General features: G+C 43.9%; 1 protein-coding gene across 1 annotated transcript; it reads right to left on the reverse strand.

The window, feature by feature from the left end:
• Positions 1-24,512: 24,512 nt before the first annotated feature.
• Positions 24,513-107,263, reverse strand: LOC129333261 (uncharacterized). The gene is made up of 5 exons (XM_054984825.1): positions 106,757-107,263; positions 88,169-88,247; positions 82,452-82,942; positions 53,331-53,384; positions 24,513-27,152 (listed from the first exon to the last, which is right to left on the reverse strand). The coding sequence occupies exons 1-5, from the start codon at positions 106,916-106,918 to the stop codon at positions 27,024-27,026; spliced, it is 915 nt and encodes a 304-aa protein (XP_054840800.1). The 5' UTR covers positions 106,919-107,263; the 3' UTR covers positions 24,513-27,023.
• Between the last annotated feature and the right edge of the window lie 14,633 nt (positions 107,264-121,896).

A 121,896-nucleotide genomic window follows, 5' to 3' on the forward strand; every position in this document is an offset into this window, starting at 1 on the left:
GTGTCGGGATGTAGTGAGGAATTCTTGATCAGCGCATTTGTTAGCCTGGTGATTTTGCAAGTGGGATCTCGTTTTAGTTTTTTGTAGGTGGAGGGGTCCAGGAGTTCCTTAATCTTCTTTTTGTATTCCTCTGTTTTCATGATCACTGTAGCATTGCCTTTATCAGCTGGTAGAATGATGATGTCTGGATCTGCATTGAGGGTCTTGATGGCATTTCTCTCCTTGTGTGTTATATTGCTGGTGGGAAGCTTTGCCATGCTCGACAATGCACGCATTGTCATCAATCTGACAGACCGTCAACTCTCACCAGAAGAAACCTCCATCTTGGCAAAGGGAGGAAACTTTGCAGTCACCCCCACCAGAATTCCTGTGGAAGACATCATTGCAAATGTAGAAGCTGCCATTCGTAATCTACCTGAAGAGGAAGCTGAGGAAATAAGAGGAGAGACAGCCAGGATTCTACGAAAGGCAAAGCTTCCCACCAGCAATATAACACGCAAAGAGAAAAATGCCATCAAGACCCTCAATGCAGATCCAGACATCATCATTCTACCAGCTGATAAAGGCAATGCTACAGTGATCATGAAAACAGAGAAATACAAAAAGAAGATTAAGGAACTCCTGGACCCCTCCACCTACAAAAAACTAAAACGAGATCCCACTTGCAAAATCACCAGGCTAACAAATGCGCTGATCAAGAATTCCTCACTACATCCCGACACGCACAGAAAACTATGCAAGACTGAAGCACAGCCACCCAGACTATATGGACTCCCCAAAATACATAAGGATTCAGTCCCACTCCGACCCATTGTGAGTGCCATTGGTTCACCGACATATGAATTAGCTAGACATCTGGCAGATCTCCTGCAGGACCACATCGGGAAAACCTCGTCTTACATCAAAGATTCAGCAGATTTCATCAACAAAATCAGTTCTCTGAAACTCAATCCACAAGACATACTTGTCAGTTTTGATGTTGTATCCCTGTTTACCAAGGTTCCAGTAAAAGACACTATTGCACTTATTAATCAGATTTTCCCAGAGGATGTAACAGCCTTATTCCACCATTGCCTGACAACCAGTTACTTCCAATGGGACAACGAATTCTATGAACAGATGGATGGGGTGGCCATGGGGAGCCCACTCAGCCCAGTTATAGCAAACTTCTACATGGAACATTTTGAAAAAACAGCTCTAGAATCAGCACCCCACAAACCTAGTGTATGGTTCCGGTTTGTGGATGATACATTTATCATTTGGAGCCATGGGGAGGAAGAATTGATGGGGTTTTTGAATCATCTCAACAACATCCACCTGAACATACAATTCACCATGGAGAAAGAAATCGAGGGAAAACTCCCATTCCTGGATACCTGGGTCATCCGCAAAGCAAACTTTCAGTTAGGTCACAAGGTCTACAGGAAACCAACTCACACTGATCGGTACCTACACAAAAACTCCAATCACCATCCCCGACAGAAAAGAGGCATAATGAAAACATTAGTGGATCGTGCAAGACGGATATGTGAGCCGCACTTTCTCAATGAGGAAATTAATCATCTAAACCACGCACTTCACGCAAATGGCTACTCCAGAAATGAAATCCGAAGAGCAATCAAACCCAGGATGAATCAAACAACCAAAGAAAAACAGTCTCCCACAGGAAAAGTGTTTTTGCCATATATCAAAGGAATTACTGATCAGATGGGAAAGCTTATGAAAAAGCATAACCTTCAAGCAGTATTCAGACCCACCCGAAAAATACAACAGATGCTACGATCAGCAAAAGACAGTAGAGACCCCCTCACCTCTGCAGGAGTATACCGTATACCCTGCAGCTGTGGACAAGTTTACATCGGGACCACAAAGCGTAGCATCCAGACAAGAATAAAAGAACATGAAAGACACCGCAGACTTGGACAACCTGAAAAATCAGCAGTGGCTGAACATAGCCTAACTCAAACAGGGCACAGTATCTTATTCCAGGACACCAAAATACTGGACAACACTTCCAACTACTTTGTCAGACTGCACAGGGAAGCCATTGAAATTCACAACCATAAGCAAAACTTCAACAGGAAAGAAGAAACCTTAAGAATGAACCGAGCATGGTTTCCAGTTCTGAAAAACACCAGGCTAACAAAACACTCCACACCCAACAATAGCCCTGCAGAGAAGATTAGCACATCAAGTACCAATCCATATGCAAAAGAACCTCCTCAGGATACAGTGAAGCCTCCCCCCATTAGCATTCCACACCCTGGGAAACTCTTACAGGATGACTCAGCTCAACCTCACCCCTCCTGAGTAGATACAAATGACCTACATCTTTTCCACACTGTGACACTGAGAGATCTCTGTCTTTTGGTGCTACACCTCTGAAGATGCCAGCCACAGCTGCTGGCGAAACGTCAGGAACTGCAATGCCAAGACCACGGCAATACAGCCCGGAAAACCCACAACAACCATTTATGCCAGTTCCTTCAAATTATTTTTGCTATACTTGATGACAGGCATGAAGTCCAATGCCCATTGAATGCAATCTTCCTTTATTCTACATTTGGATGCAAGGAGGGAACTTTAAGCATGAAGGAGGCAAACTCTGAGGGTACCTTTTAAAGATTGATGAGTTTGTTGATGAGTCACGGTAATTTCTGTCAGCTACTAACCAACATGGTTTTGAGCAGAAGCATTGACTGAATTAGTAAGTATGATAGATACTCACTTAACCAATACCTTCATTGGTTAGCATTTATGTTGTGTTTATTGTGTGGATATTTTTTACAGTTGAAACGGATAGCCTTTTGTACTACATTCATCGCCCATGAGGAAGCAAGGCAAAATGGGTTGCAATCAGCAAGCAAACTCGTAGGCTTGTAAAACAGTGTATGTAGAAGGCATTCTTGTTAAGGCTGTGGCATTGTGAAGCCTGACATCTGTAAAAAAGAAGAAAATAATAGAAAACATCTATCCACAACAGTTAAAAAAGAAGATAGGAACACTTATCAAAGACTTAACTGTTGGTTCGTCTATTACACACCTATCTCGTTGATTAAAGGGACTGGATTTCCCTGGTGTTTAAGATTGTAAAAAAGGACATATTTGATGTTAACTGCAGTATTATTGGACTGTATTTATTGAATGACATTTTTGTAAATTGGAATATTTATAGGTATTTATTGGGGTATTTATTGTATTTGAAAGGAGATTGGGGGTTTGCACTAAGAGCACTTTAGCTCATGAAGTCTATAAAATTCCATGTGCTTTAATTGTGGTATTTTCTCTGTGGGGGCTTCTAATTGCAGTCTTGTCTAGAGACCGAAGTTACCTCCTTTTTGCATTGAACCTCCAAGTGGGCCTGGATATCTCCCAGAATTTCAACTAATCTCCAGAAGATGGAGCTCAGTTCCCCTAGAGAAAACAGCTGCTTTGGAGAGTGGACTCTATGGCATTATACCCAACTTAGGTCCCTTTCTTCCCAAACCCCTCACTCCCCAGGCTCCACCCTTAAAATCTTCAGGAATTTCCCAACCAAGATTTCCCTAGAATTAAACAGTGGAGCCAGCTCTGTGCTCTTAGTACACAAGCATTGCACTCAGGGACTCCATTTCTCTTTCAAATCTCCTCCAAATAGGCATGCTGGCTTGGCCTGGCCTCTGCAATTGTACATTGGTTTGTTTTTATATCTCCTTATATTTTAAAGCACCATGCACATTGATGGTACTATGTAATGCTGCACCTAGAATCCTCTGCAATGTAGAGGAATTTCACAGGTATTCATCAGCATTGTTATAATTTCAAAGAGGAAGCAGCCATTTTGTGCTTCTCTCCCTCCCTCTGGTATCTCTTGAACTCTTTTTTGCACCTAGCACCATTTAATCTAATTAAGTCTGCAACACTACCTTATCTCCATTTCAAGTAGGGTTCCCACATCCCTATACCCTCCTGGCAGGAGTGGAGGGGACCCAGGACTACCTCTGGAAGTCTCCTTGTATGTTCATGAAGTGCATGCACACACCCAGAAAGATGTGATGACATCACTTCTGGAAAGTAACATCATCACGCCAGCCATGGGTGTGCTCCCGGGCTTCGTATGGGGCTAAATCTGGCTCCTTTGACACAGTGAATTGCAGGACCACACTCATGGACAGCACAATGACATCTCTTCGGGAAGCGACATTGCCATGCCCTGCCAGGAGCATGCCCAATGCATACTTTCCCAGGTTGCCTGCCAGTGGCAGGCAATCTCCGGGGGGCGGGGGGTGCCATCTCCCACTGAGTGCCAGAGATCAGTGGGCAATTGAGCAAACTCCCAGGATATTGCCCACTACCAGTGGGCAATTGGTATGCCTAATTTCAAGGTGGGTATAAACAACAGATTTGTGGCTTTCACATCATGCCCTGATTTTCTAAATAATGAATACTCTTTTTCTCCCCCTCTTGACCAATTTGTCCTGAACATCAATCTAGCCCAGTTGACGAGTCCTGAGAAACATGAAAGCTTGCTCAGTGGTGAGAATTTGGTTGATTCTAATAAGAAAAAAGTATGATTAATACTGCTGCTGTTTTTGGCATTTCCCCAGTTTTCCTCTGATGTTTTCCCACAAAATTCCCCCCAAAATGTTTGTTTCGTTCACCCATCCTCAAAGAAGAGTCTCATGCCTGCTTTTATTTTCTGAGAATTCCACAGAGAAACTGTGGGCTATATATTCACAAATTATGTTCAGCAAGCTTTTCAGGAAGAAAGTCTAAACATTTCCAACAAGTGCACTTAGTGTACTTCAGCCTGCCAAATGCTGTTCCCTCTGTCTTTGGTTGTGGTTAGAAGAAAGCCTTTCTAATTCAAATGGGGGAATCAACTAACATCTTTCCTTGTCCCTCACAACTGCTTGTTTTGAGTATGGTGGGAAGAGGGGGGCAAGCACATGATTGCCAGTTCTTGAAAGTTAAACACAAATTCCCAAAACTTTCAGGGGGGGGGGGGTTAAAGCCAAGACTTGCAAAACTCATGAAAATGTGGCAGTCACTTTTTAATTCTTTTGTTTTAATATTTATATTACCATAACATTAATCATAATACATGTGATCAATGGTATTAAATATGAACAACAGCTTTTTAATATGTAATAATAAATCCCTTAAAATGTTAGAGAATAGGATCAGTTATTATTATTCATTATATTATTCAGAGTAACATAAAACATACTCTTCCCATCCCTTGTTTCACTATTCACATTACCTTCCATCAAACTGTCACAAATTCTTTCATAGATCAATATGGATTTATTGATTTGGATTAAGGAACTTTGTCCATCAATTTGACATTACAATTCTTCATAGTATATAAATGGGCTCCAAATAAATGAATTGGAAAAATTCAGCAAAAAAGTTTTGCTTTTCAAAAATAATTTTCTTCTGTTTGAATAAAAAATGCCCCCTGTATAAATTATGCATGACCGAACGTCTTCATTGGAATGAAAAGATAAATTCAAAATATCACCAATTTATTAATGCTGTGGGTATGATCCTTCCCTACACATGCACAGCACCTATATATAGAGGGCTCCCACCCCCCAGTAACCATGTGCTGGATTACTTCGATACGGGTGGCAGAGCTATCTCGCTTTAGGCTTCCCCATGCAGAGTTCCCTATGTGTTCATTTTCAATTTTTTTAAAAAAATCAATCCTTATATCAATATAATGTTATAAGCGTTTGCCAAAAATGGAAGAGTGAAAGTGCTGTGACACCACAAATGATGGTAGCACCCTCACTTGCAAATTCTGATTATTTAAGACACGTGCAGACTCCAAACCTGCAAAAATGCAAAGTCAGGCAGACATGCAGAAGAACTATACCCAAACCAATTCAGTTGTTAAGAAAATCAGGAATAAGTCGAGTGTGCAGGAAAGTTCTTTGTCACTGACTTTCTGCAGCTCTTGAAGAGAGAGGGGGCTAGACGGGGCTAGAGCTGACATAGACAGCCCTCCCTTTCTATAGGATACCTCATGTATTATTTTTATATATTAAGGATATTTATAGCCCATCATTCTCCCTTGCTTCATTTTATCCTCATAACAACAACCCTGTGAGAGGCTGAGTGTGTGACTGGCCAAAACTCCCCCAGCAAGCTTCCATGGCAGAAGTGAGGAGGTTGAAATTGGGTCTTTCAGATCCCAGTCCAACACTCTAACCATTACACTATGAAAAAGAAAAAGCCCTGTTGAGCTGTTGGAATTCCTCCACATACAGACACTAAAGGAACATGCTCCATGTTTTTAAAAGATAGTATCAATGTTGTAAAATTCTGATACGCTTGTTTTTAAACATTAAAGTCTGGCAATCCTGAAGACAAGGTTCACCACAGAGGAATGTGCAAAGATAATTATGTTGAAACCACTTCTTGCTACAATGGCATGCATCAGCAAAGGAAGGAAGGTGGGAAGCAAAGATGGGAAGGTGGTAGAAATAGGAAAGTGAAGATACTGAACATAAGTGCACTAGATGTTGAGGAAATGTTCCCAAACAAAGAAAGCAATTAACTTTACAGAGCATTCAAACTGCACTTTCGGGCACAGAAATGGTTACAAAAAATTATGGAAATAAGGTATTGAAGTTAAAAGAAAAGTCAACCTTGTCTGGGATGATAGGAGTACAATTCAAGGAGTTTAATATTGTTGCCTTAAGAGACTGTACAAAATGTGTAGGTACTTTGTGGCTTGCAAACTCTAGGGGGTCTGTCCACACTATAGATTTAAAAAGAATAACATGGTGTCTTTGTGAGAGAAACTAGAGATCTCTAACAGAATTCTGAACAACCTTACCAAAGTACAACTCTATTTAGGAATGTACTGCAAGACTACTTTGGAGAAATGCATATACATTTGTCATGTAACTATAGCCAAAGAATAAGCATGAAAGATGTCATCATACATACTATGTATCTACTTTTTGAAGATTGCATTTCTTTTTTCCAGCTGTACAATATATTCCCTGAATCTACCAAACTTAAGCTAGTAGGTATAACAGACAAATAAATCACCATCATATCATCATCATCATCATCATCATCTCACTATGGCTGAAAGTATGAAGGACAAACCAATCGATGTGGCAATCCCAGGTGACAGTCAAATTGAAGAAAAGGAGATTGAAAAGATAACAAAACAGCAAGTTCTAAAATTTAAAGTTCATCATTTCTGGGAGAAGTATACCATGGTTATCCCCGTAGCGATAGGAGCAATTCCAAAAGGACTATCTAAACATCTAGGTGATATCAGCATATACAGGAGAACAACTGGACAGTTTCAAACAGTTGCACTAATTGGAATATGCCACATATTAAGGTGATACCTCACTGAGATTCTTGGATAAAATCTAAGTTGGTAATGGACCAAAAACAAAAATCTAGCCCAAATATCTGGTGGACTGTGATAACATCACATCATCATCATCATCATCACCATCATCATCATCATATCAGATTAGGGTCAGATCCCAACACAACCGACATGTGTTCAGGGGTGGTGGTGTCCAGCTTCTAAAATGGCATATAACCAAGTAGAAGTGTTTTTTAAAAAAATGAATATCCTCAGATGAGAGAAATGCTGTCTATTCACAGAGGCATTATTCCCATAGGCCCTTTGGACTAAAATTAATTCCTTCAATAGGGGAAAGGCACAGTGCTTGTGTTCAGAGGCACTATGCCTTTTAATACAAACTTTTTAGAACAAAAAGTGGCAATGGCATTACGTGATAAAACATAAGAAGCATTTTATGCTCTGGGTGTGTTGGGTGATGGGAAGAATGGTCAAGGGTTTTCCCGTGCCACACAGCACAAGAAATTGCAACAGAAAGCTGTCTTGGGGGTTAGGCCTGGGACAGTGACCAAAGAGGCTGGGTGGGGTGTTTTTTTCCCTGCCTGCCAGGAATGCACCCTGCCCATACCCTGTGGAGTTTAGACTTGCTCAGCTGTAATTCTAATCACTCATTTTGTAACCAGCCCCCACATCCAGCAGTCAAGCACGAAGTAGCTGGCTCATCTATCATTCTAACGTCCTTCAGGGCTGACTGTTACCACAGCGATCTTAAAGACAAGGCAGGATGCAGTTGGCCTGGCTGTTGTTGTTTCACTACAATGTTGGAAACTGCTGCTGATCTGACAGCAACCAGCCTGTGGCTGAGTTTTCCCACGACCCCTTCACCTTTCTTCCAGCTAACTGGGTGACATGCCAGCTTGGACCATCCCTTGCTGCTCTTCAGGGGCTGGGTGGGAGGGCAAACTCTTCTGTAGTTTTTCCAAGTCAGACATTGCATGATGCCAGCTACATTATCCTTTGGTCTCCCAGAGGCAACAACATTTTTTAAAACAAAAAGGTTGTATTTTATTTCTTAAGCATATCAGACCAGGTGGGTCTGAAAGAGAAGCAAAGCAAATACTGTTGTATACATTTTTTTAGACAGTCAATAAATACAAGGGGGGAGACCCACAAGAATTCATGGGTAAGAACTGTGGAAATCTCTCCCCAGTCTAAGTCTACTTTTTCAACCCTTGCCCCCCTCCCATCACTTCTACCATCATGCTTGCTCCATCTCCTGCTTTTTCTCCTCTCACTCTTCCTGCCCCCCCTGCTCACTATATTCATTTTCATTCCAACTGTACTTTGTTCCTTCCTCATATCTGCTCTACTTCTTTCTCCCTATTCCCTCTCTTGCTAGGTACTACTTTCTCCTCTCAGCTCTCCTTTCTCTTGCAGTTTCTGTGGTCTGTCTCCCCTCAAATGATGCCTGGGTTCATTTCTGATCTGAACTTGTTTACCCTGCCCCCCTCCATTTTAAGCAATTCTTATTTCTCTGCAAACCAGGGAATTCCCCTTAGTCTACAGAACCTTTACCCTCGATATGATGGCCCTATTGTTCAAATTTTTTGGTCCACAAAGAGGCGCCCATGGCTATTTGAAATATAGATTATTGCTACCTGATGAACTCTGTGAAGCTTGAAAGCTTGCATATGCCTATTGGCAGAAATAATTATCATTTTATTAATAGAGTATCTGTTTATCAAAAATGTTGTACTCCTCTTATCCAACCCTGCAACATGTATCTTCCTAAATAATAATGAAAAGGAGTATACAAGCAGGACTAACACCCCCTCCCTCACGGTTCTTGTACTGGACAAGCAGTTTTTAGCATTTTCTGAGAAACCTCTTCGGTTCTGTCATGGCCAGACTGTTTCCTACTGTGATTGTTCATGGTGGTTCTTTAACTATGCTTTTTACCCAAGTTTAGCCTGGTTTAATCTTGAAAAGTGGTTTGGCTGGGTTTTAAAAGCAACCAAATAATTCTTTCCAGCAGTAATAAAGCAGTTGCACCACGTCAGTGGATGTAACAAAATACTTAGCATCTTTTTTGCACAGGCCTGACGCCTCCACAGTAAGGTTTATCCTCTATAAGAATGACTACCAATGATCCACTTTCCTCCTTATCATATGTGTTCAATAAAGGAGGACAGGGAAGAGCAGCTTGGTAGTCATCATTAATGTATCCTATTTGACTAGTTGTGGGGTTTACATACAAAAAATACTGCAAAGAGGCACATGGACAGATAGGAAACTGTCTAAATTGTTTAGGTGGCTGAAAGCAAGACCAACTCCATTTCCTGTCTGGCTACCACTAGCACCCCAGTATGCACCTGTCTGTCTGTGCCAACAACTGGTGAGAAAATGAGAACCATTTAATGCTTTATGCAGCAATTGTGTTTTCTTCAATAAGCACTTAAAGTGCAATGTATACAGATATTCCAGGAAGCCATAGCTAGCTAGATCTTCCTGCTGTGTATCTCTGAGAACACGTTTATATTACAAGGCTTATATTGCTTTTGTACCAGTTTGCTACAGCTACCCCACAAAGAATCTTGGAAAGCATCAAGGAACCATAAAAGTGCATAGAAATCTCTCAGAGATAGACCCCCCTGCTACGCAGTTCCCTGAGGGGAGCAGGAAAACAGTTTAAGCTTTTAGTTTCTAGGAAGATGTATGAATTCTCCCCCCCCCCATGTTTGTGACCTTGAAGAATGAACATCACATAGGAAAGAGCAGGCCAGAAACAGCTATTGTGCAAGCACGGATGGAATTTGGTACCTGGCACAAAATTCTTCATGCTAAGAATATCAGCTTTCACCCTTTCAAGGAAATGTCTTTGACAGGAAAGAAACTTGGAAAAGCATAGTCATGTCTAGTGAAATCCCAGAAAGTCTGGAAGGTGCTCATCAAGAGTTCTTGTGAGAAAGGTGAGGAAGCACGGCTTCAGTATAGCTCCCACTAATAGCAGAACATACCCTATACCCTATATAGCCCATATTCTAATCCACTTGACCTGAGTAATTTATCCAAATAGTAGATGTGACCTTCTGTGGGTGAAAATCCCAGAGCAGATTCTGGATTTTATTTTATTTGTAGCCCAAAGTATATGCCACATGGGTTAGGGGAAACCTAGATTTCTGTAGACAAAATCAAGAGGGTGCAGAAGAGAGCGATGAGGATGATCAGGGGTCTGGAGACTGAGCCCTATGAGGAAAGGCTGAGGGTCTTGGGAATGTTTAGTTTGGAGAAGAGGAGATTGGGGGGGGGACACGATTGCTTTCTTTAAATATTTGAAAGGCTGTCATTTGGAGGAGGGCAAGGAGCTGTTCCTGTTGGCAGCAGAGGATAGGACCTGAAGCAACAGGCTTAAATTACATGCAGAAAGGTACTGGCTGGATATTAGGAAAAACTTTTTCACGGTCAGAGTAGTTTAAAGGTGGAACCAGCTGCGTAGGGAGGTGGTGAGCTCCCCTTCACTGCCAGTTTTCAAGAAGAGGCTGGATGAATATTTGTCAGGGATTAGGATTGCCAGGTCCCTTTAGTCCCCTAGTGGGGGACTGGGAACCCGGCACTCACCCTCCATGGTGATCGGCTTCCCTTCTCGCATGCATCCTCCCCCCGCCCCCCGGTCAGGTAAGTGGGGTCAGGGGAGGAGGTGGAAACAGGGGATCCCCCCCAGGCGGGGGATTGGCAGCCCTATCAGGGATGCTTTAGGCTCATCCTGCATTGGGCAGGAGGTTGGACTAGAAGGTCTGCATGGCCTCTTCCAACTCTGTGATTGTGTGATTCTGTGATTCTACTTTATCTGTGGCATGTGCTCCCCTCCCTGCAACATAAATTCTATAGCATCTTACTCAGATGTTTATACTGATAAATATAAGACCAACAAACAGATTTTAGAGCTCCATTATTACCAGGAAAACAGACCCTGATCTACAAGAGTTTTTTAAAATATTTTTTTAAAAAAAAACACAGATGGGCAGGACAACTTGGCAATTACCTTGAGGTATCTATTGAGAAACAGGGTACACCTAAACTACCCACCTATCTGCTGTATGGCTGGGAGTAATGGAGAAGAGGTTTCCTTGGTCCTGGGCAGCATTCATCTGAACCTTGGCTGCTGTGCATCACGGGGAGGGGGTATGTGGGTGGGGCTCAGCAGCACCTCTAAAAACAAACAAGAGCTCAGTCAGACTCATCTAAAGCTGCTGTTAAGAAACCACATGAAATGGGAAGCAAAGACTGAAATTTAAACTGGAGGTGGGACACTTTCTTTGGCCTAAAAGCCAACTGTTGCAATGCTGTAAACTTCCTTAACCTTATTCATTGCATATCTTTTCATCACACAAGGGTTGTATTAGAATTTCCTGCTGATTCCAACTAACTCATATTGTCTGATCAGTACAGGGAGGTCTTTAATAGTGGTGGCTGAAGCATAATTTTTAAAAGAGGAATAAGAGGAAAACTAGTGGGTGACCCCCCAAGGAATACTCCCATTCCTCAGTCCACCTTCCACCCCATCTTCTTTCCCGCCCATTCTGTCCCTCCCCCCCCCCACTCATACTCATAAGCTTCTTTAACAATAGGCTGCATTACTTCAACAACCCCAAAAAATACTTGATATTTTGCAAGATGATCTTACAAAACTGTGGATGTCATTTGGGTAGACATAGCAATCTAACAGGACATCAACATGTGTGCAGAACCAGCAAGTGCTGTGAGGCCAGTCTGCACAATACAGGGCTCTCAGCCATGTATGGTTGCCATCTCCAAGCTGGAAAATTCCTGGAGATTTGGAGGGTGAAGCCTGGAGATGGCAGGATTTAGGGAGGGAATGGGTCTATAATTCCATAGAGTCCATCCTCCAAAGCAGCCATTTTCTCCAGGTGAACTGATCTCTGTGGCCTGGAGATCAGCTGTAATTCCAGGAGATCTCCAGCCACCATCTGGAGGCTGGCAACCCTGCGCAAGACTTCAGGTGCTTTTGGTTGCCTTTGCAAGTGTATTGATCTATGAAGCATCCCAGATGCATGCAGAGACCACAGGGACCCCATTCTGGGTACTGTGTTTCTCAAGGTATACAGACTTCTGTCCTTTGTGATTAGCAGAAATGCTGCAAATTTCTCAGTGAACCTGTTCAGCATAGAACTTACCGTGTATGACACAATAAGATGGTGAGCCAATCAAAGATATGTTTAGATTGCATCAAGCAACTTAAACACATACTAATTTCAGATAGCTAGCTGCATTGTTCTGCAGTAGATCAGCAGAATTTGTGGCAGTAATACCTTAGAGTCTAACTATATTTTCAGAGTATAAGCTTCTGAGAGTCAAAGCTCCCTTCTTCAGATGTGAAGAAGGGAGCTTTGACTCTCATTGCAAAAAGGAGATATAAAAGAACTTTCTCTTCCCTCACCTCCAAGCTGAGTGGGGACAGAAGTAATGCTTTTGATCTCTGCACTGCAAAAGACAGAGAAAGAGTGTTTTTCCTCTTCCCTCCCATCCAAGCAGGATGGGGAAAGAAGCAATGCTTTTAATGTCTGCATTGAAAAAGGAAGGTGGAAAGAGCTTGTCTCTCTTTCCCTCTTCAAAGTGCCTCAGGAACAAATGCAACGTGTTTAATCTTTGCATCGCAAAAGGGAGCAGAGAAACAGCTGGTTTTTCTCCTTTTCTCTGCAGCTGAAGCCCACAGTTTGGGTGGGAAGAAGAAAAGGGAAATCAGCTTGGGCTTTTGCTCACACACACATAATTTATTGCATCTCAGCAAGCCTAGAAAGCAGCAAAATTTCCAGTATGGGAGATCAGGCGACCCTCACTTTCAGCTCCTGATACCTCTCCCTCCCCCTCGGCCCCAATCTTTGATGGTTTCTGGGCAAAATTTCCCCAGCAGGGGATCAGAAGCCCAATCCCAGCTGATCCCTCATCAGATGAGAGTCAGCTTCTGGTGGTGCCAAGTCACCTGTCCCTGCAAATACACACACAAGTTGCAAACAGCTCATCGATTAACCGGCTTCCTGATTAGACATGGGCACAATCGGAATTATGGTCTGAAAATTGCTCCGATTTTGGCGTTTGTGCCATCGGGACCGGGCTGATCGGTTCCGTCCACGGCTCCTGGTTCAGCGCTCGGGTGGGGCGCTCTATCGGGTCTTGATTGGATCGATCGGTTTACGTTCCGGATTGCAGTCTGAAGACAGTCTGGCGCCAGCCATCTGTTCCCGAGGGAACGGAGCCCCGTGGAAACGGAGCCTGGAGAATGCCGGAGCTGTTTTCCCTCCTTCTGTCGCCCTGGAAACATAAATGGAAGCCCAGCTTTCCTTGATCAGCAGGGCTTCCTTCCAACCACAGAGCAGCCACAAAAGCGCGCACCTGTCTCGTCCATTTGGGAGAAGAGAGGGGAGGGCGGGGGAAGGGGGTGTTCTTCTGTAGCCATGGGCACTTGAATCTCATCCCTGCAAAGCCTGAGAGGCAGCTCTTATGGCCAAACACAGCCCTCCTGCGTAGCAGACCCAGGCTTTATAAATAGCCATGTGCTGCGCAACAAAGTTTCACTTTCCGCTTGCGGCTGGAGTGGTACAGAGGCAAGCTCTCGCTTGCCGCTTTTGGAGAGAGAAAGTGCAAGAGAGAGAGAGAGGGAGCTTTAGCTTTGGGCTTCAGCAGACAGGGAATTAGGGAATAGGGAGCTATCTCCTCTGGTTCCAGGGCTGCCGCCTAGCTCTGGGGCCAAGCTCGGTGGGCACCTCAGCTGAGGGCTCAGGTCTGGGGGGGAGTGTTGCCGGGCCCGGCGGCCGCCATCCTCACCCACCTCCCTTCCTTGGCGGGGAATACGCCCCGCTCCCCTTCGGCCTGGCAGCCGGGCACGTGGGGGCAAGTCTCCATTTGTGGTTTTAAAGTTCATTTTGTCCCATCCTAATAAGCAGTTATAATTTTGGCATTTTAGCCCAGCCCAGAGACTTGATGGGGGGAAAGCAGGAGCCCTCTTCCTCTGTGCTGGAAATGGCACTCCAGACTGAATAACGTTCAAAATAAACAACTTTATTGAACAGGCAGGGATGGAATAAGGACAGCCAGGGAATGAAAGAGCTGAGGTAAAATATGTTGGTAGAATAGAATACTCTTTAAATCACAGGCAAAATAGTTTCCTTTAAGCTTAGTTTCTATGTTCTTAATCCTTAACAATGAGAGGTGTTTTAATACTTTGGTTACAGCAACAATGTTTCTTCATAGAGTTCCCTTTTACAACTCAGGTTTCCTGATGTTTGTCCAAAACTGTTTCCCTTTACAACAGACCCAGAGTCTTTCTCAGAGCTAAACCTTCTTTAGACACTGGGCAGGAATTAATCTTCTTCAGCTAAGAAGATATAATCCATCTTCACTTGTCTTGAATGGGAGTCTCCACTTACTACCCAATCACTCCATCCCAAAAACACACACACACAGTTCTATCATGGCTGTGTAAATGAGTTTCAGCTGGTTCTGACTGGCCAATCAGAGAGGAAGGAGCAGCATGTCAATCAAGCTCTCATTCCAGGTAATTGTTAACGCCTTCCAGCTTTCTGAGTGCTGCACTTAGGAAACCTCCTTTAAAGTGCATTTTGTCACAGAGACGCTCAGTCCGTCCATCATACACCACGAGGAGTGTCTGTCTGATCAGCACCTACATTCTAACTATACACTAGGGTTGCCAAACTCCAGGTGGGGCCTGGAGGTCTCCCATAATTACAACTCCAAAGGACAAAGATCTCCAGACTACAGAGATCAGTTCTCATGGTGTAAATGGCTGCTTTGGAAGGTGGACTCTATAGTATTATACACTATTGAGGTCCCTCGCCTCCCCTATCTCTGCCCTCTCCAGCTCCCCCCACTCCCCAAATCTCCAGGAGTAATCTAAAGGTTTCTGTATAACTTTAAACCCAACTCATCTCTGCTACGCAGTGTGATTATAGATCACTCTGCTTACAGTCACAGCAATTAGGATCATCCAGAGCAAAAAATGCAAAATAGATTATCAAGGCTCAACTCCTGCGGCATGAGGAGATCTCAGAAGACTTTACAATATGTTCTAGCTTTAGTGGCCAGGAAGATACTGCCTTAATCTCAGAGTCAAACCGTGGCTCCCTGTCTAACAGGAACAGATTGGAGGTTCCAATCGAAAATTAATAGCATCTCTGAGGAGAGAGAGGTCATTGCAGCAGGGAGGCTGGCGCAGCTGGGAGGCAACATTGCACTTGTAGTGCATTTGGATGGGGCTATTATTTCACGTCAAAGCATGAGAACAAAATGTCTGGGACATGCTAATGACACCAGAAGAAACAGGAGCATTTTTATTGTTGTTGAGTAGTAATTGCTAAAATGATTTGCTATCAGCCCAGGAACATAATTGGCTTGATTAGCAGCAGCGGATGCAGGAAAGAAAACAATGGCTGTAAGGAGCTGTCGAGTTATTCAAAGGGTGCAGAAAGGAACTCATTACAAGGAGAAACAACAATAGCAACAAAAGAAAGAGCTCACACTTAGCCTAGAACCATCACAAAAGAATTTGGGGTTGAAAGAAACTCTATGCAAGGTGTAATTTAAGGCAAGAGTTGGGCCACCTTTCTTAGTTTTAGTTTAGAAAAAAAAAATGACAACTAAAGGGATGGAGGAGGTGGTGGTGGTTTATAAAATGATGTGTAGTTTCCCTCTCCCATACAACTTGTCATCCAATAAAACTGACTGGTATTGCATTAAAAATAGACCAAAGTATTTTTTTCCCTCATGTGCATAATTAACATATGAAATACCATACCGTGAGACACCATGATGTACAGGTCTATCAACAGCTATCTGCCAGGAAAGCTAAACAGAACCTCCATGTTCAACAAGCAACAGGCCACTGAATACTAATTGACAGGAGTAACATTGGGGGAGGATTCATGGCTGAAGCCTCTGCGTGCCCACTGCTGAAAACAGAATCCCAGACTAAATGAACACTTGGCCAGATCCTGCAGGGCAGTTGTTATAAGCCAGGGGTGGCCAAACTTGCTTAATGTAAGAGCCACATAGAATAAACGTCAGATGTTTGAGAGCCGCATAACAGGATGCATTGAAGTGACTTCAGAAGAAGAGACGGGTTTAGGACAGTGTCCTAAAAGTGACATCACAAGAAGGGGTGGGGTTTTGCTGCAGTATGCTGGAAGTGACATCATTGGAAGAGGTGGAGCTTGGGAAGAACCTTGGAAGTGACAACGCAAAAGTGATGATACATCCTTGCTAGGCTTCAACCCCAAAGTCCCCAGGTATTTTCTGAGTCACACCTAGCAACCCCAACATTTTTATTGAAAATATGAAAGACATGGAAAGAAAGAAGGAAGGAAAAAGGAAAAGGGAGGGAAAACATGGAAAGAAAGAAGGAAAGGGAGGGGAATAAACTAACATAAAATAAAATGTATGGCCACGGTGATACTCAGAGACCTCCGGGAGCTACACAATATGTCTAGAAGAGCCACATGTGGTTCCCGAGCCACAGTTTGGCCACCCCTGTTATAAGCAGATCTTCTGAGGCTTCATCTTCTAGTTTGTTCAGAAAAATGTGAGTGTCACATGCTGTCAAGTCTCTTCCGACTTTGGTGAGTTGACCCTACGTGTGAAAGACCTCCTAAACATCCTATCATTAAGAGATCATTAAGACGCGGCTTCTTTTATTGATTTTTTTTAAAAGCCCCCAAACTGGTGGCTATTCAGTGAGGAAGGAAAAGTTATCCTACATATGATCAAGTGCATTCTATTATTACTTCATATTTTTCTGATTACCTGTAAATTCTGATTTTTTTTTAGATGACAAAAATCCAGAGTTCCAGGCAATCTTAAACTCCAGCGCATCTCATTTTAGAAATTAGGCACTGGAGCCATTGCCATATTTTCCAACATTTAGTTCACCAAAAAACACCAATTCAAGAGTATAAGACCATGGAAAATGTTAATGTTTTTTCAAGGCATTTTAATAGCCCTGAATTGTTAATATTACTAGACTTTTAAAAAAAGAGTAGGCATTTTTTTTTCTTTTAAATGTAATATATGTAGGCTCAGCCTGATCTCATCAGATCTCAGCTAAGCAGGTTCAGCCCTGCTCAATTCCGTGCATTGGTGGGAGACCGCCAAGAAAGGGCCAGGGATCCTCTGCAGAGGCAGGCAATGGCAAACCAGCTCCGAGTGTCTCTTGGATAGAAAACCTTACAAGGTTACACGACAGCACAAAAAATGTAGGCTTATGATTTTTCTCACTTACATAATTGTTTAAGTATAAGCCATGATCAAGGTTGCCAACTATGAGTTGGGAAATTCCTGGAGATTTGGGGATGGAGCCTGGGGAAGGTGGGGTTTAGGAAGGGAACTGGCCTAAGCATGGTGTCCCTCCTCCAAAGCAGCTGTTTTCTTCAGGGGAACTGATCTCAGGCTCCACCTGGAGGTTGGCAACCTCAGACATGATGAATGCCCCTTGTGCTTGATCCAAAATTGCTCACCTTTGTTGCAAGCAAAATCTGTCATGCACCTGTAAATGCTCAAAAGGCAATAGAATGCTCACAAAATTTGCATATGCAAACACACAGAAGTCACAAACCTTTCCTAACCTGCCATAGGGGCAGGGGTAGCTCATTAAACAGAAAAGTTCTGAGCATGCATCAATAGCAACTACCACTGAGCTGCCTCTCTGATGCAGACTGTTGCCACCGCATTAGAGTCCCCAGCTCTTGGTTGGGAAATTCCTGGAGATTTGGGTGGGGGGGGGGAGCCTGAGGAGGAGGGGGTTGGGGAGGGGAGGGAGTTCAGCATGTTATTATGCCATAGAGTCCATCCAACAATGTAGCCAATTTCTCCTGGGCAACTGATCTTTGAGATCTGGAAATCAGTTGTAATTCCCCCACCTGGAAGATTGGCAACCCTACTTGACTGTATAGGTATAAACACATTAGAAAGACTGCTCATTTTAAATTACAAATACATCATCAGTACAAGTTTATAAGGAGCTTGACTTGAAATAAAACAGTCATTGTGAGCAGGGCAAAGTCAGTGCTTGAACTTGTTTGCAAGAATTTGTAGCATTACTATATGTATGCAATAACCAGTAACTTTGAGTGGAATAATTGCTGAGACCCAACCCTCAACTCCTCTGAAGAGTCACACGAACAGATGACTTGTCAGGAGAACAGATATGTCTGTGATACATAAACATATCAGAGAGACTTCTAACTTCTTGTGGAAGAGCTTAAATGTAGCTCCTTCTCACTGCCTAAACAGGAAAGTAGTCAGCACTTTTGTTGCCAATTTCTTCTCAATACTCCATCTGTCATTTTGCTAGTGGAATCTGAATGGATTCATTTCTCAACAAGGTCATCGTTAGGAGAGCTTAAAATGGCTTACATATTACTGCCACATGATAATTGCCAGGCTGATTGACACAGTCACACTTAAAATGTCCTTTTAATCCACAATTCAAGCTTGGTTATCCCTCCTAGGTGCTAATGATTGTTTTCCCCTATACGTTTGGACAAAAGGTGGTTTTGAAGACTTAAGGTCATTTGATTGCTGAACAGCTTTAATTTAGCCATCTCTCTTTCAGATTCAAAATATTTGGCTTTCCAATTTATTTCTCTGTCATCATAACACTCTGGAGCCTTCTCTGGGATTTTTTTCAGTTGGCTTCTTGATCTTTCCCTTCCATTTATCCCTTGTTTAAGTTTTCTTTCCTGTTTATCAAGAATTTCGCTCTGCAAAGATCTCACAGCATAACGAAGCTCTCTCCATACTGGGCACTCCCTGGCTTACTCCTAGCACCCATTCCTTTTATTCTAAGAACAGTTGACAGCGCTTCATGCCAGCATCCTCTGAAGAAATGCTCCTGTACATACAATTCAAACTTATCCTCTGTTGTCCCTCTGTCTTCTAAAGTTTGCCAAGCCAGAGCGTGCAAATGATTTACATAGTCTAAAGGGACTTCGTTAGTATGCTGATACATCTCATAAAATTTTGCTCTCAGTTCAGAAACAGGGACAATATTGCCATATGAAGTTTCTAATATTGCAAAATATTCTTCCGCAGTAGCTTATTTTTCCTGCTCCTAAAGCTATATCCAATGCAGGTAGAAGCACGCTATCTATAGTTTCCCCCCTTTTTATATTTGTAGGAATAACAACAATATTTGATTTATATACTGCTCTTCAGGACAACTTAACACCCACTCAGAGCAGTTTACAAAGTGCGCTACTGTTAACCTCATGACAATCACACTATGAGGTGAGTGGGGCTGAGAAAGCTCCGAGAGGCTGTGACTGACCCAAGGTCACCCAGCTGGCTTCAAGTGGAGGAGTGGGGAATCAAACCTGGTTCTCCAGATTAGAGTCCAGCTACTCTTAACCACTTCATCAAATGGTTTCATTTTCCACTAACTCTGTAACTCCTGAAAAAGTCTTTAGCTTACTCTTAAATTTGTGGGTGCAATCTTGGTTTCAGTTTCAACCTGCAACAGCCAAACAATTGTTATTGCAAGTCAGAAGGAAGATTTACAGCAGAAGTAGAATTTGCAATTGGAGTTCCTTCTTCCCCACAACTTCCACTTAGCATTATTTTCCTGTCCTGTGCTATATCATTTGTTTCTTCACTAAGCAATGCTGTAATTTCTACATCTACAGAGATTACCTCCCACTTTCCATGCAATTTATGCATGGAAAGCACTCCTTCCAGCACTCCTTTCCTATCCTTCAAACAGCACTGGGATTGTGAATTCACACAGTAACATTTCTTTGTCTCGCACCTTTAGTCTTTGCATTTTAGTAATTGCACCAAACAGTTCTGCAGCATTTTTTATCTCTCCAGTTACAGCACTAGAATCTATATCATTCAACAGAACAGTCCTCTGTACATCAAACCCCAGCTTTTTGCACACATCCATTGCAACGATCTCTGTTTGCAAATTCACTTACAAGCCCCACTCTAGTTGGGCTCCACTTTTGTCATTTATTTTTGTATACATTCTATGAGACTAATTTAGGAACCAAACTTGCAATTGAAATATAAATTAAGAAATTCTTTTAAATTTCAGCCATTTCAATAGTCAGACAAATACAACTAGATTTTTTTAATAACCAAACCCATAGGAGCAATCTGGCTTCTTTAGGTTTCTCCCAGTTTTCCTTCTCATTGGAATCATTTGTGATTGTGCCTTTGATATATCATTGAGAAACTCCCACCCATCCTGAACCTCCTCCTCGAGTACTGCTCTTAACTGAACTGCCCTCAATCCTAAAATTCCAATTGTGAGTCTCAACCCACCAAATTTCAGCAATGCCTATTAGGTCATTGCCCCCTTCCTGTATTAAGCCTTCAAGTTCCTCCTGTTTGTTTCCCATACTCCATAAATACATTGGAATCCATGATTTATGTTCTGAGTGCTTCATTTTTGTCCTTAACTGCAAATTACTGGGTCCCTGCATATGTGCCTCTTCTTGCTCATCATTAGTGTTCTAATCTCCAGTAATTGGCATCATACTAACTTTGGGGGTTTTCCATCCCACTCCCACAGAATTTAGTTTAAAGCCCTCCTTATCAGGTTTGTGAGGCTCCTGCCAAACACATTTTTCTTACCTTTGTGAGGTGCAAACCATCTCCCAACAGAAGTGCTTCCTCTCTAAATCACAGACCATAGTCCAAGAAACCAAACTTTTCCTGAGATGATACAGAAAAGATTCAGCTACTATATGTTACAAATTATGCTGTACATAATTTCAAATTATTTTGAAGAGACAAATATATGTAGTTAATATGACTTTTCTCCCCTTTGTTAATAAATCATGGCCCAGGAATTATAGCAACACTACTAGCTTTGAGGGCTTTAAAAAGGAATTAAATGAATTCATGGACCATACGTCTATCAACATTTATTAGTCAAGATATCTAAATGGGAATCTTCAGCTTCACAGGCAGTATGATGTCGAATACTGTTTGATGGGGGGTGGGGTAGAGAATGGAGGTGATCACCTTAATGATTGTGAGTCTAGATGAATCTGGCTGGCCGTGGGTAAACAAAACACACAGGACTACAAGGACCTTTGCAAGGATGTTATGAGGACCCCACAAACACACGAATGTTACGACATGGGAGACACATTGAACGTTCTAGTAAATACTACTTTCAAACTTGACAAAATGGCACTGCCACTGGGGTGGATAGAGCCTTCCGCTATTCATTAGCAGTAGTGCTGTGCATATGATCAGATGGCTGCCTGACTTTCAAGCAAGATCATTCCACCCAGCAGTCTCAATAAAGGGTTGGGAAGGAACAGAGGGATCTATTCTCTCTCTGCCAACCAACCTATGGATGGTATGCTGATAAAATATAATATTCCCACAGCAGAAGCTCTTCTTTGAAGGAAGGAGTCTGGATTCCACTGTAACAACTTCTGTATTTTCCTCTTTCAAATAAGAGCGTGGATATTTGGAACCGTCCCCATGCCTCAAACTGCTGACATTTAGAAGCACACTGTTGTTCAGTATCTCTCCTGTTTCAGAAATAAAATGATCTGTTTTCATCTTTGAAGGGAAACACCTGCCTGAATGTAGTCAGAGGCAACAGATGAGAACAGGCAGACATAAGTTACGGGAAATACTCTGGCTGCTCAACCACAAGCTCAGCCTCCCACCAGCTGTGCTAAGTTCATTACATGAAGCAACCTCTGAATAAGAGAGAAGGCATTTCTGGTGCATGTGTGTGTTTTAAACTCATCCTTGTGCAGACATAGAATTCAGTCATAGGAAAAGTTGTATAAACTAGCTGAGCTACAGCTCCTGTATTTCACTGATCCTTTGGCTGCATTTGACTTGCTTCAGATCTGCACAGGGCATTGCAGTATGGGATAGACAGAAACCAGAATATGACTTGCCTACCACCATGCCACCCTTTTTTACCTTTCAAAATTCTGTTGCATTTAACCCTAGGGGAAACAGAACATAAATACAATCGTGCAATACAAACCAGACAGTCAAAGTTCTCTTCCCAACAGCAGCCATCACAATGCTTATAAGTAGGACATGATGAAGACAGCTGTCCCATCCTTGCTAGTAATACCTGACAGTCACAGCATCACAGAGCTGGAAGGGGCCATTCAGACCTTCTAGTCCAACCCCCTGCCCAATGCAGGATGAGCCTAAAGCATCCCTGACAAATATTCATCCAGCCTCTTCTTGAAAACTGCCAGTGAAGGGGAGCTCACCATCCCCTAGACAGCTGATTCCACCTTTGAACTACTCTGACCATGAAAAAGTTTTTCCTAATATCCAGCCGGTACCTTTCTAGATGTAATTTAAGCCCGTTGCTTCAGGTCCTATCCTCTGCTGCCAACTGGAAAAGCTCCTTGCCCTCCTCCAAATGACAGCCTATTTAAAGAGAGCAATCAATCTCCGCTCAATCTCCTCTTCTTCAAACTAAGCATTCCCAAGGCCCTCAACCTTTCCTCGTAAGGCTTAGTCTCCAGACCCCTAATCATCCTTGTTGTTCTCTTCTGCACCCTCTCAATTTTGTCCACATCCTTTTTGAAGTGAGGCCTTCAAAAAGTGAACTGCACACAGTACTCCAGGAGCGGCATGACTAAGGCAGTATAGAGAGGGACTATGACCTCCTGCGATTTTGATGCATGGCCCTTTTGATACAACCCTTTTGATACAACCCAAGACTGAGTTTGCCTTTTTTGCCACCGCATCACACTCACTGCTCATATTTAGTTTACAGTCCACTCTTACCCCAAGATCTCTTTCGCATACACTACCACCCAGAAGTGTATCCCCCATCCTGTATTTATGGCCCAGATGTAATACTGTGCGCACTTATCTATGTTGAATTGCATCCTGTTCACAACCGCCCACTTCTTCAAATTATTCAGGTCTTGTTGAATTTTAACTCTATCTTCTTGGTTGTTTGCCACTCCTCCCAATTTGGTATCATCAGCAAATTTAATGAGTAGGCTGTTTACTCCTTCATCCAGATCATTGATAAAAATATTGAAAAGTATTGCACCCAAAACTGAGCCCTGTGGCACCCCACAGGACACCTCCCTCTAATCTGATGAAACACCATTGACCACCACTCTTTGTGTGCGGTACTCTCACCAGTTCCCTATCCACCAAACTGTCCTATAGTCCAGTCCACAGTCTTTCAGTTTACCCATTAGAATGTCAAGGGAAACCTTATCAAAAGCTTTGCTGAAATCCAGGTAAATCACGTTGACAGAGTTCCCACGATCCAGTAAGCTGGTCACTCAATCAAAGAAGGAAACCAGGATGGTCTGACAGGATCTGTTGGGGACAAAACCATGTTGACTTCCCCGGATCACTAAGCGGTCCTTCAGATGCTTACAGATCGATCCCTTTAAAATCTGCTCTAATATCTTCCCAGCACAGAAGTCAGACTGACTTCTGTAGTCTACTACTTCAGAAGATCCTAATTCTAGCTGTTATGGCTGACAGACATCCATCTGCAATTAGGATAGATAAAGTGATTTCCTATACATCAGAAAGGGTCACGTAAGTGTGATAGTTCAGAGCATAATTTTGCAGGCACTGATTAACTCCAGCGCAAGCTTCTTAAACTTCAGGGGATGGTCTATACATTACTCTGTTCCAAAAGCAAGCCCCCTCCTCTCCTTTTCAGCAGAATAGTGGCTAGTGACAAAGAGACCTGCTCTAGTATGTAGGGTTGCAAACTGGGCATGTGGCAGGTGACATGAATTCACATTTGATTAATCAGACTGGGTTGTTCCAAGAGCCTTCATCACAGCTTGTCTGTGCTTCAGTATAAAAAATAATGTATATATCTTGCTTCACATAAGTTATGGACTCAGATACTCATAATTCTCTGTGTGAAAGTGAGACTATCACTGTTCAATGAGGCTAAGCAGGACTACACATGCAGAGAGAATACAACCCTTCTATAATAGCCCAGCTGCGCAAGTGTCACTTGTATGCCCCATCTCCCCAATTCTAGTCAACTGGTTTGAGTTTGTGAGTTGTGAGTTGAAAAATATTTTTGTGAACAGCCCTAACAATCCTGGCCACTGTTATAGTAAAATTTTCCCCTTCCTTAGTATCTTAACTGAATGAAGAGAGCACTAATAGCACAGAATATAGCAGCAGTTAAAATGTAACTTTATTGTTTTGCTTGAAAAACCAAATACAGAAGTATTACAAAAGTACTAAAGAAAGGCAACATTGACAGAGGTCGTCTCCCCTCCATTCCTTCATCTTGGAGCATCATATGGGACGGCATTCCCCCTAGGCCAATCAGAAATTGTCAGCCTGCTCTGCAAAGCAGCCATGTATTCAGCGGTATCTGTGGAACGAGGGGATATTGGGGGCATGAAAAAGACCACCCCAAACTTTTCCTGACCACATCACACACTGGCTGTTTGTGGGCCAAGCATAGTTTCCAGAAATAGCAGAAAGGGCTACTGTTACCCTTGTCATTATATGAAGGCCAAGTCCACAGGGATTGCAGTTGCCACTATGCACAGCTGACCACAGAGTCTGTGAAGGTCATCTTTAGAATTAAAACTGGACAGGAAAAAAACTCCCATTCTCCATCCACTGAAGGAACAAAAGAAAAAACGGATTATGTTTTGAAGGAGCTGAATTACTGATTCTGTTCTCAGCCAAACAACCTAGAAAGCAAAGAAACAGCAGCCTGTTTTTTCACTTCATTAATGCTGGTGAAAAGAAGGTCGCACACATCCCTGTATTGCCCTCACATGGAATGGGGCGGTTAAACAAACCTAGACTTAGAGGAGTCCTTTATCCTACCACTCCCCTGCTATCACCACCTACATGGACATCATCTTATGTGAAGACAGCAGGGTTAATTTGTTTCCACAGCTTAGAAAGCTTCTGGCCTTAAGAATCCAGTGGCAATGGTTTATATCCTATGCCTTGTTTCTGCTCCTCTTCATTTGTTGTAGAGGTAGTCCTCTGCGGAAGAGTGCATTCTTCTGGCACTGAGCACTTTTAACCTTCTTGAAAATTACAGATTGTGCCCAAGTAGAAGAGCCTGTTGCCAGGTGAGCATATGCTCCATACAGAAGAACAACCAGAAACAAGGTGTAGGGTCCAAGCTGATGAGAACAAGTGACACTGGATTTTTGCCAGTTGGCCCAGGTTTTATGTTCACAGACTAAGATCCATGTTTCTAATTACAACAAATAACAGAGAGGTCTTCCATACCATGGAAGTTCATATTTGTACAAATGTTGGTATTTTAAAAAATAAAAAAAATAGATTGCACAGCAGTCTTCACAGGATTGTACACCATACTGTTAGTATGCAGATAAGACTCTTTGGAGTTCATGTCCTCAACTTCACCTGGACAAAGAATAATGCAGCATGTGTGTTAGAATGGAGGTTCAAACTTGGGTTCCTAAGACCCCAATATGCACTTTAAGTATTATGGGACAGAAACGTAAAATGTAAGCTCATTTAACAGCATGTTAACTAGCCTACCTTGCGTCAACAGGCCAAGACAAATGGCATAGAAAAAAATTGTCATATGTCTGCCTACAAAAAGATGTAGATGTTAAAACATGTCCATGTTCCTTTCTCCCTTACCCCCCACCAGCAAGACTTCAAGGACTGGAATACTTGCCAGTTTTTGCCCCCAAAGTCTAATGATATAACATCCCAGGACATTCCTCCACTTAAATCTATGATGGCTACAAAAAATCAAAGACTCTTTTCATGCACACATTTCCCTGTAGTGCTATCCCATGCAACTGCAATGTGCATGTGAACAGTGTGACCACCTGGAAGAGGCCTTTTAAAAAATTCTTTCCCTTTCCCCCATCAGCACATGGCCTGTGGTTGTGGCATCCATACACATTCTAAAGTCACATGAGCTACCACCACAGAGAAATGATTTTAACGTGGCTGTGCCCTTCTTCCTTCTCCCCATACCTCCCATCTAACATTTGCCACATGCAACATACCATGAATTTCCATGTGCTGTAGTCCAGATGGCATAGGCAGCATATCACATAGACACCCCCTTCTCGCAGAAGGAAAAATCAGCTGGGACATATCATATTAATGTATAATTGTACCACGTCTGATGTTATCTCTTACAGTTGCACAATCACAATGTGCTTCCTGAACTAGCTGAATAGACTCAGCTGCCATGCAGCACTAAGGCCAGATCCCTCTTGACCTCAATAATCAGGAGAAGGCCAGAAACTCTCCCTAATTCTCAGAGAGGAGCCAGTCAACTGGGAGGAAACAGAGAGAACAACTCTACAAGGTCAGGAAGGGAGATTATAGAAGCCTGATAATCCTTCACTTTCTATTACATGGGTGGCTGCTCACTCATTAGTGCAACATGCCACTTTCCTTTTAGAAGAAACTGGCTTTCTGTGTAACAGGTAACATCCCCACAATGGCACTATGGCTTATGAGCCCAACTTGCTTAACACACATACATTCCATTTCTGCCAATCTTCAGAAGTGACGATGGCACGAAAGACACAAGAGAAAAGTCACCCATCTCATGGCACCAGGGATGTTGGTGGTTGTTGCAAACAAATGCCCTCCCAGATCTAGTCCCTGGTGAGCAGTTGGTTGGTATGATGATTCCTGAGAGTTTGAAGTATCTCCTTCAGTAGGCACATGATGGTTCTTCAACTGGAGCTATGGGACTCAAAGGCTTCAAAGTGCTCAGAGAGCGGAAGGCAAAGGTCGATGGGTCATACATGAAGTGAGGTGGTGGCCGGCTCCCATTGATATGCTGCTTGGAAGGAAGAAAAAAGAAACTGTCAGTGCTCATGAAATGACCCACATAATAAGCACAGAGGGACCAATCCTTGGGATCTTTTCTCTTTCCATGCTGCTCCCCTCACCCCCGAAGAATCCTTGACTCTTACATACACTTGTGTTCAGCCACCACACAGTTCCCTCTTTTCACAGAACCTGCCTTACTCTAAGCAGGAAAGTTTCCCATTTTCATCACCAAGCAAGTGCAGACAAGTTTACTGTCTCTTTAGCTATAAGAAAAAAACTGGGCAGAGGGAGACAATATTCAGTTCAGTAGGCACATGCTTTCCCACTCATTCTTGACAGCAAGGATAAAAGCTACAACCAATCAGAACTGGAATGAGAGGATCCAGCACAACTCTCCACTCAAAACTGGGTAGATACTCATCTACTCTCTTCTTGAAGATGTCACATGAAAGCTTGTGCTATTGCCTAACCGCAGCATAGATAGAAACATTAAAATATCAGAAAACAGTTCAACTGTTTCACATAATGATTCTTTGATAACAGAGGCACTCCTACATGGCAGCAGATCAGCTACTCTACATCAAATCCCCAACGAAAGAGATTGTACACCATTAAGTCTCCTCCAGACTCTAAGCCATCCTTTCTTAACACAACACATATCTTCTGCCTCCCTACTCCTGCTCTAAAAGAGCCACTTCCTAATACTGAAGGGCCATTTAGTAAATATTTACAGTCATTAAGGGATACTGTCATTCCTTTTGATACGGGCTCTGGTTTTACCAAAGCAAGTTGCTTCAGGCCAAGCCCATAGGATAGGACTATCCACTAATTTGAAGCTTGCAAGACCACACTCATGTTTAAGGCCAGCCCTCCCACACTGGTGTGCACAATTGGTGCCCTTCTGCAAAAGCAAAACCCAAACAAAACTGCTGTTATATATGCCTGTCTTCATATGTGCCATGAATGTATTCTGTGTTATGTGCTGGTCCTCTGAGGGCATGAGAAGTTTCTTATTGACGTTAAGCCAGTGGGTTATCTTCCAAGTATTTACTTTCTCTTTCCCTGCCGCCTCCAGCAAATGTCCTTGAATGCTGGCTGCGGCCCACTTAAAATGTATCCTTCTTAAGAACTGAGATGATTTCATTCTTTGTTCTGTCTAGCCTAAACCTAGCTCTCCTCTTCACCCCTCCCCCAGCTCCTTCACGCCCAAACCCAGCTCCCCTGAACCTGATAAGCAGCATAGGGTGCAACAGCATCTCGTTATACAGGAAAGGAGACAAAGTGCGAGGCTTCAGGCACTGAAACAGTGGCGTAGTGGCCTTGAGTCCTAGCAGAATGCAGCACTGCCTTGGAGGTGATTGCTTTTAAGCAAGGACGCCCTTTCCCTAGTTGCAGAAGCGCCTGAACAAAGACCCACCCGGCTCTACTGCAACCCAGCTCTCTGCTATACTTGCTCTCTCAGCTCTGACCTTTGGACTCAGCTTTCTGGACTACATTTTCTTCCTTGTTCCCTGGATGGCTTTGGTACACTTTGGGCTCAAGTTAGGTCTGTGTCTGTTTCCCCACCTGCATTCAGCACAGCACCTATGGGCTGTACAGGGGGAGATGGGCGAACTCAAGAAAGAGATGGCGCAGGTGATGGGAGGATTACAAGAAATGATGCATCGCATGCAACTGGTGGGAGAGCCGCCGGGGCCTGGGCCCAACGGAGATGGAACAGGAGTGGATCCATGGGAGAGACCACTCCAGCCAAGGCATCCCCCCTCCTCCCATTCCGCCATGGAGGGGCCCAGTTGGGCCACTGGGATTACAACCTGCCGCTCCTTCACCCAGAGGGGTATCAGGTGCTCTGCCACCACAGGGACCCCCAGTAGGTCCATTGGGATTTCTCCCCCTTCCTCCCCCTCCCCTGGGAGTCACAGTCATCCCGCCGCCTCGGGGGGGGGTGCCGATCAGACCACCGCTGCAACCTCCCCTGGTCTACCACCTCCAGGGATACCGGCCACGCCACTAGGGGCCCCTCCCACAATGCCACCACAACAGGGGTGCATGGTTCGAAGGAGACCCTGAAGAGTTGGAATACTTTATTGTGAAAGAGCTGGGGTTTTTCCAAGAGTGGGGCCACACTTTTCCGAATGAACACAGCCGGGTAAGCCACCTGGCGTCCCACTTGGGGGGGTCGGCTGCTAAGTGGTATGTTACCCTATACGATGCTGGGGCCCCAGAGTTATGGAATCTTGATACGTTCATGTGAACATTGAGAGCTCAGTTTGAGGACCCACGCGAGGAGGAGCGGGCCAGAATGAAGCTGAAAAGGATGTGGCAAGGCTACCAACCCGTGCGTGAATACGCCACAGAATTCAAGCAGTACGCAGCAAACGTGTGTGACTGGACCAAAGGGATTACAATTGAATTCTTCCGGGCTGGGCTGAATCCTGAGTTGCTGGCGAAGGCCCTGGTACAGGATGACCCCCGGACCCTGCTGGGATGGATCCAGCTCGCCTGCGAGGTGGAGAACCGAGACTAAGTGGTGAAGCTTCTGAAGATGCAGCAGGTGACAACCAAGAAACCCCTTACTGAGGCAGGAGGAAGGGAGAAGAGAGCTAACAAATTGCATTCCCTGGACACGGAGCGAGCCATCTGTATGAAGAGGGGGCTATGCCTACAATGTGGAGGAGTGGGCCATTTTACTGCTGAATACCCAAGAGGGCAAAAGAAGCCGGTAGAGAAGAGCTGCTTGACAAAGAAGGTCACAGCATCAGCTAGCACACTGTCCAAAAAGTCTCCCAAGAAGAGATGTAAAGTGGCAACTGGCCTCAACGTGGAAAAGGAGGAGACTCCCTTCCAACTGGTGGGAAATGCCAGTGACCTGTCGTAAGGAGGCCCCATCAACAGGTCCCGAAGGAACCAGCTCCTCAAGAGGTGAGACCAAAAGGAGCCTTGCTTTACATGCACGTGACTTCATTTAACCCCCAGAGGGCTACCCATATTCAAGAGCGGGTGTTAATTGACGCTGGATGCACTCGGGATTTGATTGCCCCTGCACTAGTCACCAGGTTGGGGTTGAATGTTTGCAAATTGGACCACCTCATCGTATTTGAACAGATGGATGGTCCCAAATTAAAGAAGACCCGGGTAATGTGGAAACTGAGCTTGTCCCGGTAGGGATAGGGAATCACTGGGAAGCTAGAACTTTCGTAGTAAGTGATGCCACCAAATTCCCTTTGGTTTTGGGGATACGGTGGTTATGGGACCATGGCCCATATGTGAAGTGGAAAACAGGAGAACTGTTTTTTGCTGGGGGGAATGCCAAAATCATGTATGGAAAGTTCAGTGACAAAAACTTGGCCCAAGGGTTCATCCGCCCAGCTAGTTCTCCTCATGCTGCACCTGTGTTGTTCCGTAAGAAAAAAGACAGGGGGTTAAGACTGTGTACTGATTATAGGGGGATTAATGCCGTCTCCATGTTTAACGCTTGCCCCCTTCCCCTAATCCAAGATTTGATGGGAGTGGTGTCCCAAGGGAAAATCTTCTCGAAACTGGATTTAAGAGATGCATACTTCAGAGTATGAATAAGGGAAGGAGATGAATGGAAAACAGCTTTTAACACTCCCTTGGGACAATTTGAATACAGAGTCATGCCATTGCAATCGTTCCTGGATTTCACTAATTTCTATAGACCATTCATAAAAAACTTTGCCCAGATCTCCTTGCCCTTATCTGATTTGTTGAAAACCAACGGAAAGGGGCTGCAAGGAGTGAAACCCAGTGCTAAATTAAATTGGACTAAGGAATGCCAAGAGGCTTTTGAACACCTAAAATCCCTATTCTCCTCAGAGCCGGTCCTGCGATACCCAGATGAAAATCAGAAATTTATTGTGCAAGTGGATGCAAGCGACGTTACCATGGGGGGTGTAATTTTGCAAGCAGATGATGATGGGAAATTACACCCCTGTGCTTATGTATCAAAGAAGTTCTCTGAAACAGAACGCCATTGGGCGGTATGGGATAAAGAGGCTTCGGCAGTTAAATTAGCTTTGTGTACCTGGAGACATTGGCTGGTGGGGGCTAAAGTGCCATTTGAGCTTTAGACTGATCACAGAAATTTAGAAGCGTAACGCATCCTGCATAAATTAGGCGCCAAACACCTATGGTAGGCAGAGTTCTTCTCCAAGTTTAATTTTACACTGACACACCTCCCTGGCAAATCTAACTTCCTGGCAGACGCCCTCTCGAGCATGCCCCAACATGAGAGCCAGAGAGAGGAAATGATAGACACAATGTTTTCACCAGCCCAGTTGGGGGGGGGGGCACCCAAAGCCAAACAAAACAATTAAAGCAAGCTGCTCCCTCCATGAACTGGGAGGAAAGAATGAAGAAGGAGGCAGAGAAAGAACGAGACGCTTTACCCAAAGACAAGCTGCAGAAGTGAGAGAATGGTGGCTGGTATCGACAGGGTAAATTGTATGTTCCAGCCAGTTTAAGGGGGGAGGTGTTGAAACAATGTCATGACTCCAAGTTGGCTGGCCACTTAGGATATTTAAAACATTGCATCTGGTGCAAAGACAATTTTGGTGGCCAAACATGAGAAGGAACATTTCTCAGTATGTATCCACTTGCCAAGTGTGTTTGATAGGGAAAAGCAGAAGGGGTAAACCACCTGGTCTTCTGCAACCCTTAGAAACCCCCTCGCAGCCATGGGCTGTAGTCTCAATGGACTTTATTACTGACCTTCCCCCATCGAAGGGAAAGACTGTAATCTTGGTGGTGGCTGATTTGTTTTATAAGCAAGCTCATTTCATTCCATGCTCCAAGATTCCAACCGCAAAGAGACTAGCCACCCTCTTTATGCAGCACGTAGTCGGGCTGCACTCATTTTCAGATAAAGTAATATCCGATAGAGGAATCCAGTTCATTGCCAACTTCTGGTGGGAGCTACTGCGAGAGGAATTAGCTCTGTCCGTCATCCCGAGACCGACGAGCAAACCGAAAGGATTAATCAAGTGCTGGAACAGTTCTTACGATGCTACATTAATTTCCAGCAAGACAACTGGACTGATTTTTTAGTTTTTGCAGAATATTGTTATAACAATGTATTGTCGAAGGCTTTCACGGCCGGAGAACGATGGTTGTTGTGGGTTTTCCGGGCTGTATTGCCGTGGTCTTGGCAAGACCACGGCAATACAGCAAGACCACGGCAATACAGCCCGGAAAACCCACAACAACCATTGTTATAACAACTTGGTGCATAGTTCCACCGGTGCCTCCCCCTTCATGGCTACAAGGGCACAGCAATGCCATTTGTGAAAACCCCAGACACCAACAAACAAGGGGATCTGGGAGAATGGTGGTCTAAATTAACAACTCAATGGGGGGGGGTGATTAAAAATACTCTGGAAAAAGCTAAAGAGGATTACAAAAAACATGCCAAAAAGAAAAGATCTGCCCCATGGAAATTACAAGTGGGAGACTATGGGTGATTCCTCACTAGTGGTTTTCCGCAGTTCAGCTTCCAAATGACCTCAATTTTTTTTTTTTTGCGTTTCCACATGTGGGAAGGCAATCCTAGCAGCAGCTTCGAAGTCACTGCAGGTTTTTTTTCCTTCCTGCTTTTCCCTGATTTATTTTTCCATTCGCTGCGGATTAGGGATTTTAATCATGCGAAATTCTTTATCCGATGTTCTCCCCACCCTTGCCCTTTTCCCTCACCCTTCAAATCAACTAAATTTGATTGGTTGATCACATTTTCCAAGCCACACCCACTACCCTTTCCCTTCCCCTCTTGTTTCTCTCTTTTTAAAAAAATTATACAAAACGTTGCAACGTTTCTACATGTCTATGCAGAAACATATCCTGTGTCACATGATGACAGCTGCCCAATAACGGGTCTGTTTTTCAATGGACCAAATTTGTTACTTGTTGCTCTCTGACAGCTGACAGCTTCTGAGGCAGAGGGAAAGCGGGGTCATCAGTAACAATTTTCCCTCCAAATGTCAATAACTAATACTCATTCCACGATATCGGCGGGAAATGCTCTGACCTATCAGATGTGTTTATTTGATGCAATGTTTATACATAGCAATGTGTGCTCTGAGAAAAATTTTGATGTGTTTATTTGATGCAACGTTTATATGTAGCAACATTTTTAAAAGAAATTAAAAATGAAGAAGACGCACATCTGTCGACACTTGCCCTGGAAAAAGCAATGAGGAATCAATTTTTATACTGGCACATTCCACATGATGGACTTTGAGCATGATAAAATGAAACGTCAATGCGAAACAAAAGCCTTAATGCAGAATCGGGAAGCGGTGGATTCGTACAACTGCACTGCAGCACAACTGCTCAGAAAGTCCGATCAAAGTCGATCATGCAGAATCCCCCTATGTGTACATCTCCACTAAACATCTAAGAAGGGAGCAACCCAGCAAAAAGCTGGGGTGGAAATTTCTAGGTCCATTCCAAGTTAAAAAAATAATTAATGAGGTGACTGTAGAGGTAAACCTACGCAAGAAAAAAAAAGTCCACTCGGCATTTCATGTCAGCCTCCTGAAGAAAGCTCCCCAACCTGATAAATGGTATCTGGACTGAGGAGTTCCCCCTTCCTCATGGTGGATGGACAGCTGCACCATGAAGTGAAAGACATTCTGGACTCTTAAGTTAAAACGGGGAGAATTATTCTACTTGATTTGTTGGGTGCATTTTGATGAAAGTCAGAGGGAATGGGTAAAAGCTTCAGATGTAAATGCCCCAAAACTTGTACGCAAATTTCACAAGGCTTACCCTAATAAACTGGGTCCAATATAGGGGGGAGACCTTCTTGAGGAGGGCAGTATGTCATACATGCCTGTCTGCATATCTGCCATGAATGTATTCTGTGTTATGTGCTGGTCCTCCGAGGGCATGAGAAGTTTCTTACTGATGTTAAGCCAGTAGGTTATCTTCCAAGTATTTACTTTCTCTTTCCCCACCACCTCCAGCAAATGTCCTTGAATGCTGGTTGCGGCTGGCTCGAAATGTGTCCTTCTTGGGAACTGAGATGATTTCATTCTTTGTTCTGTCTAGCCTAAACCTAGTTTCTCCTCTTCATCCCCCCCCTCCCCAACTCCTTGGAGCCCAAACTTTATCAGTCCCTGACCTAATGGCGGGAATCTCCCCTATAACTAACACTACCAACCCCATCCACATCAGTTCTGCCAATCCAGTTGTCTGAGCACCTTGAACTTGATGGATCTTTAATAAAGTTACTTCAACCAATACACCTGCATGTCTGCTGTAGAGAGCTTGGGGACCTACCTGCCAAAGACTGACAACTGCCTTCTGTTATGCGAGAAAGGAGATGAAGATGATCACCTTCAGCTCCCTTGACTCATATGCATTACATGTTATCAAGCAGACTCAATACCTTGATTTCTTTCCCTGCTCCCTCCAGCTTGTCTGAATGCCAGAGCTTACTCAGCCAGGTTGGATGGATGGCCCTTTTGCCATTTATTAGGCTTTTTAGCCCCAATTAGCATGTCTTTCTCCAGAAGTGACTGCTGATGTTTCATGGTTATGACTGCTCTGAGGCATCCACTGTACAGAGGAGCGTAGTCTTTGATATACACATTTTGTCTTATCTAATGGATCAACAGCTAAGGGTCATAAAGAGACAGCTGCCTCTGTGCAGCTAGTCAAATAGGATCAACTCTCTGTTGTGGGAGAAAGTTTATTAGATTGTTCAGTTCATTCCTCAGAATGTATTCCCTCAGTATTCAACCTGTTGCCAAGTGAAGGAAATGAGAGCTTTCACTTCAGTGGAAGCTGAGGCACAGATTTTAAAGAAAATAAACCACTAACTTAATTTTTTTCTAGTTTACTTATGCTCAAGCCCATGCTCTGCATACAGGAGGTCTTAGGTTAATTCTTTTTCAGCTCTACTAAAACGTTTGAGGATTAAAGTGAGCAGGACCTTAGTTTTACAACTCTTCCCATGCAGCATGTCTTATGTAGTGTTCTTATTACTGCTGTTTAACCCCCCTGAGGAACAGTGACTTCTTCTCCCTAGCTTCTGAACAGTACCGAGATGTGTTAATACTGCCTTGTGATTTCTGGCTCATTTTTTCCCCTTTTCAAGTCTCACAGTCTCTTCAGTGGAAACTAGACTCAGTCCGCCTGTTGTAACTGGAAACAATGCTAGTCTCTGGGGTTTCTAGCAGAAGCAAACTGTCTCTGTGGGATCACTGACTCTACTCTCTCTAGTTAATATGCTGAGGTTGTTTGAGATGACTTCTTTTGGAGCCTGGTATTAATAGCATTCTTTTGTGCTTTCCATACCTATTAAAGAAATGGAAAACAATGCCCAGATTTTCCTTCTGTTTTTCTTTGTCTTGGTTTTTAGCCTTTTTGCTTAATTTTTTAAAAATTAGTTTTTCAAATAGGAAAGTACTATAACAACACTTGACACTCTCTTGCTTAAACTGTACATTGACATGTCTGTAGACTAGGTCATGTCAAATCTATGGAAAGTGGAGGCAAAAGGATTTCAGGCCATTTTGGGGGAGATATGGTACATGCAAGGCAAAGTGCTTACAAATTAAAGCTGCCTTCTAACTCTCACCTCCATCACAATGGTAATTGCTTAGCCCATATGACACTCTTCTGCAAGTCCCTGCTCTGGTTTTCATCTCCTTCCACTTCCAGTATAAGGGCCTTGTCCTAATGTTTTATTTACCCTACCACCATTACTGCCATCATCTTGCCCTCCCTGGTCCTTCTGCAGGGTTGTCATGTGTCTGGTGTTCATCTGGACAGTCTGGTATTTTGGGAAACTGCCTGAGGAAAAATGTTCCCCAAATACCTGACACCTCCTCCCTTTTTACCTTCTACTCCATTGTACAGGTGAGGACCTTCTGCATGGTGCCGGCAGGAGCAGTCAGTCAGCCCAGGTGCCCTCTGCAGTGCTCACGCCAGCCTCCTACAGCTGTGAGGTGCTGCCTAGGAGTGGCCAGCCAGCCCAGGCACTCAATAGGCCTCCTGCAGCTGTGCAGTGCCAGCCTAGTCACCTGGGCAGCCTCCTGCAGGAGCAGCCAGCCTCCTGCCAGCCTCATGTGGCTTCACGGCCCTGACAAGAGCAGCCACCCAGCCCAGACAGCTTCCATGACACTCCTGCCAGCCTCCTGTGGCTGTGCGGCCCCGGCAGGAGCAGCCAGCCAGTCCAAGCAGCCACCTGCAGCTGCACATGCCAGCAGAAGCAGCCAACCAGTTCATGCACCTGTGCCAGTGATGACATCACTTGCAAGTGACGTCATCACTCTGACTGGGGCATGCACGTGCGAAGAAAAAAAGAGATGTGAGTGCCAGGGCCCGGTCCAGTTTCTTTGAGGAGGACATCTGGCAGTCCTATCCCTCTCTCCTTCTTATCTTTGGTTCTTTGAACTCTAACCTTCTCCCTTGCTGTTCCCTGTACATAGACAATTGTATGGTACTGCCCCTGTTCCTTGAAATCTCTCCTCAAAATTCACATTTTCCTGTGAACCCCATTGCTGTTCTTCCTTGTGTAGCCAAGGGCCACCATAAAATGAGGAATCCTTGAGAACTGTGTTAACAGAAATGAGGGCTTTCCACTTTATACCCAGGGATGCGCAGTTGTGGTGAAAATAGGCTGTCCCTTTCACCAGCTATTAGCTACTGCTTGGGTTACCAACCCTGGCTTGGAAGATTCATGGTGACATCAGGATGGTATCTGGGGAAGGATTTCCATTTCTCCTAGACCATATGGTATTACCATAGAGTTTGCCATCCAGAGGGGCCATTTTCTCCAGGGGAACTGATCTCTGTAGTCTGGAGAGCAGTTTTAATTTCAAGAGAACTCCAGGTCCAAACTGGGTTGGCAACCCTAGCTGCTTCCCCCCCCCCCACATATTATGCACAGCATCCCTGAAGTGCTTGTTTCTATTAGCTTCCCTTAGTGACAATTTCCTAAGTGCTATCATCCTCTGAACTGGAGACTCAAAGCAATGCTACCATCCTTGAAGGACTGGAAATAGAAACAACACCCCCCAGCCTTTCTTCCATTGCCATTATTTTCTTGTAGAACCTCTGAAAAGTGGTAACCTATCCTCTGCAGAATACTATTTTCAACCCAACATTCTAAGAGATTGTGGTGTTCTAAAATGTCTCCACTTACTGTTGACCACGATACACCTGACAGCCCTCATCATAAGGCCTTCGTGAAATGATATCAGTGCAGTCCAAAAAAACATGTGGAAACTACAGTGTTGATAAGCAGCTATCACTACAAGCCAAATCACTTGTGAATTCTGCATCTTTCAGGTTTTCTATTTCTCTCCTTTCATCATGAGTAGCATTCTGGCACCTTCAGTTTCCTACTGTGAAGGTTTGTCTATTCCATCCACGGGACCTGTTGAACAACTCCAGGACTTAGTCTGCTTTTAAATATAAGGCTTTGCACAGTTACACTGAGTTCTTCTCTTTTCCCCCTCCCATATCTGACTGCTATATAAGCCAGCTGCTTGTTTTGCCGCTCTTGTTTGGTTGGCATTTCAAAATGGAGGGCAGTGCCAGATCCCTTGTCCACTTTTTCTCTCTCACATTGGCAGGCAGTCTTTTTCACAGAAGAGGGACAAATGTGTCTGATTAATTCTGCCCCTCTAGCTCTGAATAGAAGTTGCTACGTTACCCTCCTGCTCTAGGGCCTGCCAGAGCGTGCAACATCCATAATGCCATAGCAGGCAGCTGGTGAATTGATACTCTTAAAACATGCCCTTCTTGCTATTAGACAGTGTGTGGGGGTAACAGAGCATGATTTTTCAGGGCAGAGTGGAAGCTAGAGTAGAATCTGCACATCTTTGATCATAAGATGCCAGCTTGGTTTGTGAATGGTGGTGGTGGGACACCCTTACTAGAAATATGCTTAATATTAGAAAACTTTTATTATAACACTTTTGCAAAGCTTTTGCATGGTGGGATTTGTGGCTCCAATCTTGAAATAGCTGCTGGCAGAAAAACAGGTCAGCTGAGAGCCTCCCTGAATTGCAAGCCTCGTGCCAGGAACGAAAGTAAATGTGGCTCGTTTTTGATGTTCACTGTGAATGTGGCTCTCTGCAAGACATAGCACGAGTACCACTTCCTTAAAGAAAAAATTCTAAGATTTCACAGGCCAGACTTGTTCTCAGGGCAACAAGATGCTGATTTTTTTCAAGCATATGTTAAATTGGATGATGCGCAAGGGGATCCATGGTACACTGTTCCCTTGGCTAGAAAGTGCTTGTGACAAAGCATGCCACCATCTTTAACCTTCTAAATGAGAACACACACACACACACACAAACGATGGAAGCTTCTACAGAGTTGACTTTGCTTATGTAAAAGGGGAAGAAATACAGAAAACACACTGCATACGAGACCTACTCTCCATGCAAAGAGGTGACACATGCTGCACTTTTTGGATATGATCTGGATTATGTCCCCAATTATAGTCTGCATCTCTGTTCTTCAAAAAAGCTTTCCCAGAGGACCACTGTTAACAGACATATATATTTAGGCTAGTTTCCTATCGCACTAGTTCACTCTTTGAGTTTGGCATCCTGATGCCTTTTTCTTCTACCTCTTACTTTTAAGACAGTAGAAGAAATGTCCAGATGAGCTACATTAGCTGAGGACAAGTCACAGCCCAACTTCCACTTTGTATTATTGCAATGTTGCTATGGGGTGGCTCCATTTATGGAGGTCAAGTAAACATACCAATGTCCTCATGGGGTGGGGGGAAGGCAGTACAACTACATTTACAAAGTTTCATGTGGCCACTGGCAAGTGTACAAAGGGGGCAACTAGACAATGTGCAGTCTTCTTCTTTGAAAAGTTCCAGAGAGAGAGACATTATGCGCAGCTACCCATAATCAGGCATTACAGGAAATTAGCCAGATCTGGGTTTTCACTGAAACAACTCAAGATGGGGGTGGAGAGGGTTTCTTCTTGGCACAGTGCTTGCATTCATAAATGCTTTCCCTGCCCTATGTTGTAAAGCCCAGAAGACAAGCATGTGAAATGGAAAAGAAAGGGGCATTTTTAATGCATTTCGTCTGCAGAAATTACTGGCATAGATTTCTACTGATGTGATTTGTGCAGAGAATTGTCCTCATTTGTTTGACTTGTGAAGGAGACAGAACTGTGACCCCATTTGCTTGTCACTCTGAAATTATGCGGGGGCGGGGGAGGGAGGGTGTTGATCTGTACTTTGACTAGAGTGAGTGGATTTTGCTTGTAGTCTTGGTACACCCCCCCCCCACCCCCGGTGGATCTCAAAAGTAGAGGCTCACAGTGGAGGATCTAGTGGAAGAACTTGATGAAACAGCTGGCAGAATTGATTGTCTCCAGCCTTCCTGGTCCCCAAGCAGCCTGTTTTTTGTACTGAAACTCTTTTCGGAGGACGAAAAGAGCTCACAAGCAAAATACGCCACAGTGTGGAGTACTACTGGATAAAATCGCCTCCTCCCCCCTCCTCTGTGGAAAAGGGAGAAAGATTTTAACCAGCCCCCCCTCCTCAGGCAGCACCTCATGCTACCCTGCATTTTGCTTGAAAGAGCCACCCAGTCCTCAGATAAGAGTCCTGAGACGGGCTTCCTGGGGGAAGGTCTCTCTGCCACCTCGTTCAGCGAATGTTTCCACTGGATTCAACCCAGTTTGTTGGCATCTTTGAAGAGTACAACAGAACTCTATTTTATTGCTTGCAGCTTCCTAAATTTCCTTCCCCCTTTCATGGCAGGTTCATGTGCCCTTCTGAATGAAGAGAAGCTGGGTAGGCACAACACAACAGCAACTGTTAGGGTCCTGAACAGCCAAGGCAGCATTCACAGATCTAAGTTAGAGGGCAGGCCATAGTACTGGGCTAGCCAAATAAACAATAAGACAATTCAAATGAAGAGTACCAAATCCTGGCTACCTAATATTTAGGTCTGAAAGCTCTCAACCTATAAAATTAAGACAGGATCATTTAACCTAGCAGAGACCCTAAACCAATTAACCTAATTCCAATGCAGATTTTTTTAAAAAACGGTTTCCTTGAATCTCTTTTTACCACTGCCTACAGGTACCAGTTTGAGATTCTTCTGCAGTTCCACTGAAAGTGAAGAGTGTTCAATCAACACAAATGTGCACAGCTACAAAGAGGGACCTGATGCAGTACATATGTGCTTTTAAGGCATGTAGCCTTTATGTATAATGCAAATCAGCTTCTTCTGGCTTAGAGAACTATAAAGCATGGAATGAATGAGAGCCTTATGGAGTCAGACTGCAGTATGTGCAGATGTGCATGCACAGAACGCCCTATAATTTGCATTAGCTCCAGGCAGTGCAATTCCACACAGCTAAGCAAGCCAGACAGACAATATTATCCATTTAGAAAGAAAAGAAGATTGAGAGAACGAACTAAACTGCATCCTTAACATCTTCGTATAGCCAAAGTTGTTGGCACTAATACTACACGTGCCAAGATCAAGCATATAACCTGGGGGCAAACTGCTTTTCTGGCAGAGGCCATGAATCAGACTAATGGTGTATCATACAGTGAAAGTATTCATAAAAATAGAAGCCAGATTCCCCCAAAATTCACAAAGGAGGAGATCTGCTGACACCGTGACTACAGAAAGTAAAGCAATGACCTCCTCACTGCAGGTCGGCTTTTTCAAGAACATTTATAGAACACTATGTCGGTAGAAGAATTGCCTTTCTGCTTCTACCTGGTCCCTGTGCTTCATGGATGCTGAAAATATATTAATGAATAAAATGGTACCAAATTTCTCAAAATCCCCAGGCACGCGTAGATAAAACAGAAAGAGTAAAAAGGATATTTAATCTGAACATAAGTGTTAAACCACAGAAATCTAATCCCATCTTAGTCACAGAAACAGGTCATGAAAATCATTTATCTGACTGAGGCAGAGCAATATAGGGCCCTCAGATTATCTGGACCAGTATCTCTGGAGTCTGGACCTTCTCTCAAGTAGCTTCTGGCAGAGATATTGTGAAGAAATGCAGTTACATACATAGGACAGGCAGCTGGATTGTTTAAGAACAGTTTCTCAATCTGAGGTCCACTAGCAATTTTGTTAGAACGGAGGCTGATCATCATGCCAAAAAAGGTGAGCAAGAAGAGGAAGAAGATCCACTTGCCTTTAGGGTGCTGCTGCCTATTAGAAAAGGCAGCGTTGGGGTGGAAGTGCCTGGGATGGTGGCCTCTGACCTCTCAAGAGAGTCTGGGCTTAATGAGAAGACAGAGGCCTCTGTGGGTAGCTGACTGCATGCCCTTGGAAACAGGGAGGCTCCTCTTCCTCCTTGGGAAAGCAGCCAGCAGGGACAGAGAAGAGCAGGAACAAAGATGTTGCCATTAACTGGCTTTCTCTGCATTTATGAAGCAAAGCGACTGTTCAGCATGTGCTAGGTGCCAGCAAGAGAAGACAGGAGCAGCTGGGGGATCCACAAAAATTAAATAGCGATGAGGACCTTCAAATCCTGAAGTTGGAAAAATAATGGTTTAAGAGCAGGGGTCAGCAACCATTTTTAATCAGAGAGCCCAACTGTGTCAAAATTCAGAGCAAGAGGTCAAAGAGCCACCATAAGAGAACTTGTTTGCATAATAAACAATACCACTTAATATTAAACTGACACATTGATTCATAATCCATACACTTTTTGCAGCCAAGACACTGGTTATTGTGAGTCCGTTAGTAGTAAGTGGCATACAGCAGATCTCACAATACGTTGCAAATATACACAGGGGCACCTGGAAGTCTGTTTTAGTTTTGCTCATGGTTTGCACTTGGATCAGTGGCAATCGTTTGCTGCTCTCATTTCCTTGTCTGCAAAACATCTTTAATAAGCTCTTTAGTCCCTTAATATCTTTGCCTGCCATTTCCTTCACATACTTGTTATTCTACCATTCCACACACCCCTCCAATATATCTTTAAAAATTTCATTAAAAAAAGAGAGTCACATTTGGCTCTAGAGCTAGATTGCAGACACCTGGAATTCCACACAGTCAATATGGCTACGTTCAGAACCAAACACCTTGGGCTAGTCCTTGAGTCGTTTACAGACGCTTTTGGAAAATGAACTGCTGTGTCAAGAGCATGAAATGTGAGATGGAGAAATGAAGTTTCTGCAGAGTAGTATCAATTTGCACCAACTTTTGTCCCAGACTAACAAGTGCATTGAGATAGTGCTTTCTAGTACTTCCCTTTTTGAGTCTTTCTTGCTTTGCACACTTTATTCAGTACGTAGTCATTCAAGAACTTTGTTCTGTCATCTCAAACTCCAGCATTCACACAAATTTCACTACTCAATCCAATAACTTCATCTGTTCTCCACTGCTGCCTCATAAGTCTAGCACTCCTTTTTGGAGCACCCAAGCTATATAACTGACCCCCTCTCCTTTTTAAGCACTTCCTTGTTTCTTTCACAAAGCCTTCCTTTAGCCTTATTCCTTATTACCATAAATAAAGAAGCCTACTGTACCCTCCACTGACTTTGTTCTTTTCCTCCTTTCCTCTCTTCCATCCAGCTGCTCTTTCCTGGTATGGTTCCTGGAGACGCATTACTACGGAGACACCACTGTAACCCACATAGACATGTGCCCACTTGTGTAATGGGGATCATCATGTGTACTACAAGATGCAGTCCATAGTTTAAATGTTCCACAATAGATTCTTGTTTCTTAACAATGTGCTTCAATCAGCACATTGATGTTGTATAAAGTAAGCCACATTTCTGTCTCAAAACCTTTAAAGTCCTGTCATTGACTTTGTTCTTACTTCCTCTTCGTGCAGCTGTGACCATGAGCAGAGTTATGGAAGGACAAGACAATAAGCGAAGACTGATTAGTTTTAACCAATTTTAGCAGCCTAAGCCTCAATTTCTTCCAATGAACTCTGGGAATCATAGATAATAGGAAGGTGTTAAGAAAATATGATTAGTGATCTTTAGCCATCTCGTAAGACCACTGAACTTGATCAGATTTATTTACTTCATTTATACCCCACCTTTCTCCCCAGTCTGGACCCAAAGCAGTTTACATCATTCTCCATTCCTCAATTTTACCATAACAGCCCCATGAAGTACGTTAGACCTTGTGACTGGCCCAAGGTCACCCACCAAGCTGCCATGACAGAGTAGGAATTCTAACCCGGATCTCACATATCCTAGCCCAACACTTTAACCACTACACCACGCTGTATAAAGGCAGTTTGATAGCAGCAGTTTCTCTATTCCTTTTCTAATTACAGGTACCCTGAAATGTGCCACTTTTAAAAAAATGGGTTGACATTTTCACTGAGCTATTCACTATCACTGCATTTCAAATAAATCAATGTTCTTCCTGTCAGCTTTCTTCACTGTCCAGCTTTCACATCCATACATCATAATGGGGAATACCATTGTTTGGATTATATTGATCTTGGTTCCCAGAGAGACATCTTTATCTTTAAGGATCTTCTCTAGCTCCCTCACAGCTGCTCTTCCAAGTCTCAATCTCCTTCTGATTTCCTCACTGCAATCTCCCTGCTGGTTGATGATTGAGCCAAGGAATAGAAAATCTTGTACAATTTCCTCATTGTCAACTTTAAAATTATATAATTCCTCAGCAGTCACTCATTTGAAATGTGGTGCTGGAGGAGAGTTTTGCAGATACCATAGACAGCCAAAAAGACAAATAAGTGGGTACTAACTCAGATCAATCCTGAATTCTCCCTAGAAGCTAAAATGACAAGACTAAGGCTATTGTACTTTGGTAACATCATGAAAAGACACGATTCTCTGGAAAAGTCAATAATGCTAGGAAAAGTGGAAGGCAGTAGGAAGAGAGAAAGACCTAAAATGAGATGGCTTTAATTGGCTTAAACTCCTCCAGTTTGCAGGATCTGAGCAAGTCTGTTAATGATAGGACGTTTTGGAGGTCTTTCATTCATAGGGTTGCTATAGGTCAGAGGCGATTTGATGGCACATAACATACACACATCCACTACCTCTCAAAGGTCCCATTTCTGGTATCTCACTGCCAGCTCAGATTCCATCAGGGTATATGTGAAGCTGGGATTTTTAGCCTGTCATACCTTAGAACACCTGAGCATTGGAGAAGGGGTGGGACATGGTGCATCCCTAAAGATGCCAGCAGCACTGTATTGGGGCAGAAGGAGGCAACCCTAGGGGTCAGTAAGGGCTGGGCAGGAGCAGATGGAAGGAAAGACAACAGAGAAAGGATCTACTCAAGGGCAAAGGTCTCCCTGGAGAAAAGACCTACTCAGGAGTAGACACAGAGAAGCAGGAACTGGGCAGATCCAGGAGGAAGAGGATAAAAAGGGCCCAGGTGAAGGGTAGTTGGGATCAGCACAGAACAGGGAAGGGGAGTAGTCAGCCAGTGGGCAGAGGCCCAGGACTCCCCTGGACTGTGAAAGTGGCATTCCTGGCCAGGAGGCTGCAAGTACTGCTGGGTCAGGCTGGGGGCAGGGCGGGGGGAGTTAGCTACTGTCCCATTCTCCAGGTGGGACAGGGGATCCCCTACTCCTAGTCTCTACCCTCCCACCTGGCCCACAGGGAGTGGGGGGGGGGTGAGGGCAGGAACAGGCCAAGAACCCCCCAGAGCACTCTCCTGCACACCCTGGAATGCTTCCACTTCTTGTTGGGAATGATGTTGAACTGTAGGGTTGTACCAGGGGGCAACTTGATAAAAATCAGCCCCAAATATGTTCCTCAAATTCCTTTTACAATTCATTATATTGGTTGAGAAATTCCTGGTGATTTTTCAGTCTTAGGAAATGGAATCAAATTTGTAGATGGATTCCAAATCAGCAGTTTCACATTGGAGTGTCCCTTTAAAATAATTTTATTGAAGAATGGCAGCTGTACGTCAGCAACAGAACATGCAAATATACTTATACATACAAACATGAGAAAGAGCCATTGTAGGCTGTTACAGTAAAATAACATCAATTAACTCTTCAAGATGCCAATAGAGTCTCTTTTTTAGGTTCCGTGAATCATTTGAAGCTGTCACTTTCTCCAATCCTGTGGCTTCTTCCACAACTAGACTGGCCAGTAATGGAACCCTCATGAAAAAACTTTAATCACATATTTATTTATTTAGAATATTTGTATGCCACCTTTCTACTCAAACAAGGTCCCCAAGGCAATGAATATTAAAATGCTAAAAAAATTAAAACAATTTTAAAACAATTTAAATTTAAAACATTATAAAACCAATTCAATAAACACACACAAAGACACAACACAAAGAACAAGGAGGAGAGCCAGTAACAGTTACTGAGGGCATGCCAAACAAAACGAAACAAAAAAAGGCTTCAACCACAGGTGGAAGACAGATAAAGGGGGCAGACAAATCTCCCTGAGGAGGGAGTTCCTAAGTTTTGGTGCCTCAATTGAGAAGGCCCTTTCTTGAGTTGCCAGTGCCACCCATCTAAGATCAGGTGTATGGCAAGGTTTTAACGTTAATGCTTCTGCTATGGGTGCAGCAAATAAAGCTTACCCATGTAGGCATGAATACAATTTAATGGATGACTCCCAATGTGTTCGAAACACGCTCTGCAGTGAAATTTATATAGCAGGTACAAGAGAATGCAGTATTGGGACCATTTAGCATCTGCATTCCATTGGTTGCATGCTGGCATTTCCCAAGCTTGTCTAATATAATTGCCTCTAAAGCTCTTTTGAAACTTGGCAAGAATAATCTATTAAGTTAAATTTGCACCAAACTTGCTTTGCAATATGCTGTACCACTGGTGGTGTAACCCTTCTTTTTGCATTAAATCAGCCACAGAGCTATTTCAGTTTTATATTCTCAAATTGTACACACACGGTATTTTAAAGGGAAATAGATATGAAGACGTCACAAATACAAAAATATCAAAGGAAAAATATTCTTCATTATTATGTTATAGTCCATATAGAGAGTTAAGTAGTTTTCTGGTGCCATTTGAGAACAAGACTGTTCTGTATTCCACGCATCTGAAATCGGAGTAATTTATGGCTAGTGAAGCACAAAAATTACTCTGATTTGGCATCTTTTGCTTGGGCAGCCAAAAAAAAAAGCTGATTTGGGCCCCACTTGCCAGGAGGTGTTAGTAGTCAGACCTTCCTCCCTATACTGCAAGGGATGTGAAATATCATAAACACCCTACCATACATCCTAGGCACTGCCTGGCCCCAGGCAGAGAGGAAGCCAGCTGGCCTGGAGACTGGAAAGTTACCCAGCCATGAATCATAGGGGGAATGACTGATTGAAGGACCTCATGCCCTGGAGAGCAGCAGAGATAATGAGGCTTCCTGAGACACCTCCCTGCCTAATCTCATCAATGCCTCCCTCTACCTTTCCTCTCCCACTTACCTAATAAAGCTAGTCAGCACATCTGATAGCTGTCCTGCCCGGTATTTACCAGGTCAAACAACAATAGTTTTGCCTATAGACCATCCCAGTTAATCACTTCAAACCTTTCCCAATGTACTGTCCTACCACCAGACAATCCATTAAGGTATTGTTTGAGGGAGCAAGACATCAGCCTTGCCCCAGGATACATTTTGCTCCATAACTGGGCCTCCCAGCCATGTGCTCAGTGTGCGTGTGTGTGTGTTTTGGGACTCATCCATGCACCTTGAAGTTCGCTCAAGCCTTCTCCTTCTCCCCATGAATCACTGTTCATTTTACTGCTGCTCCCACAGACCCCCCGCCTTCTTCAAGAGTGGTGATGATCACCCTACCCCAAATTACTCTCACCTATTTCCTCACTGTTTTCTCAGTTAGCTCTGTGTGTGCTTTCTGTATGGTTGCCTTTTTATTTCTCTTTTAATAAAAAAACCCTTTCCTGTTGAACATCTGCCTGATTAGTTTGAGAGTTCTCTAAGAGAATAATCCCCGTAGACACAGGTGGAGAATCCCTGTTACCCCCTCTCGCTTGTCTCCTTTAATGCTAATTCCCTCAACCAATTAAGGAGACCTCCTATTTGGGTAACAGAAGGCAAAGGGACCTGGCAACCCTATGCCGTATAGAGAAGCAAGGAAAAAACTACTTCCCAAAAGCACTGAACTCAGGGCAGATATCCCAGACAGAAACAGCCATAATATACTGGAGCCACAATCCTCTCTCCTTGTTCCCCACCCCACAAGTAAAATAAAAGGAAAACTTTCTCCCACCACTGTGTTTTAATATTAAACTCAATCCTTCCATTCTAGAACTCAATTGCAATATCACTATTCTGACTCTACAAACCTAAATAAAATAAACCACGACATAACCCCTGTTTATCTTGTCACACAAGACACAAACTGAGATTGATTTTCAACATTCAGCAATGAAGAAGTGAATGTCACAACATGTGTCATAAAATTAGACCGGGGCTCGCCACAAGAAAAAGACATTTTTCAGATATGTGAGAGCAAATGGAAGGAAAAGGGGTGATACCGCCGTTGCTGGGTTAAAATGGAGAAACTCTAACAGAGAGAAGGCAGAAAGGCTCAATGTCTACTTTATCTCAGTTTTCTTCCTGAAGAAGGGAACAGGTCCACCTAGAGATGGTAGTAGGCAAAGCATGGCTTCGGGGCTGCTGGCTGACATGGGTAAAGTTGTAGAGAAGCACCTAGCTGCTCTGGATGCGTACAAATCCCCTGGGCCAGATGGGATGTACCCAAGAGTGGTTAAAGAATTTTCAAAAGAGCTTGCAGACCCTTTGTCAATCATCTTCCAGGCCTCTAGGTGATGTGCCAGAAGACTGGAGGAAGGCAAATGTCATCCCAATCTTCAAGGAAGGGGAAAAGGATGATCCTGGGAATTGCAAGCCAGTCAGCCTGACCTCTGTCCCAGGAAAGATACTGGAACAGATATTAAAGGCATCAGACTGCAAGTATCTAATGAACAACATGGTGATACGGAGAAGTCAGCATGGATTTGTCCCCAACAGGTCCTGCCAGACCAACCTCATCTCCTTCTATGAACAAGTGACAGGCTTACTGGATCGCAGGAATGCTGTTGATGCAGTTTATCTGGATTTCAGTAAAGCTTTTGACAAGGTTCCTCATGATGTTCTGATGGGTAGATTGGAGGACTGTGATTGGATGGAGAGGGAACTAGTTTGATAACCACACCCAAAGTGTGATTGTCAATGGCATCATATCTGATAGAGGGAGGTGTCCAGTACTGTGCCACAGGACTCAGTTCTGGGCCCACTGCTTTCAATATTTTTATAAATGATCTGGACAAGGGTGTGATTACTCATTAAATTTGCAGATGACACCAACTTGGGAGGAGTAGCAAACACCCTTAAAGATAGGGATAGAATTCAACGAGATCTGAACACACTGGGAAAGTGGGCAGATTTGAATAAGATGCGATTTAACATGGATAAGTGCTCCACCTGGGTAAAAAAAATGCAAAGCGTGCATACTGGGCAAGGGATACTCTTCTGGGTAGTAGTGTGTGTCTTGGGATATGGGTGAATGGGAAGCTAAATATGAGCAGTCAGTATGATGCAGCAGCAAAAAAGGCAAACATGGTCTGGGGGGGGGGGCGTGTATCAACGAAGGCATATCATCCAAATCACAGGATGTCATTATCCCACTATATACTGCATTGGTCAGGCCCCACTTAAGAGTACGGTGTGCAGTTCTGGAGGCCTCACTTCACAAAGGATGTGGACAAATGGGAACAGGTGCAGAGGAGAGCAACCAGGGTGATCAGGGGCCTGGAGACCAAGCCCTATGAGGAAAGATGGAGGGACTTTGGAATGTCCAGTTTGGAGAAGAGGAGGTTGAGTGGAGACATGATTGCTCCCTTTAAGTATTTAAAAAGAAGTCATTTAAAGGAGGGATGGGAGCTGTTCCTGTTGACAAAGTAAGATAGGACTCGCAATAATGGGTTTGAACTACAGGAGGGAAGGTACTGGCTGGATGTTAGAAAAAAACTTTTTCATGTTAAGAGTAATTCAGCAGTGAATTAGCTGCCTAGGGACATGGTGAGTTCCCCCTCATTGGCAGTCTTCAAGGAGTGGCTGAACAAATATTTGTCAGGGATACTTTAGGCTGTTCCTGCATTGGGCAGGGGGTTGGACTAGATGGTCTGTAAGACCCCTTCCAGCTCTATGATTCTATGATTTATCTGGGGAAAGAGGAAAACACCTGAAAGTGCAAAATCCCAGATGAGAGTGAGGAGATGCTCACAGACCCTTAGATGAAAACCGCGACTTAAAAATGCTTTCAGAATAAAGAAGGGCTGCATCACACACAGTAAGATACAAAAAATGTAAAAAACTGCAGGTGCAGAAGAACTTTGTAAAGTCATTCCTGGCATGTTTTCAAACATACACGTTCTTCCTTTTGAAAAACATATATGAGAAAAAACAATTAAGATTGGACCTTCTCATCCAATTTATCAATACATTCAATTCTCAATGTGGCCAAACTCTCGGGATACTTAAAATTCAGAGACCGGAGCCATGAACAGACAAGACAGAACTTTCTACAAACCTCAGAAAAGCCACAGGTGTGCATAAAAATGTGAACTAAAGAAAAAAAAACATTGGTGGGTTAAACACTCCCCCATGATAGAAGTAACACCTGTAGCTTTAAGAAACAAAAGCTCTCTGTGCCTATCGCTAGACAATCACAAAACTTGCAAATTGAATCCTTGGTTTATGTCACTAAACGGCTGAGGCAGAGTGCAGGCCCCATATATATGAATGAATGGATGGATGGATGCATCTGAATGTAGTAAAGGAGGACATATAAAATGTGAGTTGGTTGGTGGCTGGGAAGGAAGCAGAGGAAGCAGAGCATATGGGCTGCCAGGAAGAGGGAAAGTAGTAATAAGTGTGGGGAGGGGATACAGGAGAAACTGAAGTTCCCCATGGCCCAGCTGGGTCTGGTCCCATGGTGGGCACTGCATACCATTCTGTTCTCATTTCCCTGTTTTGCTATCCTCAACTAGTTGCTGTCTTACTGGCAGGAGCAACAGAAGTTCCAAGTTATTCCTTTCTAATGACCGAAACCATTTAGCTTTTAAAAAGTACCATCAATTATAATCTTCCACACAGGGCACAAAGTAAATGCAGACTTGTACTATATAATGTCCCCATTTCAGATGTTAATAAGGGGAACTAGAGCTTTCTGGGAACAAAGAGAAGAACAAACCTACTCTTTGAGGCAAGCCCCGTTTATGGCATCACGGATCTCATCCTGGACTGAGCTGATACCCTATGGAGTAGGCAAGTGGAATCAATTTACAAAGGCACTACAAGCAGGTGGAAAGGAGGCAATGACTCTTACTCCTGTCCTTGCTCCTCCTCCCTTCCATTTTCTAGAAAAATTAGGGGCCTGCAATTCTGATCCAGTCTGTGTCCATCACATTTCACTTACCCTTCTGCTTTCCCCAAATTAAGTAAAAGATGTTCAGTTACCTTCTCTTTTTACAGCTTATAGACTACAACGTTATCAGTATGTAACAAAATGACACTGTTTCAAAAATATATATTTATACAGGCCCATTTAAATCAAAGATGTCCATTCATTATGCAGGACTACAATCACGCCTTAGGGCAGGACATAACTGCAGATGCAAGACAGACTGCCTCCCAATCCTTAATTGTGGTACTCCTCAGACTATACTGCTGTATAGCAAGCTACACTGCACTCGCTCTTAGCGCGATGCAAACCTTTGCTGAATAGGTTAAGCCTCATAGATCTCCCTACCCTCCACGATGAAAGAACTCCTTGTTTTTAGAAGAAGAAATTTCAGCAGCATGCTGTAGTGACGACTTTTCAGGCTACAGAAACCAGAGATAAAGAAAGGAAGTCATTCTAGGGCTCTGGGCCAAATCCCCAGGAGCAGAGAGCATCGAAGAAATAAAGGGGATTATGATCTGATTTTGATCCTTATTTCTTAACACTTTTGCATTACAAATAATTCCTCAGGTGGTCAATCATGCAGGGCGTCATTTCTAGGGAATCAATTATCCATATCACCTGGTCTGGAAGCTCACACCCAAATCCTCTGCACATGGTTAAAGATATCTTCATCTTTTCCTGTTTCTCAGTGCTAGAGTTTATCTCTTTGAATCACTGGGACTTTCTAGCACAAATCAAACTCTACAATCATGTTAATGGTATAACTCATCAGCTGTCAGTCTGTCTGAGGCCTGGGTTCAAATTCTGCCTCTGCCATAAAGCTTACTGGGTGACTGTAGCAGACCAGTCTATCTCAACCTAAGTTATTTCATAGTATGAAATGGAGGATGGGAGGACATGTATGTGGCTCTGACTGCTTTGGGAAGAGGACTGAATAAAAAAGGAAATATTAATGTTGATACAGAGATTTCTCAGTATCACATGTAGTTGGGACAAAGAAGCAGAACATCATACCACAGGGAGCTTGTGCTAATCCTGCTAGGCTGTCTGGATTACCACCCTATACATGTAAAACATTATGGACAGAAACATCCTTCTTAGACACACAACATCTATTACCAATGTAACTTTTCCATGCCCTCTGTTTCTAGCTCCCTCGTTAACCATCCCATTTTTATCTTTAATTACCTTCTTCAGAGAACCCCTCAGTGGAGCTTCGTTGGTTAGGCTGTACTCTGGGGCTAATAGCACACCAGTCCAGCCCTTTTTTCCTCCAAGCTGCCTGCATTTTTTCAGGTTCATTGGAATAATCATGAGAGTTCAGATTTTGAAATGCAAACTGAGATTCTCAGTACTTATTTTATCAGGAGAACCTTGGCTACAGAACAGTAATCATTGGAGCCATCAGAACATCAGTGAATGTATACACCCACTTGCCTGAGGCCTAGGAAGGCAATCTTGGCTTCTTCCGCCTCCCCATGAACTAGCAACCTGTATGTTGCTGGGGAAAGGGAAAAGATCACAATGTAGAAGGATAAGTTTCCAGCTTCAAGTCTGAGAAAGGACAGTTTCCTATCAAGGGCAGAATTATGACTGCTTGCTCAGTCCTTCTCCAGAGGCTGAGGATTAGTCTGTTGACAGCTGATAGATCTGAAGGAATGTAATGGTTTTCTGTTGGTTTTGACATTGTAAGCCACTTTTGAGTCCCAAATGAGCAGAGAAAAACAGGTTAAAGTACCCAAATAAATAGAGGGCCCGCCCGCCATCCTTTATCCTATTTCTAGGTATACAGTTTTGTAAATTATCAGCAGGACACAGAATACTCTATCAAGAACTTGATATGTGTTTTAATTAGGAATTACTACTCAAACTATAGAGGTTTAATGACTGAATACAATTGCTGCAACATAAGCAGGTGTACTATTGCTTTAGAAGAACTGTTAAGAAAAAGTAAAATATAAAATCAAGAGGGACTTTTTTTAAAGAACAAAACAACAATAATCTATTCTAGCTTGCGAATTTTCTTGTTCCTTTCTCAGCTTGTCCACACTTCCCCTGCAAGAGAGCCACCTTCTCTTAAAATGACAAACACATTGTACAGAGAACACCTCTTACATTATAGGAGCCACTCTAACATGGCAGACCGGTCTTCTTGTGTATTTTAACTTTGTTTGCTGGTTGCATGGACATCAAAGAATATTTTACTTTTAAAAATAGGCTCTACAGTTCTTTAGTAATATAACAAGACAAAAATGCTCCATAGTCAAAGAGGAATCATTTGCAAGAGAGATGTGTTACAAAACACAGGGGATTGTTTGTTCTTAACAACACAGTTGAGAGAGTACAAGGTGTTGACAGACATAACTAAAGCAAAGGAAAAAGGCTAAGGAATCAAAATGAACTGAGACAGAGGCCTTTACTTCCAGCTCTTTTTCTCTAGGCATCTCAGTTGCATCTTGCATAGTTATCTTGAGTGCCCACTATTCAAGGAGTATAAAACTGAATTTCCCTCTACTGAAAATCAGTAAGTTTTCTTCCATTTCTGCATGTGAATCTCATTTGGATCATCATCCCACACAAGCCATTCCCTAATAAATTACCAAAACGCCACACAAGGCACTTTGCAACAATTTCTGCATATGATGGAAAAATACTTACAGATCAAATGTCCTATTTACCCAGGACATCAGCCAACAGAGAAGACAAGACCTGACTTACATAGTCAAGTAAGGCTCTACTGCCCAATCCAAGGAGCTATCCCACCAGAAAATGCAGGGCAAACTTACACGAATTTTGATCACTCGCGACTTTGCTCCACAACTCTTCTTAAATAGCATCTTCTGTAAGAGAAAGAAAATCCTAGAGTGAGAGCAAGAAGTATGAAAAGGGGACTCATGCAAAATACAAACAGTATGGTTATATCATTTTGTGCTAGAAAAAACACCAAAATATTAAGGAGCATTTTCAGTTAAACACTTCAAATGACCAGGGTTGGCCTTGAAAATTTGATATTGTTGTTACAATTGCTTGAAAGGGAGAGACAGGTTGCCAGGTGCCTCTCACCTCCCGCCAGGAGGGTAGGGACAGCTGGCACTCACCTCGTGCCGTTCACAAAGATCCTCTTCATGCATGCTTTGCGTGCATGCATGCCCATGGCTGACACAATGACATCACTTCTGTAAGTGACATCATCACACTGCCAACGTGAGGCAGGTGCAGTAGATATACTTGGCCTTCCCTCACTCTATTCCAACTTCTGATTAGCTTCCTAGGACTCTGTGTGTGTAACCACTTTATTAATTACTCCTGCGTGTGTTTGTTTCCTCTTCATAAAAGTTTGCTCTTTGGATTTAAAGCACCAGCCTCGTCTGCTATATCGGAAGGGACCCTGTAGAAATTGATGAAAAAGATCCCATAGTTACTGCCCCTCGCAAAGCCAACTGCCTTGCTGCTAATTCCTCCACTCTCTTACTTCCAAGGAGACCAATTCAGGTAACATATACAATACAAACACACATTGTCCATTCCAATATAGTTTTGTTCCCTTACAGTTTTCATCATTTTATTTTCTCTTGTTTTTTTAGCTTCAGTTTTCTTCCTTAACAGATTGAGCCCATAACATGCCTAAATTAATGACATGTTGATTTGAAGGAATGGGTGGAATGAAAGTATGAATCCTTAAAAAATCCAGAGAAGCCATGAAAAGAGAAGCTGCATAAACTGTAATCAAGCATGAGATGCCCAACAGTACATGCTCATACAGCACAGTATTCCAAAAGCAAAACATTTTAGCACAAAACAAAGAGGTTTACCATTTTGTAAAATGGTGTTCAGAAGAGGCATGCCTCAACAGCCCCTTGCCATGTTAGAGTTAAACTCAATTCAGTAGCTTTTTTGAAGTCTTTTCATCTATATAAATTGGTAACATTTTTTATAGTGGTTTTCATATTCTGCAAACACTAGCCAACATTTTAACTGTCCATGTTCTTTCGCAACCCAACATGCAGAAATTTAAAAGGTGAGCCCCCTCTCCCTTCAACTTCAGCAATAACTTGTCTCCTTGCCCAAAAAAGGCTGGATTACTAAATTTCTGCATGTCACACTGCTGTTAAAGACAAAGGAATGGAAGCAGTTAAAAAGTTGGCCATTCTAAGCAGTATAACAGCTACCATCAATGTCTGTTTCTAGGATGACATTTGTTTATCTGAAATGAAGCTACAAAATTCTGTGAAGGGTTTTAACAATGCAAGAGTTTGTATAAAATAACCAAGAGAAGTGCAACATAACTGACAACCCCCAAGCCCCTCATTTGAATTGCATCCTGATTTGAGTAGAGTTGCCAGTTTTTATATACTCTACAACCTGAGAGCAGCTTCATCCGCACACAAAAAAGCATGCCATAATTCTTATCAGATGACTCTCAAGAACTTCACCTATTGCTCCTTGAAGATCAAGCTGCTCTTAACGGACACAGTGAGCAGAGCAACCCTAGACATGGACTTCCAGCTTGAAATCAAAAGAATCCATCCCCAAAGGTCTGGGTTTTAAAATGTTCTTCAGAAAAGTTTAGCAGTGTGGGAAGACAGCTGCCCTGACCAACATGGCATGCAATTCCTTGAGAATTTCCATAAAACAAATTTTGGCTTTGTTACCAGCCCTGCTGCAGAAAAGATAATAAGTTGGTATTTACTAGGCAAGCTTTTTAAAGGCATCTTACTCAACCCCCATCTTCTTTTTTTTTTATTAAATTTTTATTGGAATTAGAAATATTTTGTCATTTATAACAATCAAATTACTTTAATATTACTTTAATTACTTTACTCAACCCCCATCTTCCATGGTAGTTCTGTGGAATTCTGGAATGGAAAACCTCAGCATTCCCTTGCAAAGGAGAAAAAGTTGCACGAAAGGTCATCAAGCCTTACAATTTTTTCCACCTTTGTCACACCACCACCTGCTGCTTGAAACTCCTTCATGGCAACCATGAGCAGGAGAACTCTGAGAGCACAGCACTGCTGCTTGAAGTGGCAACGGTTCTCTTTCAGCCTTGATTGGAATTCTGTAACTAGAATCTGAAGGAAGCTCAATTCCTGTCTTTTGGCAGGAAGCCCCTGGTGCCAGACAAAAAGGGTGATGGGTAAGAGGAATGGGATAATTAATATTCAATTCAATATAATTCAAGCTTCTGAACTGCCACTGTAGAATGCACCCCACCCAGGGCTGCCATATTCCAAAGCTTACCACCCAGGGCAACCAAACTTGTCCACTATGCAAATTGAGCACATTAATTTGGATATTTGATCTCAGTTGATATTTTTTCTAACTTTTGTTTTCAGTGCCAGAGAGGAGGAGAGTCTTCCTTTCCCCCTTAAAATCCAAGAGAACAGTACCAGCATATCAGGGGAAGAGATCCAACAGACTGCTGCTAGGTATACCAAGAGTCAGCACAGCCCCCCAGATAAAGATTCCTTCTGGGGCCCCTTCTCCCACTCAAGCACATTGCATGACTTGTCCAGCTTCATGAGCCCCCCCCCCCCGGTGACTAGGGAACCAAAAGTGTTCAACCCCCTCCTCCCTCCAGCAACCTCTGGCTTCTACAGCTGCAACAGTTCATGGCTTAGCACATGCGCCTCAATTAGGCTTAAGCAGAGATTCCAAATGGGACAAGTGGGAGGTAGAGATATGTGATTCAGTATACTTGGTTTAAAACTATATCCAAAAAATACTTATTAGTCAAGTATATCTGTCATTTTGAGGTAGTTTCAGATAAACCAGTATTTACATTCCCAAATTATCCATATATATTTGGGAATAACAAGGAATCATATTTTAAAGGTTGCAGCAGTTTGCCCCACCCTTTGAAAGTTTCCCAGCCTACACGACGTTGGGGAAGAGGACAGTGTTACTGTGTGTGCTTCTGCGCCAGGGATGTTTGCTTGCCATGTGCCATTGCCAGCCTTCTTTGGCTGGCTGCCTTGGTACTACTGTGACACTGGTTCTGTTGGGGCTTGTAATGGTGTCACTTACTTCAGTTTGGTTGTGCTGGGATTCTCTGGTTTGATGATGGTTCTGTTGGGCATTGTTGGTTCTGTTTGAATTGGGAGGCTTGGCCAGTGTGGTTGTTCTGGTGTGTTTGGCTAATGTTCATTTGTACGCTTGTATCTTTGCCCTGGAGAAAGCATTGGGTAATGTTTTTCCCCCATAGGAAATAATGGAGAGTGGCTGAGGGGGATCTTTTCAGGGGCCCACAGAACTGGAGCCCATGACCCAATTAACTTGACACTTGAAGGGTCTTTAGTGTACAGGCAGGACTAGGTTTCCTGTAATTTTTGTTTACTTTGCTTGAAAAACAGCCCCTCCAACCATCCAAAACAATTCCCCTAGAGGGACTAATTGAGCCGAACATATTTCGAATTCTTAAAAAAAAAAAAGAATCTGAACACTATGCTGTTACCTTCTGCTCTGAATATTGGGAATACAGAATATATATGGTATTCTGAATATCGAAATCTGAAAAAATGCTATTTTTTTAGTGCACACCCACAGCAGAAGGCTATCCCACTTCTTCTGAACACTGGTGGCCAAGGCTCATTCAATGGAACCAATAGCTGAGATCTAACCCTATGTGTTAATTTCAGGTTAATTTCAGTGGGATTTCAGTAATCACCAACCAATCTTTGGGACTGAGATTTTAAAAATAAATCTTCTCTTCCATCTCTACTCTGAGTGCTTGTAGCTCCAGAGTGAGTTGTGAATAGGCATCCTTGGTAGAGAGGAGAGGGGAGTTAGAGCCACCACCACATGATGACAACAACAACAGTTTATCTGTATACCTCTCTTCTGGACTGATTAGAGCCCACCCAGAGCAGTGAACAAAATCAATGTTATTATCACCACAATACAGCTGGTGACCAGAGGAGAGCTTACTGAAGGCCACCAGCCAGGCAGGAAGGCAGAGGAGGGGGAATTGTTGCCTCCTCCCACCATACAAGCCAGGCAGTGCAGCAGGCAAGTTGGCTGGCTGGCAAGTGGTTGGTCCAGCATGTGGGAGGAAGGATGGCATTTCCTACAATTCTTGCACATCCCCACTCATAGAATAAATAATCTCATATAAGAACGAAGGCTTAGAATGTCTCCTCTTCCCTGGGTTCAGTTTCCCCTCAAGCTTCTTTGTTATTCTGGATTTATCCACTTACATGCAGCCATACAACTTAGAAGGGCTCCTTCTTTCTCCCCCAAGCCATTTTCCTTGTGCAGAAACAATGTTGGGGGAGATGGGTATTTTCCCATTTTTGCTGCTCTACATGGAGTATTCTGTGTGCATAGCACATCAAAAACAAGGAAATGATAACTAACCCCAAGTGTTGTTTCCATATGGGAAAAAGGCGAGGGGGGAGCAGGAACCCTTCCTCCCATGATGGCATTCAAAGTCTGTTTGGGCTCTCTTTATTTTTTAAAAGCCATTCCCCTGTAGGGAACCTGGACCCAATTCATCAAAACCTCAGACATGTAGTCTGGCTCTAAGAGTTCCTGTTTTGAGCTCAGTGCTAATGCTTCTGTCTTTCTGTTTCCACTTAAGCCACTTGGGTGCAAAAGGCAACATTTTATTTTATTTTATTTTGCATTTGTACCCCACATGCAGGCTCAGAGTGGCAAACAACAATCAGGCACATTAAAATCCATTATATATAAGTTACATTTAAACATACATTACATAATTAACACACAAAATCATAAAAATCATACAAATCAGTGCAAGAGGCAATAACATCAACAAAAAATTCAGAGTGAGTTTGTGGTGCTTAGTCACTGATAGGAATCTTGCTGCTCTTTCTCTCAGTCCACATTAAGGCTATAAAGACAAAGCCAGATGGAGGAACTTCAGGAGGAACAGACAAACTTACAACAGCAAACCTACACCCAATTTCTTAAGAAAAAGTCTCATTGAACTCCATACAATTGATGTCACAGAAGCAAACAGAGGGCTGCGCTTTACTTAACCTAGTAGGGACTTTTCTGAGGCTTGTGAGGCTGGATCATAAATCTGTCAACAGAGCAGGCTCTCCCCTCTGAAACTGCATTTACTTCCTGCCTCTACTCAGCCTGGAGATAACTGAGAGCAGCTGGTCTTGCAGCCATTCATTTCTACTGTGAGGTGTCAGGAAGTTAAAATGAAGCGGATTGGGAGTTAACAGCAATTTTGCACCTTGAAACAAACAGATGTCCTTTTCACTATCAAAATGACCTGCCTGAATACACAATTTAATTGCACAACTTTATTGGGCTAAACCCCCCAAATATTAAGGCAGATCTTTAGGAAGTACATGGCCTCGCACCCCTTTTCCTAAGCAGGTCTGAGCGTTGCCTTACAGATTAACAAATGAAAACCTGCAGCTGCCTAGCAACCCTGAAGAGACATTCCGAGGCAGCCTATCCACTCTAGAGCACTTTCAGATTTGGACAGTATGTCCAAAGCAGCACTTCAAATGTGGTACAGTAGTTAAAGTTCTAGATTTAAATATGGGTCAGGCATTCAGGCTTGATTCCCAACTCAATCAGTACTGGGTGGGCTACATGGACCCCAGGTCTGAGTCCAAGCTAATTCATACATCAAAAACAAGAGGTGGTGTTATTTTTAGGACTGTCTATTTTTTTCTGGCAGCGCTTCCGTATTTTTAACAGGTACATGAAAAGTAGGAATTCAGCTGGCAAAAGGTTCTCCTGGCATGGAAAACTGCATGTCTCAAATTTCCGCCAGTCAATCTGCTGCTTAGACCATAAAAAACCCAAAGAGAATCCTTATTAGTAAGTAGTAGCAACCTCAATTCTATTATACAAACTCAATCTTTTTCTCCCTTTTAGAAAAAGTACACAAATACATACCACTAACTGACTATTTTACATCTGCAGTTTTAACTGTTTCTCACAGGCTTTTCTGGCCTCATGAGAGCTCAGCTGCTTAGTATCTTCACACCTGCTGCCATAGCAGCTGCACAAGTCGTTTATATAGATAGCAAGCAATAGAAACTCTGTCACGTTACCTAGAAATAATCTACTCATTCACCAAAAATAATATTCCTTACCTAACGGATTAAGGAAAGGTGTTCTGGATTTTCACAACTTCATAGTGGTCTCTCTGGAACAGTCTTGGGTTTATCATCTTTGTTATAGAAACTTCCATGCAAAATATAAACCAGCCAATAATTTATAAACGAGATCAACAGTTAAAAGTTTGGAAGAATGGAACAAGCTATACCAGCAAATGCCAGCATGGTGCCGGGCATCCACTGATGATGTGTTTCTTGGCACCTGCATATTTCTTAAGTCTTAAGGATAAAATCCAAATAGTCTTGACTCTTGAATGGAACAGAAAAAGAGACTGGGAGCTTCAGGTCATTCCTTCCCAGGGCCTGACTAGCAAAGTCCTGAGTGTATCCTGGACAGGTGCAGTCACATCTGTACACCTTGGCAAAATTCAGACTAACAGCGCAATACTAAAACAGAGTTACTCCATTGATTTCAATGGGCTTAGAGCTGAACTAGACGAGACAAATTACATGAGGCTGTGTGAGTGTCTAGAATCATGTCTGTTCCTACGTACCCGTGGCCCCTTTTACCCTGGGCGAACATGTGCCCAGTAGCCCGAGTCTGTGCACATGTGGTGTAGCGTGAGAGGGGCAGAGGGGTGGTTGGCCTGAGCGCAAAATTCGTAGGAATGCAAGAGACTGCGCTGTGCCCATGGGAAGGCCACCCGCGCCCCCTGCGCACTGACGGGTGGCTGGGTTGCTGGGCACTGAGCTGGCCTTCCTGCAGTAACTGAACTGGCAGCTCAAGCCAAGCTGGCTGCGGCGGCACAGGGGGCTGTGGTGGAGAGGGGCGGAGACTGTGCTGCACCCATGGGGAGGCTACCTGCGCCCCATGCATGCCGACGGGGCGGCTGGCTCGCTGGGCACCGAGCTGGCCTTCCCACAGTGACCAAGCTGGTGGCTCAAGTGAGCTGGTCTCTTCAAATGCAAGCTGGTCTTTGCAGGCGCTTCCAAGAGATGCACACATCCTTGTTACTGCCAGCGCAGGTGAGGGGTGTGGCCTTTATGATGCAATCAATCGTCCGAAGGAACAGTTCACTGGCCCAGCTTCACTCCACTGCCCTGAATCTCCCTGTGTGTCTTTAAATGCCAGGAGATCCAGCAGAGAATGGTATGAGTTGTGATTTGGTCTCCAGCCGCTAAGAGGCACAGAGGGGACTTTGTCCAGGAGGAAGGGGAGCTGGGGTGAGGAGTTTCATTTCAGCCAAGACCAGTTTCATTACTGATAATGAGGCTCGCATCAAAATAAACATTTACAAAGTGGAGCAGATCCTGTCATTGTTTTGGAGAGGAAGTTTACCTTTAAAAAAAAAACCTCTTGTGCACCTGAAAAGGATGGGGTGGGGGTGGGGGTACTCAATCTCCAGTTCAGCTCAGCAACACAGAGCAAATCGGGGCTTTCTGGGGGTCTGGGGGACATTTTAGGACCAATTTTACCAAATTTGCTGGGGATCTACTTCTAACTCTTCTCTAAAGACTCCCCAAGTTTCATGAAGATTGGACTTTGGGGGGGCATTTTATGGGCCCCCAAAGAAGATCCTCCCAGCCACGTCCAATTTCCATTATTCCCTATGGGGAAAACTAGGATAGCTATCTAGGGGCCTGGGGTGGCATTTTGCAGGCAAAATCCACAGAATTTGCACAGGACCTACTCCTAACTGTCCTCTAAAGAACCCCCAAATTTCAGGGAGATTTTACCCTGGGAAAGCCACGATCTATGTGTTTCTGCAGTTACTGTCAGGTTTTCCCTGCTAAAGGAACAAATGGGGTGGCCAGGGTCACCTTCTTTGGGTGGCCATAAAATGGCTCCCCAAGGTTCCATCTCCCTGAAACTTGGGGGGGGGGGTCTTTAGAAGACAGTTATCAGTAGATCCCCTAAAAAAACTGTAGATTTGTTTTGCAAAATGCCACCCCCCATCCCCCTGGATAGCCCCATAGTTTTCTCCAATATAGAATAATGGAGATTGGAGGTGGCTGGGGACAAACAGGCAGGAAAGAGTTCAACAAAGTTGCGAGCCCCTGGACTAAACTAAAGCAAATACTTTGCACAGTGACTGTTTTGCAAGCTCACTATAAAAGTTAAATTACAGAAACTTGAGCTACTAGAATAAATCACAGAATCTTAGAAGATCTTATTTCCAGATTAATCAACAGATGCAGCCCAACTGATCTCATTGGATCCTCTGCCAGCCGACCAAGAATTGTGATGGTAAAGAGCGCTATCAAGTCATAACTAACTTATGGCAACTCCTGGTGGAGTTTTCAAAGCAAGAGACTGAATGGAAGTGGTTTGCCATTGCCTGACTATACAACCCTGGTCTTCTCTGGAAGTCTCCCATTCAATTACTTACCAAGGCCAACTCGGCTTAGTTTTTGAGATCTGATGAGATTAGGCTTGCCTGGGCTATCCAGGTCAGTGTCAACCAAGAATAAGACTGGATTAAGAATTACAGGGCCTAAGAGACTTTTGTACTATTCAGCTACGGGTTTTGAGAGCCCCCATGGGCCCTAAGGCAAAGACTTCTCTGCCTACCCATTCAGAAAGATTTACTCCCCTAGTAAGCACACAGAGAATTCACAGAACACCAAAAAGATTTCAGTATCAACAGGGAGCAGATTGCCATCTCATTCTTTCATATTTTTAAATGTTAACAGGCATTACCTCTGCAGAACAGTTACATAAACTGCAGTGGAAACAAGTGGTTTGTGATTTGCACTTTAACCAGTAATTGTTCCTTTCTGGCAGCACGAGTTACACAAAGAAAAACTCTTTGCTAATACAGAGTGGTGTGCATTAAAAATAAAATAAAAAAACAGATAATGGGTTTAGCTACAGAAGTTAAATATCAAAGAAGAGAGACTTCAGCCATGAAATCCTCCCACCAACTCCATTTTTCTGCCTTTTCCAGCACTACTTTTCACACTTTCTTGGGATTTAACAGAAAACATCAGTGATTTTACCCTTCCTTCACCAGATTTTAAAAACTACACAGATCATTTTCTAGTAGACTTTAGCTAACTGACAACAGGAAGTGGGCAGGTTTTTACTTCAAGAGCAGTCTTGTGCTCTAAGTGGGTGTGCCAGCTCCAGGTTGGGAAATTCCTGGAGATTTGGGGAACAGATTCTGGAAAGGGTGGGTTTACAAAGGGAAGAGGCCTCAGTGAATGCCATAGAGTCCACCCTCCAAAGCAGCCAGTTTCTCCAGGGGAACTGATTTCTGTTGGCTAGAGGTCAGTTATAATTCCTGGCGATCTCCAGCCACCACCTGAAGGCTGACAACTCTGTTCCAAGAGACTTGAAACAGACCACAAGATTCAAGACCAAGCAAAAGACATGCAACCCCCCTCAACTCCTTTTGGATGCCTACCTTAGCTTAGCTGTTATCAGCAAAGGCACAACCACTAACCAAAATAGTGGATGTCAGTTCCACGGACTCATTTCACTAGTGCTTCTTCACTTAGATGGTTGATGGACTGTAGGGGAAGGGACTGCTCTCCCTCATCTTAGACAAAGGCATTAGAGTGTATTTAAATATGGCTGGGAAAGCCAGGGTCCACATACCCATTCAGTAATGAAGCTCACTGTAGGACTCTGGACCAATCCGTTGCTATGAGGATAAATTGGAGGAAGAGCAGGGTAAAAATAGGATAACTTCTTTCACACAGGAGGCATAAGACTGTGGAAAGGAGTCCTGCCCATCAGAAGACAGTTCCTTCTGTCAGTTTTGCCTCTTGGCCAACAGTTCCTATAATAAATGTCTTCACCTTCTTCACGACTGCTGTATATTTTCTCCACAGAAATTTCGCATGCAATTTTTTTATACTAACTGCAGTTGCATGGGATCAAGAGATACTTCCTTTAGGTTTTGCCCAGGTATATTTTGCACTGTCGACATACATCTTTAGCCAAAAAAGCAACCATCCTGCTGACTTTTAAATTCAGTGGAATGCCGACAATTCTGAAAACAACAGACAGCCACTTTGGCAATGTAGAGTGGAGAAGAGGTCATTTTAGACAGGCATCCGTGGGATAGGGATTGAGATGGTCACAGGCACATCGCTATTTTCAACTAGGGATGCCACGTCCCCCTGTACTCCCAGCGGGAGGTGGAGGCCCTGGCACCTACCTTTTGGGTGTCTGCTTCACTTGCGCACAAAGTGCAGGCATGCCCATGGGCCTGCGCAATGACTTCATTTCCAGAAAGTGACATCATCACGCAGGCTGTGGTCACCCCAGGAGTGCTCCCACGCTCCACGAGGGGCCCAATTTGGCACAAATCAGGCTGAATTCGGCCCAGATTGGGCCCAAACAGGCCTGGAACAGGCCATTTCAGGCCCGAATTGGGCTGAATCGGGCCTGAAACACAAGTCCAGCACCACCACTGAGGTGGTGAAGTGGGCGCTGCGGGGCTGGAGGGGGCGCTGGAGGGGATGCCGGGGGTGGAGGCGAGCGCCACGGAGCTGGCGTGCCTGGCCCGCAGCTGCTGCAGCCGGCCAGCCCCGCACCAGCCACGGCCACACGCCCCCGACCAGGCATGGCAGGTGTCCGGGGCAGCGTGCGGAGTGTGGGCAGCCTCCACGCACTGCCCCAGCCACCCGCCAGCCAATGGGGCTGGCTTTGCTGTGTGATGTCACCATGCAGTGACATCATCACACAGTCCAGGGGCGCATGTGCGCACTGTGTGACGGCACACATAGGGGCATCCATGGGCGCTAGAAACCCTGGTGCCGCCCCTGCCGAAACAGCCTAGATCAGGCCCAAATCAGCCCCGTTGGGGGCCCGAATTGGTCTGGAATGGGCCACTGCCACATGGGGGAGTACTCCCCCATGCTGCAGATGCCCAATCTGGGCCGTTTCGGGCCCTCTCTGCGCTGTTTCGGGCCCACAGGAGCGCACCGCGCCACCCAGAAGCATGCCTATGAGGCCCATGTCCCCCTGCCAGCCAAGTAAGCGGGGGAGGGTGGGAGTGGGGAATCCCCTGCCCCCAGCGGGGCAACAGCAACCTTATTTTCAACTGTGAGATATGACAAGTGGGGGACCTGCAAGGACTTGCAGGGGCATCTCATGTTCTCCTCCTGTAACATGTCCTCTTTCCTTTCCTTGCTTTCCCCTTTTCCTGCTTCCCTTTTTCTTTGCCACCTGCCTTTGTCTGTCCCCATTTTCACCTTTCCCCCTTCCAGCCCAAGCAGTCTCTCCCCTATGGCCCTAAGCTGAAGAAAGCGGGGGGGGGGGGATAAAGGTAGGTTGGCAGGTGGGTGATAAAGAAAGGAGACAGAAAAAGGGGAGAAATTATAGGAGTTTTCAGGGAAGGGCAAGAGAAAACAGTGGGAGAGGAGAAATGAGGCCCCTCCACTTGTACAATTTTATTTGTCAACAAGGCTGAAATCTGTGAAGATATGGATTGATATCCACTGCTGTAGTCATACAGCATATCAAATCTCCACAGTGTATTTTTTCTCATCAGCAGCAAGAAGTCCTACCACAAGCAGTAAAGGTAGCAAAAGTCAACCCTCATACTGTTAACAGCATACTTCCATGTGGTGCCAGGGGCTATCAGCCAAGCCTCTCTGTCACAAACCCCATAAATGTAAGTTGTTGGGAAAGAACACATAACACCTCTCTCTCTGTAAGAGAAGCACATAAAGGCAATCTTTTGTACCCATTTATTCCTTCTTAGTTGTGTCTGGTACACAGCCTGCCGAGGGTTAACACCTTCATAAGGGAATGAGAACAGCTGCAGAGTGGTGGAGGGATGAGGTCAGGCCAGCCACAACAAAGTGGCTATTGTGAGGCATGCAACTACAAACACTTCTGCAGGATGGGGTTGCACCTACGTCTCACCACGTGGCAAACTAAAGCAAAGCCAGGGAGGGGTGCATGCCAATGTATGAAAGAACAGCACACCCAATGTCATCCATTAAGAGGCAGGCAGCATCCCCACTCATTCTTCTAGAAGTGGCTCAAAGACAGGAATAAAGGATCAGGGATTTTCTAAGGTCAGTGGGCTTGGAACAGATTCCACAGCTGCCCGTTCCAAAGTATCTTCCTTCCAGATACCAAGGGCTGATTCACTATTTACAGAGCAGAAAAATTATGCACACACACTTTCTAACATCTTAACTCTCATGGTATGACAACGAGAATTGATGAGAAAACCACAACTACAGCCGCAGCTACGTTTTTATAGGACGGTATTTTTTCCCACATTCTAAATTTACCAAGGCAGACAAAATTGTCTTATGCCATGAGAACCAGTCCTTTAAAAAAGTCTCATATTATCCATCTTCCCATTTATTCCTCTACCACATGCTTTACATAGAAACAGCTCAGCTCAATAAAGAGAGCAGAAAATTATTAAATGTTTCATTATTTTATGTCCCATCACTGGGGGGCACTTATTTGATTTTCTCAGGCATTATATCCTGGGGACATCTTTCCATCAAAAAGCCACAGCTAAGCTCTGGTCCCATTTCAATCCCTGTACAGTACATGCATTAGCAAATGCAAGTTTACTATAATTGTGCGATAAGTTCTGCATGCACATATAATGATACATACTGAGAAATTCAATTTCGATGTTATGAGCCTTGCGAGTCAAAGCTCCCTTTGTTAGACATCTGACGAAGAGAACTTTGACTCTCAAAAGCTCATATGTTGGAAATCTAGTTGGTCTTTAAAGTTGTATTGGTCTCCAGTGGGCACAGGACAGCCCAATCAGCAACTACGAGGGTGGGGGTGTGGGAATGGGTTCCAACACTGCAACGTTACTATGCATGCTCAAAGTTTTTTTAAAAAGCGTGATGTGAATTGCAAAGCACCAAAAGCCCGAAACTGCACCGAGGCTTCAAAGCCTGAAAAAAAAAAGATGCCAAATTGAAACTGCCTTGGACACTGTGGAACGTGGTAGTGCCATGCCAAAGCCATTGTAACCAAGACGAATGCTCATAAATGGCAGTTTAAACCATAAGTTCAAAAGGGACCTTGAAGTTAAATGAGTGAGGAGCTGGAGAGGAAGCAAGTTTTCTTTGCTCTACAGCTTTGTTGCCAAGCTTATCACATTTTTATCCTGGCCTTCCCCTCAAGGTGTTCAGGACAGTCTATATGACTCTCCCTCCACTATCTTTTCTTCACAATAACCCTGTGAAGTCAGGCTTAGAAACTGGCCTATTGTCATTTCATTTACTCACAATCAAGAATCCAACTTTGAGTGAATAAGCATTGCAAGTCTCCCTCAAATCCCCAACACATGCACAACAGAAGACTACTTCCACTCTTCAGACAAACCAACACCTGTAGTTTTACCTTAAATTGACAAAATGACGAACCAGGATTATTCTCTTACCCACAAATCAGAAGCAGAGTATATGATTATAATGTACATAATTATACTGTACCTAATATATTACTTTAATATGGGGGTAGGGAGAAAATGAGAAGCAAAGTTAGCTTTTCCCTTTTAAACACTAAAGCTCAACAGGCAGTAGTCAGATATCACAAAATATGACCAAATTCAAATCATAGCTTTACAAGGGATTCAGGTTAATGTCAAACACCATCTTGCCTAAAGGCATGCAAAGATTATGGAAAAGAGAACGGTGGCTATTGTATGAAGAGGCATTAAAATTCAAAAGCAGTCAAGATCCGCAATCTGTTTGTCCTGTCACAGGACAGTAAACCTGGCAATAATAGTGCTGCTCACCATTAAAGATCACAAAGGTATTACAGTCTTCAAAGATAATTCTGATACTTTCAGGTTTGCGGAGTATGGTATGATATTCTGAGGTCCAGGCACTCAGGCACGGCAGCTGTTCTTATTCATAGGGTTAACTCCTGTCTTCTGATTTCCAACTATGGCAGACACTGTTTTATCATCCCTCTAAAAATGTGAATGTGCTTATACACACAGGAGGGTGGGTGTTTAGATTTCTGCTTCCTCCTCTAGAAGAGAGCACATGTATACCTGTAGGGACTGATCATCGTCTACATGCATAAACACTAAATGGCCATACAGCACACAACCATTCTACGTACAGCAAGTAGTGTCAGGTTCAGTGTGTATATGAGCTGTACTGACTCCATTTTCTAATGCTTCTCGTGTCTAAGTGCTTTCTCCACAGGTGCACAAGTTCCCAAGCAGACTTCTCACCAAAAGAGATTGTTTTGTCTAACAACGTTCCACCCAAGATTGGCCTTGAGAGAGTCCAGCTTCCCAAGTCTGAAAGATGTTGTTTTGAGAACTGTGGGGGGAGGCTGGTTCAGCTGGGAACTGTTACTTTGTACCTCATGCTTTGCCCTTCATTGGTAACAATGCTCTTGTACCATCCTGAATCTCCTATTCTGGACAGTGGACTATAATGAACCATTTCTGCAGTAAAGTTTCCTTATTCAAACAATGGACTCTTGTTTGCTTGTAACGGAGAACCTGTAGGAAGGACATTATCTAGCCACAGTCTGACATTTTGTTACCAATCGTCTAAGCCGGGCCCATCGGAATCCAAAGCAGTCCCGGACAGGGATCCTTTGTTTGATCCGTATGCTTCTCCCGGCGATCAACAGTTACGACCTCAAGACCCTGCACTGGCAGGGAACGGTGCTTCAACTACCACCCCTCCTCTCATCGATCTCGGCAGTGAGGGTGAAAAGCCAACGGCCATCACCATCCCGTTGTTCTCGGTACCCACGCCCTCGGAGTGGGGAGCCCGACCCCGAGAAACGAGAGAGCGCAGGGCCAGTGGGGTGCCCCATCCGTTACCCATGGACGGGCGCCGAAGCCTAGAAACAGTCCCTGAACTGGACAGCAGCCAACCATGGCTATTTTGGAACAGGACGACCGAACAGATTGAATGGGAAACGTCCCGCCGCGGCGTCCTAAGTTGGGACTATTCGGAACTCACTCCGTGGACGGAGCAACCAGAGATTTCCGAACAAAGTTGGGTACAGATGCAAAATCGTACCCTGGCTGTGGATTCCGGCATTTCGGCAGTTACAGGACTGGCCAAAGGAATTCTAGCAGCGAGATCGCAAGGCGATCAGGGAGACCCTCCACCTTGGAGGCCGAATACCCCGGTGGCCGCGGCCGCTGGGGACTCTACGACGGACCAACCGGGTCCAAGTAGAATTCAATTGCTAGAAGCTAGGTTAGTCGATATGGAAGAAAGCCTAGCTCATGCCATACATCTACTCTCATTAATGGTGGCGGGAGAGAGACCATCACCCGAAGAAATGGCTGTACAAATAGCTACCCTACAAAGCGTTATTTCTAACCCGAGGGAGCCCGCCCCGTTGCAGCCGCCGCCCACGATCAACCCAGGGACAGGAGGTGAAGGGGATTCCTGCTCCGATAGCCTGTGCCCTGACGATACATCAGAATCGGAGGAAGAGGGGGATCCCTGCCCTGGAGAGATGCCAACGGAGATCCCTAAAACGGACGAAAATCCAGATCCAAACGCCTGCAACTACCCCCGTACAACAACCCCCGGGGGGGGTCAACCATTGCAGATCGTACCCCGGGGACTACTTCCGAGCCCGAGATTGACGACGCCGGGAGGGGCAAGCCCGCGCGGCCCAGCACCTATCAGGCCCTCGCCGCAGCGGCCCCTTCCGCTCCGACCTCAACAAATACCACCACAACAGCCAGTAAGGTTGCCTCCAGCTCAACCGGTGTTGCCACCTCCTGATCAACCGGTAAGGCCTCCCCCACTTCGACCGTTCCGACCCGCACCCCAGCGACCAATTCCGGCCCAACCTGTCCGGCCACCCCCAACCCAACCGGTACGGCCGCCGCCAGCTCAACCGGTGATACCGCCACCAACCCAACCGATAAGACCACCACCAATGCAACCGGCCCCGCATCTGCCGCCGCAGCCGGGGGGTCCCGGGCAACCGTTGCCACAGCCACAACCCTGGCCCCAACTACCCCCACCCCCCCAGCAGCCTCCTATCACGCCGCAGACCCAACTAACCATTCCGACGGACTATTACCCCACACCAGCCCCAAGGCAAGATCTTCCAATGGGCTGGGTAAAACTGGAAGCCACTTTTGACGGAGACCCCTCCAAGTTGGGATTTTTCCTGGTACAAGTGATGCAGTTCTTCAATCGATGGGGACATCTTTTCGGAAGTGAGGCGAGCCAGATCGAACATCTTGGTTCACGGCTTCAGGGCAGAGCGGCAGACTGGTATGTAGGACTATACAATGTTGGGGCCACAGAACTCAATACCTTACAAGGGTTGGTGGATGCTATAAGGGCACAATATGAAGACCCCTTAGAAGAGACCAGAGCCAGAACAGAATTGCAAGCTATTAAGCAAGGCAGCATGTCGGCCAGAGACTATGTTACAAAATTCCGACAGCTGGCCGCTAAATGCCCTAGGTGCGAGGAGTCCACCAAAATAATACTATTCAAACAAGGGCTAAACCCGAAACTCCTGGACAGGGCTCTCATGCAAGACAATCCTCCTACGCTGTTAGGATGGATTCAACTAACCTGTGAAGTTGAAAATCGCATATTAGAAGTCCGGTTAGTTGAACAACAACAACAATCGGGACAAAGACGACCCCTAACCTTGCAGAAGGGAGGACGAGGCACGGGATATGCTACCCGAGGAGCGAGAGATGCTAGATGGCAACAAGGTTTGTGCTTGCAATGCGGACAAGCTGGTCACTTTGCAGCACAATGTCCATACCGGCCTGTGCAAAGACCCCCGCTCCAATTACGGCGTCCAACCCCTGCTCCATTTCCCACACTACAACGCCCAACACCAGCTCCCAGATTGGGTAGGGGTCGTGGCACTTCCCAACGAAATGCCCCAGACAGAGGGTTAGAGGCGGAAGAACTCATGGAATACGACCCTACTGCCTTAAATAGGGAGGAGAATCCGGAAAGCCCCCAGTCGGGAAACGAAATGGATCTGTCGTGAAGGGGCCCAAGCGGCAGATCCACTCTCGGTCCGTCCCAACAAGGGACCGGCCACAAGGGTCCATATTGTTCATACCAGTGACTTTGTTAAACCCGGAAAGAAAGATGCATATCCGTATACAAGCCCTAATCGACTCAGGCTGCTCTAGAGACATCATTGCCCCAGCCCTGGTCAATGGATTAGTATTGCCAGTGCGGGAATTACAGAACCCAGTCATTTTCGAGCAAATGGATGGCACCAATATGAACCCCGTCACCACGGAAACAATCCCGGTGGTGACGGGCATGGGCCAACACTGGGAAAAAAGATCCTTTGTCATTAGCACCACAGCCAAATACCCGTTAATTCTGGGCAGTAAGTGGCTATGCGATCACAACCCCTACATAAATTGGGCAGAAGGAAGCGTCACCTTCAGCCACGCCAACTGCGAAAACCATCGGTGGAATCAAAATTGGGGTACCAATCCGACCCACACCGAGACAGCTCTCCTTACACAGGAGGAAATAAGTCAAATACCCGAACATTATTGGTCTTACTTACCGGCTTTCTCCGAAGAGGAAGCCGATACCCTACCCCCGCACAGACGGACCGATTGTGCAGTGGAGATTTTACCGGGAGCCTCACTACCAAAAGGCCGACTCTACCCTATGAATCTCCATGAAAGGGAAGAACTCAGAAAATTCATTGACACCAATCTCCAGAGGGGGTTCATCCGTCCAGCCAATAGTCCCCATGCGGCACCAGTACTTTTCGTAAAGAAAAAAGATGGAGGGCTCCGGCTATGCACGGACTTTAGGGGGCTGAATGCTGTATCAACCAACAACGCTTACCCCATCCCACTCGTCCGAGATCTTCTCAACGTCGTGGCTCAAGGTAAGATCTTTACAAAATTAGATTTGAAAGATGCTTACTTCCATGTTCGTATCAAAGCTGGGGACGAGTGGAAAACCGCGTTTAATACGCCCCTCGGACAATATGAATACTTAGTTATGCCTTTTGGATTAACTGGAGCCCCATCTGTATTCATATCCATGATAAATGAAGTACTGCATGAATTTCTGTACAAAGGAGTGGTGGTGTATCTTGATGATGTGTTGATTTATTCAGAATCGGAGGAGGACCATGTTCAACTGGTCAAAAAAGTCCTGGCAACTCTAATGAATAACAAATTGCCTATTAAATTATCCAAATGCGAATTCCATAAAACTGAACTCACTTACCTGGGTTATTGTATATCCCAAGATGGCTTAAAAATGGATCCAGCCAAAATACAGGCGATCCAAGAATGGCAAACTCCCACTACCCGTAAAGAACTGCAATCTTTCTTGGGATTTGCCAACTTTTACCGGGAATTCATTGCAAATTTCGCACAGATCACGCTTCCCCTGACGGAACTGTTAAAAACCAAAGATAAAGGGGACCAAGCGAAAAAGCCCTCCTCCAAATTACTGTGGACACCTAATTGCCAAACAGCCTTTGAACGCTTAAAAATGCAGTTCGTAACAGAACCCATTCTCCGCCATCCCGATGAAAATTACCCCTTCATAGTGCAGGTCGACGCCAGCGATACCGCGATTGGAGGAGTGTTATTGCAGAAGGGGGAGGAAGGGAAGCTTCGACCTTGTGCATTCCTATCGAGAAAATTTTCTGAGGCGGAAAGAAATTGGAATGTATGGGAGAAGGAAGCCTTTGCAGTAAAAGCAGCCCTTACGAACTGGCGGCATTGGTTAGAGGGGGCACGCCACCCATTCGAAGTTTGGACAGATCATAAAAATTTGGAGGCCCTCCGAAGTCCCCGCCGATTAAATGCCAAGCAATTACGGTGGGCAGAATTTTTCTCCAAATTCAATTTCACTTTGAACTACCTCCCGGGCAAAACTAACTTTCTTGCAGACGCCCTATCGCGCATGCCCCAACATAAGAGCAAACGGGAGGAGACTATAGATACAGTCTTCTCACCTACGCAATTGGGAGGCGTGGTAACCACACGCAGCCGCGCAATCCAGCCCCTTTCGCACGGCCAAGAATGGAAATCGAAACTTAAGGCTGAGGTGGAAAAGGAGGGGGATAAAATGCCCAAATCCAAGCTGAATCAATCTCCGCAGGGGGATTGGTTATCAGGAAATAAGTTTTATGTACCCGACAGTCTACGGAAGGAGGTTTTACAGCGGTGTCATGATGCCCCCACCGCAGGACACTATGGGTACTTGAAAACGCTACATTTAATACAACGGCAGTTCTGGTGGCCGGGCATGCGCAGAGACATTTCCCAATACGTAGCCTCCTGTCCCATTTGCCTCAGCGCCAAGACCCGCAAGGGAAAACCTCCGGGTCTGTTGCAACCCTTGGAAACACCCAGCAAACCTTGGGAAACGATATCTATGGACTTTATCACTGATTTACCAGTATCCAAGGGACATAACTGCATTTTAGTGGTAGTGGATCTGTTTTCCAAGCAATCCCATTTCATTCCATGTACCACTATACCTACCGCTCGAAAACTGGCAGATCTATTCTTAAAACACATTGTAAAATTACATTCTTTTCCGTCCAAGGTAATTTCGGATCGCGGCGGACAATTCGTTGCCAACTTCTGGCGGGAGCTTTTACAGATGTTAAATATTGAGCAAGGAATCAGTTCAAGCCACCACCCACAAACCGACGGGCAGTCGGAAAAAACTAATCAAATCTTAGAGCAATTCCTTCGTTGCTACATCAACTTCCAACAAGATAACTGGGTGGACCTCCTCCCTCTAGCAGAGTTCTCATACAACAACAGTGTACATGCCTCTACAGGAGAAGCCCCTTTCAAGGTTGTGTATGGGGCCCACTTCAACCCTTTTCCGCTAGACGCTCCCCCTTCCCTTTCCCCGACTTCGCCAGATGTGTCTTCATGGTGGGGGGAGGCAGCTCAACAATGGACTCTCATTAAAAAACACCTAGAGAAAGCCAAACAGGATTACAAAAAATACGCAGATCGCCATCGTGCGGCCGAATGGGATTTGCAACCTGGAGACCATGTTTATATATCCACCAAGAATCTAAAACTAGCCCAAGTCAGCCGCAAACTGGCATTAAAGTTCCTCGGACCTTTTACAGTGCGCAAAGTAATCAACAAAGTGACTGTTGCTGTAAATTTACCCAAAAATCTACGCCATGTCCATGACACCTTCCATGTCAGCCTGTTGAAGAAGGCCCCAACAGATGATAAATGGCACGTCAAAGCTCCACCCATTCCAACCTTGATAGATGACCAAATACACTACAAGGTGCAACAAATCTTGGACTCTAAAATTAAGCGCAATCAGTTGTTTTACCTCATCAGATGGAAGGACTTTGACTCTGGGTTCGATGAGTGGGTGAATTCTGTACATGTTCATGCTCCTAGACTAACCAAAGCTTTTCATACTTGCTATCCATATAAACCTGGGGGGGATTTATTTTAAGGGGGGCAGAATGTCAGGTTCAGTGTGTATATGAGCTGTACTGACTCCATTTTCTAATGCTTCTCGTGTCTAAGTGCTTTCTCCACAGGTGCACAAGTTCCCAAGCAGACTTCTCACCAAAAGAGATTGTTTTGTCTAACAACGTTCCACCCAAGATTGGCCTTGAGAGAGTCCAGCTTCCCAAGTCTGAAAGATGTTGTTTTGAGAACTGTGGGGGGAGGCTGGTTCAGCTGGGAACTGTTACTTTGTACCTCATGCTTTGCCCTTCATTGGTAACAATGCTCTTGTACCATCCTGAATCTCCTATTCAGGACAGTGGACTATAATGAACCATTTCTGCAGTAAAGTTTCCTTATTCAAACAATGGACTCTTGTTTGCTTGTAACGGAGAACCTGTAGGAAGGACATTATCTAGCCACAGTCTGACAAGTAGCAATATTTGTTTAAACTGTGGTATTTCATTTTTTATTGAGAACATTTTTATGCTGCCTCTCCAAGGAGCCTGCTCAAGGAGACTTACAAAATAAAGTATAATAAAACCAGAAAACATTAAAAGCTATTAATTAAAGCCGAGCATTAAACCACAAACAGAGCATTTAAAAAAATAACTGAGATGCTTAAAATGAATGTAACAGTTTTCAGGATAAAAACATACTATAAAAATTACATTAAGAGATCAACAGCCCTTTAATTTAAAAAAGTCTGATGAAGAGAATGCTTTTGACCTGACACCTAAATGAGAGTAGTGCACAGGCTTGCCAGAGCCCCTGCTGCCACTCACCTGGCTGGGGGGGGGAGCACCTGGAATGGCAGGAGGCAGGCCTGAGGCACATGCGCACCCACACATCAAACCAGAAAGTGACATCATTTCTGACTCAATGCAGAAGCAATAGGTCATAACACAACCGATTCTCTAAAACCTGGCCCCAGACACTGAGTTTTTAGAGAATCAGTCCCTAGTATAACCCCCTTGCTTTTGTGTTGTGTCAAAACTTTTTCAGTGGTGCAGGTGCATGCACGTGCACATGGTCCCTCCAACCTCACTGTCCCCATCCCCTAGCCTGGCCCCCCAGGGGACCTAGCAACTCTGGCAGTTAAGGCACCAGGCAAGGCTCAAGGGGATGGCCTTTCCAAAGGCAAGGTGTCCCGAGTGAAAAAGCCCTCTCTATGGTTGCCACCTGCTTCATGTCTAGATGGACCTCAACTGGTGGACTGGACAATATAGGAAGAGGCAGTCCTTCAAGTATCCAGGCCTCAAACCATTTTAAGAATCAGCACTTTCACTTTTGCCCAGAAATACAGCCAGTGCAGATCAGTCTGTATAGGGGTGATATGACCCCATGTAGCCAGCCCCAGACAATAAGCTGATTGTATGGCAAGTCATTGCAGAACAAGTTAATATGGCCTACACGGTAGTGTTTAGTCAGACATGGGGCAAGAATGCTCCTTGGTGGAGAAGAAGAGGGCATAACAATGAAAGGACAGGTGTCCTTAATTCTAATCTATAAATTATTAAAAAGGACATTGGAAGTTACACTTCCAAGAAGACAAGCAACAAGAAAGCCTATGGAACAGGATAACCTTACCAGAACTCTGGAAATAATATGTAACCAGCTGAATCATGCTTAACTAGGATTCCCTATTTTGAGTTCCCAGGTCAACACAACCACATAAACTTGATCAGTATTTCCTCCATTTTCTGTCTATGAGTAGTCTGGCTAGATCCTTGCCTATCATGTCTTGCAGAACAAAGTCCAATTAACAATCACATCAGTGTAAGTCAGAGACTGATAGAGAGCAACATGTCTCAACTGTATTGATTATATCAAGTATCTGAATCAAGGGAGACCAGATAGCTAAATAATTTAAAGTTTAGAGGTATTAGGGTGCTGCTTAAGCTCAACAATTTATCACTGGGTCAGAACAAAAATGATTCAGACACTTTACCCAAGGCACCCACCTATGGAATTCTGACTTTGTTTGATACATTATGCTGTGTCTACATCACGACCTGGAATTTCTTCACCTCCCTTGCTTCAATCCTATGTGCCAGCTTCTTAGAACATAAGGCTCCCATAACCAACTGTTTAAATTGCAACATATCAACAAACGCAGTTACACAAACACATTTCAATAGGATTACTACTTCTCAGTCGGCTTCATGCTCTTGTAGCTCTGAAGCAGGCACACACACAGCTTGTGAGGAATCGAGCAGATTGCCAGCCATATACTGTGACTTACCTGGTGGTTGGTTTCCTTCATTACAGTAGGGCAAAGATAACTGGACATTTATCAAGCCCCTGACAGGCCATCATACATGTCAGTTAGTCCCCATTTTTATATGGCTGCTCAAGTAGTGTTGGTTCACTCTAAGTCTCCCTAAACAAAAAGGAACTCCTAAATCAGAGAAAGCTAGCTAACATTCCAAAATCTGGTGACAGCCAGAAACTCCATTCATAATGGAACTTGCATATTAGGTTGTGCATCTCTAAAGAAAAACATAATATTGTTACTCCTTTTCTGAAATTCTGATCTGACAACAATATTGCCACCTCTACATTTGGTGGATAATGTATCCAAAGCAATATAAATGCACTAGCAAGACTCCAATCTTCACATGTGATTATACTTATTTATGATGGATTAGGCTCATTTGTCTATGCAAACAAGCTTGGTTTTGCATCATTAAGTATTGTTATTTAGAACCACTGGTGAAGATGAACAGCCTGAACAGCCTGTCTAATATCATTAAGAGTCCCCCAACGACAGCAGAATCATAATTATCCAGAGGAAGTGTATAGACTAACCCAATGTTCTCAATTTATCTCTCCACATCCTCTTCCCACTGAGCATTACGTACATATCAAATGACAAGAGTACACACTGGAGTCACTGAGGGGCTAATAGGATAAAGGGATCTCACTCTCCAGCAACTGATGCAATCTATAATTAACTGCTGTGATTGAAGAGTACCCTTCCAATTTTCTTCTGCAGATTGCTTGGCTGCTTGTATTATGCTTGTGGTCTGGTAGTGGGACAGCTGCTTATTACCATTGTGTGTTTTAACTAAGCCCAAACCAAGAAAGAACAAGATTTGGCAGACAGCTGCCCCCTCTCCCTACTTGCTGCTCATTTATGGTGAGTTTCATTTGTGCCACAACCTTCACCAACATTTGCCAGAGACAGGGATCAGATCACTTCTATGAATTGCTGTAATCACAACACAATTCCTTCTATACTGGGCCTGCCATTCCCCGCTCCCCAGCCTCCGCCGCCTGCCACCTGGCTAGCAGGGGGAAGAAAGGTGTGGGAATGCTGTGCTGGGGGTGAATCGCACTCCCATATGCTCCAGAGCAACCCAGACGCACCCGCGTTGCACCACAAATGATGATGTTCCAGAGAATGCACATGCAAAGAGAGCACATGAGGCCAGTTCCCTTCGCACGGCTCTCCTCGTGCCCCCCTATCCTCTGATTTGGCCCCCCAGGTACCTATTCTATACCCATATTCAAAAGGTTCCGGAGTTTTAATGCTTTATTTTTCCATTTTTGTGATCTAAAAATTAGGAGGACAGAACTAAACTATCCATTGTAAAGGGCTTTACTGTGTGGTCAGGGGAGTAACATCAACAAAAAAGTGTTAGTGAATGGAAAGAATTTCATTTTTACTTTACCTTTCTTTGTTTCTACGAGCAATTCAAATCTATTTTTTATTTAACAAAATTTATATTCCACCTTTCCACCCTCCAAGGCAGCTAACAATTAAAATATACATAAGAAAACCACATTTTAAAACCATTAAAACCAACTCAAGAATAGCAAAAATAATCCAATCCAACACAGAACTTAAAAGACATAAAACAATTAAAACATTGGGCACGAAAGAGAAACCCAGCACCAAGTCCTCATCCAGTGGTAGAAGATGGAAATAGAAGGGGACAGGCAGATCTCCCTGGGGAGAGAGTTCCAGAGTTTTGGTGCCACAACCGGGAAGGCCCTCTCGTGGATTGCCACTCATTTAATCTCAGAAGATGGGAGCACCTGAAGGAGGACTACTAAAGATGACCACAGTAGTCTGGTAAATTCATAGAGGAGTAGGCAGTCCTTTATATTAGGGTTGCCAGGTCCCTACACCCTCCCAAAAGGAGTGGGGAGATCTGGCACTTACCTTGTGTCTTCTGCATGGTTTTTTTCATGTGCATGCTCCTAACGTTTGTGTGATGATGTCACTTCTGAGAAATGATGTCATTATGCTGACCACGGGCATGCCCCCCGCACTTGGTGCAGGACCAATTCTGGTCCATTTGGGACCAAAATTTGCCCCAGCGAAGCATAGGAGCATGTCCATGGCTGGCGTGACAACACTTCAGAAAGTGACTTCAGAAAGTGACATCTCTCAATTAGTGAAAAATATGGAGGGCACGGTGGCCCCTCCTTCCTCCCTGCAGGTTTGGTGTCCCAGCTGCGGATTCTCCCCGTCTGGAGCTGGTCTTTGGAACGTGTTCATCAGAGACTGCTGCAGTTAAGAAGGAATGTATTTTTCACTAATTGAGAGACTCTATTGGGACTGCACACCTTGGGGGAGGTTTGGTTTATTGGTGTGTGCATTCTTTTTGTGTTGAATTGCAATACCAAAGGAGTTGGTATTATCAGCCTCATAAAAGTTAAACTTCATATAAAAATTTTTTGGCAACTTTTGCCACAATAATGTGTTTGCCTAATTAATTATATTGTGTTGGTCTGTAGACCTTACTGTTGTGGGTTGTTGTTACATACTCTTGTTACCACACAGCATTGCCCTCTGTATTTGCCACTAAATTGTCAGTTCCTGGCAGGTAGATCCCTTTGACCCTCTCCAGTGAACACACATTGGTTCCAATAGAAAAGGCTTTATTCAGGATTTTACAGTTCAGGTCTGTACTCCATCACAGAGCATTGGTAGAAGTGAGGAATTAAAACATAGAGGCTATGCTATACTTGAAAACTCCCACGCTCCAGCAATGGTTAGGGTTTTGGGAATGCAAGATTACACGGGTTCTGTGAGAACCTGTTATAGTTATGGCTACGTGATTAGTACACAAATACACATTCCCAGAGTCCGGATAAAACAGCTAGAGCTGGCAGTTGGAAGCTCCATGGTCACTTCCGACTAGAAGATGCCTATTAGAGAGATAAAGGGAGAGGCCTGTTCCTGGGCCTGGACAGCAATAATTCCAAGAGGAGAACACATGGTTAATGTGACTAGAGGAGAGAGTACAACAGGTTAGCATTAAGGCATTATAACTTCAGTATACTGTGGCATCAGTGATATAACAAACAAATAAACATGGCATGGCTATACGCAGACATGACACAGATCTGCATTTTTCTACCTACAGCAGATCAGGCAGCTTGTTCCCTACCTCTCGATCAGCAACCTGGCTACAGTGATCCAAGCAATGGTCCTCTTCAGATCAGACTACTGTAACTTGCTTTACACAGGACTGCCGTAGAGGTTGATCTGGAAATTACAGTTGGTCCATAACACAGCAGCATGCATCCTTACTGGGACGCCAGTTTGGACACATATATGACCTGTCCTGTGCCGGCTGCACTGGTTACCGATTGAATTCTGGGTTAAGTTTAAAGTTTTGACTTTGATGTTCAAAGCTCTAAACAAACTGTGACCTACATACCTATAGGACTGCCTCCCACCATATGTTCCCTAGAGAGCCTTTTGTTCGGCTAACCAACATCTTCTGATGGTCCCTGACCCCAAGGACGTTTGTCTAGCCTCAGCCAGGGCAAAAGCCTTTTCAGTCCCAGCATCGACCTGGTGTAATTCTTTCTCTGTCGAGTTCTAGAATGATGTAGTCATTCCACCTTTCTGAAGCTACTACCTTCTTTCTAAGGGCATTCCCAGTGGCTCAAACAATTAGGGTAACCTTCTGCCTAGCCAGCAAGCATGCCAACAGCACAGTCCAAGCAGTTGTGGATACTGACTTAAGGAAGAATGAGAGTATTGTTTACATGAGTTAAACAAGGAGGCCTGTATGCAGAAGTCTGAATGACAAAGCATGTTGAAGGGTGTTCACACCCCAGAAACACTTAGAGCACAGCCTTAGTACTGTATGATCGTTAATCTATGCACAAAAGTGCTGCCAGCACACCCATATGACCTTTCCCTCTTGACAACAGCCTCAGCCAACAACCCAACACGAATACCCTCTTAAAGCCTGCAGAAATCAGAGTCAAAAGGGTGGCAACAAAGCTGGGAAGGCTTCCAATGAGCCAGCCAATTCCAATTAAAAACTAACGGCTTCAGCCTCCCACCTATAGTTTATTGCCAGATATCTGTTAAGGTATCCCAGCAAGTCAAGATGGCCTCAGGTTCCTTTTGTTTCCCATGCCATTTCTTTCTACCTCACAGGAGATTCTTCTGCAGGGAAATTATCTCACTCGGGTATGTTCAGGGCTCTCCTCTCACTTTACAAGATAACAGAAGCTAGCTCTTTTCAAACTGACAGACTAGAGTGCACCCTTGAACTCAACAACAGTTGATACCAACTAATTCTTGCTGTATTGTATCCAGTGGGTTATAAAAGTTTTGATATTTCAGGATACAGAAAGTATTGTTACTAACCACAAATTTGTGCCAAAAGTACCAAATGACATTCATGTCCATAATCAGTTGTTGGGGGTGGGGAGGAGAGAAAAGTTACACTGAGGCCCATCAGAGCAAAATAAAAGTTCTCTTTTTACAAGGCAGAGCAACAATGTTAAAAGTACTAAGTACTTGTCAGCCATTACAACTTCATGGCATCCATTGTGAAACAGTCTTATTTCCAACATAAAGACTTTCAAAGGTTTAATTCTGTTCGAATGCCTGTTATGATAAGATTGCTGTTTGGGGTCTCCCGCCGTTTTAGATATTCCACAGGCACCTGAAGCAATTTCTGAGCTCTTGAAATTTTCCAGAATCTGTTTATTCTGTAGATCAGCTGAAGAACATGCTCAAGCACTCACCAGTCTCTGCTGAATTTCAGCAGTCCTACTCCTTGTTTCTACCTAAACAGGAGGTTGGGTTTTTTTAAAAGGACAAAACTCCTTTTACGGTTTCTATATACAGTAGTTGTATCTGCTGACACACTTCCTTGCTCTGATATGACAAACTGACAAAAAAAATTGCCTTTTCTGAAAGGCAATTTTTCCAACTTATCTTCACCTCAAGTAACCAAAACAGTTTGCCCTCCACACACCATCTGCCTCTCGTCCTAAAATGCAGCACTATTGGCTACTCTGAAAAGGGGTCGCACCCACTGCCAGAGGCCAGCCACGACTTCGGTCTTTCTGGGACACTGACACAAAGCACTCATTAAAATGCATATGGCTGGCAGCAGGTCCTGGGTATAATTAGGACATTGCCCAAGGACTGAGATCAAGGGGCGCAAGAGACAGCATTCACGGGAGATGTATCTGAGCCTTTGTACACAAGCCAAGCTGTTCCAGCCCAATTAAAAAAAAAAGACAAGTGGAAAAGGAGCCAGATGCAATGAAACATGCACACTGAACCAAACACTTCTGTGAGGTGGAGTGAGCAGCCTGGCATGACAAGCAGATGGAGCAGCCACCTCTTCCAACTCATTACAGCAAAACAATGCAAAACCATCATGCCTAATACACAAAGCCATGGGACACTAGTGTTCTTAAGCTTAAGGAAGCTAAGCAGTAGAGAACATGCAGTGTTCTCAGAAAAATACAAAGAGGAAAGTGTGGATGCTTATTAGGAACTAACTAGAGCATGAGCGGCATTTGCACAATCAAGAGCAGGGAAGGTATGCTTCTTGTGACTACCAGTACCAAAAGCAGTATGCCTCTATATCTGTTGCTGGGGAATACAGGCAGGAGGATACTGTTGCAGTCATTCTGACTGGACTTCCTAGAGGCAGCTGGTTGGCCACTGTGTGAACAGAATGCTGGCTCAATGGGCCTTTGGTCTGATGCAGCACAGCTTTTCCTATAACTTTCCTAAAATGTCATCAAGTCCAGGGCTAAGGCAGGAGGGGTTAGGTCCAAAATAGATGGAAAGGAGGCAGGCAAGACCAGAAATTGAAATTCAGGTTGTTGTAGAGTTGCTATGGCAAAACCACAGCGGAACCCTAGAACGGCATGACATCACTTCCAAAAATGATGTCACGTCGTCAACACGGTGGCATCCCCTTCTGTCCCCCCTCCAGTCTCCCAATGGATGCAACAGAAAGAATGGCTCCTAATCCAGCAAGAAAAATATATTGACTGGCTGCAAAGGGGCCTCTTTCTGCCTTTGCTTGTAAAAGGTGCTAGGACCAAGGAGTTCAAGGTAGCCAAATCAGTTCCATTCCAAGTTATCAGGCCAAGGCTGACAAGAGATTCCTGAAACATTTGCAAAGTCAGCTTCAGTGCAGGCAACACACAACTAGTTATGAATGTAACTTACCTGCTGCATTTTTTCCAGGTCAAGGCTGGGCCTACTGACTTTGTCACCATAGCCTTGACGGTGTCGTTTACAAGGCATGACTTGCTCAAAGCTGGCTCCAACACTCGTAAAGATTAAAGGCCGGGATGTTGGGTTTCGTACAAAAGACTGGAGTCTCTTAGGAGGTGAGGCACTGAAGAGCACGGGGCTAGAGCTTGCATGGAAGCCATCTGCAGCTTCTACGACCGGCCGGAAGGACATGCCACATAGGTTCTTCACTTCCTCATCACTAGAAGAAGTATTGTAGTTGTCACCACAGCAAGCAAGTTTGTTGACTTGTGACCACTTCCGTTTCTCAGCAGCAAACTCACGGCTGATTCGTTCCAGCTCCTCTTCAGAACTGTGGCGATCTAGGCCTGCAGGAAAATAGGCCCGCATTTTGCAGCACTGATTTTCTTGGTTCTGCAGTTGATTGTTTGCCAAGGGAGTCAAGGTGCAATTCCGCCTTCTCTCTGGGAAAATGTATAAGAAATATGAGATCTGTTAGTGTAACCAGGATAGACCGTTCCAGTTTTTCATCTGCCTATTAGACACTTCACAATAATTGCCCTCTAAACTTTGATATTTGCAGGACTGCCTTATAACTTATTTATCTCAAGGCACTTGGACAGCATGGATACATGCTGAGCATGGAAACTCACTCGCATGTGTTCCTTCAGATTTTCACATTATATTTTCAGATATTCAAAACATGACAAGACTATTAAAATCTAGACATAAGAGGTAGCTTATAGGAAGATGCCCAATACAAAAATCAGACCAGTGGTCCATCTAGCTAGGACTATGTATTACAACTGTCAATGACTTTCCAAGATCTCTGGTAAAAGTCTTTCCCAGACCTGTTGTCTTATATCCTTTAATCAGGGATTGAAGGAGAGAGCTATGGTTCAGTGGCAGAGTATCTGTTTTCAAAGCAGAAGAGGCCAGGATTCAATCTTCAGCATCTCCATTTAAAGGCTGAGGTAGCAGGTGGTATGAAAGACCTCTTCCTGAAACCCTGGGAAGCTGCTGCCTGTCAGAGTAGACAGTACTTTCTTTATTCTCTGCTCTTATGACTACAGTCTTGAGGATCAACAATACAGAACTGAAAACAATTATAATGATAACAACAAGTAATAACAACAACAATGGATATAACCAACACGGCTGGAACACTGAGTTGTCTAGATCTGGGTATCTGTTAGATTTAATTACATAGGAGAAGGATTTGGCTACTGCCAGAATAATATTATGATCACTTCTAGCCAAAAGTATCTGTAGCTTATAGTGGGCTGGGACTCAGGCCAGATCTCTTACAAACATAACCGTATACCTATGGAATTTTGGACAGTCCAATAAACAATGAAGCAAGGTGTCAAGGTTCCCTATGTCACAGCTGCAAAATATATCAGCTAATGAGATCCTTCCAAAGCAGCCAGATAGTTCTTCCATTGGAGTTGCATTAAAATGAACCACCATAAAGGCTCATCAATATTTAGGAACCTTTAAGTAATTGAGATATATTGGGCTAGATTTAGGATATATCAATCCCAAATCCGAGGAGCCCCGTGGCACAGAGTGGTAAGCTGCAGTACTGCAGCCCAAGCTCTGCTCATGACCCTAGTTTGATCCTAGCAGAAGCTGGGTTCAGCTAGCTGGCTCAAGGTTGACTCAGCCGTCCATCCTTCCGAGGTCGGTAAAATGAGTACCCAGTTTCCTGGGGGTAAAGTATAGATGACTGGGGAAGGCAATGGCAAACCACTCCGTAACAAAAAGTCTGCCAAGAAAAAATCATGATGCGACATCCCCCCATGGGTCAGTAATAACTCAGTGCTTTACCTACCAATCCCAAGTAGAGAGGGGAAGAAACTCTACAGGCCTCAGTTCTAGTACTGAACTCGTCTAAGGCATGGAGATGTCTCAAAATCAAATTTCTAACAAAAGTCAGAATGTGGTGTTTGATATCGTTAGAGGAAATCCCCGACCAATCCAGGTGGGAGGTTACCAGTTTCTGCCAGGCTGTTTTAAAGGCATCCATCCTCAGTAAAAATAGCCCACCCGTCCCTGGGGAAGCATAAGAGCTAAACTACACGAGATACCCAATACATGTTCGAGTGCATATCCATCCTGTGCTGTGCCAGCTGCACTGGCTTCCAGTGGAGTTCTGGATCCGGTTCAAGGTGTTAACTTTGGTGTTTAAAGCCCTCCACAGACTGGGACCAGCATACCTGCGGGACTGCCTCTCCCATTACATCCCTTGCAGGGCACTACGCTCCACAGATAAACAACTCCTGGTGGTCCCTGGGCCCAAGGGTCATCCAGCTGGCCTCCACCAGGGCCAGGGCTTTTTCTGCCCTGGCCCCAACCTGGTGGAACACACTTCTGCTGGACATCCGGGTCCTGCGAGACCTATTACAGTTCCGCAGGGCCTGTAAAATGGAGATGTTCTGCCAGGCCTGTGGTTGAGGACCAGCAGGTGTCCCCCTTATCCATTCTAAGATCGCTACCTCTTCCATGACTGCCCTCAGCTATGCGTTTTACCCACAGCTATGACCTATGCAGGTCTTTTATTAGTATCCAAAATAGCCTATATATAATGGCATCAGAGTATTTTAATATAAGTTTTTAAATCTGTATTTAACGTCACCTACTGGAGGAAGAAACATTTGAATCACCCTGAACTGGACTAGGGAACAAACGAGCGAACGAACGCACTCTCTCTCTCTCTCTCTCTCTCCCCCCCCCCTCCCGCAAAGCTGGCAAAGTGATTACAGTAGACTTATTATTACTGATTTCCAATTTTCCCCCAATGCGATATTGAGAAAAAGATTTCAACAAATGCTGGAGACAAACACTGGGTAGTGATAGTCAGGTGATTTTAGCTTTGCAAACAAGTCGCTTATATACAAACTGAACAATAAAGGAGCCAAAATACATCCCTGATGGACCCCTCTCCAGAAAGGGAAAGATCTAGACAAATGGCCCAAGTTGCTGCAGTGAACACACACATAAGAGGGCTCATACAGTTTTTTGATTAATCACAACAGTCTGCAATCAATGGAAGAGGTTCTCAATTTGGTACACAGCTGATTTTTTGGTACAAAATCAAAAGCTGCTCATAGATCAATAAAAGCAACATATAGGGAACCATTTGAGATTGTATATTTTTACACCAGATGGTAAAGAATTGCATACTGGTCCAGCATAGAGTGGCCAAGCATAAATCCTGCGTGCTTGGGACCAATAACATGTTTGGAGTAGATCCAGTGTTCAAGTTTCTGGTGTAAGGATAATGCATATAATTTTCTCAGAACTGACAAAAGACTAATCAGTCGGTAGTTAGCTAGATTGAGTTTGTCCCCTTTTTTATGAATTGGTACAATAATGGCTTGGTGTCAGGAGGATCTAGGCATATTGCCTGTGTTGTTAATCGATGTAAAAATAGGTGTCAAGAATAGGGACCACAATCCAGTTTTAGAGGGAAGGACTTCAGACGTAACCAAACCGGGCCCAGGGGCCTTCTCTAGCTTAAGTTTCTTAATTAAGGTCTCTATCTCCTCAGGCAAAACTCAAGGCCAGGCTCCCTCAGAGGCTCTTCGTTCACTGGTGGACCATCAAACAAGTTAGCATAATATTCTTCCCAAATACCTAGAGGGACGGAGAAGTCCATATCCTTCCTTCCTCCCACAGCAGCAGAGACCAAGGACAGAAAAAAATTGTGAACCATTGTTTTGTAGACAGTATTGAGGCCAATGGTCTGATTCAGTATAACGTAGTATCTTAAGTACTTAAGATCTTCTACTTGCACAGCTTTGCTAGTGAGCTATGGCCCCTCCCACTAAACTTTTACTTTGTGCTGTATTCCAAACACAATGCATAATGTCACTGGGTGTGTGCGGGGGGGAGGGGGTAGTTGTGAATTTCCTGCATTGTGCAGGAGGTTGGACTAGATGACCCTGGAGGTCCCTTCCAACCCTATGATTTCATGTGCACAGAATGAGACCACAAATACTCTATGAAACCATAATACTTTTTAGACACAGGAACCTGCAATCCTATTTAAAAGTAGAGCTGGTTGTTGTCACGACCTTGAGTCTTTATGAGAAAGGCGGACTAGAACGGAACGACAAAAAAAGGATAACCAGGCAGCAGGGCATTTAACAGGTAAACCTGAAGATCGAGTTAGTTCATACCCTCCTGTCTTCCTTCCTGACAAGAAAAAGCCATGAGCAGCATTCTTCTCCCCCCAACACAAGACCTCTATTCTTTCACCCCAAAGGTTTCCCAAGACTTTGGCAATATTGCTAATGCAGCTTCCAAAGCTAGAATTATGCAAACTGAACATATTTGCACCATTTCCCAACTCTGTATCAATGTCCAGTTACAGAAATGAAGCTTTGTAAGAAAAAATTTGCATTAATTTTTTATACTCCAGTTCAGCTGAGGAATGTATGTTTTGCATATACCCTGCATTTGAAATCTAGAATACTACAAAGTGTCTTCATATGATCCTTGTTCCTGCACAGAAATTGATCATGGTGCACGAAGCAACATGTATTTCATAACATACGAAGGGCACTTGAGTGAATATATTTTATACCCCAGGCACAGAGTAGTAGTAAACCTCTGCCATGCTGGTTACCCAGTTCTTGCACACATGACAGAAGATGTGCTTATTTGTTTGTGAATCTAGCTTTAATAAATAATACGTTGCATATTGTCCTTTATATGGAAGGGAAACTCCAGGTAGCATGTAGCATTTCACAGGCAGAAGCACCTAAATTATAAAAAGAATAATATTAACCAAAACCTAGAGAACTCCAGTTTGTTGGAGCCTCACCTGAAAGCCCAGACCAGCCATAAAACCAACTTGATACTCTTGGGCCACCCAGCCACCATCTCTCCAGTTAAACTGCCTTAGAGAGCAGTAAAATGGACTAACGCACAGAGCAGTATACATGGAAGAATTTTTCCTCCTATCCTTACTCTTTTCACATGTATATAGGGTTGCTGTTCCTCCAGTGGAGACAAGGGAACCCCTGCTCCCACCCTCCGCCCCCTGCCACCACTCATCTGGCCATGGAGGGGAAGGCGGGAGAACAGGCCTCCAGGGTGTGCTCCCAAGGCAGCATGACAATATCACTCCCAGGAGTGACATCATACCACCCGAAGAGCACTTTCACACTTTGCAGCAAGCCAAATTTGGGCCCCAAATGGGGCCCATATCAGCCCAGTGAAAAGTATGCAGGTGCTCCCGGACCTGCGCAATGAACTGACTTCTTGGAAGTGCCGTCATTACGCAGACCTGGGAGCACGCACGTGCAAACAAGCAAAAGAAGGTGAAGGCCAGGTACCTCCCGCTCCTACCCGAAGGTTAAGGGGGCCTGGCAACCTTACATGTATACCACTCTAAATTCTTTAGACAAAAAATGGGATATAGACAGACCAGCCATAGTATTTGCCTAATATTCTCAGCCTCAGAGTTACTGAGGTAGGGGAGATGTATGTGTACAAGAAGTTTTGGGGGGTGCCATCAGAAGGAAGATAAAGAATACACAAGTAGGTAGTTATGTAACAGGATGGTTGTCAACTGTACTTGAGGAGTATGTACAATGGCATTTGGAATTAAAAATGAAAGACAAGTTCCAAAGGCCTCAGCCCAGCCCGCACAGTTTTCCCAATTATCATAATGGTTTTACCTCTGTCGATCTGAGCAAGTTCCTGGTTCTCTCCCTCAGAATCATCACTGTCTTCCTCATCACTTGGGGGATAGGAAATCTGTAGGAAAGAAGCAAATAAATAGCAAGTAATTTAATATGAAACCAGAACCCTCCCCTCCCTATCACACATGTCATACTGTCTTGCACAAAACTGTCTCCCCAAGCCCACCTCCCCACACTCCCAAAAATCAGCATATGGATCCAGAAATCACACAGAGCATTCTAGATCAGTGAAGTTATACAATGTGTATCTAAAGCACAGCACTCCTGATGGGATATCCACTCAAATCTTTATGAAATTTATATGCCATCTCTCTGGTGAACCTGCCTGATGCAGCTTTCAAGCAAGTTTTCAAGAAATTTGTCCTTGAAGACCTTCGCAGAAAAGAAATCTAACTGGCTCATGCTGTGAGTTTTCCTGAACATTTAACCAATTTATTTCTTCTTCAACCATCAGGAGGCAGAAAAGAATTGTTCCTTCGATTTCCCTTACACCCATTCAAATTTCCTCCTAAAGTCACCCTATGTCCAGATTTCTTTGCTGAGGTAAAAGCTATTCTTGCAACCACTCTTATTTGCCTTGTAAACATTCTGTCATATTTGTTGATTGCCTCCATATCTATTTAGTTCATGTTGCCCAAAACCCAATATACAGCATCCAAGGCCTTAGCATTGCAGAATAAACCAGTTCTCAGTTCTTAAACTTCACCAGTGCAAAGACAACCAGCTCCAGATTTGGAGGGCGGAATTATCTGGTAACTGCCCCACCCCAACCACAGATAAAGGCACCTTCTGCCTTTCACAAATACACACACACACACACACACACGCAAGACAGCAGTTCTTGCCAACTGCCAAGAGGTACATAAGGATATGATTGCTGCTGCCTCTTTGGAGAATCACTAGCTGCTCTTGACTCAAACAAATAAGTGGGCATCTGAACTATAGGCTGCCCAGAAGAAAAGGGCCAGAGATGGGAGCAGTGGCAGCTGCTCCCAGCTGCCCTTGCAGCAAAGTTACTCATTCAATCAGACAAATGGAGAAGGGGAAGTGGCTCCTGGGAACAGCTGCTGTTGCTGTTCACTTACTTACCCAACCACATGTTCTTCTGGCCACTGGCTGTTCCACCACCTTTGTCGCTCATTTGTCAGCCTGGGTGGGACCAGGCTGAGGACCAAACAATACACATTTTTAAAAAGTCCAGTATGGGACTCACTTTCCTCACAGCCCCAGAGCAGCTGTGGGGAACATCACTTAGTCTGCAGGGGCACAATTCAGCTTGGGACTGCAGTGTAAGTAGAGCAGGAGCTCTGGAAACCAAGACTCAGAAGCCAGAAGAAAATGAAGGCCAAGATTCGCTACTTTTCTCTTACGCTGTAAACTGTAGGTATGTGTTTAACCACTGTTGGATAATATCTGAGTGTTAGACATTCCAGATGAGATACAATATGTAAAACAAAGGGAACAAGAGGGAATACCTGTAGGTGTGTAGAACAAAAAACTGCAGTAGAAGGCATATGTAAATCATACATTCCATGCAGCCCTGAAGTATTTCCACAGTTGCCTACCTCTCTATTGGAACATCCTTTCCATCTCTAACTATTTCCTCTGGGAGAAGCAAGATAGTACAATACTACAATGAGCGTTACTTCTCAAAACTTTTCTCAATAGTTTGGATTTTTGTGTGCCAGTTTCCAACTCACATACTTGAGCCAACTCTGTTACTTTAGAAGAAATCCAGGGACTTTGCTCTGTTCTCAGAGAGCTTTTACTGTCCTTATTTTCCCTATTTACCTCATTTCATAGAGGGGAACATGGATAGAATAAGTTTTAGGACAATGTCTAACATAAAATTTATTTTAAAACAACGTCTTCATGTTTCCCTTCCCAGTACTAGGCAATGCTATAATGCTCCAGAAGAGAAGACACCCAAACTCTGTTTTCCCCAACAGGCCACATAGCATACACCCTCCTTGGAAGCATTTCAGGTCAGGCTGAAGCCCCTTCTCCACGTGTGCCGCTGCTGCAATCCAAACTGAGCACTACATGCATGAGGATTGAAGAACTCACACAGGACTGTCGTGCAAGACACAGAGTGGGGATCTCATACACAAGTGATGTTGTTTATATCTGCCCTAACATGGTCATAGAACCGACTCTAGGGGAAGAACAATGAGGGAAAACAGCTACCTAGAGATGAGTCTCAGACGGCCCAAAATCTGTTTGTGTACAAAGCATCATCAAATCATAACCAATTTTTGGTGGTCCTTGCTGGCATTTTCAAAGCAAGAGACAAACACCATTGCCTGCCTCTGCATAATGAATATGCTCTTCCTTGGTGGCTTCCCATCACCAAAGCTGATCCTGCTTAGTTTTCAAGATCTAACAAGATCAGGCTAGCCTAGGCTATAATCCTAAATGACAGACCCAACATGTTGTTTTGGTCAACTTCCTAGAGGTCAATGATGCACTACCAACAGAAAATGGCCTTTATAAAAGTCCTGTAGAACAGTGCTTCCCAACCATTTTAATGAGGTCACCAACTAGTCCAAATTAACTTTGTATAATGACCCATCCAGTGCTGGCTCAAGATATTGAGAAGGTGTGGGGAGGCACAGGGTTGAGGAGTTGCAGGAAGATGGCAGATGGCAGCAAAGAAGTGGGTGGAAAGTGGCTCAGTGTAGTAAATCTCTTCCAGCAGGCAGAGGGCACTGAGGCACTTCAGGGGGCTGGGGAAGGGGTTGCGCTGCTGACAGAGCAGTGCCAAAACAGAGCATGCCCCCCCACACAATCTTTTTCTCTCCTCCTCTCACTTTTCCATGCTCTGAACAGCTCCCACCTACTCTCCAGCCTCCCCCACTCCTTCTTCTACCTACTATTACTTGTTGCCAGGCAGCTCCCCCACCCAAATTGTGGCAAAGGGGGAGGGTGAAGCAAGAATGTGAGAAGCTAGAAAGGAATAAGAGGAGAGGGAGAGAACGGCACAAAGGGCAGGAGCCGCCATTACAGAGGGCTGGCTTGTGACCCACTTTCAGAGGCTATGCAAACCATTTTTGGGCCCCAAACCATAGGTTTGAAAAACACTGTTGTAGAAATAGTTCACTGGTTCTCATGACACCAGTAAACAGACAGCCCCCCCCCCTCTAGAAATGTTTAGCTTTACCCTGTAGTCCACGGTTTGATGTTACAACCTTCTACATTGAAACACAGGCTTGTGAAACAAGACTGGAACCTTCACTAAGTTCTAATTACGCAAGGCACTGTGGTGGTGGAGAGTGCCCTCAAGTCATAGCTGACTTATGATGACCCCTGGTGGGGTTTTCATGGCAAGAGACTAACAGAGGTTGTTTGCCATTGGCTGCCTCTGCAACCCTTGTCTTTGTTGGAGGTCTCCCATCCAATTACTAATCAAGGCCGACCCTGCAATGAAGTAAAATGCTCCGATGGGATTTACAAGGAGGCCAGGGTGAACAACTCAATAGGAAAGATCAGAATGATGCAGTTAGGCAAAGGGAAGATCTGCCTAAGTTAATGAAACTCACTTGGAAATATATGAAACACACCCAAGGGGTGGGGGAAATAAATGAAACACATCAAAGGGGTGGGGGGACTCATCTGAAATATATGAAGTACATATCACACAACAGTGAAGACTCACAAGAATGTACTTGGCTCAAGATTTCATGGGGGGATTCACACATTTTTCACAGAAGATGATAAAACTTTCAGGAAAGAATACCTATTGATCTATGAAGAAAGAATAACGGAGTGGCAAGTTTGTAAAGTTACCAAAATAGTCCACAATGAAGATGCACTACCTCTGATTGGAATTACAGAAGTGATTAGACCAAAAGTGGCCCTGCAGACCAGTCCTTTTACAGGCAACCTGGGAACGGTTTCAGTTTAAATTTGCACTCCAAGCACTGCTTGCTGTGCTTATGATCATGCAATGAAAAGAACAGCTTCAGCACTCTGCTCTCACCATAATTCATTTATTCACACAAGTTTGGACTGTACTGCTATTCCAAAGAACTGGTGGTGCTGTAGAAGGAATTGCACAAGGAATCGGGAGGTATTTCAGCTTCTTCAGATCTATTATTATGTAATGTGATCTACATGTTCTGGCAGTAACCTGCAGTGGATCCAAGGCAGTGAGAGCACACAGGCTTCACTAGCAGGAGCAACCTGTATGAGCCAGGTAGAGGCAGAGAGGTGAAAAACAGTTCTGAGATTGAAAAACAGCTTCTGAAAAAAATCCTGATATGTACTAAGGATTCCTGTGTTGCCTGAGAATTAAAATAGGGCCTTTTCAGCTGTGACACCCAGCTAGGGTTGCCAGGTGCTCACTTCTAGTGAAAGGACTCCTGCTGATGGGCCCAAGCCTGCTCTTCAGCCCTCACTCTCTGGTGGGGTAGCCAGATCCCCCTACCTTGAAAAGGGGGAGAGGCGCTGCTTTTCTTCTTTCACATGTGTGGAGAATGTGCACGCACATGCTCTATGGGGCCATGATGACATCACAGCTTAAACTGGATGTGATGGGGTCTCGGAGCCGATTCCTTAGGAATCAAACCAAAATGTAAACGTTCTTCCTGCTGACCCATTGTTGGGGCTGCAGAGAGCAAGCACGCCTCTTCACTGAGTGCTCCAGCCAGCCTCCCCACATCTTCCACCACCACTGGCCAGGTAAGCAGTTGCAGCAGCTGGGAACAGGGAATCCCATTGGGTGGCTGGCATCCTTAAATCTGTAGACTGACTGGAGAAAGGTCTCAAGGCAGAAATAATGTTGTAAAACATGTGCTAGCCAAAACCTTGTATGTATCATTGGTGCATCAGGCAATGCTCTGGCCGTCTCCAGCTCACATTATGTGAGCATTATAACAAATGTTATTATTATACCACTTTCATCATGGTTGCCATAAAAAAATCTGCATATTTTCCAAGATGGCTCCACTTCTGAAATCAAATAAAAATCTACAATCTTATAAAGCGGAACAATATTACCACACCTTAACAGTTCTTGTACTAGGAATTTCAGCTAGTAAACTAGAGACATCACACTGATATGTGCAACTGCCAACACCTTTTTTCAAAAAAAACCCCTCATGTTCTTCTCACACGTGTCCTGTACCCTTTTTCCCCTTCTATAATGAAGAATCCCAATTATCATTGTTTTTGCTATTATGGGAAATTCTTCTTTCACTAACTTCTTTGACTGACAGAACTGAAGACATATCTAAAAATTAAACTTTAATTGATGATGCAATAATTGTACATTTGTCTCCTTGCCAAAGGAATGAAAGAACAAATGCAACACACCTGCGTTTACCACATATAAATGAAGATAAAAAGAGGCACCTAGAAGATGCAACATCCAAGTAGATAATCTGGAAGTTGCATGCAGAATACTCCATAATGATGTGGGCAGCACTTCTGATGCCAAAAGCAGACAGGACTACACACACAGCAGCAGCCACCATAACACTAATTTGTTTTTTAAAGCAGCATGTGACACAATTGTGCAATATAGGCTGGACTACAGCTGGCTGATGCAGTCTTGGCTGACAGATGCCTGTGTAGAGCTAGACTGAGGGTTGACATTTTAAATCAGACATTTGAATATTTGTGTTAAGTAATCCCAGGGACACTATGTGGTATGTGTCTTTTGAGACAGACTTCTTAAAATAAAAATCCACAAAAGAGACGATCCACTCTCCACTCTTAGCCATGCTCAGAGTTCAACTCTGACCACATCCTGGACTCTCAAATATCTACTTAATATTAATCACTAGTTTGAGAGCCTCTCAGCAGCATGTGACTGACCAGTGTCAGAACACAGCAATAGGTAGACTTTGATTAAAGACCAAAGCGAGGAAAAACGATCTTCATCAGCAGTAGCAGGACTAAGGGGACCAGAGAACCAGGACTGTGACTCTCCTGCCAGTGCCTCCACATAACAGCTGGGAGACAGAAGAAAGAAATGCCTAAAGTTGCCAACTCTTGGAAGGCACAGATCTTGCAAGGCGTAGCGCCTGTGCACTCCTGAAGAGCAACTGTTATATACTTGCTGCAAAGCAGAGAGAAATAGAGCAAGTGACAGCATGCCAGAAGCAAGAGGGAATGGTTTGTAAATCCCACCTGTTGATCACACTTATTTCCTTTACAATTAAGCAAAATGATGACTTCAGATTAAGATGGGTAGCCCTGTTAGTCTGTCTGTAGCAGTGGAAAAGAGCAAGAGCCCAGTAGCACCTATAAGACTAACAAAATTAGTGGTAGGGCATGAGCTTTTGTGAGCCACAGCTCAATTCTTCAGATACAGTATCTAAAGAAGCAAGCTGTGGCTCACAAAAGCTCATGCCCTACCACTAATTTTGTTAGTCTTATAGGTACTACAGGACTCTTGCTCTTGATGACTTCAGGTGAGACTGGAAGGTAGCTAACTGACCTGCTGGCAACTCTGCATGCCCCAGAGCTCCTCAGCCCATTCCCTGCGCTCCCTCGCACTGGCCAGGTGAGTGGTGGCGGAGGCTGGGAGTCGGGGATCCCCCACTCCCACTGGAGGACAAGTAACCCTAACATCAGGTTATTATTCCCATACTCAAACACTACAGTACAATCAGCAGTGTTTCATGCATTCAAGTTCTCAGATAGTCTGATGGGAGTCCTACTTTCTCCACTTACTAGGGATCTCCCATTCCCAGTCTCTACTCCCCTCCCCACACATCTCTCACCTGGCTGGCAGGGGGAAAGGAACAGAAATGGCACTGATGGAACTTACTCCCATGCGCTCCAGAGCACTTCCATGTTGCTCCAGGAATGTCATCATTCCCAGCATGACACAGAAGCACGGGGTTGCACAAGGGACCAACTGGATCAAAATCAGTCCCAAACACTAGATTGGAGACTGATTTTTACCCATTTGGTGCTTAGCGCAACCCATTGTTTCTACGACATGCCAGAAACGATGTCATTCCCGATGTGACGTGGAAGTGGTCCAGAGCATGCATGTGAGAGGTAAGTTCTCCTGCCCGCCCCCTACAAAACCCCTGTCCTCCGCTTTTAAGCCCTAGGGATCTGGCAACCTTACCACTTACCCACAGACCTGTTGTATGCCACTTGGCAACCAGTCATTAATAGTGAACAAAATTAGCCAACAAGCTATTATAAACACACTACTTGCTTTTGATGCTTACATCAGTGTTTCTAGTGTTTTTCAGTTTTAATATATAATATTTATTGTTTAAAATTGCTTTTAATGTTGCAAACTGCTTCAAGCCTTGTTCAAGGAAGAGGCAATATAAAAATCTAAATAAATTGTGTCATTTCATGCACATTCATTTTTGCATAGCCTTGCAGGAGGTAATTATTCAATTACCTGTTTCAACCATCAATGACCCTGGGGAGAATCATCTCTCCTACTGCACAAATATAAAAGCCTCCACAAGACAAGGAAATGAAACTCCACCACCACAGTTACAGTACAGCTGTAAAACTGTTTGACAGCTAGCAGACAGGCAAAACAGATTAGATTCTGCAGCAGCGACAGTGACTCCCTGTGGAGTTCCAGATCAGGTTCAAGGTGCTGGTTTTAACCTATAAAGCCCTAAACGGACTGGGACCAGCATATCTGAGGGACCATCTCTCTCCATATGTATCCCCGGAAGGCACTTAGGTCATCTGGAAAACACCTACTGGAGGTCCCAGGCCCCAGGGAAGCTTGAATGGCCTCAACCAGAGCCAGGGCGTTTCAGTCCTGGCTCCAACCTGGTGGAATTCTCTGTTGGAGGATCCTCGGGCCCATCAAGATCTTGTATCTTTTCAGCGGACCTGTAAGACAGAGATGTTCTACCAGGCCTATGGTTGAGGCCAGGGATTAGATCTATCAAATTAGCCTCCTGGCCGGTCTCCTATCAGTGGGGGGCTATATGACTATCTGCCCCCCCCCACAAGAGTAACGAATATTGAATATCTACTCACGACTCCACCCCCTCTTTTCTGGGTTGCAGGATTGTGGAATTGCCAGTGCCACTGAAACTGGAATTTATGAAACTGATTTTGTAGACTTTATTTATTACTGTATTTTGTCTGTTCAGTGTAATCCACCCTGAGCCCGCTCGCGGGAAAGGCAGACTAGAAATCCAATAATAATAATAATAATAATAATAATAATAATAATAATAATAATAATAGTGGTGGTGGTGGTGGTGGTGGTGGTGGTGGTGGTGGTGGTGAATAATGTGCCTGGATGTATTTTGGCATGTACTGAGCAGGGAGGGGGGTAGGAAAGAGAGGAAACACAACTGCTTCTAGGTGCCTGGAACTTTGCATCCATGTGCTCTACCAAGAATATATTGCTACTGTTTACAGGATTCTAAGCAATGTTGATTGTGTCTCAGCAGGAAGATAAAGCTGCATTTATTTACAAAGTAAATTTCTGCTGTAGCTTGAAGGCTAGGGGGTTTGTTGCATCAACCTCTCATTTTTACCATCTCAAAGGTGAAAAATTCTCCAAGTTTTCTCCAGCGTGTAACATCTAAAGGGAACAGAGCATGCTTAAAATGCTGGAAAGGAAGTTTTGTGCCTCTGTCTTAAATAGGGTTGCCATCCCCGCACTTGGGGCAGGGGATCCCCCGATTCCCCCCTGCGTACACTTACCTGGCCGGCGGGGGGGGCGCTCCCTGGGCAACCTCCTCCCTGGGTGACGCGGCACCGTGACCAGCTCTCTCACCGTGGCTGCCGCCGTCCCTGTGCAACTGGCACCGGCAGGGACAAGGGGCACAGCGGTGGCGGCGGCAAGAGAACGAGCTGTGGTGGCCCACCAGAAAAATACAACAGATGCCACGTTCAGCAAAAGACAGTAGAGACCCCCTCACCTCTGCAGGAGTATACCGTATACCCTGCAGCTGTGGACAAGTTTACATTGGGACCACAAAGCATAGCATCCAGACAAGAATAAAAGAACATGAAAGACACTACAGACTTGGCCATCCTGAAAAATCAGCAGTGGCTGAACATAGCCTAACTCAAACAGGACACAGTATCCTATTCCAGGACACTAAAATACTTGACAACATTTCCAACTACTTTGTCAGATTGCACAGGGAAGCCATTGAAATTCACAAGCATAAACACAATTTCAATAGGAAAGAAGAGACTTTAAGAATGAATAGAGCATGGCTTCCAGCCCTGCAAAACACCAGGCTAACGAAATACTCCACATCTCACAATAGCCCTGCAGAGAAGATTAGCATATCAAGCACCAATCCATATGCAAAAGAACCTCCTCAGGATACAGTGACACCTCTCTCCATTAGCATTCCACACCCTGGGAAACTCCTACAGGATGACTCAGCCCAAACTCACTTTCCTGAGTAGATATAAATTACATGCCAACATCTTCTCCACACTGTGACACTGGGAGATCTCTGTCTTTTGGTGCTACACCTCTGAAGATGCCAGCCACAGCTGCTGGCGAAACATCAGGAACTACAATGCCAAGACCACGGCTATACAGCCCAGAAAATCCACAACAACCATCTATGGCAATATACCTCACTGAAGTCCCTCTCCCACCAACCCTGTTCTACACAAGCTTCAACTAGGGTTGTCAGGTCCCTATACCCTCCTGGTGGGATAAGGGGGGAACCTGACCTTTACCTCATGCTGGTGGCATGTCTCTTTGTACACACACTGCAGCACCTGCACAATGATGTTACTTATAGAAGCGGTGTCATTGTGCTGGCCACGGAAGCCGTGTGGGGCTGATTTGGCCTGTTTGGGGCCAAAACTGGTCCCAAATGAAACACAGGAGCGTTCCTGCAGCCAGCGTGATGACATCACTTCTGGAAGTAATATCACACCCCCTGGGAGTGCATGCACCACGTGTTCCTGGGATGCCTGCCAGTGGCGAGTGACCTCCTCCTGATTGGCGGGCAAGGGGCAAACCCCCAGGAGTTTGCCTGCCACTGCCAGGCACCTGAAAATCCTAGCTCCTCCCAACCCAAAGTTGGCAACCCTACAAGAGGATGTGCCCTCATTCAATTCTCATTTGACAAGGGAAAGAGAAAGTAAAGGGATTAGTGGTCAGAGCCGATTTGGTGCAGTGGTTAAGAGCGCCAGGCCTCTAATCTGGAGAACTGGGTTTGATTCCCCACTAGGGTTGTCAGCTCCAAGTTGGGAAATTCCTGGAGATCTGGGGGGTGAAACCTGGAAAAAGCGGGGTTTGGGGAGGGAAAGGACCTTGGCATGGCAGAATTCCATAGAGTCCACCCCCCAAAGTAGCCATTTTCTCCAGGTGAACTGATCTCTGTGGCCTGGAGACCAGTTGTAATTTCGGGAGATCTCCAGCCTCTACAAGGAGGCTGGCAACCCTATTCCCCACTCCTCTGCTTGAAGCCAGCTGGGTGACCTTGGGTCAATCACAGCTTCTAGGATCTCTAATAACAACAACAACAACAACAACAACAACAACAACATTCGATTTATATACCGTCCTTCAGGACAACTTAATGCCCACTCACAGCGGTTTACAAAGTATGCCATTAGCTCCACCCATCTCACAGGGTGATTGTTGTGGAGATAATAATAACATACTTTGTAAACCGCTCTGAGTGGGTGTTAAGTTGTCCTGAAGGGCAGTATATAAATCAAATATTATTATTATAATGCTTGCAACAGATTTCATCTGTGGTCAGCCAGTTGCCAACTAATGCCACATGCGTACACTACAACACGCATAAAACTGAGGGGCTGCTCAATATGTAGGTGGGAAATAGCTGGGTGTAAGATAAGCTGCATGTAAGCAAGAAAATATTTTTAAACAATATGTTCATTTTAAAAGACAGATTGTTAAACAGAGCACCTGCCTGAAATGTTGAAGTGTTACTGTTAGAATAATGCATGACCTCACTCCCTGACAGTTTGTGGTTAGCTTTGCCTCCTGTAGCAGGCAGCCCTTTTGCGGCTGGCTCCCATTGTTGCCAGTTCTCCCTGTAACCAGCAGGGGATGATCGTGTGGGGGTAGGAAGAGACTTACTGCCTGCAACACAAGCTCCCCAGAGGCCTGCTGGAGCCACTCTGGCTTTGGAGCAAAACCTCTATGGTGTCTGTCTCAAAACCATGGCTTTATTATGACATGCTGGGGACAAAGGAAATGATGTCAGCACATCTGCTAGCAATGTCATTATGTCACCTGCAGGAGTGTACACAGGCTGGTGAGATTGTGAAGGAATCTTTACTATGTTCAAATTTGTGATTTTTATAGCTAGAAGTGTGGAATATGAAATTCCTGAAATATATAATAAAGTTTTTTTGATCCAACAGGCAAGGCTGTATTTCTAATACAGTGACAGTGGTTAGCAACCAGGAAGACACTGAAGATAAAGAAACCAAAGCATTGGAGATAAGACACCAAGTGGCATAAAGCGCAGAACATCTTCCATTTTCTAGAATGTAGATGTTTGGGTACTGACTAGATAGGAGCAGGACGGAGGTTTAGAAACACAGAAGAGCAGTCGGCGGTGGGGAAGAATTGCCTGTTCAAACTAACTTAATTTTGAAGCATTTCATGTAGATGTCTAACTTTGCCACATTCCAAGGATTATGGAAATCTTTCTAAAAGACAATATTCTGATTTTTAGTACCTGCAGCAGCAAATAAGGAGGCCTTGTAGTAATTCCAGAAAACTCTTCTGCTTTGGTGAGACTCTAGGGGAGGGGATCAGACTGTCGTGAAGAGTGACAGAATGACCATTCAGCTCTTACTTATTAATAACATTGTTATTTCCCAAAATGCACCCTCCTCCTTACCTGCCACTGCTTGACAGTTAATCCAGTATCCACAGACCATTCCTTCCATGCCTTACTAAAGACCCAGCTCTGACAAGCCTCTTTGGTTAGTATTTGATATGCAATGTCACTCACCACCTTGTGTGTCTGTAGGATTATTATAATTAGACTACTGTTTATGCAAAGGATACTTATCTATACTTCTGTTTTTGCGGGATCAACCTGTGAGAATAGAAGGGTTTTGCACATAACCGATCATGCAAATGCATGGCTTGATAAGAGTTGGGTTCTTCAAGCAGTTTACCCTGCCCACAGTGAGAACAGCCCACTGGCAAAATATACCATAACAAACCAATGGAGCAAAAAATTTAAATTCACTCAAATGTCCACTGGCAGTTCTGTGCTGGGAACTTTGTTCCCAGACACATGTGAAACCAATTCAGAAATGTGGCTAAAGGTTTGGGAGGCTTAAGCTTTCCCCCACCACGCTTTTTCCTGGCCTGAGGAGACACATGAACTTATGGAATCAGAGCATTGGTTCATCTAGGTCATTGTCTACTCAGACTGGCAATAGCTCTCCGGGGTCTCGAGGTTTTTCACATCCTTGCACAGGGGACTACCTTTACCTTTTTTTAACAAGAGATGCCTAGGATTGAACCTGGGACCTTCTGCATGCCAAACAGATGTTCTGCCACTGAGCCTTGGCCCTCCCAAATTGACTCAGGGAGATAACTATTTGCCCCCCGCCCCTCTCTGGAGAAACTTACATGTAATCATCAGCAAATATAGTTTTCCTCAAGAGGGCAAATAATAGCTTCCGGAGCCATTTCAGGTCTGTGTAGTGGAGAAATTCATAAGCCCCCCTCTCCCTGCATGCTGTAATCCTGGTCCTAGGCCCACACATGCATAGGAATAAAACTCCAAGCGTGAAATTCCCAGCCCAGAGACACATGAACTTTGTAACATGTGAATTGGTCCCAATTATAAATCCAGGTTTTCCTGCCAGCTATTAGAACACATGCAAGACTCTTCATGAACAAGAGTGCAAGAGGGAAGGCCCTGCTCATAACTTAACCCTATATTAAACCTAGTTACATTGGGGTTAAAAAGAAAGCCTTCTTTTAAACAGGCCTGTGGTTAAATCTGTCAGAGTCATTGGTCTCAAGGCATACAGTGCGGAATATTTGCAATTGCACAGAACAGAATTCATTCCCCTCCCTCGAGTTGCACACTCATTTTTCTCCAGAGAGAAACCGCCATTCTACAGTTTAACCTGCTTAATAAATATTTGTACTAAACAGAAATCCGTTGGCAAGAGGCCAGTTCTGCTGGTTTTCAATGACTTCCCAGCATCTCCTAAACCACACAGTGAGGGAATCAAGGTCTACAAGCACTAAGCATAAGCCATGCAACTGATACTAGTTCTTCCATTTTCGTTCTCACAAGGATGGGAAAGCAGAACACCTGCCAAGAGCATTCCCAGGAGATACTGGGTTAGTTGAAGGAAAGCTCCCTGTGTTGGAAAACAAGGTTTCTGGGGATCACCTCCACTCACCCAGGTATAAGCAAGGAAACAGTGTTATTTCTATCATGATGCCTCAGTCCACAGACTTGAGAAGATTCAAGGGAAGTTCACTTCCTTGCATCATCAGTAACTGGCACAGATAATGATACAATGCTGGTAGGTGCAGTTGCACCCACAGAAGTCCTATTTTTATTTGGAATACTCCAGTGGATGGGTTGAGCTCACCCTCAGCTGACCATCAAAAGAAATCTTCATGGATCATCTAGCAACAAAATATAGTCAAAAAAACCACCTGCTAAGTGATGCTATGTATCACTTTCAACATAGCTAAGCAAAACAATCACTTAAGAATGTCTTGAGGGTTCCTGTAAACACCTCCCAAGATAGAAGCAAGAGTATCAAAGCCTCCTAAGAGAAGTATCTGAAGGGGTGGCGGAGGAGATGACAGAGTTGAGGGAAATCACTGAGAAGCAAAAAGAGAATGGCCAACATTCAGAAGTAATACTGAGCAGGTCCAAATGTACATACTGGATATGGCAACTGATAATTGCCTTCAATGTTATTCACATGCACTGCAGTCCTAGAACTAATTAAGAAAAGCATGCAATGGCAGTAAATAGGAAGGAAGCCATCTTCTGAAAAGAGCTGAACACATCTATTAAGAGCAAAAGAAAAAGAATGAGAGAAATAGCCTCTCTAGTAAAGCGGATGGAAATAACTTTTGTTGAGCAAGAATTATCAGCTGTTTGAGGATTTTAGCTGAAGTTCAGTAGAAGATCAAGCTACAGCTACAGAACCACCCAAAAATATCGATTATAAACAACACTCCCAAACATCCTGTTCAGCCTTGTAAGTAAAGTGATTCATAAGAAGTTACCATGCAGTAAGTATTGTTTTGAGACTAGGGAAGACATAGTTGGAATTGTTTAGAAAGATCAACAAGAATGTCCAAACTAGGATGTTAACCGTGAAAAGGCTGCTATCCTGGCTCATGCCCAGTATATTTTGGAGCGACTACAAACTTTAAATACCACTTTTGATCAAATCTTGAGGTTACGCTTTTTTCAACCTTTGTTATTAAAAGCCTATTTTAAGTTCATTGTGACACAACTGGAGAACACTTTTCTGAAGACTCTCACCATGCATGCAGCCATATGAACAAAGGACCATTTGTCATGCATATGTATGGTGGAACTCTGCATCATAAGCTACTTGTTAGAAGCTTCCCAATGTGGCTCACGCAACCTCTTCCCTATAAGCAGGTTTGGCACAGAAAGTGTTGGATCACAGATCCTCAGCATAACTGTCAATGCAAAGAGTTGTGTGTCCCTATGTTACACATACTGGGAGAAGCAGGGAAGCTGGTTGTTTTCCCATCTCCTGGCCCAATTAAGTCAGACTTGAGGCATCTTTGAAGAGCTCAGCCCTCTCCTTTTTAGGCAGACCCATCTCACACTTAGCAAGGCAAATGCCCTGAATCAAACAATGGTACAGCCACACTTAAAAATTTTAACTAATGACTCAATAAGGTTACAGGACTGGTAAGAGCACAAACGTATCATAAGCGTAAAATAGAAATAAAGATAACAGGCATTCTATTATTTAACAAGACTCCTAGATGATGGTTGTTGTGGGTTTTCCGGGCTGTATTGCCGTGGTCTTGGCATTGTAGTTCCTGACGTTTCGCCAGCAGCTGTGGCTGGCATCTTCAGAGGTGTAGCACCAAAAGACAGAGATCTCTCAGTGCTACACCTCTGAAGATGCCAGCCACAGCTGCTGGCGAAATGTCAGGAACTACAATGCCAAGACCACGGCAATACAGCCCGGAAAACCCACAACAACCATCATTCTCCGGCCATGAAAGCCTTCGACAAGACTCCTAGACTTCTTTATACACAAAATACTGCACCTATATGATACAATACTTTCAACAATCCTGCTCAATCTTTCTTATTGCCAATGGAGGCTGGGAAATAGTGGCTTGCCCAAGGCCACTAAAGGAAGAATTCAAGGTTAAGCCCAGATTTGAATCAGATTTCCAGCCCACAGGCTGCAGCCTTCTCCATTAGAGAAATATGAACTTGCCTACGATTTCCGAGATATGAGCAAAAGAATATTTATCAGTGGAATTTACTGCAGAATGTGCTAGCAGCCAAGAATTTAAAAACAAAAAACATTTAAATAGTAATAACTGCACTTACATACCGCTCTTCTCGACAGATCAGTGCCCCACTCAGAGCAGCGAACAAAGTCAATGTTATCCTCACAGTATAGCTAGGAAGCTGGGGCTGAAAAGAGTGCCTTACCCAAGGCCACCTGCTGTGCTCATGGCAGTAGTGGGATCCAAACCAGCAGAGTGCCAATTTGCAGTCCAGTTATTTAACCACTATGCTACACAAAGTCATGGGGAAGTAACTGCTAGCCATGATAGAGCAACTATTAACCAAGATGATGCAAAAGGCTGTCATTCAAGAATAACAGCAAACAACACACACACACGCACGTTATCTTTTAGCTGTATTGTTAATCTTGCTCTTGATTTCACAGCAAAAGATACAGGTTTTTATACCTGTCTGTGAAACAGAATCTGTGGATTCACATGGCTTATTAATGCAAGTACAATTTTCAATGGTACTGACATTACTTGGACAACAACCTCTTCTGTTGTCAATGCGCAATTCAGCATGATCACAGTTTCTATAAAATGCAAACGCAAAAGATTATTCATTACATTATATGCTTTAAAGGAAAATCGCCTATGCCAAACTAGATCAATTCTTAAGCTAAGTGGGGTACAAAGGTATTAATAGGGCCTGCATATTGCAAAGCCCCTCGGAGGAGCGTTACAGTGCATCAGCACATTATGCAGCCACTCAAGAATCTTCCAGGGGACAGAACACACAGTTTTATGAGAGCAAGGGAAGAGAACGATGCAGCTCCTATTGGCTGTAGAGGTGTTCCTAATCCAGCACTTTGTTTTTAAAAGAGGGAATAACTTTCTTCCATGCAATGCAAGACAGTCAAAACAGCACTACATTTGGAAGCACTGCTGGGGTATGGAAGCGAGGGTCAGCAAGTTTTTCCAGTTGCATCCTATTTGTTTTGTGAGCTACTGAGACCTGAGTCCACTCCTATCTGCATTACCACACCCTCCATTTTGCTTCCTGGGGCCAAGCCTGCAATGATGCTGAAAGTTCCATGCATGGCATTCCCCAGCAGATTTATTTTTTAAGTCAGGCTCTATAGGGGCCTGATTTGCACTCAGACTATTGTGTGAGGGAGAGGGTGAAGTTCCCAATCCCCCCCCCATGGCTGCTATTTTCCTTAAAATACTCCTGCAGAGCAGCTACTTGTCCAACTGGGAAAATATATAGGCAGAATCATAGAGCTGGAAGGGACCTCTAGGGTCATCTAGTCCAACCCCCTGTGCAATGCAGGAAATTCACAACTCCCCCCTCGACTGCCCCTATGACCAGAAGATGCCCAGAAGATGCCCTCCATGCCCAGAAGATGGCAAAACAACTCCAGGATCCCTAGCCAAACTGGCCTGTGGAAAATTGCCACCTGACCCCAAGGTGGCGATCAGCATTACCCTGGGCATGTAAGATGGGGCCATGAGAACTAAGCAGTGACGTAACCCTTCCTGCCCTCCCCCTCATGATCTGCCCAGGTTCCCAGAATCAGCATTGCTGTCAGATGGCCATCCAGCCTCTACTTAAAAACATCCAAAGAAGGAGGGCCCACCACCTCCCAAGGAAGCCTGTTCCACTGAGGGACCGCTCTAACTGTACTGATGCCAAGGGCAACAAACCACAGAGAACCAGCAGCCCTTAACTGTATCAACCAACAAGCTTAAGGGCCCACAGGCATCATCAGCTAATAAACTACAGTTAAATTCTGCACAAAGACTTCACAATTAAATCTTGCACCAAAGGCTGCAAAACTGCACTTAACTATAAATTCAAGGCTGCAGGCCTTTCTATAGTAAGTGAAAGAAGTCAGTACACCTATGAATGAGCTAACCATTCCTCAATGGGATACGCGAAGAGAGAAATAGGTTATTTGGAGCAAGGAAGAATCAGCTGCAGCTTTAAGCCAGCAGCTTCTCAAGAAGAATTCATACTCTTTTAAGAAAAGATCAAAGCTACTATATGAAAACATATGCTCTTCTTTCCTCCACTGCAAATAGTTTGTAACTTTTGACTAGATATTGCTTTAAACCAGCTTCTCTTTGTAACTTTGAGTAGAAATATTTCTGCCATATAAATGAACACATCATGCATTTGATGAAGTGATAAACGATTCACAAAAGCTTATGCAGAAATACATTTTCGGTAGTCTTCATACCACAAAAAAGTCACAATAAGTGATCTCCACAGCTTACCACGATAACCATTTTTTGAGCTTCCGCGTGAAGATTCCTCAATTGCAGGGACTACTCTGAACTCCCAATGGTGTCTGTAGGAGCTGAGACTAACACACTTCCCTGTAGTTCATCTGCCCCTCCATTCCATTTTTACATATCATTGGGGGAAGGAGGATACTGCTCATTTCTGCCTTGCTGCATCTGGAGCCTCTTGTCCATTGTTTAAGAATTTATACTATATCTGACAAAATCCCAAAGGCAACAAAAACTTTTAAATGAGTTAAACACCAAACTCCAGATCTAGTTGTAACTTTCACAGCAGTTATATATACAGCCTGATCCACAAGTCCATACTTGGAAACTAGTCCCATCAGCTCAATAAGGCCTACTCCTAAGTATGAGGGCATGAGACTGCAGGCAACCAGTGCAGTATTAAGCATTTTTATTTGGAAGTAAATCCCACTCCAAAGGCACTTACTTCTAAGCAACGGCAGCTATGGCTACAGCTTTTGGACTGCTGAAAAATTCCTGGTGGTTTGCGCTAGGTATTGTTTAAATCAACTTCTCAGAAAATTATTTTCACATGCACGCGCCCATCCAAAAAAACCCTCAATCTCCCCCAAAATAAAAGGTACAGCTTTATGCACTAATTCATAGTTATATGTACTTTAAGGACTGGGCTGCCCAAACAGAATTAGACCTACATTGACAAAGACAAAATGGTATTCATTCAAAGAAACAGGCCTGATTGTATGCAGACCAACTCAAACTCAACTCACACAATGGGCAGGATACATAGGGCAAGTTACTAGCCCCATTATACTAGTGCCCACTGGTTACTTAACTGCAAGAATTACACTCCTCAAGGGCGGGTGGGAAGCTTTCCTTACCTTTAACTTGAAGGGCTGGATCTCATTCAAACTCTGCTTCCTGAGCTTCTTGGTAAGGATCTTGAGCATGGTACAAATCCAGGGAGCCAGGAAAGAGTTAAGCACACACTTACATCTATAGTTGCTACTGCCACGCTTGGAGGAGCTCAGAATCGCTTGCATTCAGCAATTCTAAGTACATCCAACTTCACGCCGGAGAAAGCCAAGCCACAGAGAAATTCAATCCTCCTCCTCCTGTATTGTTCGTTCAATATATTTGGGGTTTGTTTTTTAAAAAATGGCTTTTAAAACATAGAGAGCAAATACTGGATTTTATAGGCTACAGAGGTCGCAACGTTAGCAACAGCTGCCAGAACTCCCTTCTGCAGGGGACAAGAGGCACTTGATGCAAAAAGAGTTTAGGGAGAACTGAGACCGCTCTCCAAGCACAGGCCCAGGGCGCTGCTCCTCGTAACGCTCCAACTTTTATGCCATCTCTGCCCCACTCCTCCCCATTGCTCACGGGCATAGCCCTCTGCCCGATCTCTTCCTCGGCCGCGCCCCCCACCCTTTCCCCCCTCTCCTCCGCACTCCTCCCCTCTCCCACTCGCACACGCTCTCCCTTCTCCTGCCTTCTCGCAATGTGAAACTCGCAACAAACAGAACACGCAGCCAACGCTTCGATTGGCCAGCCAAGGAGGACTGTGTCAATTTCAGTGGGCAGGGCTTCCATTTAAAGGGAAACCAAAAGGGCAGCGGGGTACTCTCTGACCCCCACCCTTCACCCGAAAAGGTGCTGGCTCTTGAGGAGCGACAGTTGCTGCCTGCTGCAGCTCCTTAAACCGGATTGTCTCTTCTCCGACATGCGCCGGAACTTTAGGCTGATCTAGCTATCCGCTATGTTTTTATCTGCTTCGACCTCCTCTTGGGAGTTTAAAGCAGAATATGCAGATCTCCCTCCTCCATTTTATACCCACAACAGCCCTGTGAGGTCGGCGAAGCTGAGAGAGGCTGATGACTGGAAGAAGGTAGATTCCAACGGAGTGTCCCCCGTAAACATCTCTGTCTCAGGCTAGATTAGATTATGCAGAAGCGACAGTTTTATAATAGCATCCACCCCTTCGGATTATCTACATTTCTGTAGAGCTCATATTTTAGCTTGCTGTCAGTTTTTTTGGACCAGTGACTGACAGAATACCTGCCAAACAGAATGAGTGACAGACAAAATGTACTCCATTCTGGGAATGAACATTCATAACCGTTCATTAAATATATATAACAATAGAATGAATGATTTTTCACTCTTTTGTTCGTTGCAACATCCCCTGCAATATCTTCCTGGTCAATGAATTGTTCGATGTGTGTTCCATGTGCCAAATGTTTTTAATAGACTTTGATCTACAGGAAGGGACTGAAATTAATTGCATTAATAAGTAGCCTTGCTTGAAGTAGAGCACAGAATTTTCCACTTCCTGTTCTGCCTGAAAAAGTGTTTTGTGTGATGCCACAGCTTGCACATCCTTGCACCAACACAAGTTTGCATCATTCTAACAGGCAAGGTAGGACCCTTTCCTGCCAAAAGCCTGTCAGGATGGTGCAAATGAAGAGCTGTGATCCAACATATGCTTACCTACTGAACAGTAAATTCCACAGAACTCTGTGGGGCTTATTTCCAGTCATGCATAGAACCAAGCTCTAAAACTAAATCAGAGGCTAGATTTCATTCACATGTCTCTAGAAGGGGATTCTATCACAATTAACAAGAACCTTCCCCATACCTTGAATCACCTCTTGTTAGGGCTGCAGTCACATAAGCAATTGCTGCAGTTCAGTAAATGCTCTTGAAGCCACAGTTTGATTGCCAGCTCTAAGAGATCCAATGCAATACTTAGAGTGTCAGACTGAAATCTTCTTTCAGCCATAAAGCTCACTGGGTAACCTTGGATCATCCTCAACATGGTTAACCTACCTTGCAGTTTTGTTAGAAATATAAAGTAGAAGAGGGAAGAAGAACAAATGTACCATGGAGGAAAAGTCATATTAAGATGTAATAGGTCTGCCTCTGTCTGGCAGTGTTTTCTACCATTGGGGAAAGAAGAGTAGTGAACATAACCCTTTCTTACCCCAGAAGGGTTTTGAAGGTCTGTATACTGTTCATAAGTAAAGCAATGTGTAGATGATAACTTTTTTGCATCCTGGCTATAGTGTTATAAAGCAGTCCCAGCTTTGTCTCTAGTCAGGGTTTTATAGCAGTTTCAAACTATCCTCTGGAAAAGCCAAAATATACCCCCTCCAAGAATGGACAGTATATTGTGTTCTTAAATGCATGAAACTGCTGTATACTGTGTCAGTTCACTGGTCTATCAATATCAATATCCTCTACTACTTGATTTTTTTTATTAGAGATGCTGCGGGGAGAGCATCAAAGCTTGGATCTCCTGCATACAGAGTAAATGTTACCATAGAGCTACAGCCCACCCCAGCATCTATCTACTTATCTATCTACAGTCTGCCTTTCTCACTGAGACTCAAATTAGATTACACAGTGTAAATCAAATGCAATGAACAGGCTGGAACATCCAATAAACAATGCAGTAGGCTTTGGACTGCAGAAATCTGATACAGAGCTGAAACAAAGCACAAGCATTTAAACATGACACATTAAATGCTGCAGAAATGACCAAGTAGGAGCATACTTACAGCAACAGACAGTATGCAGCAGTATAGTCTACAGTCCCTATTCCTTTATCAAAGCATCTTTTTGAACCATTTCATTGCAGTACAGCCCTATTACCTGTGTAAAAAAGGGCATCTGAATAATTCAGTTTTGTATACTCTGTGGAAAGCCAAGAGGGTGGGAGCCTTTCTGACCTCATCAAGAAGGCCATTCCATAAGGAGAGGGCCACAACAGAGAATGCGCAGATATGGGCAGCTGTGGCACCTGCAGATGGCCCTGCTGTTTTGCAAGTCTGGTGTAACCATAAGGACTGCCTATTAGATAGTGCCCAACAACCAATGATATGTAACACTAGCAACAAAGCTTGTTGTGTTTAACAATACAACAGGCTCTATTGGGGCCTTCTGAGGGCCACGCCACCCCACTGCAGAGGCTTGAGAGGGCAGTGCGGCCCTCCAGAGAAGCCTACCACAGGGCTGCATAGCCAGCCAATTCTGGACCATTTGGGACTGAAATCGGCCTGCTATAGAGCACTGGAGCACTCCAGGGGCCATTGCACCACCCTGGCAGTGCTCATAGTCTTGAAAACATCTGGAAGGCCAAGCAGCCCATGCCAGGCCTTCCTGCAGTGGCCTCCTCCAGGCCAGTGCACTGGACCTTCCTGTGGCGGCCACCACTCAGAGGTCTGGTGCAGGTGCACTCACTGGCCCCTCAGAGTGTGCCTGCACCAGGATAAAAGGTGAGTCATCGCCAATATGGCTTGCTTTTTATATAGTAGGATGCTTCCCTTCACAATTTCCAAAGTAATTTTGGTAATGTTGTTAAAGGTTTGGGTATTTTTTAACATACATAAAAGGGTAGGTGCATAAATATCCACATGTGTGAGGCCATTTCACCCTCATAGCAAAGAGTATTTTCTCCTTTTGCCTGCTGGAGTGAAACCAAGCAGTTCAGAAGTTGCTGTTACTAGTTGTTTCCACCATTCATTCATTTGTATAAGGCAATGGAAAGAAGTTGTTCCTAGGAATGTAGAGCAAACGGGTCTTTTTCCTTCCACCACAGCTGCATTAAAAGGAAAGTTCTGCCAGAGAAATAAAGATTAATACATCTGACATAATCCACCTCTCACAACAACCCTGTGAGGGAGGTTAGGCTGACAGAGTGACTAGCCCAACATTATCCAGTAATTATCCAGAGCGTGGATTCAGACCTGGGTTCCCTTAGTCCTAGTCCAACATTCTAACTACAACACCAAACTGGCTCTCATCATCCCTCCTTATTCCAGCCTTAGCTGACTGTGAGTTCCATTTACAGGTCCTGCCCCTGGAAGTCCTCTCATGTGCTGACAAAAGGGATGGCTATTTTTACCAAAGGGATGGTGCTTATTTTACATATGCTTTTCAGGTGTTTTTTATCCCCATGACAGCATCCAGTATACAATGAAATAAGTACATAAAATGAATGAAACCTCAAGCATCTAATGCTCAGAATTCACTATTTCACACATTTATTTATTTCCCCCCCATTTGGAAACACTCTATTATTGTTCCAATTATTAAGAAAGGTTCCATGTCAGGTCCAGCAAACTAACAACATCTTAGTCTTCTCTTATCAGTGGCAAAGCTGTCTACTTCATATCTATACCTCAAATTAGAGGAATGGATAAACTCAAACATCCTTGAGTGGGAACGAATGGACTTCAGGAAGGGCTTTGCACCTCAAGACCACGGTTTAATTTTTCAAAAAATACACCTCCCCACCTAGAGGTAAACTGTGTGTAGCATTCATAGATCTTAAGAGAGCTTTTGACACCATATCTAGGAGCAGGCTGCGAGGAAAACTGGAACATACTTCAATTGATAAAAGGTTACTCTGGCGATAAAAACATCTCTACTCCTCCTGGGTGGCTCAAGCCCGCTCCAGAGAAAAGGAAGAACTTATGGAAGCAAGGCTGCCCCTTAGCACCTCTACTTTTTAATTTGTATCTGAACAACCTTGCAACTGTCCTATCTTCAGCAGAATTCTGAAGAAGGCATTATCCTCAAGGGCATTAACTTTTGCATATGATGCTATCCTTATGTTCTCCACTCAGGTTGGATTGACTAGACTCTTAAGTCATTTTTCAAACTACTCTAAACATGAAGAACTTAAGATTAATTACTCAAAATCAAAGGTTATGGTCTTCTCCAAAGTCAAGAACATTTCTTCCTTAGTCTGGCAGGGCCATAGTGAGGATTGCCAGCACCCAGGGGCAGCTCCAGGGCTGTCGCCGCCCCTGTGAGCACTTGTGTGCTCACCCAGACCGTGTGATGATGTCACTACGCGTGATGTCATCATGCAGGCACGCCGCTGCAAGCCAGCCACCCCATCGGAGCAGCAGGCAGCCAGGGCAGTGCGCGGTTGGCCTCTCAGCCCTCTCGCTCAGTTGCCCCACACGCCACTGTTTAGAATACAATTTACAATTTAGAATATGCTGACTTTACTCTAAGTGTTTTGAAAAATTGTTTGGAGCAACATATATGTGCCTTGTATATACCGAAATCTGTACCCATTTATGTGGAGGCTTTTCTTAGCCCTATTTGAAGTGATTGTGTTTCTGCAAAGAAAACATTGGGGTTTGGCTTGAAAACTTTTTTCCTCCCCATGTTAATTTCTTTTGAAATACACGTGCCCTAATACGGCTGTTCTATTTGAATTGGATGTTTAATGTTGTATGAGTAAATTTTGTAATTTTGCATATAACAGTATTGAATATTCTTTTGAGTAGTATTAGTTAGTTGGTGACGGTTATATTTGTTGTTTTCCACACGCCACTCTAGCTGCCTGCCATGCCTGGCCTGCAGCTGCTGCACCCAGCTGGGAGGACGTGCTGACAGCGGCAGCAGCATGGGGCAACAGAGTGGGAGGGCTGGGAGGCTGCCCACTCAGTTGCCCCATGCTACCGCTGCCAGTATGCACTCCTGGCCAGCACAGCAGATGCGGGCCAGGTGCAGCAGGCGGCACAGCAGGCAGCCGGGGGCGGCATGGCAGGCGGCCTCCCAGCCCTCCTGCTCAGCCACCAGTGCTGGCACCGCCAGCTCCACGGCCAGCAGCTGTGCCCAGCACCCCCCTCTTTGTCGGCGCTGGGAGCAGGCAACCCCCCCTGCCCCGCCCCCTGTAGTCTGGAGAATTGATGGTGTTCAATTAGAACAAGTCTCCAAATTCCCATAACTGGGTGTAGTTTTTGATCCCATCTTAACTGGCAATCTCATCTTAAATTTGTAATAAATAAAATTAAACCTTCTGTGTCAGCGATTGAACACTTCTTTTCCAAGAGAGGCAAATATATTCCAGGGGGCCTGCATGCATTTAATATGAAAATCATTCTGCAACTCCTTTATGGAGCTTCAGTATGGATTCTCTAAATGAGAACCTAGATTACCCCCTTTGCCACTTTCTGCAACGCATTACAGGAACCCCAAAATGTATAGCTGGGATAGCTTTAAGATTAGAATTGTGTCAGGGCTCTATGGAAGCCAAAGCATGGCTACATGTGTTGAAACACAGGCTACAGATCTTTTTCTCCACAAATAAGGACGGTTTGCTCTACAAGCTAAAACAAGATCAATACTACTCTCATTGAATGCAAGAAATAGACAAGAAATTATCTAGCCTTGTTTTAGTAAAGGATGAAATACTGAGACATGGGGAAAGTGAATCTTTACTAACAATCAAGAAACGCACAAACGACCTAGATTACTCCAGCTCAATGATATGTGCTCAGAGAGTATGCTCTACCCAGTTGTTTGGCATTCTTCCATCTTCAGCCATCCCAGCTTCCATCAGATACTTAATAGTTCCTTGCTATTGTAGAGTATTCATGCTCGCACGTCTGAATGTTGCCCACTCAGCAGTTCTGTATGGGAGATACTGCAACTTGCCTTATTTTGATAGACTTTGCCATTGCAACTTGACTCCCTACCCCATATGATTTTGGAATGCCCTCATTATAACTTTTCTCAAGACTTATGGATTGCTCCTATTTTAACTAAATTACCTCCCACTGTATTGAAAGATAATATAGTCTCCTATTTGCTGGTGGATAGAGATCCAAGGAATGTGCTAGCTTTGGCCAAGTACCTCTCCACCATATTTCCTTAAAGAAATAAAGACTCCTTATCTGCTGCTCAAGATACCTGGATCAAAGGTGCTTGAAATAAAAGGAAATTATTTGTTTATTTAAAAAATGTTAATCCTGTGTCCTCAGCTCACAAACATTAAAGTAATAAATGTTAGGGCCAAGTTAATATAACCTTACATACACAACACTTCCATTTATCCCAATAATCATTTTCATTTTCACATAGACCAGGCAGATAACCAACATTGCAGTAAACGTAGCATGAAGGAGAAGGGGCCTATACTAGCAATAATATTCTTACAGTGTCACACTTTTTTTTTAAAGGAAAGGAACCTCTCACTGCAAGGCACACATGTCCATTTGCTATCTCACTATAGCTGACACCTTTCCCCCCTCACAGGATCTTTAACAGTGAGATGTCAGCCAGATATTTAAGAAGTGCACATTTCTCAATCAGTGTATATCTGTGTCAGGAAGAGCCATACCTATTGAGTTTCCTCCTGTCATCTTTCTACTAAAGGAAAATGATACATGCTGGACAAACAGGAGGGAACCCTGAATACCTTTCCTCACAGCACTGCTTATAATACCATCTCCACGACACAGTTATCCATTCTTTATCTCCAGAGAAATTGTTAATCATATCTATGGGGTAGGCAGCAGAAAGGAATTGTTTTCACACATTTGTTGTGAAATTACTTTCAGGAGCTATTTAGTTTATACTGGATTTAAGCTATCATCTGCAGTGAAATGTACTTTAAAATAATCGTGTGGGGCCTATTAAACACTCAAGCCTTCTCCTTTGGCACTTTTCTATTTTTTAAAAAAAGGTATTGGGAAATATTTATTTAAAATAAACTGATCCTAAAGTGTTCTCAGTTCTCAGCAGTCATGTATAAGGAAAAATAATTAATCTTGTATGCTAATAGCCAAGTGGCCCTGATCTGAGGATACTTACATCCAGAGACTGGAGCCATGAATTGACAAGACAGATCTTCCTAAATACCTGAAAAATGCTTCAAGTTTCCAGACATATCTGAAATCTTAACCAACCAACCAACAAACACTGGGCAGTTAAAAAAACCCAAATGATAAAAGTACCACCTGTAGCTTTAACCAGATGCCCTCAATGTTTGTTGCTAAGCAACCATAGCAGTATTCCAGGCTTGGTTTCTGTCAGTAAAAGGTAGAGGGAGGGGGCAGAGCCCTTTGCAGGACTATTTTGGCAGTTGAGGGAGGACTCATTGGGGTCAGGCCCAGAAGCAATCACAGGGTGACATGATACCACCTGACTTGTGAGACTCACCCAGGCCTAGCTGCTTGCTACTGTTCAGCAGCCCCCCCCCCCCCCCCAAAAAAAACTAGTGCCATGTACTGGTTAGAATCGCAGAGTCTCCTGCAATAATATCCTAAAAATTGGTGTTATACCTCCCTCATAGTTGGCTGCTACAATTATTCCAGTTCTGGAAGAAGGCAAAGATGACACCAACCCTTCATCATATTGACCAATAGCATTAATAAATCAAGGCAATAAAATTATTACTGCCCTGATTGCTCAAAGACTTAAAACATTAATTGGTAAGTATGTACACCAAGATCAAACTGTCTTTATGCCCTTGAGAAATATTTCTGATAACACTAGACAAACATTACATACAATTCAACACAGCAGGATTACGAAAACTCAAGTCTTTTATTCTTAGTGTTGATATGGCCAAAGCCTTTGACGCTGTAAGTAAAAATTATTTTTTAAAACTCCTAGAGAAAATGGGTTGTTGTGGCTCTTCTTTTCTTAGAACAATTACATCCTTATATACCAATAATATAGCTCAAATAAAAGTTAATGCCATTAGATCTAATACTTTTGTAATTGACCGAGGCACCCACCAGGTGTGCCTAAATGTTGAAAGCTTTGTAGGCAAAAAAGGCTCTCCAATTTACTTATGGTGGAAATGCCCCCAAATTTCTTTTCTGGTTGGCTGTTTTTAAGGCAATTTTCCAAATTACTAAGATTAATCTACCCTTCTCTCCGAAGTAGTTTATATTTGGTATATGGAATGATATCCAAATTCCCAAAAAGACAAGAAACCTTATTTCCAAATTATTAGCAGTGGGTCATTTGATGATTGCTGCCTTTTAGTCAGATCCAGTTGCACCTTCCTTGGATAGGTGGCACGAGAAACTTTTGGAGAAAATTGTGCACAATCCCTTTTTCTGTAGCTCGCATCATATTGCGCAACAGAGCAGTTATGAAGAAATCTGGAATCCTGTCTTTGATTATTTGGAACTCAGAGGGATCCTAGCATGGAGAAAAGACTATAGACTGGTTTTCTCTTTGACTGTCCTTATGTCTAAAGCTAGCATATTTTTTTATACTCCCTGGGGGAGGGGTCTAATTGTGTTTATATTTGTGTACTTTTTTACATGAATAAATTTATTTTAAAAAAGTGTTTAAAGTGTTGCAAAGTAGGATGTGGGATAGACCCAGGCTGGAATCACCACTCTGCTATGAAATCTCAGTGAGTAACTTTGATCCAGTCACACATTTCTCAGGGTTGTTGTAAGGATAATAGGGAGGCAAGGAGAATGAGCTGCTTTGGGACACAATTGTCGAGAAAGGCAGTATATAAATGAAGTAATTTAAGAAATATAGGTGAAAATGAGGGGCATATAAAAGGTAAGTGATTCAGTGAGTTTGAAGGAGAGGCGGCCATGGTGAAAGTGAGCACATGGAGGCTGCTAAGAAGAAGGAAAGAGATAACAGTGAGAGGAAGGGGAGGACACAGAGGAAAGTTAAGTACCCCTATCAAAGTCTTTAGTAGGTTTCCCACCATACAACTGGGCCATGGGGGGAATGTGAAGACTGCGGAGGGCAGACAAAGGTGGGTGGGAAGGAAAGAAGGAAACAGAAAAACGGGGAGAGGCTGTGAGGGGCAGGGAAGGGAAAGAAGACATGGTGGGGGAGAGGGAAATGAGATATCCCCTGCAAGTTCTTGTGAGTCCCCACTTGTACATTTCTAACATTAAATGAATTTTTCACTGTTCACTGCTAGGGTTGTCAACTGACCAAAAAAATTAGCCTACTCTTTTTCCTTTAACAGCATTATGAGCTGCAGAAATTAGCAGGTGAAGCCTTTCTCAGCATGTAAATAAACTTCACTTGCTTTGCCCAAGATAGTCTGTAGCTTAAATCTGGTTCTCCTGCAGCCAGATTCTATTCACATCTCTTTGACAAATATACGCATTATATTCTGATCTCTTCCTTCTTCCAAGATGCTTAAGGTGGTACACGTAGTTCTTCTTCTCCTCCCCTCATCCTCTCAATAACCCGATTTTTAAATTTTCATTTATATTATTTATATTCAACCTTTCTCACTGAGAGAAAGGCTGATTACATAGAATAAGTAAATACAAATTTTGACTGAGACATTCAATAAATACCATAGAGCTGGATAGCAGAAGTTTGAAAACAAACAAATCTAATACAGGCCTGAAGAACAACAAAACAAAATAATGCTGAAATAAAACAGCATGGAACTATCCAGCAGGAGCATATTTATGGCACCGGATAGTACATAACAATAACAATAGCAATAACAACAACATTCAATTTATATACCACTGTTCAGGATGACTTAACACCCACTCAGAGCGGTTTACAAAGTATGTCATTATTATCCCCACAACAAAACATCCTGTGAGGTGGGTGGGGCGGAGAGAGCTCCAGAGAACTGTGACTAGCCCAAGGTCACCCTGCCGGCTTCAAGTGGAGGAGTGGGGAATCAAACCCGGATCTCCAGATTAGAGTCCCACACTTTTAGCCACTACACCAAACTGTAGCATAGTCTACACAGTCACAAAGGCATCTCTTACCCATTTCCTGCTGGCACCGCCCTATCATCTACGTAAGAATCCCAGCCTGAATAAGGTAGTTAAGCTGAGAGAAAATGTCTAGCCCAAATCATCCAGTGAGTTCTGTTGCTGAGTGGTGGTTGGAACCCAACTCTCCTTGGTCCTATGCTTTAACCATTACAAACACTCTTCCACCAACGGAGAACTTCTGAAGCTGTGTACAGAAGATTATTTCTGCAGAGCTACTTCTTCCTTTCTTCTGTCCTGGCAGTACTCATGGTCCAGAATAAGCGATTTGGTACGGTGCAAACATGGCAGGGTCATTTTCACACTTTCTGATTACAGCTGCTTCTCCAAGCAGATCCTTGGAAGGGTGAAGCTGTCTAAATCACAAGCCTGTTCTAGTCTTCAGTTTTACTTCTAAGGGAAACCCCTTATGTTTCTTTTTAAGAGAGATACATATAGATGTATTTATACCCATTTTCATGCTCAAGACAGAGCAGCTCCCATTCAACAACCAACTTGTATTTAAGACTACAAACTTTTATACTCACCCTGCTTGACAGCAGTAAACACTTGGGAAAGTAATAGGGAAGGCAGTCTTCCTGAAGAAAGATTCAAGCACCATCTAGTGGTAACATTTATTTAATATACCATAGGTGAAGAACTCCAAGAGCAAAACTTTAAACCTGTTATAAAGTTGCATGATTTGCTCAAGTCAAGACAGACATTAGGGCATGATCACCATTTATCATGGCTTCCATGAGATTTTCAAAAGAAAAATTAAGAGGAATGGCAAAGAAAGAAAGAAGAGAGACTAGAGAGCATGAACATTTTCAAAACTTTTTTTACCATAAAAAATAAACATACAGAAACACCAGACATGCCATAATTGGTACATGACCACAGAATACCACTAAGTCTAAGAAATTACAAGCACCCACAGAAGAGCCACTGAAGAACAACTTAAGTAGCAATAGGTGATCATCACACCTCTGCTCAAACTGTAACCGCAAGCAGTATCTTTGAATACTTGTGTTCTAAATTGGATTGCAAATACTTTGAACCATTCTCACATTGAGGTGTGGAAACAAAACTGTTTTTCTCCTTCTCCCATCCACTCACCCACTAAACTTTAAGAAAAAATACTTACAAGTAGGGCTGCCAACTGCCTGGTAAAAAATGTTATTTACCAGGTGATGTTGTTTATCTCCATGCCACAAAAAGTTCCAGCTGCCTATTTCCACACATTAAGCCTTTGTTAAAGGGACAGGAAATTCTTCTCTAGGCCTACTAGCAACCACACTCACAAGAAAGGTGCCCTCTTCCTCTTCCTCCTCGCTGTCTGGTCTGCTCATTTTGCCTGCCTGAGTCCCATTCCTACCAGAGGGAAGCTCTTGCATTGGCTCTCTAATCCTTTTGCTGGTTTTGCCCATTTTGCTCACTTAAGTCCCAATCCTGCTTGAGAAAATCCAAACCACAGGCAGTACAGTGTTATATCTCCTGTTGCCATTCCTCAGTTCCTGTGCTCACTAAGGTCGTCCTGAATTTTGGATGGATGGTATCCAGTATGCTAGAATCAGACTTCTTCTTTAATTGTTTATAGCTTATAAACATACATACACCAATGGATCTACAAACAGACACATCCTCCTCTTCGCTAGTACCATAGTTCTAGTCCACACCAGTTACAGTGCTGTTGTGCTTGATACTAAATACAAATGGGAAAGCATATCTGTATTATGAGTAATAATAACTGAGTGAACCAGGCTTTATACTTGTTTAACAAGGGTTTCCAGCAGGTTTGGAGGAAAATGTCCTGTCCCTTGAATAGACATTTAAAATGGGAAAATGGACAGTTGAAGCTTTTCATGACATGGAATTAAATAACATCACTTGGTAAATAACATCCAATTAAGCCTCTATTTAAATCGACAGGCCATTTTTCCTCCAGGCACTTGGCAACCCTAAGTAACATCATAATCCTAACTGTCCACACAGGTTTGTCTGAAAAGGTAATATTCCAGATTAATTAATATTGTGCCCATTCTCCCCCCAAACCCCAGAGCTTGCAGTTTAAATTTCATGATACAGTAGGAAATCTATCATCAGCCTCCTGAGGACTCAAGTCTGATAGGTGAAGTGGAACTGGAAGGGTCTATTTTTTCTGCCATTTTTCTGACCTAAATTGCATCCCCTCCCAAAGGTTGAGTCTCCCTAAAAGAAAACAAACAGATGCTATACAGGTATCTATACACCTCCCTCCATGGAGGGCAAGATGGATTAGAAATGCAGCATATGGAGAAAGGGTTAAATTGCCACCCTACTCCATCCCTGCCAGTGCAGTTTCCCCCTATCCAATGCTATTAAGCTTTAAAAACGCAGCAGGAGATCCAATTATCTTTACATAGTAGTAGTGTAGTTAAGATGACCTGCTCTTGGAAACGTATAGCTTTGTTAGGAGTCTGGGATTGTTAGTAGTGATGATTCTGTTGGTACTGTTGCCACACTATGAAATGAGGGGATGGTAAGGATAATTAACATGATAACTTCCCTGCATCTTCTTTAATGACTATACCATCAGCCATACTGTAAATGACTCCTTGACGTGCCCTTTCTTTACTGTCCATGCCAGTTTGGTGTAGTGGTTAAGAGCGGCAGGACTCTAATCTGGAGAGCCAGGTTTGATTCCCAGCTCCTCTCTCTTGAAGCCAGCTGACTGACCTTGGGTCATTCACAGCTCTTCCAGAGCGCTCTCAGCCCCATCCACCACACAGGGTGATTGTTGTGAGGATAATAATAACACAGTTTGTAAACCACTCTGAGTGGGTGATAACTTGTCCTGAAGGGCGGTATTTAATTGAATGTTGTTGTTATTATTATCTTGTCAATTATGCTCTTGAGAAGTTTACATTTTTAAAAAGAATGTGTGCACCAAATTTACAGCTCTGAATTCTGAAGGCAATGAGATGGCACCTATTTACTTACACTCTAGGCAACTAATTATATTCTGTCTTCTTAACATTGAATGGCTGGTTCTGTATTCTAAATTACTTTTTACTGACCTAATTGAAGAAGAAAGTTCCAAAGGCAAACTAGATTAATTCCCTTTCATTTTAGAAGCCTCTCCTGCCGGAAAATCTGGAAGAAGGCAAGACTAATGCAAAAATGGCAAGCCAAATTCAAGAGTAGGTGTGTTATCCTATGAGGGCTGAACAGCAGGGGGCAGCATAAGTCTTTTTAAATGCATCCACAAATCATCAAATTCAAGGTAAGGTTGTTGTCACTATAGAGTAGCAAAGAAACATTTAAATGATGCTGATAAGTAGTAAATAAGTTAAAAATGCTAAGTGTGGTACCTAGAACAGACTTATTGTGACATGTCACATGTCACAGTGCTGGAGACAACAACAGACCTTTTATCAAAATAAAATCAAAGATCAATATTACAGCAGGATTTGAGTCCAGTGGCAATTTAGGATTAGGAACCAACCAGTTTTCCAAGGTGTAAGCTTTCAAGAGTCAGAGCTCTGACCCTGGAAAGCTTATACCCCGAAAATCTGGTTAGCCTCTAAGGTGCCGCTGGACTCAAATCCTGCTGTTTTACTGCAGACCAACAGCTACCCACTTAAAATTAAGTTCAGCATTAGGTGTTAAATGCAGCCAGGTTTATGAATATATGAGTTATATTAAATATCATAGGGGATCTGAATTGTCCAAGAGCACAGGTGAGTCTGTCCTCCTCATAAGGCTTCATAGGATATAAGAAACTGCCTTAGAGTAGTCTGCCTAGCCTCCTGCTGTCTGTGGTATCAGGTAAGGTTTTTCATTAACCAGCCTTTAACTGTAGGTACTAGGGTTGCTAACAGATGTAGAGGAATATGTTCTGTCCCTTTGATAAAGACTTAATATATGGGAGTAGGCATCTGGATTTTTTCATGGCATGGAGGTAAATAATATCACCTGATAAACGGCATCCCATTAAGTTTCTATTTAAGGCACAGGACATTTTTCTTTAGATAGCTAGCAACCTGACAAGATACCAAGGATTGAGCCTAGGCCATTATACACATGAAGCATGTGCTTTACCCATGCTTACTAACAGTCACCTCAGGTCCTCAGGAAAAGATTTCCTCTGGGGTACCTACAGAAGCCAGGGGCAACCCAAACATCATTTGAAGATAGTTCATATAACTGGCCCAGCTGCATGGACTCCCAGAGTGGCCACAGCCTCTGGAATTTTGTCCTCCTAGTCTCCACCTGCTTATTAGCCCTGGCTCTACCTCTAACTGTGTTTGCTGTTACAACTGCCTATGAGGTAAGCCTCAATCCTGTCCACTTTAGAGAAGGCACAGTTCACTGCAGATCTTGATTCCTTTCTCTTGCTCCTTTTAAAGTTTAATTTAATTTATTACATTTATATCTCACCCTCCCCACCTGCAGATTCAGGGCGGCTCACAACAATGTTTAAATACAGAATTTAAAATATACATTTAAAACCAGAATAAATA

The sequence above is a fragment of the Eublepharis macularius genome, chromosome 1 (assembly GCF_028583425.1).
Source record: "Eublepharis macularius isolate TG4126 chromosome 1, MPM_Emac_v1.0, whole genome shotgun sequence".
Classification (NCBI taxonomy): domain Eukaryota; kingdom Metazoa; phylum Chordata; class Lepidosauria; order Squamata; family Eublepharidae; genus Eublepharis; species Eublepharis macularius.

Bases quoted from the DNA above. Each gene is read 5' to 3' on its own strand.
- LOC129333261 (XM_054984825.1), bottom strand. From the start codon at position 106,918: ATGCAAGCGATTCTGAGCTCCTCCAAGCGTGGCAGTAGCAACTATAGA. The intron at 88,248-106,756 runs GTAAGGAAAGCT...TCTTTCCTACAG, and splicing joins TCCAGCCCTTCAAGTTAAAG to ATTTCCTATCCCCCAAGTGA. The intron at 82,943-88,168 runs GTAAAACCATTA...ACATTTTCCCAG, and splicing joins ACTTGCTCAGATCGACAGAG to AGAGAAGGCGGAATTGCACC.